The sequence below is a fragment of the Capra hircus genome, chromosome 10 (assembly GCF_001704415.2).
Source record: "Capra hircus breed San Clemente chromosome 10, ASM170441v1, whole genome shotgun sequence".
NCBI lineage: Eukaryota > Metazoa > Chordata > Mammalia > Artiodactyla > Bovidae > Capra > Capra hircus.
This window is the reverse complement of record NC_030817.1, coordinates 35,103,450-35,247,628: the sequence shown is the minus strand read 5'-3', so window position 1 is coordinate 35,247,628 and position 144,179 is coordinate 35,103,450. Positions and strand designations below refer to the sequence as shown.

At 38.1% G+C, this 144,179-nt stretch overlaps 1 protein-coding gene across 5 annotated transcripts; it reads left to right on the top strand.

The window, feature by feature from the left end:
- KTN1 (kinectin 1) lies at window positions 29,749–135,548 on the top strand. 5 transcript variants are annotated; one of them, XM_018054105.1, is made up of 44 exons: window positions 29,754–29,881; window positions 57,463–58,015; window positions 61,126–61,263; window positions 62,640–62,810; window positions 64,354–64,484; window positions 71,448–71,564; window positions 73,376–73,516; window positions 76,434–76,540; window positions 77,368–77,500; window positions 79,239–79,326; window positions 81,895–82,061; window positions 82,476–82,544; window positions 83,796–83,833; window positions 84,654–84,744; window positions 85,118–85,186; window positions 86,028–86,065; window positions 86,212–86,293; window positions 87,097–87,165; window positions 94,424–94,458; window positions 94,878–94,968; window positions 95,915–95,983; window positions 96,581–96,618; window positions 97,291–97,381; window positions 97,531–97,599; window positions 98,808–98,845; window positions 99,418–99,508; window positions 99,588–99,656; window positions 100,138–100,175; window positions 101,963–102,053; window positions 105,264–105,332; window positions 106,329–106,366; window positions 107,860–107,950; window positions 109,959–110,045; window positions 113,583–113,672; window positions 118,373–118,453; window positions 119,562–119,651; window positions 119,772–119,864; window positions 120,939–121,010; window positions 121,219–121,302; window positions 121,468–121,551; window positions 124,530–124,613; window positions 126,453–126,545; window positions 127,381–127,501; window positions 135,066–135,548. In XM_018054105.1, the coding sequence occupies exons 2-44, from the start codon at window positions 57,493–57,495 to the stop codon at window positions 135,068–135,070; spliced, it is 4,074 nt and encodes a 1,357-aa protein (XP_017909594.1). In that variant the 5' UTR covers window positions 29,754–29,881; window positions 57,463–57,492; the 3' UTR covers window positions 135,071–135,548. The 5 variants fall into 5 exon arrangements, with proteins under 5 accessions (XP_017909598.1, XP_017909594.1, XP_017909597.1 ...); XM_018054108.1 differs by lacking the exon at window positions 119,772–119,864 and having other exon boundaries at window positions 29,763–29,881; XM_018054107.1 differs by lacking the exon at window positions 109,959–110,045 and having other exon boundaries at window positions 29,764–29,881.

Here is a 144,179-nt window from a genome sequence, read left to right as displayed (position 1 = left end):
TAATTATCTCTAAATAATTACTAAAACACACTTAAGAGCTAAGTAAAATGCAGCCAGCTGAGAGAGGTCATGAAATAATGTAACATTAAAGTGTTAACACATTAAAAAATGCTCAGCATCGCTGCCAATAGGGAAAGACAAGTTAAAACTGCAAGGAAATACTACTGTACAGCTACTAGAATGGCTAAAATTAGAAACACTGACAGTACCAAGTGTAGCAAGGCTATGGAGGAGTCAGAACACACACATTGCTGGTGGGAATGCAAAATGGTACAGCCACTTTGGAAACAGCTGGACAGTTTCTCTTGAAACTTCATAAACAAATATTACTATTTGACCCAGCAATCACACTCTTAGGCATTTACATAAATAACCAAGAGAAATGAAAACTTATGTTCCCTTAACCTCTGGTTACTAGGGGGTGATGAGTAGGGGAAGGGATAGTTAAGGGGTTAGAAAAAAAGACTTATATTCCCATAAAAACCTTCATGCACATATTTATAGCACCTTTGTTCATAACTGCCCCAAACTGGAAGTGATTCAATTGTCCTTCAGTGGGTGAATGGATAACTTATCTGTAGCATACCCATATGTGGAAGGCCAAATAATGATACCCTGGAAGATGTTCATGTCCTAAAACCTGTGAATGTTGCCTTATGTGGAAGAAAAGGACTACAGGTGTGATTAAGAACCTTGAGCTGGGAGATTCACAAAAGTCTGTATGAGAGGAAAGCAAAGAGAGATTCTACTTCAGGAAAACGTGACAGGAGGCCCTGTGACCACAGAGGCAGAGAGCAGAGTGATGTGGCCCTGTGACCACAGAGGCGGAGAGCAGAGTGATGTGGCCCTGTGACCACAGAGGCGGAGAGCAGAGTGATGTGGCCCTGTGACCACAGAGGCGGAGAGCAGAGTGATGTGGCCCTGTGACCACAGAGGCGGAGAGCAGAGTGATGTGGCCCTGTGACCACAGAGGCGGAGAGCAGAGTGATGTGGCCCTGTGACCACAGAGGCGGAGAGCAGAGTGATGTGGCCCTGTGACCACAGAGGCGGAGAGCAGAGTGATGTGGCCCTGTGACCACAGAGGCGGAGAGCAGAGTGATGTGGCCCTGTGACCACAGAGGCGGAGAGCAGAGTGATGTGGCCACGTGACCACAGAGGCGGAGAGCAGAGTGATGTGGCCACGTGACCACAGAGGCGGAGAGCAGAGTGATGTGGCCACGTGACCACAGAGGCGGAGAGCAGAGTGATGTGGCCCTGTGACCACAGAGGCGGAGAGCAGAGTGATGTGGCCACGTGACCACAGAGGCGGAGAGCAGAGTGATGTGGCCACGTGACCACAGAGGCGGAGAGCAGAGTGATGTGGCCCTGTGACCACAGAGGCGGAGAGCAGAGTGATGTGGCCACGTGACCACAGAGGCGGAGAGCAGAGTGATGTGGCCACGTGACCACAGAGGCGGAGAGCAGAGTGATGTGGCCACGTGACCACAGAGGCGGAGAGCAGAGTGATGTGGCCCTGTGACCACAGAGGCGGAGAGCAGAGTGATGTGGCCCTGTGACCACAGAGGCGGAGAGCAGAGTGATGTGGCCACGTGACCACAGAGGCGGAGAGCAGAGTGATGTGGCCCTGTGACCACAGAGGCGGAGAGCAGAGTGATGTGGCCCTGTGACCACAGAGGCGGAGAGCAGAGTGATGTGGCCCTGTGACCACAGAGGCGGAGAGCAGAGTGATGTGGCCCTGTGACCACAGAGGCGGAGAGCAGAGTGATGTGGCCCTGTGACCACAGAGGCGGAGAGCAGAGTGATGTGGCCCTGCGACCACAGAGGCGGAGAGCAGAGTGATGTGGCCCTGTGACCACAGAGGCGGAGAGCAGAGTGATGTGGCCACGTGACCACAGAGGCAGAGAGCAGAGTGATGTGGCCCTGTGACCACAGAGGCGGAGAGCAGAGTGATGTGGCCCTGTGACCACAGAGGCAGAGAGCAGAGTGATGTGGCCACGTGACCACAGAGGCAGAGAGCAGAGTGATGTGGCCACAAGTTAAATATTGCTGGCAGCAATACTTCCAGCATTGCTGGAAAAGACAAGGAAAGAGTTCTCTGCTAAAGACCCCAGAAGCCTCGCCAACACTTGGTTTTGGCCCAGTGATACTGATTTCAACTTCTGGTCTCCAGAATTGTGAGAGAATACATATGTGTTGCTTTAAGCCACCAAGTCTGTAGTAATTTGTTACAGCAGCCGTAGGAAACTAATACCCCATACAATGATAAAAAGTAATGAACCACAGTCCATGGGGTCCCAAAGCATTGGACACAACTGAACGACTAAGCACACATGTAATAACATAGATAAATCTCCAAAAATCTCATATGCTTAGTGAAAGAAACCAAACTCAAAAGTCTATATGCCATCCAATTCTATTTACATGACATTCTTTAAAAGAGACAGAGAACACATCTGTGGTTCCCAGGGGTCATGAGAGGTTGATTACAAATGGGCAGACAAAAGGAGTTCTTTGGAATGATGGAACTGTTTTGAATCTTGATTGTGACAGTGGTTATACACTTTATTCATCAAAACTCATAGACCTGTATACCAAAGAAGATAAATTTTGTCATGTGTAAATTTTTGAAATTAAATTTAGAAAATAAATCAATCTTTAGTGGCCGGGAAAAATGTTGACGTGTTAAACTTTCAAAGGGAAATTGAAATTCCCTCCTATTTATTTTTAAAGTTTTATTTATTTATTTGTTTGGCTGCACTGGGTCTTCACCGAGGCACTCAGGATCTTCAGTCTTTGTTGTAGCCTGTGGGATCTTTAGCTGGGGTATAAGTACTCTTAACTGCGGTATGTGGGATCTAGTTCCCTGACCAGAGATTAAACCTGGGCCCCCTGCATTGGAACCTGAGAGTCTTAGCCACTGGACCACCAGGGACATCTCTGAAGTTCCCTTTTAGATATTGTTGCCATACAGGGTTGTTAATAAGAAGCAAGAAAATGTCGGAGAATGTTTACTCAAAGTGTTAATTTAACTTTAAAAACATTGTAAACATCCCTTCTCTGACTTTCAGGGTCCAAAATCTTGGGCTGTACATAGTTGCACAATCTTGTTACAATGTGGTTAATGAAATGATCCAGGGCAAGCAATACAGAACAAGGAAACTGAAAGCTCTCGGAGTACAACTGTGCAATCTCAGACTATCCTGGTCCCTGCTGAAGTCTGATATCAACTCAGTCAGTCAGTCAGTTCAGTCGCTCAATTGTGTCTGACTCTTTGCGACCCCATGAATCGCAGCACGCCAGGCCTCCCTGTCCATCACCAACTCCTGGAGTTTACCCAAACCCATGTCTGTTGAGTTGGTGATGCCATCCAACCATCTCATCCTCTGTTGTCCCCTTCTCCTCCTGCCCTCAATCTTTCCCAGTATCAGGGTCTTTTCAAATGAGTCAGCTCTTCGCATCAGGTGGCCAAAGTATTGCAGTTTTAGCTTCAGCATCAGTCCTTACAATGAACATTCAGGACTGATCTCCTTTAGGATGGACTGGTTGGATCTCCTTGCAGTCCAAGGGACTCTCAAGAGTCTTCTCCAACACCACAGTTCAAAAGCATCAATTCTTCAGCGCTCAGCTTTCTTTACAGTCCAACTCTCACATCAATATATGACTACTGGAAAAACCATAGCCTTGACTAGATGGACCTTTGTTGACAAAGTAATGTCTCTGCTTTTTAATATGCTGTCTAGGTTGATCATAATTTTCTTTCCAAGGAGTAAGCGTCATTTAATTTCATGGCTGCAATCACCATCTGCAGTGATTTTGGAGCCCAGAAAAATAAAGTCAGCCACTGTTTCCACTGTTTCCCCATCTATTTGCCGTGAAGTGATGGGACCAGATGCCATGATTTTAGTTTTCTGAATGTTGAGCTTTAAGCCAACTTTTTCACTCTCCTCTTTCACTTTCATCAAGAGACTCTTTAGTTCTTCCTCACTTTCTGCCACAAGGGTGGTGTCATCTGCATATCTGAGGTAATTAGAGGCAGCTTATTAACAGATATTCCCAGAGACAATGCTGGGTCCTGTGATGGGCTGAGCCTTCTGGGATAGCAGGAAAGATTCCAGGAAGCTCTGGGTTAGTTGGCACTTATCTTGATGGGAGATTGAATCAAGAACACACTACACACAAGGACTTCCTTTCAACCTCTGTACTTCTCAAGACTAATTGTCTTTGGTTTCACTGTCTAGCCTAGACCTCATCTCCATGTTTCTCTGCAGAAGATAGAAATTTTAACTGGCCTGCATTTGAGAAACAGGGTTGGAAGGATAATGGAAATCAACTGACAATTGCTTTATATTTGAATTAATCTCATTGCAGGGCATGTTATTACTGATGATTTTATTTTGTTTTTATGGTAAATGAGCCGAATTCATTATTTTTGACAGCAATTAGATAACTGTCCAATTATGTTAAGTCAGTCCTAGTCTGAGAAGAAAAAGTGCTACCTTAAAACATGATGATCTTAAGCCTGTTTGCTTTCAGATGTATTCCTCATTTTTCTGCTCTGTAGACCTATTTTCTAGGCCCTTATATCATATTCTAGCTGAGTTTAGCCAGTGAGAGGCAGAATAATGGCCCCCAAAGATGCCCATGCCCTAATTCCCAGAACATGTAGAAGTATTGAATTTTATGCAGACATAGAAAATAGGCCTGTTGTTGCTAAGAGGGAAGAGCAGTGGGAGAGAGATAGAATGGGAGTTTGGAATTCGCAGATGCAAACTATTATATATAGAATGGATAAACAACAACATCTTACTGTATAGCCCAGGGAACTATATTCAATATCCTGAGATAAACCATAATGGAAAAGAATGTGAAAAAGAATGTGCATATATGTATAACTGAATCATTTTGCTATACAGAAGAAATGAACACAACACTGTAAGCCAACTAGAGTTGAATGAAATCCATTTTTATTTTTTTCTTTCCTTTTTTATTTGTTATTTTATTTTATTTTATTTTTGAAAAAAATTTTTTTTTAATTTTAAAATCTTTAATTCTTACATGCGTTCCCAAACATGAACCCCCCTCCCACCTCCCTCCTCATAACATCTCTCTGGGTCATCCCCATGCACCAGCCCCAAGCATGCTGTATCCTGCGTCAGACATAGACTGGTGATTCGATTCTTACATGATAGTATACATGTTAGAACGCCACTCTCCCAAATCATCCCACCCTCTCCCTCTCCCTCTGAGTCCAAAAGTCTGTTATACACATCTGTGTCTTTTTTGCTGTCTTGCATACAGGGTCGTCATTGCCATCTTTCTAAATTCCATATATATGTGTTAGTATACTGTATTGGTGTTTTTCTTTCTGGCTTACTTCACTCTGTATATATAATTGGCTCCAGTTTCATCCATCTCATCAGAACTGATTCAAATGAATTATTTTTAACGGCTGAGTAATACTCCGTTGTGTATATGTACCATGGCAAAGACAATACAATGGAGCAAAGACAAAGTCTTTTCAACAAATGGTACTGGAACAACTAGAGTTCTGCATCCAAAAAATCATCAGAGGCAGCATCATGTAGATACAGACCTTACACTCTTCACAAAAATTAACAAAAAATGGACCAGACCTAAACGTGAAACACAAAACTCTGAAATTCCTAGAAGAAAACATAGGAGGAAACCTAGGTGATTGTGGGTGATGATAACTTTTTAGATACAACACCAGAAGGATAATCCATGAAAGAAACAACTCATAAGCTGAATTTCATTAAAAATAAAAACTTTTGCTCCATGAAAGACACAGTCAAGAGAATAAGAAGACAAGCCACAGACTAGAAGGAAATAGTTCAGTTCAGTTCAGCTCAGTTGCTCAGTCGTGTCAGATGCTTTGCGACCCCATGAATCGCAGCACGCCAGGCCTCCCTCCATCACCGTCTCCAGGAGTTCACTCAGACTCATGTCCATCGAGTCCGTGATGCCATCCAGCCATCTCATCCTCAGTTGTCCCCTTCTCCTCCTGCCCCCAATCCCTCCCAGCATCAAAGTCTTTTCCAATGAGTCAGCTCTTCGCATGAGGTGGCCAAAGTACTGGAGCTTCAGCTTTAGCATCATTCCTTCCAAAGAAATCCCAGGGTTGATTGCCTTCAAAAAGGACTGGTTGGATCTCCTTGCAGTCCAAGAGACTCTCAAGAGTCTTCTCCAACACCACAGTTCAAAAACATCAATTCTTCGGCGCTCCGCTCAGCCTTCTTCACAGTCCAACTCTCACATCCATACATGACCACTGGAAAAACCATACCCTTGATTAGACAGACCTTAGTCGGCAAAGTAATGTCTCTGCTTTTGAATATACTATCTAGGTTGGTCGTAACTTTTCTTCCAAGGAGTAAGCGTCTTTTAATTTCATGACTGCAATCACCATCTGCAGTGATTTTGGAGCCCCCCAAAATAAAGTCTGACACTGTTTCCACTGTTTCCCCATCTATTTCCATGAAGTGATGGGACCGGATGCCATGATCTTCATTTTCTGAATGTTGAGCTTTAAGCCAACTTTTTCGCTCTCCTCTTTCACTTTCATCAAGAGGCTTTTTAGCTCCTCTTCACTTTCTGCCATAAGGGTGCTGTCATCTGCATATCTGAGGTTATTTATATTTCTCCTGGCAGTCTTGATTCCAGCTTGTTTTTCTTCCAATCCAGCATTTCTCATGATGTACTCTGCATAGAAGTTAAATAAGCAGGGTGACAATATACAGCCTTGACGTACTCCTTTTCCTATTTGGAACCAGTCTGTTGTTCCATGTCCAGTTCTAACTGTTGCTTCCTAACCTGCAGACAGATTTCTCAAGAGGCAGGTTAGGTGTCTGGTATGCCCATCTCTTTCAGAATTTTCCACAGTTTATTGTGATCCACACAGTCAAAGGCTTTGGCATAGTCAATAAAGCAGAAATAGATGTTTTTCTGGAACTCTCTTGCTTTTTCCATGATCCAGCGGATGTTGGCAATTTGATCTCTGGTTCCTCTACCTTTTCTAAAACCAGCTTGAACATCTGGAAGTTCACGGTTCATGTTTTGTTGAAGCCTGGCTTGGAGAATTTTGAGCATTACTTTACTAGCATGTGAGATGAGTGCAATTGTGCGGTAGTTTGAGCATTCTTTGGCATTACCTTTCTTTGGGATTGGAATGAAAACTGACCTTTTCGAGTCCTGTGGCCACTGCTGAGTTTTCCAAATTTGCTGGCATATTGAGTGCAGCACTTTCACAGCATCGTCTTTCAGGATTTGAAACAGCTCAAGTGGAATTCCGTCACCTCCACTAGCTTTGTTCGTAGTGATGCTTTCTAAGGCCCACTTGACTTCACATTCCAAGATGTCTGGCTCTAGATTAGTGATCATGATTATCATCATCATGATTATCTGGGTTGTGAAGATCTTTTTTGTACAGTTCTTCTGTGTATTCTTGTCACCTCTTCTTAATACCTTTGCTTCTGTTAGGTCCATACCATTTCTGTCCTTTATCGAGCCCATCTTTGCATGAAATGTTCCCTTGGTATCTCTAATTTTCTTGAAGAGATCTCTAGTCTTTTCCATTCTGTTGTTTTCCTCTATTTCTTTGCATTGATCGCTGAAGAAGGCTTTCTTATCTCTTCTTGCTATTCTTTGGAACGCTTCATTCAGATACTTATATCTTTCCTTTTCTCCTTTGCTTTTCGCCTCTCTTCTTTTCACAGCTATTTGTAAGCCCTCCCAAGACAGCCATTTTGCTTTTTTGCATTTCTTTTCCATGGGGATGGTCTTGATCCCTGTCTCCTGTACAATGTCACAAACCTCATTCCATAGTTCATCAGGCACTCTATCTATCATATCTAGGCCCTTAAATCTATTTCTCACTTCCACTGTATAATCATAAGGGATTTGATTTAGGTCATACCTGAATGGTCTAGTGGCTTTCTCCACTTTCTTCAATTTCAGTCTGAATTTGGCAATAAGGAGTTCATGATCTGAGCCACAGTCAGCTCCTGGTTTTTTTTCTTGACTGTATAGAGCTTCTCCATCTTTGGCTGTATAGAATATAATCAATCTGATTTCGGTGTTGGCCATCTGGTGATGTCCATGTGTAGAGTCTTCTCTTGTGTTGTTGGAAGAGGAGGAGCTATCCTGCGTCCGAGTGCAGGGGCACCCGGGAGAAGCCACCTCGCACCCGAGGTCAAGGGCGGTGACCCTGAGGAGCCACCCCGAGCCCAAGGCCAGGGGTGGCAGCTGGGAGGAGCATCCTGAGGAGCAGTGGCTGCGCAGGGCCTAGAGGAGCTATCCCACGTTGAAGGTCGGGAACGGCAGTGATAAGGACATACCCCTTGACCAAGGTAAGGAGCAGCAGATGTGCTTTGCTGGAGCAGCCGTGCTTTGCTGGAGCAGCCGTGAAGAGATACCCATGCCCAAGGTAAGAGAAACCCAAGTAAGATGGTAGGTGTTGCAAGAGGGCATCAGAGGGCAGACACACTGAAACCATACTCACAGAAAACTAGTCAATCTAATCACACTAGGACCACAGCCTTGTCTAACTCAATGAAACCAAGCCATGCCTGTGGGGCAACCCAAGACGGGTGGGTCATGGTGGAGAGGTCTGACAGAGCGTGGTCCACTGGAGAAGGGAATGGCAAGCCACTTCAGTATTCTTGCCTTGAGAACCCCATGAACAGTATAAAAAGGCAAAATTATAGGATACCAAAAGAGGAACTCCCCAGGTCATTAGGTGCCCAATATGCTACTGGAGATCAGTGGAGAAATAACTCCAGAACGAATGAAGGGATGGAGCCAAAGCAAAAACAATACCCAGTTGTGGATATGACTGGTGATAGAAGCAAGATCCGATGCTTTAAAGAGCAATATTGCATAGGAACATGGAATGTCAGGTCCATGAATCAAGGCAAATTGGAAGTGGTCAAACAAGAGATGGCAAGGGTAAACGTTGACATTCTAGGAATCAGCGAACTAAAATGGACTGGAATGGGTGAATTTAACTCAAATAACCATTATATCTACTACTGTGGGCAGGAATCCCTCAGAAGAAATGGAGTAGCCATCATGGTCAACAAAAGAGTCCGATGCAGTACTTGGATGCAATCTCAAAAACGACAGAATGATCTCTGTTTGTCTCCAAGGCAAACCATTCAATATCACAGTTATCCAAGTCTATGCCCCAACCAGTAATGCTGAAGAAGCTGAAGTTGAATGGTTTTATGAAGACCTACAAGACCTTTTAGAACTAACACCAAAAAAAGATATCCTTTTTATTATAGGGGACTGGAATGCAAAAGTAGGAAGTCAAGAAACACCTGGAGTAACAGGCAAATTTGGCCTTGGAATGTGGAATGAAGCAGGGCAAAGACTAATAGAGTTTTGCCAAGAAAATGCACTGGTCATGGCAAACACCCTCTTCCAAAAACACAAGAAGGAAATAGTAGCCAAAGATATATTTATGAAGGACTATTATACAAAATATATAAGAACAACAATAATAAAACAAAAGACCTGATTTAAAAATCAGCAAAAGCTTTTAGCAGATGTTTTACCAAGAAGATATACAGACGGTAACTAGCACATGAAAAGAAGTGCAATATTATTAGAGAATTAAAACAACAATGAGATGCCATTACACACTTGTTCAATTCAGTTCAGTCGCTCAGTCGTGTCTGACTCTTTGTGACCCCAGGAATCACAGCACGCCAGGCCTCCCTGTCCATCACCAACTCCCGGAGTTCACTCAGACTCACGTCCATCGAGTCCGTGATGCCATCCAGCCATCTCATCCTCGGTTGTCCCCTTCTCCTCCTGCCCCCAATCCCTCCCAGCATCAAAGTCTTTTCCAATGAGTCAACTCTTCACATGAGGTGGCCAAAGTACTGGAGTTTCAGCTTTAGCATCATTCCTTCCAAAGAGATCCCAGGGCTAATCTCCTTGTTAGAGTGGCCAAAATCCAAAACATTGACAACACCAAATGCTGGTAAGAATGTAGAGCAACAAGAACTTTAATTCATAGCTGATGGAACGGCAAAATGATTCAGGTACTTTGGGAGACAGCTTGGTAGTTTCTGACAAAACAAAATACACTCTTAGCATACGATCCAACAATTGCTCTCCTTGGTATTTACCCAAATTAATCAAAAACTTATGTCCACAAAAAAACCCTGCATATGGGTGTTTCTTAGCAACTTTATTCGTAAGCGCCAAAACTTGGAAGCACAAAGACGGATAAATAAATTGGTGCAACCAGACAATGAAATATTAAAAAGAAAGGAGCTATCAAGCCATGCAAAGACAAGGAAGAAACTTAAATGTATACTAGCAAGTAAAATAAACCTTATGTCAAAACTCACAGGTGTACAACACCAAGAGTGAGCTTTGAGTGATAATGACTTATCCACTGGGGGCTTCCCAGGAAGCACGAGTGGTAAAGAACCCACTTGCCAATGCAGGAGACGTAAGAGATGCAGGTTCAGTCCCTGAGTCAGGAAGATCCCCTGGAGGAGGGCATGGTGACCCACTCCAGTACTCTTGCCTGGAGAATCCCATGGACAGAGGATCCTGGTGGGCTATGGTCCATAGGGTTGCAAAGAGTTGGACACGACTCAAGTGACTTAGCACGCACACACGATATGTCCATTTAGATTCACTGATTTTAACAAATAGTTGACAGTGGAGAAGGTTGTTACACGTGTGGGGATGGGGGTACATGGGAACTCTCTGTGCTTTGGTTCAGTTTTGCTGTGAAGCTAAATAAAATTGCTCTAAGAAATAAAGTTTATTAATTAAAAAATACTGTATGCTATTTTAGTAAAAAGCTAGAGTAAGTGCCATCTTTGACAATTCTCTTTCTTGGCCGGGATACACAGCTCTCAGAGAAATTCTTCCTGGAACCACATTGGTATCTGACCTTATTTAACTCGGATTCCAGATCAGATGTCTAAGTTATATCTTTTTCACGCATTCTTGAGAAATGTATGAAATGAAAAATGCACTTTTTACTAAATCAAATAATGCATCCAACAGATGAACTTAACACAGAACTGTTAATCTAACAATTTAACTTTTAGTAATTTATTATGAGAAAATAAATATTTAAAAAATAATTATTTTAAAAGGTATTTTTAAAAGTACACAATATTTTTCATAAAGTAAAAGTAGGATACAATTCAAATGTTTACCAATGGGAAATAAATTATATAAAACAAAAGTGTACACACATTGTTCAGCAATGAAAAATGTTGATGTAGATCTTTATTTATTGACATAGAAAGATGCCCACAGCATCTACAACAAGAAAACAACAGATTATAAACACACAGATCTGTGTGTGTTCATAAGATCTACCCTTAGTGGGTAGATTTTGGAGTGAGTGCCAGTTATCAATGCATTGCCTTTCAGCTCAAATTCATACCTCATTACCTGTTCTGCAAAAATGGAGAGACACATTTTTTTCTTTGCCAGCTGGCACATGAGTTAAACTTTATCAGTACAGAGAGCTGGAGGTTCCATGTAGATAGAAAGGGGTTTTCCTCCCTTGTTACAATATACTGCCTTGGCAGACTCATATGGCCAGAAGTTCCCCCCACCAGCCCCACCTGACCCCTCCAGTGGCTTTGCAGCAGAGTGCTTCTGGTTTCCCCAGAACCCTACAGAGCAGATTTTGAGTAAGTTTTCAGAGCACAGTAGCTCAGTAACTTCCCTGCCATCCTGTGGTCAAATGTGGAGGTGAGGAGTGGGGAGGGTCCTTGAATCTTCTGTTTCAGACTTTGGGGTTGTGGCTGCTCCTTATCTCTGCCCTTCTTATATTCTTTAGAATTCTCTTTGTTTCTTACTAGCTTAATTCTTGTTGCTCCAATCCCCTGCTATAATTAATAATTTTTCTTATATTAAATTGTTCTTGCTTATAAAGCCCACCTACATAAAGTTATCTGTAACTCTACTCTCCCTAACCATCATTAACATTTTGGTGCATATTCTTTAAGCCTTTTTGTCCATGAGTGTGTATGTATGTGTTGTATATAAAAATTATGTCCATATTTTTTTTTGAAACAAAGGTAAAGTATGTCATGGGGCTTCCCTGGTGGCTTAGTAGTACAGAATCTGCCTGCAAATGCAGGAGATGCAGGTTCAATCCCTGGGTCAGGAAGATCCCCTGGAGAAGGAGATGGCAATCCACTGTAGTATTCTTGCCTGGGAAATCCCATGGACAGAGGAGCCGGGCAGGCTATAGTCCGTGGGGTTGCAAAAAGTTGGACACTACTACTAAGGCACGTTATACAGACAGCTTTGTGAGCTTTTTGACATCAATATTTGTAACGATTGCAAAGTACTTCATTGGTATATTTGTACACCTTAAATTGTTAAAAATTTCCCTAGTTTGGGACATTCAGACTATTTCTAATCTTATGTCTTAAACAATGATGGAATGAATATATTTATGCTGGAAATCTCTTATTTATTCCTCCAGATTTACCTTCTACCCTCCTCCCTCCTCTCAGCTCCACTCTCTTTAGGAAGTACATTAACTGATTCCTTTGCCCTCTGGCTTCCTGTTAGGTTCAGACAACACGAAGGCCCAGCAGGAGACTGGAGGGAAGGACGAGAGTGAGATCAGAGTATTCATCCTGGCTCCTTCCTTGTCAGGTCTCCTAGAGCTGGCTTTTCTCCTTGACTGGAAGTCACTATCCTCAAGGTGGCCAACCCTACACAAGCCTCTCTCTCCAGTTCTCCTAACCATCCTCCCTTGTCCCTTTTTACTGGGCCTAATGCTGACACCTCTTCCGCCGCTGGAAGCCCTGGATACCTACACCATCGCTTGTGGTTTTCCCGCAACTATTCATGCATTTGTAAATTAACCCCATTTGAATCATCTTAGTTGTTGTTCTCTCACTAATATTATACAAGCTTTGTGTTTAAATCTTTATGTATATTTAATTATATTCTTCATATAAATTTCTAGATGAAGAATTTGCTAGGACATTGGGTGTATTTGTTTCTAAGATGTGTAGGACATGTCTCGGTATTCACTTTAGATAGAATGGTTGTAATACTGGTGATATAGAGTCACCCTTTTAAATATGTGTAATTGGGAGGGAGCTTCAAGAGGGAAGGGACATATGTATACGTATGGCTGATTCATGTTGAAGTATGGCTGAAATCAAAAGAGCTTTGTAAAGCAACTATCCTCCAATTAAAAATAAGTAAATTAAAAAATATATAATATTTAATTAAATTACATATAACTTCAAAAAATGAACAACAAAACTACAAAGTACCTCAGAACAAATCTATCAAAAGATGTGAAAGACTTCTATGGAGATAATTATAATACTTAATTGAAAGACATAAAGGACTGACTAAATATAAAGATATATTATGCTCATAAGTGGGAAGACTCAATAATGTACAGATATCAAGTCCCACCAAATTTATCTATAGTTCACTTCAGTTCAGTTCAGTCACTCAGTCGTGCCTGACTCCTTGCGATCCCACGAATCGCAGCACGCCGGGCCTCCCTGTCCATCACCAACTCCCGGAGTTCACTCAGACTCACGTCCATCAAGTCAGTGATGCCATCCAGCCATCTCATCCTCTGCCGTCCCCTTCTCCTCCTGCCCCCAATCCCTCCCAGCATCAGAGTCTTTCCCAATGAGTCAACTCTTCGCATGAGGTGGCCAAAGTACTGGAGCTTCAGCTTTAGCATCATTCCTTCCAAAGAAATCCCAGGGTTGATCTCCTTCAGAATGGACTGGTTGGATCTCCTTGCAGTCCAAGGGACTTTCAAGAGTCTTCTCCAACACCACAGTTCAAAGGCAGCAATTCTTTGGCACTCAGCCTTCTTCACAGTCCAACTCTCACATCCATACATGACCACTGGAAAAACCATAGCCTTGACTAGACGGACCTTTGTTGGCAAAGTAATGTCTCCGCTTTTGAATATGCTATCTAGGTTGGTCATAACTTTTCTTCCAAGGAGTAAGCATCTTTTAATTTCATGGCTGCAGTCACCATCTGCAGTGATTTTGGAGCCCCCCCAAAAACAAAGTCTGACACCATTTCCACTGTTTCCCTTTCTATTTCCCATGAAGTGATGGGACCAGATGCCATGATCTTACTACCATCCAATTAGAAAGGGAACTAAAGAAAGAAAATCCAGTTAGTTGATGCTGGTTTATAGAGTAGAATAAATAAGTCTTCCACGTTTCTGTTGTTAAATAGGCTTTTGAGACCGTATTCAATTTCTAGCACAGGTAGTCCAAATTTGTCTTCATGTTTCAATGTGAGGCCCAGTTCTCATGATGATGATTTCTTATGCCTGAGCTTTGCTGAGACAATGAACAATTTAAAACAGGTGTGGCAGATATGAGGTTTGCAAATTGAAGGGACACAAGAAATACTGTAACTTTTATAGGATGAACCATATGAAATTCATGTTTTGTAAGTCAAAACTGTGAAACATCAGCAATTTCGTATGCTTTACTCTATTAATTTTCTCTAAATCAAGTTAATTCTATTTAGAACCTTCATCTTGTCGCACTGACTGGAAAGATAATCTAGGCTGTATGCAGGATTCCTCTGCACTTCCCCCCTTCATCTACTCCTGTCCTCCTTCCAGCCTCTTCCCGTACCTGAGAATACGTCAAAGTTCCAGGGTGAATGGGAAGTTTGGGGAAGGGGAAGAGGATCTGTTTAAGACGATGTTGTGTCTTCCATGTCCTCTGCCTATGTTCTTCGTAGGCTGGGCTGAGCTCATCCAAAGAGTTGTGCCTGACTCTTTGCAACCCTATGGACTGTGGCCCGCCAGGTTCCTCTGTCCATGGGATTCTCCAGGCAAGAACGCTAGAGTGGGTTGCCATGCCCTCCTCCAGGGGATCTTCCCAATCCAGGGACTGAACCCACGTCTCTTACATCTCCTACATTGGCAGGCTGGTTCTTTACCACTGGCACCACCTGGGAAGCCCAGGCTGTGTTGTGTGCAAGGAAATCAAGAAAGGCTCTTAGGGATCTGCCAGTCTCTGGTCAGTGGTTTCTTCTCTGAGGTCTTATTGCCTCCATAGTAAGCAGCATATCTGTGATTGCCAAAGGGCTTCCAGAGACCATGACAAGGCTTACTGTAAAGGAGCTGGGTCATTGTGCACAGGGCCTGGACACATAAACACTCACTAAAATTGATCTGAGGAGTAAATAAATAATCCCAAGTGGTCAACCTAGGCATACTAAGCTGAGTGAGTGGGAAAATAGCAATAGCAAACCCTTGCTGCTGCTGCTGCTGCTAAGTCGCTTCAGTTGTGTCCGACTCTGTGCGACCCCATAGATGGCAGCCCACTAGGCTCCTCCGTCCCTGGGATTCTCCAGGCAAGAATACTGGAGTGGGTTGCCATTTCCTTCTTCAATGCATGAAAGTGAAAAGTGACAGTGAAGTCGCTCAGTCGTGCCCAACTCTTCGTGACCCCATGGACTGCAGCTTACCAGGCTCCTCCGTCCATGGGATTCTCCAGGCAAGAATACTGGAGTGGGTTGCCATTTCCTTCTCCAGGAGGTCTTCCCTACCCAGGGATCGCACCCAGGTCTCCCACATTGCAGCCAGACGCTTTAACCTCTGCACCACCAGGGAAGCCCTTAATGTGCCCCTTACAGGATTCTTAATGTGACAGGCATTGTTCTAATTGCTCTGTATAAATTAACTCGTTCAGCTCTTGCAATGACCCTAAGAGTTATGTAACTGAGCAGAGCTAAAGTCACCTCTCAAGTTTGTAGCAGACCCCTGCATTTGGACTCTAAAGCCTGTGCACTTAAGCACTAGTCCGTACAGCAGCCCAAGCATGGAATCGAGGACGCTTTCTCCCTTTGTAGAGAAAGAGCTAGGCCCTCAATATCCTCGTGTATTGCTTTCAGCTTCAGCACAGATTTCACTAGTGGCATTTATCTATGATATTTTGGATCACTAAAGAAGCCTGGGCAACATCCTGGCTTGCAGCCAGCCCTCTGGCCTTCCTGTCTGGTATACTTTGCAGGACTGGTCATGTGAGAAAGACAGCTAACAGCAACAATTGCTGGGTGATGAATGACTGGAAGTAGGGCAGCTCGAAGCATGACGGGGACGAGGAATGCAATCAGGAAAATGCTGACCTGGAACTTGAGTGGGGTAAGTTGGGCTGTGACGGATGGAAGGCAGCAGCTGCACGCATGGCATGTTGGCACACACAGTCGGAAACGCTGCTTAATTTGAATTGAAATGGGCAACTTGAGAGGCAGAGCTGCAAGCAGCGACCACAGCCACAGACCCAAATACAGACCTTCCATTAATCTGTCCAACCACACTCACAGTCTTGGGTAATATTGTTGTTGTTCAGCATCATCCTTCAATGTGATAAAGCACCATGATACAGAGCTGTGGGCCCAGAGCCATGCATTATGAGACTTCTGTGGGAGGAATAGGCAGAAAAGGCTTCAAAGTGAGATTTAATGGGCACATCAGAGCCAATCTCCAAACAAAGATTCCTATTTAATATTTGGAATGGTTGCTTTGGAGCACACTGAGGTGTCTGTGAATGAGGGCAGAGTATTATTGGTTCCTTTTTATTTCACATCTCAAAGTCAATGGCTCCCTCTGTTATTTTTCTTCTTTCCTATTGTGCTTATAGCACTTACATTCAGCCCAAGTCAGAGCTCTGGGCACCTGGGTGCCAGGAGATTTGACTCAGCAGGAACCTGATCCTGAGCGGTCAGTGGACTGTTGGGTCCATGCTCTGTGGGCTCCGTGTTATTCTGGATGCACTTGCATCATTTGCATGGGGGAAAGACTTCATGGTTCTGTAACTTAAAAAAAAAAATACTTATTTAATTATGGCTGTGCTGCTCTTTGCTGAGCATGGGCTTTCTCCAGTTGGGGTGAGTGGGGGCTACTCTCTAGTTGCAGCGTGGGCTTCTCATCGTGGTAGCCTCTCTTGTTGCTGAGGATGGGCTTTAGGGCATGTGGGCTTCCGTAGTTGTGGCACGTGGTCTTAGCTGCCCCCAACTTATGGAATTGTCCCAGACTAGGGATCAAACCCATGTCCCCTGCATTGGCGGGCGGATTCTTAACCACTGGATTACCAGGGAAATGCCATATAAGTCTTTAATCCATTTGGAACTGATTTTTGGTGTATGCTGTAAAGTAGGGTCCAATTTCATTTTTTGCATATGGATACCCTGTTTTTCTAGCACCATTTATTGAAGAGTATCTTTTCCTCATTGTATATTTCTTGGTACTCTTGTCAAAGATCAATTCAACATATGTGCATGGATTTTTTTCTGGGCTTTCTATTCTCTTCCATTGGTCTACATATCTGTCTTTATATCAGTACCACACTTCTAATTACTGTAGCTCTAAAATATATTTTCATCTTTGTTCTTTTCCAAGATTGCTTTGACTATTTGGAGCCTTTGTGGTTCCATACGAACTTTAAGATTTTTTTCTATTTCTGTAAAAAACGCCATTGAGATTTTGATGAGGACAGCATTGACTCTAGACTTCTTTGGGTAGTATAAACAATTTAATAATATTAATTCTTCTATTCACACAACTCAATAGCAAAAAACCCAAACAATGCGTATTAAAAATGCACAAAGGACTCAAACAGACATTTCTCCAAAGAAGATGTACAAATGGCCAACAGGTACGTGAAAAGATGCTCAACATCATTAATTATCAGGAAAGGCAAATCAGAAATACAATGAGATACCACTCCATATTCACTAAGATAGTTATAATAAAAAAAGACATACGATTTTAAATGTTGGTGAGGATATGGAGAAACTGGAACCCTCATCTAGAATTGGTAGGAATTAGTGCAGCTCTTGCAGAAAACAGTTTGACAGTTCCTCGAAAGATTAAACAGAATTACCATAAGAGCTAGCAACGCTGCTTCTAGCTATATACAAAAGAGAAATGAAAACACAATTTGCACACAAATGTTCATAGCAGTGTTATTTAGCCAGAAACAATTCAAATGTTCATCAGTTGATAAATGAATAAATTAAATGATATATTCACAAAATGGAACATAATTCAGTCAAAAAAGGGATGAAGTACTAATAATCGTATAACATGGATGAATCTTGAAAAAATTACACTGAGTGAAAGAAGCCAGTCACAATTCACATTTTGTATGATTCTATTTACATAAAATGTACAGAATAGGTAAATCAATGAAGACACAAAGTAGGTTAGTAGTTTTCAATAGCCAAAGGACTTCGGTGGAAATGGAGATTTATTACTAATGTCTACAGGATTTCTTTTTGAGATATTGAAAATATTCTAAAATTGACTGTGGTGATGGTTTTATAACCGAATGTACTTAAAATTATTGGCTTGAATGCTTTAAATGGATGAATCGTATGGTTTGTGAATTACATTACAATAATATATATATTAATATACATTGCTTTTCTTGCATAAATCACACTCAAAAGAGTTGCATGTGATTTCCCTTATACCTTTTTCTTAAAAGATAAATGAGAAATTAAAGATATTAGTAATGTAATTGCAAAGGTCTTTTAGATTTTTTTCAAGGGCCTTGTAATCTTTTGTATTCATCTCAGGCACTCCTAATTTTTTATAACAGCTTTATTAAAATAATTCACCCACTATAAAATCACCCCTATAAACTGTACAATTTAGTGGTTTTTTAATAAAATTCACAGTTACACACACACACTTACTTTGACATTAAAATTTCTGTTTGTCTTTACCAACTTTTTCCAAAGTAATAGACACAGTTTTAATAAACAGTTCTTTTTGCACTCAGTATTTGATTAAATCATGTAAATGCAGTGACAGAAATTTGACTTGAGAACATAACTGACCCTTGGTAAGCATACTCATTCACCAGCATAGATGTTCTTGGGTGTGCTAGTGTGTAGCCTATAGGCACAGGTGTTACAAAACAGTGACTAGTACAGAGAGAATGGAGCGAGCCACTGAGTTTGGAGAAGAAGCTAAGAGGAGGCTGGTAATGAGAGTTTCTACGAACTGAGCAAAATGCTTTAGAAGCTTGAAGGAAGAAAGAAAATCTTATGGCTTCCTATAAATGGCTTTGAAATGGGCCTGTAATGGATAAAAGCTTTCTCTTCAGAGGAAAAAAAAATGGAGAGATAAAATGAGCCTCAATATATGGATCTCTGAGCTTCAACAATTATCAACATGAGGTCAGTTTCATTATCTGTAGTCCCATGTACTTCCCCCCATAGAAATACGGATACAGTTTTGTTTGGTTTTTATTTTTTATTTCTCTTCCAAATTGAAGTGTACTTTAGGTACAGCAAAACACTAATCTAGCAACACAGCTCAATGAAAGTTTACATATGTTTATACCAGTGTAACTATCACTTGGATCAAGATGGAATGTTCTACCTCATAAAGCTGGGAAAAAACATACAGAATATTCTTAGCTTATTGGAAGGTTTCTTGATGTCCCCTTCTAGTCATCACTGCCCCACTCCACAAGATAATCACTACTCTAATCAGTCTCACTATAAATTAGTTTCACCTGTTCTTAAACTTTATGTAAATGGAATGGTATAGTGTGTCCAGCTTCTTTTCATCAATGTCATGTCTATGAGATTGATTTACATGGTTGCATGTAACAGTAGTTTGGTTTTTTTTGTTGCTTTATAGTATTTCATTATGTGGATACACCATAATGAAGATTATTTGATTGGTTTGTTTAATTTTTGGTAATTGTAAAAGTTTATTTTTTACTTTAATTTTTAAATTTTGACCCACATGGCTTCCAGAATCTCAGTTCTCTGACTAGGAATTGAACCCAGGCCATGGCAGTGAAAGCACCAAATCCTAACCACTAGACCACCAGGGGACACATTATTTTTTAGTTCATTTTACTGTTGATGGACATAGAAGTTGCTTCTAGCTCTTCCCATGAAGCTTCTTGTACATGTCTTTTGGTGTATATATGCACTCATTCCTGTTGGATATATTTATTAGAGCGGAATTTCTGGTTGCAGAGTATAAACGTATTTAGTTTTAAGTACTATACATTTCCCAGTGTTTGTACCAATTTATGCTCCTACCAAGTCCAGCTCTGGCAGTTGTGATGGACAGGGAAGCCTGGCGTGCTGCATGCAGTCCATGGGGCTGCAAAAAGTCGGACATGACTGAGCGGCTGAACTGAACGGACTGATAATCCCACCACCGAGTGAAGGCGGATCTCTCAGTTGCTCCACATCCTTGCCAACATTTAGGATTGCTGGTCTTTAGACGTTTCAGAAGTGTAGTGGTAATTATTATTCCTTTTCCATTTTAATTTTTTAAAATCAGATAATATGTTTATTATTAAAGTCCAAGAGGATGTAGTTAAGTTAAAATGGGGTCATTAGAATGGGCCCAAATTCAGTTGACTGGCGTCCTTTTAGAAGAGGTCAGGGCCCAAGTGCAGAGAAAAGACCATGTGAGATTATAGTAAGAAGGTGCCCATCTGCAAGCTGAGGAAAGAGTCCTTAGGAAAACCAAACCTGCTGACATTTTGATCTTGGACTTCTAGCTTCCAGATTGTGAGAAAATTAATGTCTGTTGTTTAAGCCGATCAGTCTGTGATATTTTATTATGGAAAACCTAGCAAACTAACGGAGAAGGCAATGGCACCCCACTTTAGTACTCTTGCCTGGAAAATTCTATGGACAGAGGAGCCTGGTAGGCTGCAGTCCATGGGGTCGCTAAGAGTTGGACACGACTGAAGTGACTTAGCAGTAGCAGCAGCAGCAGCAAACTAATGCATAAAGTAAGTGAATATCTAATTTTATAAGAAACTCTTCTCCAAAGTAGTGTGTCATTTTGCGTTTTCACCAGCAATGTATGAGAGTTTCAGTTGCTCAGCATCCTTGTCAGCACTTGGTGCAATCTTGCTAGGTGTGCTGTTGCTATTGTTGTTCAGTCGCTAAATCATGTCTGACCCTTTGTGACCCCATGAACCCCAGAGCACGCCAGGCTCCTCTGTCCTCCACCATCTCCCAGAGTTTGCCCAAACTCACCATTGAGGCGGTGACGCTATCTAACCGTCTCATCCTCTGCTGCTCCCTTTTCCTCTTGTCTTCAGTCTTTCCCAGCATTAGGATCTTTATCAAGTAAGTGTGTCGAGGGATCTAATTATGTTTTAAGTTTGCAATTCCTTAGTGACTTAATAACACCAAACATCTTTAATTCTTATTTGCCAATCAATGTAACTTTAATTTTCAATTTTCTGATAATTAGTTATATTGGACATATTTCTATATGATTATTGGTCATTTGGATAACCTCATTTGTAAAGTGCCTATTCAGGTTTTTTTTCTGTTAAAAAAATAAGATGTCTGCCTTTTCCTTTTAGAGTTGTAGGAGCTCTTTACATAATCTGGAAATAAGTATTTTGTTGGCTATATCTTCTCCCAGCTCTACCTTGCATGTCACTCTCTTAATGATGTTTTTGATGAAAAGAAGTTCTTCATGTTAAAGAAGTGAAATTTTTAATCTTTTGTTTTATGTTTATACTTTTTCTCTTATGTAACAAATGTCTACCTCAAAATTATGAAGATATGCTCCTATGTTTTCTTTTAAAAACATTATTTTAATTTTCATATTTAGGGGTACAATCTGATTGAAATAAAAGTTTTTTTGTGTGTATATGATGAGGGAGGCATCACACTTTCCTTGACCAATTGATCCACCACTAATTTACTGAAAAAAAATGTATAAAAATGTTTATTTAATATATTCTTTATTGAATGAAAGATTCTTTAAATTCTACAGTGCTTTACAAGCTTCAAAAGTGTCACACAAGTGATTTCTATAGTTCGTAATAACCCTTTTTTCCCCTCCTTCCCCTATACTGCCTCTTTCCCCTCCTCTCTCCCCACTGGTAACTAGTTTGTTCTATCTGTGAGTCTGATTCTTTTTTGCTTTATTCACTAGTTTGTTATATTTTTTAGATTTCAGATATGTGATATCATACAGTATGTGTCTTTTCCTGTCTGACTTATTTCACTTAGCATGATGCCCTCCAAGTCCATCCATATTGCTGAAATGGCAAAATTTCCAGAATGTGTAAAATTTCAACTATAGATAATATGTGAGGAATGGAAGGTGGTAGTATTCCAACATGAGGGACTGGAAGGTAGTGCCACAGGAGTAATATAATTAGGAATGAGTAAGTAGGCTTAGAGCAGACTTTAACATTCATAAGTATTACCTATGAAAAATATTAAGTCCTGAATAGACCTCCCTCCACCCATCCTCCCCCAAAATTCAGAACACGTGGTCTGATGTGGATCATACATAATATGTGGACTACACTTTGGGAAATGCTAGTAAAGGCATGGCAGGTACTGTAGGTCTCTGTCTTTTTTAGATCATGTTGATATAATTACTTTAAAAACTCTGTGGACTTCCCAAGTGTCCATTTATAATCTATTTCATTATATAAAAGTCAGGGGACTTCCCTGGTGGTCCAGCGGCTAAGATTCCATGCTGCCAATGCAGGGGGCCTGGGTTGGGACCCTGGTGGGGGAACTAGATCCCACATGCTGCAACTAAAGATCCCATGTGCCTGCTGCAACTAAGACTGGGTGCACCCAAATGAATAAATAAACAAATATCAAGGGGAAAAAAAAAAAGCAGGCCCATAAATCTCTTTCAAATAAGCTATTATCTACGTTGGACTCTCTGTGAAGCTGTGGTAGGACAATGGCTTTAGATTTTTAGAAGCCCCACTGTTTAAACAGAGAACATCTGCAAGGTAGGCTCTTAAAAATCCTTAGATTTAAGGATCTAATCTGCTCCACCTTAAACCTCTCTGACTTCTTGCTAAAGAATCTTGTAGTTCTAGCCTAGATTTACTTTCTGCTCTGAAGTCATTTGAAAATTGTTTGCCATCAACAATAGATTCCTACAACTGATGGGACAAGATTGACTACAAACTTTATGAAAAGAAACTGGAAGGAACTTTAGGAATCATTCAAACCTGATGCTTTGTGTAATACTTTAGTTGTTGATTTGTACTTCTTTCAATCAAAACATTTTTTTCTTTTTCAGAGATATGCTATTTCCCTTTTCTCAATACTAAATAACTTCTGACAAAAGTATTCATTGAACTTTTCAGTGACGTATCTGTGCTTGGATCTGAGCTGTTCACTAATCTTGACATTATATCCTCTATTGCTAGGCTAGAAGCTGAAAGTAGTTTGTTACTGTTGACCTTTATGCTCCTGTAATTTATTTTCTTTTCAATCTCCTGAACCAATGGGAATTCAGATCTCTCATAACAGTCCTGATACACTCAGTGGAAGAAAATACAGTTATAGAAAAATAAAATTTCAAGTCAAAGAAGGAAAAAATGTGGTAAACAAAAAATCTCTTTCATTGGCCTTTAGCTGACAGTAGACATCTCCTTTCTCTCCTAGTAATTTCACAGGAGGTAGACTCTGAGTTTCTAAGCATGATGAATATTTCTTGATTAGTATTTAAATTCACAGTTCATTGTTTTTTGAAAATTCTGCTCTTCTTTATTGTTGGCCTTGAAAAGTCAGAAGAACTGATTCATAAGAGCATAACACAAGACTAGCAATCTATTTACCCCATTATATGGTTGAGGGTAGTACCAATAGAGGTTTTGTGGGTGGGTATTGTTTTATCTCAGTTGTTTCTGACTTGAAATGAAATAAATCTTAATCTTGAGTTCTACTCTGTGATTGGTGCTGTAAGCTCAGTCCATCTGTGAACAGATCTTTTAACAATCACTGATGTCATTACCCAGACACAATAGAAAATGACAGTGATGTTCAATACTTAGAAGATTAGGGTACCTCACCAACAAACCCTCATTGAGAGTGACTTCTGATGAGATACTAAAGAATACTGAGCTTTTTCTAGAAAAGTCAGAGCTCACAATCATACAAGCAAAAAATAAATTACTGGATTAAAAGGGTAAGTATAATTTTTGGTCAGTTAAGGAAATGAATACTTGGTGAACATGACATATTGTAAACTAAAACAAAAGTAAAAAGGCTTAAATAACAGAGCATTGTAAATGAATATGAAATATTTGCATTGGATTAGATGATGTCTATCATCCCTTGCAGATCTAACATAAATTTTTCATACTGCTGGAAAAATTAGATTAATGAGAATTCACAAAAAAAGATAAAGATCAGAGTACCACATTCATGTCCTAGAAAATATGGGACAATATGAGTAAAGAGCACACATTAGCATGACAGTCAGTTTTCCCTTCAACTTGCCAAGAAAGCACTGTCCCCAAAGACATGTAAACAGGATGTTTGTGAAGAGAAGCTAGTGAATGAATGGGCAAGCCATTGTCAGACAGTTCCCTCTGGTATACAGAATAAGCCCGGGTGTCATCAAGGATATATGTGGGGAGAGTAGAGATGGGTTGGGCCTGACATAAACAAGATCCACGCTACAGCAAATGTGTTGAATTATTTCAATGTCTCAGGGAACTTAGTTGGCACTAAGCTGGAACTTAGCTGTCCCAGAATTCCTGGAACTGGTGGGTTTCCTGGGATATGAGACTTCGAATAACAAATGTGGGAAAATCTCAGGCAAACTGATAGAATTAAGAAAACACAAAAGAGCTAATTGGAAGCCTCTGCATTCAGCCCAAATAGAACTATGCTGTGTCTCCTGGTAGAAGCCTTCCTCCCTTGGGAATTAAGACCTTATAAAGCTGCAGAGATCAGAAGCAAAATTTTTAGAAGCAGATGATTAAGTAACCAACCCTAACCCTAATGCAGACAGAGAAGAAAAAACACAAAACCTGAGGAGCTTCAGGCTGAAGAGAAGGAAAACAGGGGCCAGAAGAGCCGTGTGGTGAGGTCACCGAGATTAAGGAAAGAGAAGTCTTACAGGAAGTAATCAGCTGTGATGTGTGACAGAGAGGAGTTAGCAGCAGATCCTTGGTGACTTCAGTGAGAGGTGTGTCAGGATCTAGTTGGTGCAGAAGCAGAAGTAGGTTCCCGGAGTATAAGCAGTGAGTGAATGGGCAGTGAGAATACAGCCAAGTGAGTTGCTTACCAATCTACCAATCAATCAAAAACCTGGTTTTGAAGGAAATGGGTAGATGGGGTGATCTGGAGTTTGAAAGAACTATTTTTCCCCTCATTTAAGTGGAGAGATTCCTGAATATATTCATGACTGATGGAGAGGGAAAGGTTGAAGATTCAGACAGAAAGGGCACTGCTGATGGACTAAGGTCCCCAAGGAGGCCCAGAGGGCTTACATCCAGAAGTCTGTGTCATGAGAGTTGGCATTCAGAAGAATTATTCTACAGCCTTCACAGACTAACGATTCATAATGGAGCTTGCAGTCTGTTTACTCACTCTCACAAATATAACATTTCTAAAACAATGTATGGAAGTAACAAAAGGTAGCTTTAAAAAATTTTTGACCTGGATCAAAGGAAATTGGTAAATTGGAGATGTGGTCAGAAATAAATGGAACAAAGCCTGGGAAAGGTTAATTACAGGGTTGTCATAGGGAGGAGAAACACTGGGCACGGACTGACTGGGATCTTAGAGTTATCAAGAGGAGCTGAATATGAACAAGCAAATAGAAGTGTGGTTTCAAAAGCAGGCACTATTCTGTGGGACACATATTTTTGAATGCATGCTGCTGCTGCTGCTGCTGCTGCTGCTAAGTCGCTTCAGTTGTGTCCGACTCTTAGCGACCCATGGACTGCAGCCCACCAGGGTCCTCCGTCCATGGGATTTTCCAGGGAAGAGTACTGGAGTGGGTTGCCATTTCCTTCTCCAATGCATGAAAGTGAAAAGCGAAAGTGAAGTCACTCAGTCGTGCCCGCCTCTTAGCGACCCATGGACTGCAGCCCACCAGGCTCCTCCGTCCATGGGATTTTCCAGGCAAGAGTACTGGAGTGGGTGCCATTGCCTTCTCTGTTTGAATGCACGATTTATATTCAAACACCTAACATGATGCTGTGCATGTTGCAAATATTGCTGACCTGGTTTGATTTGTTGCTACTGATCTGCCCTCACCAGGTCATGCTCTTAAGAATTATTTGGGCAGGAGTGGTGATGGTTATGCTGAAATATCCATGTTCTCTTGCCCGATTCCTCAGGCTGAGTTACCTCCCTGCAACTTAGCTGCTAGGGGTGAAGCTTGTGCAAACAGCAGTGGTGAAAGAGAGCAACTTTTTTTCTCCTTTGTGTGACTAAATTGCCTTCATGTTGACCACATTTTAAAATTTAGGGCTCACTGAACAACTAATACTAATCAACTGAGCTAGCGGCTCAGCAGTAAAGAATCTGCTTGCCAGTGCAGGAGATGAAGGAGACACGCGTTCGATCCCTGGGTCGGGAAGATCCACTGGAGAAGAAAATGGCAATCCACTCCAGTATTCTTGGTTAGAGAATCCCATGGGCAGAGGAGCATGGTGAGCTATAGTCCACAGGGTGGCAAAGAGTCTGGATACCACTGACTGGCTGAGCATACACGCATGTTACAAAAGTAGCTTTATCTCCCTAATCAATCCTGCCCAAGTTTCCCTGCAAAGGCCCCAGTTATGTCTCAGGATTGTACAGGCACAGTAGAAACTCCCTTCTGCTTAAATAAGGCTCTAAGATTTCTTGCAGCTGTTTAGGAATGGAAATGGCAACCCACTCCAGTTTGTTGCCTGGAGAATCCCAGGGACGGCGCAGTCTGGTGGGCTGCCGTCTATGGGGTCGCACAGAGTCGGACACGACTGCAGCGACTCCGCAGCAGCAGGAGTGGAAGTAAGATGTGTTGCGTATCTATTATTGTATAACAAACTATCCAAAAGTCATAAAAAATTAAACACTGTCAGAAATTCAAGTAGGGCTTGGCTGGGTAGTTTTTCTGCTCCATGAAGTACTGATTGGGATCACTTTGTGGTATTCAGCTTGTAGCATGGATGGTCTGGGGTTTCTAGAAGTCTACTTTCATATGTTTGGCACCTTGGTGGAGGTAGTTGGAAGGCTGTGCCCAGCTGGTCCTCTCTTCCTCCCCCTGTAGTCTCAAGGCCTTGCCACACGGTCTCTCCAAAGAGGTAGCTGCACATGGCAGCTTAGGGCTTTAAGATCAATGGTTCTAAGAGACAGCAAGTGAAATTGCCTGTCTCTTACAGTCTGGGCCCAGAAATTGACACAGTGTTATTTCTGGCATTCCCTGTTGGTCAGGTCGGTCACAGAGCCCCCTCAGAATCAAAAGGAGGGACACTGATCCCACCTCTCTATGCAAAGAGTGGCAAATGATTCACGGTCACCTTTAGTCTTTTATGAAAGAATTTGAATGCCATATGCTTGAAGAGATTTTATGTGAACATGAACAATGCAGATCTCTGATAAGCAGTTAAGTGCCAGATACTTTGTTAGAATACTAAGTTATTTCTAGATCTGCAGTTGTGGCTGTCTGCATGCATGGCCCCACTCCATTATTTGGACGGAAAAGGTGGAGCTGGAATCTTGTTTTTACTTTTAATTCTGTGAAATGCTTCTGTTATAGTTTCATCTCTGCCATCCCTTCACTGGTGAACAGATGTAATCTGTTACTCATGTACTACTCAAATCTCTATATAACTCACCACTTCTGGGAAGTCTTCCCTAGACAAAACAGGAATAGCCTGCTTTCTGTCTGTCTGCTAGAGAGATATGTACTGTGCGTCTTTAAAGCTTTTCCAAAATTAGAAAAAAGAATTATTACATGTTAAAAATTGGAAGGTACTCTCCGGTAAATTGTACTTCGTTAAACAGAGGTGGGGAGAACACTCTTTAGTTAACAGTGTTACATTTTATCATTTTCAATAAAATTTATTTTCTAAGTTGTCACAGCTAGAGATAGCTCAGATACTCGGAGTGTTAATCCTTTTTAGTGTTAGTTGCTGTTTCAGTAACACTGAGGGTAGTAAGCAGCAACCAAGGTTAATTATATCTGTTTAATTATGGTTAATTATATTATATTTCAAAACTTAGAGGGTAGGTCTTAATTCCTAATAGAGTTTATCATGCATAACATTTCTAATAAATCTTTTTGATTTGATGTGGATAAATATGAAGCTTATAATAAGGAATGAAGCACCCAGTCACTTCCTTTTAAAAAGCCCAAGTTCAAAAACTCAGAGAAGTTGGAATAGCTGATACATTTACACTTCTTTGTTTCAAACTACAGAACACAAAAATAAGTGATTCCTAAATATAAGAAGTGGCATATTTGCTGTAAACATGTCTCTAAGCTCGTTTCTTGTCTTATGTACAAGTGTACCTAAAAATTACTGTCTCTAAAATGACACTGGGCTTTAACAGAAATCATAAAAATGATAGAATTTAAAAATTCTAACCTAAAACCTGCTTTAGTACCAACCAGAGGAAATTAGATGGTTATTGGTAGGGTAATCAAGAGTCCTTAAACTCTTTTTACAGAAATGATAGATTTTCCCCACCTTTGTAGTAAGAGACTAATGGCTTTTCTCTTCAGTGAAGCCGGATCCTTTATCACAGGCTCAGGAGACAGCCCGCGGCTTAGAGACAGACTGCTTTGAGGACATTGGAACCGCCGAGGTGCTGAGTAACCCTACTGAGAAAGAAAAAAGAGGAGGCGCTTCCGGAGTTAAAATAAGACAGAATGCATCATTGGAGAACACAGTGGCTGAAGACTGGCAGGATTCTCAACAGCTCAGGCTACCACATACTGTTCAGTTTCCGTTTGTACTTTGGAGGGTCTTTAGAAACCCCTGAAAAAAAAATAGAGGTACAGTACCTTTTTAGCCAGTCAATACAAAGGAAACCCTGTTGGTGTAGGAACTGTTCTGATGTTCATTACTTAAAAATTGCTCGTTCCCCTTTTTCAGTATGGAGGGGGAGGTGTTAGTGATGAGTCTTAATTTCTTGTATCCCTATCCACCCTCTAAAAGCTTTTGAATTATTTTGAGCGCTCATAACATTTGAGGAGAGTTTGTAGTGTTTTGTGTATGTTCTGTACAATGCCTGGCATTCTGGGAGAAATTGATAAGCAGTAAATAATAAACACATCTCATTCGCCAGTGGACCAGAAAGATCGCTGTCATTCTTTTAGCAAAGAGCAAACTAATAGGCAGGAATTCTGGCCAGCCTCTCCTTTCCGTTACAGCTTCCAGTTATTTACCCGGGCTTAATGAATGGCCACCGGCTGGCAGACACAACAGCTTCACAGTATTTGCACACAATTTATTTAGGTCGGTTTAAAATTTTCTCTCTCTTTGACGCCAGGGTTGCCCGACGAATTCAGAGAGGAACTCTGGAGACAGAGGGATGGAAGATTTTGTTTTCCAGTGATTTCCAAGGAGGAATCTGGGACGGGCTGGGTGAAATCGCGTACCATTTGCTTAAGGTTAAAAAAAAAAATTCCAGTCTGGGGGGCCAGGTGGTGCTTCGGTAGGAGGGCCATGCAAGACGAAACCAGCTTTGGAGGAAGGACGCGGGGGGGTGGGGGTTCCTGCAAGAAGAGAATTCCGCTGTGCCTCGCGCGCCCACCCTCCACCTGGCTGCGGGACGTTATCTCGGGAGAAAAGCCCTGGAATCCCGAGCCGGCCGGACGCTGGGACTTACCCGAGTGCGCGGGAGAGCGCGCGGGGGCCGAGGCGGCGACGCCGGTCCCTTTAAGGGGCCGGTCTCCGGGCACCGCCGGGGCCCAGACGCCGGGACGTGCCGGGGCCGCCCCGCCCCGAAGCCGCCCGTTTCCTGCCGGGCGGCGCGACGGCACCTGAGCAACTGCGGCGGCGGCGACTTGGCGCGGGCGGCCCGGGCTGTAGTGCCGGCGCCGCCGCGTGTTCCCGGTCTCCTTTCCCGGCCGCACAGGGTAAGGGAGAGCAGGCCGCGCCGGGCCCGGGCTCCGACCGCTGGGACCGCGGAGGGGGGAGGGCTGCGCCGGCCGCGGGGTGCCGGGCCGACGGGAGGGCCGCGCCGGGCGGGGGGCGCGGCCGCGGGGTCCCGACACCACCCGCCGCCGCCCCGCCGTAGGCCTCGCGCGCCGGGTCGTCGCCGCCGCCGGACTCCAGCTTGGGCCCGGCTGCCGCGGCGGGCGGGCTCCGAGGGGCCTCTCGGCCTCACCGGGCCGCCCCGGCCCGACCTCGGTTCCGCCGCGGCGCCTCCTCCGAGGACGTCTCCCGAGGGCGAGGTCGGCGGGAGAGGGCCCTGGGGTGACCGAGGAGCCTATTTTTAGCCAGGCGTGAGGGCCCCCGGGAGGGAAGGCGGATTACCGCCTCCTCGGCCGGTGGACGGAGGGAGCGTGTCCCCGGCGGCGGCCCTGGGCCACGCTTACGCCATGCTGGAATTTCAGCCCTCGCCGCTCTCGGGGTGCTTGGGGAAGCAGCCCTCGTCCGTGCTCAGGCCCCCGCCCGCCGACCAGGGCTTGTCCCCGGGCCCCGGAGTGGGGCGGTTGAGGATGGGAAAGCAGCGTGAGGGGAGAGTTTGGAAAAATCCGGGGACCGCCCGGGAGAAGGGGGAAGTTATTCTTCCTCTCCCCGAGGGGTGTGTCTTCCTTACGGATTCTCCCTGCCCTCTTTGGTTATCCAGCAAGGAGATTTTTGGCTTCGGGGACCTCGGCAGAAAACCTAACCTGCAGCCTAGAGAAGTCGTACGGTAATCAGACGTGGGCAGTGCTGCCCCGCGCGTCGGTGGTGAAGGAGCGTGTGTGTACCGGGGAGCGGCATCCTAACCTCAGCTAAGCTGCACCCTGATTAGATTAAGGAATGGGTTATTTACTACTAGCTGTTCCTTTTGGGAGGAAGGAGAAATCTTAAGTTCATGGTTGGGCCTATTCCAGGAGAGGATTCCTTAGCAGGTATCTCAGTAAGCACTGCTTAAAAAGCTGCAGTTGGAAGTTAACTGTTCAGAGTTGTGGGGTTTTTTGAGATGCTTTGTGGAAACCTTTGAGAAATTTAGACAACCATTTTCTGCTAAAGATAAACATCTTGAGGTGAAAGAACTAAACACCCTAAATTGTGTAGGACGTCTCTTAAAGTTTGAATTCTTGGTTAATTAGGTTCTTTTCACTACCTCACCTAGCTGGCGAATGGTATCACTGTCTCCAGCTTGGCTGAACTAGTTGCTGCTGAGACTGGTATGATTGTCCCAAGAATAACACCAGAGTACTCTTGAGTTGATCTGTTTTGAGTAGACATGCCTTGCTATAAATACTTTAATATTTAATGTGTTATTAAGGCGCCCCCTGTCTCCGACCCCCCCACCTCCTCTTCTTTAAGGATATAACAAGAAATAACTGGGTTTATTGTTGGTAGATTCTAAGGAAAATTCATTAATTCATCCCTTTCCCCTTGCCTCCAACATTGAATTAGAAATACCTCTTTTAAATTTGCAGCCTTTAGCAGTGTAACTGTTTCTATCAGATGCACTTAAAGAGTGAGGCATTCTGTTTACCTTTCTGAGATTCATACTGAAACTTAAAATATAACAAAGCCTGATGAAATTTTTTCTTAAATATATTAAGCACTTTAAAATTATAAAGAATATTGAGTATTGTATAACTCTTATGGGATCAGGGTCAACATTATGAAGAGCCGTTAATTTACCATTTTGTTTCCACTTTAGTTTTTTCTGTATCCTTTAATATCATAGTCTCTTTTGCTTGATGCAGATGTTTTCTTGATTCTGTCACTCCAAGCCTCCTTAGAGTTTATAGACTTTAATCTGCTTTTAGTAGGGAGAACATTCTAATAATTAGATATTAAATGGCAATCAGTATGACATTTATGAAGGACCTGAGGTTAGTGAAGGACAGGGAAGCCTGGCATGCTGCAGTCCATGTGGTCGCAAAGAATGGGACGTGACTTAGCGACTGAACAACATGCATAAATAAAGTTGAGTTTCATTGTTTCCGCTTTCAGTATTTGTGAACATGACTTTGTGTGTTCTGATCTGAAAAATGTAGTTTATTTACAAAGCACAGGTAAAACATTGGTTTAGATAAGAATAGAAGCTTTTTTTCCCCTATAAACAGAAAATTAAGCAGAAAGGGGGAAAATTGTTAGTATCATGACTAAGGAGTTTGATTTAACTTAACCTTCTGTATCTGAGCTCTTGAAAGAGAAAAGTAATGGCAGTTTATAACTGTTTGCATGCCAGGCTGTTGAATTGGTGTTTTAAATGTTCCCCCCCACCCCACCCCTCAGTCTTTGAGATACATTGTAGCATCAGCCATTTAGGCTCTTAAAATTAATTATTAAAGTGGTATAGGGTTTTAATTGGTTTTATCTTAAGATAAAATAGGTAAAATAGTATACTTTTAGTTTTTGTTATTTAGTCAATAAGTTGTATCAAATCTTGTCCCAACTCTTTTGTAACCTCATGGACTGTAGCCTGCCAGGTTCCTCTGTCCATGGGATTCTCCAGGCAAGAATAGTGGAGTGGGTTGCCTTTTCCTTCTCCAGGAGATCTTCCTGACCCAGAGATCGAACCCGCGTCTCCTGCTTGGCAGGCAGATTCTTTACCACTGAGCCACCTGGAAAGCCCATACTTTCAGCACTAAGAATAATTTCAGTAATGATTCTATTAGGAAATCTATTATTTCTAAGAAATGTGTAAGAAGACTTCACTTCCTTTTCAAAAAGTTATGATTTTAGTATATTACCTATCACTTTACTACAGTTAAGAACTTTAACCTCACGTCAAGTTTCAGCAAAGTGATTTGTACACTACATGGGACTTACCACAAAATGAATTGTTTATACTCCCCTTCTTCCAGGGTATTGCTTTTAGGGTTTCTCTTCTTACTAATTACTCTCCTTATTTAGTCTTTATGATTCGTCCTCACTCTTGAAGTGCTCAACTCTTGGTTCACTTGACTTTCTATATTCCTCTGGTGATCTCATCCAACGTCATGGCTTTAAATACCTATATGCTGATGGCTTCCATTTTTATATCCAGCCCAGACTTACCCACTGTGTTCTGTAAAACCTGTTTTGAATTTCCTTTTGGATGTGAAGTAGTAAACTCAAACTAAAATTCCATGTTCCTCTTTAAACCTGCCTAAGGTGTAGTGTAATCTGTCTTACTAGATGGCAGCTCTGTCCAACATTCAAGTGAAAAGAAAATGGAATCATCCCTGACTTATTCATACTTGGTATTCTTGGCTCAGTCTTATCTTGAAAATATATCCAGAATCAAGTCACTTCTTACCACCTCCATTGCTCACTAGGCTAGTCTAAACCAGTCTTCTCTCTTATCTCGATTTCTGCAGTTAAGCTCCTAATGGGTTTCTCTGCTTCTGGCCTGGCTCTCTGCAGTCTTTTTCAGCAGAGCAACAAGATCATCCCTCTTTCTTCAAAAATTCTGCAGTGACTTCCCATATTCATCGTAAAATCTGAAGTCCTTATGATCTACAAGGTCTTACAGAATCATCCTACTCTCCCCATCTCCCCTTACCTCTTCCAAGATAGCGACTACTCTGCCTCCTGCATATTTGGCTCCTGTCCCAGGGTTTTAGGGACTTTATGCCGGTTGTTCCCCCTCCTTGAATCACTTTTTCTGTGAGATATCTCTGTGACCCATTCACTTGTCTCCTTCATATCTGCTTCTGCTCTTGAATTGTTTTTCAGAAGTCTGCTTTCCTACTTAAAGCTGTACTTCCCTGCTTGTGATCCCTGTTCTGTTTTCCATAGCAATTGTCACTTTCCAACAAGCTATAAAATTTGCTTGTTGATTTTGCTTATTGTCTCTTTTCTCTGCTCCCAGACACACTATAATGTAACCTCTATGACAGGGCTTTTTGTCTGTTTTGTTTATTGATGGATTCCAAGAATTGCTCAGTGGTAAAGAATCCGCCTGCCAGTGCAGGAGAAATGGGTTCAATCCCTGGTTCGGGAACATCCCCTGGCAAAGGAAATCGTAGCCCACTCCACTGTTCTTGCCCGGGAAATCCCAAGAACAGAGGAGCCTGGCGAGCTACAGTCTATGGGGTTGCAAAAGAGTCAGACACAACTTACCAATGAACAGCACCAGCAGTTTAGGGCAGTGCTTGGCGCATAACATAATCTCAATAAAGATTTTTTTAAAGTTTTGTTTATTACAAGTGAATTAAAATTTTTATCTCCTGCAGGTTTTTTTTTTTTTTTTTTTTTTTACTGTGATGCATATCTCATTTTTGGACACATGTGGTTTTCAGTTTGCTCCTTTCCTGTGAGCAGACAGAGAGCACAAGAAAAATGTCTGGGAACCTTTGGGAACACCTTGATGGAGGAAGGGATGTTGGAGTTGTTGTGGAGACCTTTCCTGTCCCATGTGATTAGGATCATTGGTTAGGTCATTTAAAAAGTTGGTTAAAGCAAGAACTCAAGGTATCTGCGCACTTGGTTTTAACTTTAAGCAGGTACTTTTACTTGCCTCTCGTTTTATTAGGATCAATCTCTTGTCTTTGAGTAGAGGTCTCCTGATCTTTTTTCTATGCATCATACCCTGAGAGCATTGTCTATGATTTCTAGTATTGTTTCTTTAAAAAGTAAAATGAAACTTTCAAACTTCAAAACCATTCTGGGTTTTTCCAATCCTTATTAAGGCCTTCCAGAGGATTTAACTTAGTTTTGTAGAAATGAAAGCTTGATCTTTGTTAGTCATTTAATTGACTTATAGGAATAAAATATATAAGTGAGTAGGTTGTTAGCCAGAGCATTTAGCTTTCTGTAGACACCAGCCCCTGTATTTTTAACCAAGGGGACAAATGTCATTTAATCCAGTGAGAGGTCCTTTAAGATAGCTTCTATATTGAGTAGTTCTTACAGGACCCTAGCTGTCTACCATTTGCTAGTAGAAAATGTCATTTATCCACATTTCTTTATTTTGATTCTCAGTGACATCTGCAATTAGTTATGAGAACTTGTATGATTTTTAGTAATTACATTGTCTATCAAGAGCCTTGATGATGTGCTACATTCTCACTGGAAAATGTGTGATGATTATTATTTATTCTTATACATGAGTCACTTAAGTTGCCAAGGAAACAGTTTGGTCTGAAAGTCAGTAGTAACTAGGAGACCTGTAGGTCTTAGACCTTATTAATTCTAATCTTCTATGCAAGTTTCTTATTGCACAGTTCTTTAATTGTGTAATATGTGGTGTAAGTGGATAAAGTGTGGGTGCTAGGGAGTCTGAAGAACTTGGGTTTGAATTTGGCTTTGCTTCTTAAAACCACTTACTTTATATGTAGATTTACCTGCCTGAGACTCATTTGCCTTGCTTATTTTATCTTAGTAGTTGCTACATAAGTGATAGCTAACACTAGAGTGCTTATTTGCTGTTTAAGACTTTGTAAATACTTTATGTATAATATCATATTGAATCCTCTCCACAGCCTTATGAGAGAGATGGTATTTGATGGAAACAATGGAGGCAGGTTAAATAATTTGTCCAAAGATACAGAGCAAAGAAAAGGAGGAACCTGAATTTGAACTAGATATTCTGACTCTAGAGCCCATTCTCATCCATTGAGCTGTTTTATAAGAATGTTTTCTGGAAAAAAAAGAAGCGCTGTTCATGTGCTGTTGTCTGTTGTTAGGTATTATAAAGTTGGATTAAGGTTATAAAGATTTCTTTCCCCTGGAGCTAGAGGATTAACTCTGAAAGCTAGTGACTTAAATTTGAGGTCCTAAAGTTTTCCAAGGGGAGAAAATAGTAAAAGCTACTTAAAACCAAATGCTATAAAATATTTTATATAGAAAGCAGTAGGTAGACTATGATCTTTTTAATTTATAAGAAAATTTTCCGTCTTAATTCCTATGTATGTGCATTATACGCTACTTCCATGTGATCTTGTAGGCATTGCTCAGTGGTTATTTCGGAAAGGCCAACGCTGATCACCAAAATGCATGTCCTCTTCATCTGAGCTTTATATTTTTCTTCATTGCATTATCAGTTATTACCTAACATCATAAAGCTGTAACCAACCTAGACAGCATATTAAAAGCAGAGACATTACTTTGCCAACAAAAGTCCATCTAGTCAAAGCGCGGTTTTTCCAGTAGTCATGTGTGGATGTGAGAGTTGGACTATAATGAAAGCTGAGCGCCCAAGAATTGATGCTTTTGAACTGTGGTGGTGGAGAAGACTCTTGAGAGTCCCTTGGACTGCAAGGAGATCAAACCAGTCAACCCTAAAGGGAATCAGTGTGAATATTCATTGGAAAGACTGATGCTGAAGCTGAAACTCCAATACTTTGGCCACCTGATGTGAAGAACTGACTCATTTGACCCTGATGCTGGGAAAGATTGAAGACAGGAGAAGGGGACGATATAGGATGAGATGGTTGGATGCCATCACCGACTTGATGGACGTGAGTTTGAGTAAGCTCTGGGAGTTGGTGATGGACAGGAAGGCCTGGCGTGCTGCGGTTCATGGGGTCGCAAAGAGTTGGACACGACTGAGCAACTGAACTGAACTGATAATTTATGCTTATTTATTTGTTTGATATCTGTTTCACCTGTAAGAATATAAGCATTATGAGGCAGACACTTTGTCTTGCTCACCACTGCGAACTGTATTCTTGGTACTTAGGTACTGCTTGCTAGATTTAATTTAAAAAATTAATTTATTTTAATTGGAGGATAAATACAATACTGTGACGGGTTTTTTTTTGCCGTACATCCATGAATCGGCCATAGGTAAACATGTGTTCCCCCCTATCCTGAACTCCCTATTCAGCCTCCCTCCCCACCCTATCCCTCTAGGCTGTCCCAGAGCACTTGCTCTTGGTGGCCTGCTTCATGCATTGAAAATGAGTGAATCAGTTGTCTGGTGTTTGCAAATGATTGGGACTCATTGAGCCTTCTGCTTTCCTTGTCATTGGTACCATCGTCCTCCTCCATTAGCACGACTAGTTGATTTACATGGAATGCCATGTAAAGTGAGACTTCAAGAATAAGGGTTTCAAGTTGACTCTTGGGAGTGGGATGGAAAATAAAATTTAATACATGAATTTCAGCAAAAATACTTCTCTGCTTAGTACCAGTTAATCTTATTGATCAGTAATGTAAGTTTTCTAAGTGAAATATGTATATAAATTATTTAGTGATTGCATATGTCTAGATCTATTTATCTTTGAAATAAATTTGAACAAGCTACATTGAAGGCTCCCCAATGTTCTGAATGCTGTGTTGTTGAACACTTGTTTCCTTAAATTTTAAAAGTCCACCCACAGGTTGAATTTATGTGCTTCTGGACTGTACTTGTTTACTTTATTGGGAAATCATGTTTATTTGAAATGTGTTCTATAATTATTTTACATAATTTTTGTAACCTGGATGTCTCAGGTGGCTGAACATGATTTCTGTGAAGTGAATTTCTCAAGCTTCTCATATAATTTGGTGTTTTCATTTCTGGGTATAGTTTCAGTTACTGTAGTGTATAATCCCTTTTTGTATTTTTTTTTTCTTTCTAAACACTATAAATGGGATCCTTCTGTATGAGTTTATTTGCAACTTCCTTTTTCCCTTCAACTTTATTGTCCTAATATTTTTCTTCCATGTTGTATATAACTTTGATTCATTCACTTTCACTTCTACATGGAATTTCATTGTGTGTATATTTTCTGATTGATTATCTGTTGATGGGCATTTGGGTAGTTTCCAGTCTTCTTTTGCTATTATAAACAGTGCTGTTACGAATACCTTGTGTGGCTCTGTTGGTGCACTTGCATCTATACTGTCTCTAGGTGGTGTTTTAAAAAAATTTTTTTGTTCTTACTTAAAATAAGAAATAACTTGCACATTATGAGACTCAATACATTATCAGATATATACATATATAACTAAGTTTCTTAGGGGAAAAAGCCTATGTGTTGCTAGTTTGTTTCATTAAAAGTATGATTGCTAATCAAGACCTACTAAGTTGATTTTTGTTACCTACTAATGTGTTGAGATTAGCAGTTTGAATGAATTGTTTTGGACCTTATATCTTGCTTGAAGTGGAACTGCTAAATTGTAGGAGAGGTTCATTTTCAGCTTTAGGTAGTGCTGAGTTGTTTGCCAGTATAATTGTAGTACCAGTTTATTCTCCACATTCTTTCCTATATAGTTGACCCTTGACATCTTGGGGGGTTAGGGATGCTGACCCTCTGTGCAGTCAGAATTCATCCTATAATTTATAATTGGCCCTCCATAGCCCCTGTTCCTCTCAAACTGTGGTTGGGCATCTGCTGTGTAGTACTGAGGGAGTTACTATTGAAGAAAATCTGTGAATCAGACCCTTACATTTCACTCCCATGTTGTTTAAGGGTCTACCATACATAATAATGGTAAATAATAAAGTTAGACAGCCAGTTGGGCATGAATTGATATCTTGTGGGTTTTGCATTTTTGCTTATAGAGTGGAGATGTATTTTGCAAAATTTGCTGGCCATTTTTGTTTCCTTTTCTCAGAAATGACTGTTGGGTTTTTTTTTCTTTATTTTTTAAAAAGTAACTTGTTTTTGGTTGTGCTGGGTCTCCGTTGCTGTGCATGTGTGGGGAGCGGGGCTGACTCTTGGTTGAGGAGTGTTGGCTGCTCTTTGCAGTGGTCTCTCTAATTGCGGCTCACAGCTCCAGAGTAAGGGCGCGGCAGCTGAGGTGCGCAGGCTTAGCTTCTCTGTGGCATGTGGATCTGCTCAGTCCAGGGACTGAACCTTTGTCCCCTGCATTGGCAGGCAGAGTCCTGCCCACTAGGTCTATACAGTCATCAAAAACAAGACCAGGAGCTGACTGTGGTTCAGCTCATGAACTCCTTAATGCCAAATTCAGACTGAAATTGAAGAAAGTAGGGAAAACCACTAGACCATTCAGGATGACCTAAATCAAATCCCTTACGATTATACAGTGGAAGTGAGAAATAGATTTAAGGGACTAGATCTGACAGAGTGCCTGATAAACTATGGACAGAGGTTCGAGACATTGGACAGGAGACAGAGATCAAGACCATCCCCAAGAAAAATAAATGTCAAAAAGCAAAATGGCTGTCTGAGGAGGCCTTACAAATAGCTGTAAAAAGAAGAGAAGCGAAAAGCAAAGGAGAAACGGAAAGATACACCCATTTGAATGCAGAGTTCCAAAGGATAGCAAGGAGAGGTAAGAAAGCCTTCCTCAGTGATCAGTGCAGAGAAATAGAGGAAAACAATAGAATGGGACCGACTAGAGATCTCTTCAAGAAAATCAGAGATACCAAGGGAACATTTCATGCAAAGATGGACACAATAAAGGACAGAAATGGTATGGACCTAACAGAAGCAGACGATATTAAGAAAAGGTGACAAGAATACACAGAAGAACTGTACAAAAAAGATCTTCCTGACCCAATAATCACGATGGTGTGATCCTTCACCTAGAGCCAGACATCCTGGAATGTGAAGTCAAGTGGGCCTTAGGAAGCATCACTGCGAACCAAGCTAGTGAAGGTGATGGAATTTCAGTTGAGCTATTTCAAATCCTAAAAGATGATGCTGTGAAAGTGCTGCACTCAGTATGCCAGCAAATTTGGAAAACTCAGCAGTGGTCACAGGACTGGAAAAGGTCAGTTTTCATTCCAATCCCAAAGAAAGGCAATGCCAAAGAATGCTCAAAGTACCACACAATTGCACTCATCTCACCTGCTACCGGAGAAGGCAATGGCAACCCACTCCAGTACTCTGGCCTGGAAAATCCCATGGACGGAGGAGCCTGAAAGCCTGCAGTCCATGGGGTCACTAGGAGTCGGACACGACTGAACGACTTCACTTTGATGAATCGGAGAAGGAAATGGCAACCCACTCCAGTATTCTTGCTTGGAGAATCCCAGGGACAGGGGAGCCTGGTGGACTGCCGTCTCTGGGGTCTCACAGAGTCGGACACGACTGAAGCTACTTAGCAGCAGCAGCAACAGCAGCACCTGCTACCATAGTAATGCTCAAAATTCTCCAAGTGAGGATTCAGCAATATGCGAACCGTGAACTTCCACATGTTCGGCTTTAGAAAAGGCAGAGGAACCAGAGATCAGATTGCCAACATCCTCTGGATCATCAAAAAAGCAAGAGAGTTCCAGAAAAACATCTACTTCTGCTTTATTGACTATGCCAAAGCCTTTGACTGTGTGGATCATAATAAACTGTGGAAAATTCTGAAAGAGATGGGCATACCAGACCACCTAACCTGCCTCTTGAGAAATCTGTATGCAGGTCAGGAAGCAACAGTTAGAACTGGACATGGAACAACAGACTGGTTCCAAATAGGAAAAGGAGTACGTCAAGGCTGTATATTGTCACCCTGCTTATTTAACTTCTGTGCAGAGTACATTATGAGAAACGCTGGGCTGGAAGAAGCACAAGCTGGAATCAAGATTGGCGGGAGAAATATCAATAACCTCAGATATGCAGATGACACCACCCTTAATGGCAGAAAGTGAAGAATTAAAGAGCCTCTTGATGAAAGTGAGAGAATAGTGAAAAAGTTGGCTTAAAGCTCAACATTCAGAAATCTAAGATCATGGCATCCGGTCCCATCACTTCATGGGAAATAGATGGGGAAACAGTGGAGACAGTGTCAGACTTTATTTTTTTGGGCTCCAGAATCACTGCAGATGGTGATTGGAGCCATGAACTTAAAAGACGCTTACTCCTTGGAAGAAAAGTTATGACCAACCTAAACAGCATATTCAAAAGCAGAGACATTACTTTGCCAACAAAGGTCCGTCTGTCAAGGCTATGATTTTTCCAGTAGTCATGTATGGATGTGAGAGTTGGACTGTAAAGAAAGCTGAGCACCAAAGAATTGATGCTTTTGAACTGTGGTGTTGGAGAAGACTCTTGAGAGTCCCGTGGACTGCAAGGAGATCCAACCAGTCCATCCTAAATGAAGTCAGTCCTGGGTGTTCATTGGAAGGACTGATGTTGAAGCTGAAACTCCAACACTTTGGCCACCTGATGCGAAGAGCTGACTCATTTGAAAATACCCTGATGCTGTGAAAGATTGAGGGCAGGAGGAGAAGGGGACAACAGAGGATGAGATGGTTGGATGGTATCACCGACTCCATGGACATGAGTTTGGGTAAACTCCAGGAGTTGGTGATGGACAGGGAGGCTTGGTGTGCTGTGGTCCATGAGGTCGCAAAGAGTCGGACACAACTGAGTGACTGAACTGAACTGAACTTAGGGAAGTCCTTGTTTTTCTCTTTGATAGGAGTTCTTTTATGTTCAGAATACTAATTTTTTGCTTATCACATATCGCAAATGTCTTTTCCCACTTTGTGGTTTGTGTTTTTCATTCTCTTATGGTTTCTTTGTTAATGAAAGTTAAACCTGTTAATTTAGTAGAATTTCTCAGGATTTGTGTTTTATAGTTTATGTCTTGTTTAAGAAATCCTTTTCTACCTCAAGGATATAAAGATATTCTTACATGTTGTCTTAGGAAATTTAATGTTACATTTCATAATTCGTTCTTGAGTTGATTCTTTTTTCCCTTTTGTGCTGCTGCTGTATTTTCTCCAAAATTCTACTGCTTTTCATTTCAGTTTTTTTTTAAGTAGTAAAATATGTCAATTAAGTAGATACTTTTGAAATACATATTTGAGTTATTAGTATTATGTGCTGTTCACACCTTGCTTTTAGAGTCATAGGTAAATATTATGTAAGAACATTAAGTTATTGATGGTTGTCTAGTAAACTTTGAAGTCTTCACTCTCCCCCAACCCCCGTATGAAGTTAAAGATTTGTAAACATTTCAGTGGTGCCATTGTTTGCCTGTGGTTTTCTGCAGTTATTAAGGACATTTGTTGTGAAGTAGTCTGGTTAGTTATTTTCCTAAAATTGGAGCTGTCTGTGCTTGATGTTTTATGGTTTTATTGTAGTGCCCTGTGAGTGTAGACCTATTTCGGAGTATACATACAGTCTGAGGAACCAGATCTTTCTTCAGTTTTGGAACATTCTCAGCTCTTTAAATGTATTAATAGCTCCTATTATTTTCAAGTTTCTTCTCTTTTGGTTGACCTGTGTTGGAGTCTGTTAGTTTATCCGCTGTGTATTTCAATTGTTCTTTCAGTTTTTTTCCTCTTTATTTTTCTATGCCTAATCCTAGGGCAGCAATTTATGTTTTTCTTCTGCTTCTGTCTGGTCTAGAGTTTATTCTGTCTATTGAGCCTACATGGCAGTATTTACAATTTTCATTTCTTAGATTTGGAGTTGCTTTTTCATATACACCTGCCTGTTTCATTTGTCTCAGTTTTTGTTTTATAACCTTTTTGCTATTTTGTAAAAAGATTCCTTTATCACTCTGACAGCTTCAACATGATCACATTTAAAAATCTTTGTCAGACTAATACCATCTGGTGTGAATTCATGTTTTTCCTCCCCACATTATTAAATTTCTTCCTGTGTTTTGGTTTATTTATTTATTGAGTACATTTTGAGTGGAGTTTTTTTTTTTTTAAACCTTTTTTCCATTAGTGACGATTTCCATCCCCCACCTCAAAATTATTATTTTTTTAACTGTTTTTACCTGTCTCACTCTTCATCTAGTTGCAAGCTAGGTTTGTTCTGAAACAGTTAAAAAGAGAAAGCAAGGTGGATAGAAGTGTTTCCAAGATGAAAACATATACTGAGAAAGAGGGAGGTAAGTGTGTGTGTGTGTGTGTGTGTAGAGATCTCATGTTTAGGGGAGTATTGAATGAAATCTAAAAAATGACAGTTTCCTATGATGGAGAGGAATATAGTGTAGAAGAGCAATCTATGGGTCAGAGCAAGCAGCTTAGTTGTGTCCTACTCTTTGTGACCCCGTGGACTGCAGGCCGTTAGGCTTCTCTGTCCGTGGGATTCTCCAGGCAAGAATACTAGAGTGGGTTGCAATTTCCTTCTCCAGGGGATATTCCTGACTCAGGGATCGAACCCAAGTCTCCTGCATTGCAGGCAGATTCTTTACCATCTGAGCCATGAGGGAGGCCTAAGAAGAACACAGGGGTACAGTTTATGCTCTGGATTTCCCTTTTGCTTTATACTTGACTTTGGAACCATGTATATATTTTATATAATTATTTAAAAATTTCTGGAGGAAAGGAAATCCTCTTACACTGTTGGTGGGAATGTAAGTTACTGCAGGCACTGTGGAAAACAATATGGAGTTTCCTCAGAAAACTGAAAATAGGATTACCGTGTGACCCAGCAGTCCCACTTCTGGGCATATATCCAGGCAAACTTATAATTCAAAAAGGTAGATGTACCTGTATGCTCACAGCATCAGTATTCACAATAGCTTGGACACGGAAACTATCTAAATGTCCACCAACAGAAGAATGGGTAAAGAAGATGTCGTACATACGTGCAGTAGAGAACGGCTCAGCCATAAAAAAGGGTGCATTAATGCCATTTGCAGCAACATGGATGCAACTAGAGGTTGTCACTAAGTGAAGTAGCTTGCATGTGGAATCTGAAATATGACACAAACGAACCTATCTATGAAACAGAAACAGAATCAGGGACGTAGAGAATAGATTGGTGGTTGCCAAGGAGGATGGACTTCCCTGGTGGCTCAGAGGGTAAAGAATCTGCCTGTAGTGTGGGAGACCCAGGTTTAATCCCTGGATTGGAAAGATCCTCTGGAGAAGGGAATGGCAGCCCAGTCCAGTATTCTTGCCTGGAGAATCCCATGGACAGAGGAGCCTGGAGGGCTACAGTCCATGGGGTCATAAAGAGTCACACACACACGGGAGGGGCTGGGAGAGGGTTTGATTGGGAGTTTGGGATTAGAAGATATGAACTGATATACATGGAATGGATAAACAACAAGGTCCTACTGGATAGTGCTGGAAACTATATTCAGTATCTTGTGATAACCCATATGGAATCAAGAATATGAAAAAGAGTGTGTATATATATTGAGTCGCTTTGCTGTACAGCAGTAATTAACACAACACTGTAATTCAGTTATACTTCAGTGTAAAAACTAAAATTAAAAAAGGGGACAATTTGAACATCAGTAAAGACAATAACTAATGAATTGAAGCTAGTCAAATATTGTATGTTTAATTTTTAAGTTCGTAATGCTGAAAATTAAAAAAAGTTGCTCTTGGGCTAACACATTATTTTAACAATTTTGGTAAGTAAAGAAAAATAAGCATTTATCGTACTTTTCTTATATGAATTGTATCTCAGGGTAGCCAAATAGGTCATAAGAGAAGTTTTTTTCTGTAGATGTATTCTATGTAAGAAAGAAAGAGGGATAGACTTAGAATATCACCATTTTGCATCTCTTAATAAATAATGTCTAGGCAAAGATCTCCAGTAGTTGGTAATATCATGGAGACATTGAGGGACTTCCCTGGTGCTCCAGTGGCTGAGATTCTGAGCTCCCAGTGCAAGGGACCCAGGTTCTATCCCTGGTCAGGGAGCTAGATCCCACGTGTTGCAACTAAGAGTTCTCCTGCTGTAACGAAAGATCCCACATGCCTAACAAAAAGAATGAAGTCCCCGCATGCCACAACTAAGACCTGGTGCAGCCAAATAAAAAGCAAACTTTTGGAAATGCACCATGTTGTCTGTGCCTTAGTCTTCCACTGAGGTCATAATCCTAAATCTGATCTAGCCTTTACATTTAACCACCAATTTATAGGAAATAGAAAAGACAAAAACGAAGCAAAAACTTGTTAACACTGTGGGGATTCCATTGACAAAATTCATACTGAGAATCTCTACAAGAAAACTGTCTGATTTTTCCAACCCCAAATTCTATGGATTACAAGAAACTGAATAATAAAAGAGATATAGGGATGACAAATGAAAGGAGACAAGAAATAAACATATCATTCAATACAGAATAACTGAAAAAATATTTACACAGCAGTTGGGGAGATGTGAATACTGGCTTGATATTTGATATTAAGGGATTAGTTTTAATTTTAAATTTGCTGTGAGGCTGGATTTTTGCCCTTTTCCCTCTCCAGGCTCAGGGCTTCTATAGAGCTATAGCACTGTTACCATAGATTTTAGGTCTGATTCATTTTCTTAGATACTCTCCCCTTACCTCCCCCTGAAGCTGCCCCCTGCCTCTCTCATAGACTCTCTAAGAGTGACAGATGGGTCTAGCCTAGCTCCTATCAACTCTGCTTTTGCCCTGGATCCTGGTGCACATGAGATTTTGTGTGCAGCCTTTAAGAATGAAGTCTTTATTTTCCTCCAGTCCCAGGGGGCTCCTGCAGTTAAGCTCTATTGGCCTTCAAAGCCAAGGGCTCTGGATGGCTCATCTGCCTATTGCCAGAACCTTGACATGGGGGCTCAGAACTCTTAACTCCTCTGGGAGACCCTTTGCAATACGGTTATTTTCCAGTTTGTGGGTTGCCCATGCAGAATATTATGGGATTTGATTGTATCACAACTCTGCTCCTCCTACCGGTCTCGTTGTGGTCCCTTCCCTATGCCTTTGGACTGGAGCCCGCCAGGCTCCTCTGTCCATGGAATTTTCCAGGAAAGAATACTGGAGCAGGTAGCCATTCCTTTTTACAGGGGATCTTCGCGACCCAGGGATCAAACCCGGGTCTCCTGCATTGGCAGCAGATTCTTTACTGTCTGAGCCACCAGGGAAGAAGCTCTTACGTCTTTAGTTATAGAGAATCTTTGTGGGTAGTTTCCAGTTTTTTTCATTGATGGTTGTTCTACAGGTAGTTGTAAATTTGGCGTGCTCATGAGGGTAGGTGAGTTTAGGGTCTTTCTACTCCACCATTTTGGCTGTTCTCCTATAAAATCTTTTTTTTTTTTTTTAAATTTGATTAAGAAAACACCACGTTTGTTTTTGGCTGTGTTGAGTCTTTGTTGTGACACGTGGGTCTCTGCTTCCTTATGTGGGCTCTTGGTTGCAGCTTTCGGGCCTCGCTCTACTTGGGGCATGTGGGCTGTAGAGTGCAGGGGTCTAGTTGTGGCATGAGGGCTCCAGAGTTCGTGGGCTCTCCAGCTGTGGCCTGAGGGCTCACTAGTTACGATGTGAGGATTTAGTTGCCCCGTGACATGTGGGATCTTAGTTCCCCATCAGAGATTGAGCCTGTGTACCCTGCCTTAGAAGGCGGCTTCCTGACCACTGAACCACCAGGGAAGCCCCTCTCTTACAAAGTCTTAATGGAAGCTTTCTGTGGAGCTGTTGCGTGGGAGGCGAAGGAGGCAAGCTCTCTCTTCTCCTTTCGTCAATGTGGCCTTTTCTTTTCCTTTAGTTGACCCTTTGCTGACTTGAGTGTATAATGTATACAGTCACTCACTTGTGTCTGACTCTTTGGGACTCTGGACTATCTAGCCCACCAGGCTCCTCTCTCCCTGGGATTTTCCAGGCAAAAATACTGGAGAGGGTTGCCATTTGCTGACTTGGACCCCTTAAAAAGTCCCAGTTTTATGTACCTGTCTCATTTCTACTTCCCCAACTTATAGCCTCATGTTTCCTGTGATAGTCTTAAGTGGCCATTAATACTTTCAGTTCCTATATCATATTCCCTGTCTCCCAGGATTTCCCTTAATTTCTGAAAAACATGTCTATTTCAAAACAAAGCAACTTCTGTAACATTTAATTGAAAGAGTTTTCACTTCCAATTTAAGAAATGGAGTCCTTAAATTAGTCCTTAAAATCATGGTTTAATTTATAATTTTAAAATACAGTGAATTCAGTTTAAGCTTAAATTATATTATGAAAATAATATACGCACGGTGGAAAATATGTAAACCTTCTGAAAGATTTAAGATGAAAAGTTACCAGACAGGTACCCAGAAGTCACCATAGAGTTAATGGTTTCTGTTGTGTCCTTTCAGGAGCTCTCTAAGTGTGTATAAGCATGACTGTGTTACTTAAAGGGAATTTTCTCCATATGTAGTAGTGATAGTGTTAGTCACTCAGTTGTGTCCTACTTCTTGTGACCCCATGGACTGTGCCTACCAGGCTCCTCTGTCTGTGGAATTCTCCAGGCAAGAATACTGGAGTGGGTTGCCATTTCCTTCTCCAGGGGATCTTCCCCACCCAGGGATCAAAACCTGGGTCTCCTGCATTGCAGGCAGATTCTTTACCATCTGAGCCTTGTGCAACTCGCTTTTTATGTATATTTGGTTTATTGACGATATTTTTGAATGTCTTGCCACTTTACATGTGAAGCTCTGCTGTATGGTTATTTAATCGTTTCCCTAATGTTGGACATACGGTTCTTTCTTATTTTAAAGTTGCTTTACTGACAGTGAACACTCTTTTTAGTGTGTCTTTGTGTGATTACAGTAAACTACCAGAGAAGGAGTTTTCTCTCTTGAAGAGTATGCATTATTCTTATATCTGTCTAGGAGATTGCATTAGTTATAATCAAGTTAACAGTACCTGAGAATACTGGTTTTCATACTTCCTAGTTCATACCAAAATTTTTAAATACAGTTTTATTGAGGTATAATTGACGAACAATGAACTGCATGTATTTAAGTGTACAATATGATAAATTTTGACACGTGTACGCTGATGAAACCGTCACCACAGTCAGGATGGTGTACATGTGTGTCATCTCCGAAATTTCCTCATTCCTGTTTGGTAATCCCTCATTCCCGCATGTTCCTTCCCTGCCAGTTTAAGTGGGAAAAGGTAACATTGTTTTAATTTGCATTTCGTTAATATGAGTGAGGTTGCATTAAAGTGTGTGTGTGTGTGTGTGTGTGTATATATATATATATATATATATATATGTTGGATATTTTTTTCCCCTCTAGGAATCTTGTAAAGGTGTCCTTTAACCTTTCTGTCTTGTGTTCATCTTTTTCTCACATTTTTGGTGATGTTTGTAAGTTAAGGCTACCAGACCTTTGTCTTTTTTGAGTTTAGTCCCTTATTTTTTCATAAAATCTTTACAGTGTTTTCTGGGTCGGTTTTTCCTGTTTTTTCCTTGATGGCTTTGAGTATTACATGAGACATAGGGGGAGGAAAAAACCCTTTTACAAACAAAATTATTTTACATGAAAAGAAATACATTTGTCTTCTAGTTTTTCATTGTTTAACTTTTTAACCTATAAAACTTTGATCCATGTATAATTTAGTTAGGGGCTTTAATTTTTCCCCACAGTGGCTTCCATTTGTGCTGATACTATTTATTAAATCATAGATTTACTTACTGACTTGAAATGGCTCTCTGATTTTATACTAAAATTTTCTTACGTATTTGGGGCTTTTTATATTTATTTGGCAGTTTTTGGTCAAGAGGTAAACATTCTTATTTCCTAGTGAAGTTTTCCAATAGTTCCTTGGAGTTTTTTGAATAGCATTTGACATTCTTGTCTTGTCATTTACATTTCATGTTTAGTTTGTGAAATGATATTAAGTATTATGTCTTTTTTGGGAATAGGCAAGAATAAATATATTATTTTATCATTTTAGTACCCTCATTGATGAGTGACCTAAGGTGATGCACTTTAGCTTAACACTTTTTAACTTTCCTGGTGCTCAGACGGTAAAGAATCTGTCTGCAGTGCAGAAGACCGGGTTTCAGTCCCTAGGTCGGTAAGATCCCCCGGAAAGGGGAATGGCTACCCACTACAGGATTTTTGCCTGGAGGATTCCAGGACAAGAGGAGCCTGGCACGTTACAATCCATGGCATCACAGAGTCAGACGTTAGTGAGTGATGAATGCTGTCACTTTAACACCCTAGCAAAACTTACCCAAAAGATGACAGGGTTTGAAGTATGTTTTCTGTTTGTTGATAAATTTGATCAATACCATGCATCAGTTATTAGGACTGCCTTGTGGTAGTGGAATTGGACACAATTGATGAGGTTTAGGGTGGTTAGAGGGCCACAAGGAGAAGTTATGGGAGGAAGACTGTGGATCAAAACTAGGAAGAATATTCTGAAGTCTTTATAGAAGGAACTTATGGGAGGTGTTTATTCCTAATAAGCATAAAATTGCTGACCATTCAGATGGATGTAGTTGAATTAGATGGCCTCTTCCAACCTAGAGATCTTGTGAAGAAGTAGATTTTAAGACTGTAGATTTTAGGGGAAGTCTCCTGTATATGGTGTAACCGTGTTACAGATACATCAGTGGTACGAATTTCATGTTCTAATGTTAATTTTTTGAACAATTTTGATGATTTATATTCATCTTTAGAAACTGATTTTATGTATTGATTTGAAATACTAATTATTTAAATGTCTTATTACGTTTCTGGTAGTAAAGCTTTTAATTTGTCTAACTTAAGTTAGCTTTCTTTACAGAATAAACTTAACCAGGTTATTTCCTGTGGATATGTTTTAAAATGAACAGTGTCTTTTCCTGAGAAAATGGACTAGCTGGGGCTTGATGGATAAGCAAAAATCTGAAGGATTGGCATAACTCTCAGAAGCTACCAGCTATGAGGATCCGGTTTTTTGGAGAAGCTGTTCAAACTGATTTATCTAGTCTTGTATTAAAGGGAAGACAATGAGTCTGGTTAAAAGAGAACAAATGAAATAGAAGTTTCATGTGTTGTGACATGATACCTAATGGAGAAGTTAATTTCATTACTCATCTCTGGCTTTGGTTGGGTTTGTTTCAGATGAGGGTAGCAGTACTCTAGATGGGGTATTGCTGAAATAATTTAAGGGATGTGTTAATAAGCTGTGAGTCATAGAAATAAGTATGTATTGCAGTATACAAGGAGAAATTGCACCTCAGCTTTAAGATTCCAGTATAGTCTGTAAAGTTAATTTTAGGAAGTTGTAAATGGAGTTCCCATGTTAGGCAATTCAGTGTTTGGTTTGTTAGAGTATCTTATCTTTTGATTGCTTTGAATCTTTTCCTCTTGTTGTAAAAAATAATTTTATATTTGTATTATGGACTCTGGGGCGATTATACTTTTGTTGTAGTGACTAACTAAAGAATAGAAATTTAGATAAGTTTTTGTATTTTGATGGCCTTTTTAGGAATTGATTAATATGTTTTTTTATTGGTTTGTAGAATCAAGTTTAAAAAAATTTTTATTGTAGATTTAATACACTTGTAAACTTTTAAACTTTTTCAGCTATGCAGTATATAAGATGAATTCACTTATTTTCATGTGTTTTCTTGAAGTACTTTATACAGTTTTTCAAGTTTTCTGGATGTCCTTATTTGATCTGAATGATCAAGCCTTTCCTCTACTGATTTGAAATAATTCACAATAAACTAAATTAAAAAAATCAGTTTGGATCTGTTTCAGATTTTGAGTATTCTCTCTTCATTTATCTTCGTTGCACTGCGATATATCATGTTTCTATAATTGCTAGGCTATTATGCCCTGTCGCATAGAATTCTGTGAAAGTGTACATAAAGGATAAATGCTCTAGGACTTTAGGAGGAGGAGAGCTGTCTGTAGGCATGGTGCTTGAGCTGGAAGAGTAGATCTCATTGACACTCAGGTTCGGTTTTTATGCCCTGTTTTAGTTTTAAAGTTGTGGTGTCTGTTTGGCTCTGTTGGGTCTCTGTTGCTGCGTGTTGGCTTGCTCTAGCTGTGCAGGGCTGGACTCTCCTCTGGGGGCTTCTCTTGTTGTGGAGCATGGGTTCCAGGGCGTGTGGGTTTCAGTAGTGGTGGTGCCTTAGCTTCCCCATAGCATGTGGAATCTTCCTGGGCCAGGGATTGAACTTGTGTTCGTTCCCTGCATTGGCAGGCGGATTCTTAACTGCTGGACCACCAGGGAAGTCCTATGCTCTGTTTTGTAGATGCTCTATAGGTACTTAATCAGCTAGATCATAGGTTCATTTAAAGTCAGTGAATCTATTTGTCCAATACTGATAAACATCTTGTGTTCTCCATTCCAGGTTTTAAATTTAAGTGGAGAATAAAGTGAGCAAAATTTATAAATAATATATTAGCCATATAATAATTAAAATGTGTTTTATAGGACCAACAATGCCCCCTTTTTAACCCTTACTCTGAACTAATAACTTTTCCATTTCATTAAGAAAACAGTAGCATCAGGAGGATAATTTACACAAACTTATACACTGTGTCTACCTCCTTGCCTGTGCCTATATATTCCCTAGATGTCTGTGCTCCATCTAAGGCCAGTCTCTTTACTTGCACACCAAATTCTTTCCCTCTTGCCATTGAGAACGTTGTCCACACCCCCCCCCCCCCCCCCCCCGCCTCATCAGGCTTCCCCTTCTACTGGGTTGTCTTTATCACTGCATTAACATGCTGTAATTTCTTCTGCCTGTACAGACCAAACTCCCAACCTCATATTCCCCTCCAGCTTCCATTGCATTTTTCTTTATTACTTCACAGGAAATCCCCAGAGTCGTCTCATCTGCTGGAGTTCTCACTTTTCAATTCCTTTCAGTCAGGCTTTGATGATCACCACTGTATTGTTTTGGTCAAAGTTACCACTGAATGTCTCTGTTGCTAAAATCCAGCAGTCAGTTTCTAGTTTTCGTTGTACTTTATTTACTAACACCATTTAACAAAGTTGATTAATATCTCCTTCTTGATATATTTTATTCATTTAGCAACCAGGGTGACATTTTCCTAATTTTCTTTTTATTTTATTCTCAATTGTCCAGGGGCTCCGTCTTGAGACCTGGGCTCTGTTTATACTCATTCCCTTGGTGATTTTTTCTCTCGAAGCTCGGTCCTTCCAAGAAACTACATGATTGTGTTCATTGTCCTCTGCCCCCTTCAAATGATCTCCTCAACCTCGTCTTCTACTACATTTCCTCTCGTACATTATACTTGTCTTTATTGTTCTTCCTCAAATGCGTCAGGTATGTTCCTGTCTCATGTACTGTATACAAACTGTATATAAACTATGTAACAATGTTACACATAACTGATGATAAAATAACTATACAAAGTAAATTAATAGACTATTGTGGAAGATGGTAGTTGAGAAGATACTTTCATTGTAATGATTTGAGCTGTGTTTTGAGGGATAAGCAAAGATTTGATAAAAGGAACAAGGCAAAACCTTTTGGGTTTGATACTAGGAAGGAGGGGCAATTGGACTTCGTAGAAAGTCACTCCTTTTGGTTTCCCGATTTAGAGTCTGCCGTGGCTTTTTACTGCTAGTTTTGTCTACTTGGTTGACTGCTAACCTTCTGTATCTGGTTATAGTTTATATTTCTCAAAATCATATCTAGAACTCCCAGACAAAAACTTACTCCTATATTCTTGAACTTGACATGTGATTTCATAGTTTACAGATTTCTTCCAAGCTGGAAGCATTGGTGTTGTCTTAGATTCCTTCCTAACTTTCACCATCCTCTAATCTCCATTGACTTAATTCACTCTATCAGATCTATTTAGCCTATTGAAATAGTCATTTTAATTGGTTTCCTTGCACCTGTGTTAACCTATCCATTGGATTTTATGAATTTGTGGGGGAGAAAGTGGTCTCCCCGTCCTCTTCCTCCGCCATCTTAGGACCGCCCCTGGATTTTAAATTTTGGTTGTAAATTGTTTGTAGAAGTCCTAATTGATTCATATCTACCTAGTTACTTTTGATAGTTTCTATTTTTCACTCATTCCCCAGTTTCCTCTTAGTTACTTTATGTGTGTAGGTTGTAATCTATATCTAGTAATTCAGGTATCTTAAATCTTTAGGGATGTGATCCCTTAGTTTATTTCTGTTGCCTCTTGCTCATGGTGGCTTATCTTGTGTTCTGTCATTTTGTGTTATGGGCTCTTATCTGAATGACAGTATTTGGGAATCTTGAGCTTCCTGGGTTGAGGGAGCAATCCAGCAAAGAAGATGTGCATTCATTTTTGTCACATGCACTATGGGTACCACCAACTTGGGACCGCTTAAATATTTTGTCTTGGCATTTCCAGGATCATGTAAGTAGTTTGGACTTTAGCTTTGTGTAAGAAGAGACCCCTGAAACCAAGTCAGAATTGGGACCAAAAGTCAAAGGGAATGTGATAATATGGAAGAAATTAGCATTGGTGACTTTTGCTGTCATCTCATAATCTGAGCCTCTGCTTGTCTCCATGTTTTTCTATTAATAGCTCAACAAATGTACGTTGAATTGCTACTATGGACTTAGATAGTATGGACTTGGATACCTGATTCCTATCATCTTGAGTTAAATTAATTCTGTCTTAACTTCTTCTTCTTCCCGTTTCTTTCACTTTTAAGTTGGCCACCCCCACCCCACTACTTCCTTTAAAAATCTTTCTGTCTTTCATCTTTTCCCTGTATTTCTCTGAATTTCATTCCCAGTTCCTTCTTGCCGCCTTTCTCCCTGCTTTGTATTACTCCTCTATCTATGGGTATAATGTAAAACTGGAGTACAGAATGAAGCAGGGAAAAGGCTAATAGAATTTTGCCAAGAGAATGCACTGGTCATAGCAAACACCCTCTTCTAACAACACAAGAGAAGATTCTACACATGGACATAACCAGATGGTCAATACCAAAATCAGATTGATTATATTCTTTGCAGCCAAAGATGGAGAAGCTCTATACAGTCAGCAAAAACAAGAATGGGAGCTGACTGTAACTCAGATCCTGAACTCCTTATTGCCAACTTCAGATTGAAATGAAGAAAGTAGGGAAAACCACTAGACCATGCAGGTATGACCTAAATCAAATCCCTTATGATTATACAGTGGAAGTGAGAAATAGATTTAAGGGACTAGATCTGATAGAGTTCCTGAAGAACTATGGACAGAGGTTTGTGACATTGGACAAGAGACAGGGATCAAGACCATTCCCAAGAAAAGGAAATGCCAAAAAGCAAAATGGCTGTCTGAGGAGGCCTTACAAACAGCTGTGAAAAGAAAAGAAGCGAAAAGCAAAGGAGAAAAGGAAAGATACACCCATTTGAGTGCAGAGTTCCAAAGAATAGCAAGGAGAGGTAAGAAAGCCTTCCTCAGTGATCAGTGCAGAGAAATAGGGGGAAACAATAGGATGGGAACAACTAGAGATCTCTTCAAGAAAATTAGAGATACCAAGGGAACATTTCATGCAAAGATGGGCTCGATAAAGGACAGAAATGGTATGGACCTAACAGAAGCAGAAGATATTAAGAAGAGGTGACAAGAATACACAGAAGAACTGTACAAAAAAGATCTTCATGACCCAGATAATCATGATGGTGTGATCCCTCACCTAGAGCCAGACATCCTGGAATGTGAAGTCAAGTGGGCCTTAGAAAGCATCACTACAAACAAAGCTGGTGGAGGTGATGGAATTTCAGTTGAGCTATTTCAAATCCTAAAAGATGATGCTGTGAAAGTGCTGCACTCAGTATGCCAGCAAATTTGGAAAACTTAGCAGTGGTCACAGGACTGGAAAAGGTCAGTTTTCATTCCAATCCCAAAGAAAGGCAATGCCAAAGAATGCTGAAACTGCGCACAATTGCACTCATCTCACATGCTATCAAAGTAATGCTCAAAATTCTCCAAGCCAGGCTTCAGCAATACATGAACTGTGAACTTCCAGAGGTTCAAGCTGGTTTTAGAAAAAGCAGAGGAACCAGAGATCAAATTGCCAACATCCACTGGATCATGGAAAAAGCAAGAGAGTTCCAGAAAAATATCTATTTCTGCTTTATTGACTATGCCAAAGCCTTTGACTGTGTGGATCACAATAAACTGTGGAAAATTCTGAAAGAGATGGGAATACCAGACCACCTAACCTGCTGCTTGAGAAACCTATATGCAGGTCAGGAAGCAACAGTTAGAACTGGACATGGAACAACAGACTGGTTCCAAATAGGAAAAGGAGTACGTCAAGGCTGTGTATTGTCACCCTGCTTATTTAACTTCTATGCAGAGTACATCATGAGAAATGCCACGTTGGATGAAGCACAAAGTGGAATCAGGATTGCTGGGAGAAATATCAATAACCTCAGATATGCAGATGACACCACCCTTATGGCAGAAAGTGAAGAGGAACTAAAGAGTCTCTTGATGAAAGCAAAAGAGGAGAGTGAAAAAGTTGGCTTAAAGCGCAACATTCAGAAATCTAAGATCATGGCATCTGGTCCCATCACTTCATGGGAAATAGATGGGGAAACAGTGGAAACAGTGAGAGACTTTGTTTTTTGGGGCTCCAAAATTTCTGCAGATGGTGACTGCATCCATGAAGTTAAAAGACGCTTACTCCTTGGAAGGAAAGTTATCACCAACCTAGACAGCATATTCAAAAGCAGAGACATTACTTTGCCAACAAAGGTCCATCTAGTCAAGGCTATGGTTTTTCTAGTGGTCATATAGGGATGTCAGAGTTGGACCATAAAGAAAGGTGAGCACCAAAGAATTGATGCTTTTGAGCTATGGTGTTGGAGAAGGCTCTTAAGAGTCCCTTAGACTGCAAGGAGATCCAACCAGTCCATTCTAAAGGAGATCAGACCTGAGTGTTCATTGGAAGGACTGATGTTGAAGCTGAAACTGTAATATTTGGCCACCTGATGTGAAGAACTGACTAATTTGAAAAGACCCTGATATTGGAAAAGATTGAAGGCATGAGGAGAAGGGGGACAACAGAGGATGAGATGGTTGGATGGCATCACTGACTCAATGAACATGAGTTTGAGTAAACTCTGGGAATTGGTGATGGACAGGGAGGCCTGGCGTGCTGCAGTCCCTCGGGTGGCAAAGAGTCAGACACGACTAGGCGACTGAACTGAACTGTGGTATATTAATCGCTACTATCGTTCTTATTCATTTTGCCATTTTTAAACAAGGGGTTGAAAACTTTGAGTTCCTCTTAAACTAACAAATTGTAAAGTATTAAGGCAAGTGAGACTGCACCCATGATTATTGCACAGTTCTTTACGTATTCATCTTAATGACCCATTATTATACATGAGATATTTTGATCATGCAAGTAAAATTATGATTTTTATTATTCAGTATTTAATTGAATTTAGTAGTCTCAGTATTTACAGTTTTAACAGCAATATTTTATTGAGTTGATACTTGTTAATTCAACCCATTCTGATGTTATGTATTTAGTCTCAGCTTTTCTTATTATATGTAATGCCCTGAACATCTTTACATATGTTTTTCTTTGTATATGTCTTGGGATAAAGCATCAGGAATATTGGATTAAAGCAATGCAAACATTTTCTTGACTTTAAATTTGCGTTGGTGTTTTGGTTGAACTCCTCTTAGATGTTCCAGAAAGAGAGCTCAAATGAAGGGGCATTGAATTGTATGAAGGGAATCTCCTGAAAATCTAAAGACTGAAATCATGATTCTTCCAGCCTCATATGAGACCTAGAAAAGGGAGCTAGAAAAATCATCAGGAATCTGTGTTTCAGAGTTTCTGTGGTCTCATGGCCTCTCTTCTCTGAAGGTTTGCTTCTTTATCTGCTTCGTCATAGATTTTGTCTCCTAAGAAAGACCTATGCTGCGTGGACTGGAGCTTGCTATTCATCAAAGACCTTCTGACTTTGATTTGACATTTCCCCAGCATTTTGGCTACTGCTCAGTGTCTTAGTCTCTCTTCTTTCCTCAGAGCAAAAATCCATAGAGTTCTAACTCATTATTTAGTCCTTTTTCTCCCCTAACCTAACCCTCAGCCAAAATTGAATGGGCTTTGTAGCCTGTGGATGGTAATATTAAACAAAATCCAAATGTAAAACATGTTTTAAAAATAATTTTTGGTTGACCAGTGACACTTAGGCACAATAAAATCTGTCTAATAAATAAAAAATTTTGGATAGTTCATTAATTATTAGAGAAGAACAATTCTATATAAGTTTCTTTTCAGTATTTTGTTAGCCTGTGATTCACTTTCCCCTTCATCTTGATAAATCTTTCTCTTAGTAGTCCAGGGTTATATTAATATCATTTAAATTTTGCTTAAATTATTGCAATAGAATGGGATTACCAATTTTGTTTTTGAAGTATAACTTTTTTGCAGTAAGAGGTACCTTGGAAAAAAATCAAGAGAAGCAACTTATTTGTAATTTATTTTAGTGCCAAATGACATTTCCTAACTTTTTGATTTTTACTTTATTTTCATATTCTTGATGGATCCCACCATATCATGAGGCAACGGTTAGCTGGAATAAAGGTGCTCACAGCTCAGTGAAGGAGTGAACTCCCTTTATTTTCTTTGCTATAAAGAGTGTGTACTTTCAGTGACTATCTAGAGTGTTAATAGTTAATGCCTCTTTATTCCATATATAGTATATTCATGAACATTGTACAGTAAGAGAAAAACTAAATACTGATAGTATCAAAAGTGAATATTTTGGAGAAAAATGAATGGCTCCTTTTTTTTCTGTTAGAATCTTTTCACATGCTTGAAAGATAGAAGGATGTCTTACATTCCTAGTTAGCAAAAAAAAATTTTTTACAGTATATAGTATATTTGAACTGTAAAGTAATCAAGTATATGATTTAAAAAACTAACCTGTTTAGATTTGTAGATCAGGTTAAATCTGAATATCTGTTGAAAGAACAGAGGTTTTGTGTGTTTAATTTTTATAAAACTGACCCAGGTTTTTGTTTTTTCTTTTTTCCCCCACATTTAGGCTTTATAGGATCACATTAACAAAAGCACCATGGAGTTTTATGAGTCAACATATTTTATTGTTCTTATTCCTTCAGTGGTTATTACAGTAATTTTCCTCTTCTTCTGGCTTTTCATGAAAGAAACATTATATGATGAAGTTCTTGCAAAACAGAAAAGAGAACAAAAGCTTATTCCTACCAAAACTGATAAAAAGAAGGCAGAAAAGAAAAAGAATAAAAAGAAAGAAATCCAAAATGGAAACCTCCATGAATCTGATTCTGAGAGTGTACCCCGGGACTTTAAATTATCTGATGCCTTGGCTGTAGAAGATGAGCAAGTTGTACCTGTTCCATTGAATGTGGTTGAAAGTCCAAGTAGTGTTAGAGAAAGAAAGAAGAAGGAAAAGAAACACAAGCCTGTACTAGAAGAGCAGGTCACCAAAGAAAGTGATGTATCAAAGATTCCATGCAAAAAAGTAGAACCTGTCCCAGTTACTAAACAGCCGACTCCCCCCTCAGAAGCAGCTGCCTCAAAGAAGAAACCAGGGCAAAAGAAGCCTAAAAATGGAAGCGGTATTGTAATCTATTAAACTTTATTGCATGATTATATTTGTTTTAATAACTTTAATAGGGTTTGAAGTTAGATACTTTAAGTGTGCACACATGCTAAATATTGAGTTTGAAATCGAGATCATTATCCTTTTCACTATTTGTTTTCATTAAATGTTGCTAGAAAGAGTTAGTATTGATCATAAAACAGCATTAAAACTAAATTTCACATTACACATATGGAAAAGGCCTTAAGTGGAAATATATAAAATGTGTTTTACTAAAACCACTGAAGACCTATAAATATCAGTAGTTAGAAGCTTTTACATTTATTTCCACCAATACTTTCTAATCAGTGTGATAAGAATTAAAGATGAGAAGAGAAATCAGGTATCATTTTCATCCTTGATTGATTTACTTTGCAAACATTTATCATACATCTGTTTTGTGTTAGTCACTATATAGGTGCTAGGACTACAGCGGTAGAGTACATTTCCCAGGTAGTCACATGCAAGCTGTATACACAAGCCAAAACACGTTATTATGATATAAAAAGTGTAGTATAATGGGCTGGATATGGCTCAGTCAGTATAGGAGTACTAAAGTGGGTCACTTAGAGCATGTAATACCTAAAATTAATCTGAAGTGTTGAATAAATATTAGCTAGTTTTTCTTGGTGAATAGGGTGTTCTAATGAGAAGGGTTAACAGATGCAAAGGGAAGGACATGAGAAATGGTGTGCTGATAGGTGAAGCTGTGAATTGTTTGCTCTGTGTGAAAGGACTTGTGTTTACCATTAAGTTGCTTTTGTATCTTAACTTGTGGAGTGTTAAGTTATCGTTATATTGGATTTTAAATATTTACCTGCCAGCTATGTCAAGCATGGTACTAGAGAAATAAGAGTAAAGGGGAGAGGAGGACATGTGAGCCAATAATGAAATATGACTTACATAAGAAAAATACAAAGTATAGAGGTAGTACAGAAGCCAAAACAACTGGTACATACAGGAGCCGTGGGCCAAAAGCTTTGGAGAGGAGGCAGTGCCTGAACTGGGTTTGCAAGATGAGTCCGTTCATCAGGGAAATAGTGGGATTTTATTCCTCACTGGCAGAAGATCATGCATAAAGGAATAAAAGTGCGAGAATGCAGGGTGCTGTTGTGGCCTGCAGTGGGAGGTAGGGGATGGTAGGAAACACAATTGAAAAGGTGATGGAGTGGATAGATTATGATGATTTTTGTGTACAGAGCTAAGTAGGTGGGATGTTGTAGTTTGGCCATTGTTGAGGATTTTCAAACCGGTTAGTTTCCATGGACAGATTTACATTTTAGAAAGGTATTTTTGGCAGACCTTGGGAAAAGAAGTTTCGTAGGGCAGTGTTTGATGTAGGCAGACTTGTTAAGAGAGTATTGTTTTCCAAAGTTAAGCTGAAGGACTGAACTCTGGTAGTGACAGAGGAAGTAGAAAGGGGGTTAGAGAGATCTGCAAAGCAGAAGTGACATGGCTAACCTTATTGGATAGGATATGGCAGATAAAAAGGAGGAAGCAGGATTAAAGATGATTTCCAAGTTCTAAGTTAGGTCAGGGTTGGCAAACTGCAACCTGGGAGCCAGATCTGGCCTGTTTCTCGTTTTTTATAGCTCATGAGCCGAGAATGGTTTTTATGTTTCTAATAGGTTAAAAATAAAAGAAGAGTAATATTGTGTTCAATGTGGAAATGATATGAAATTGAAACCTCTGTCTTAAATCAAGTTTTTTTAAATGCAACAACACTCCTGTGTTAACGTCTGTTTGTGGCTGGCTCTCACAATGCAACAGCAGGTGAATAGTTGTGATAAAGTCTAAATGGCCCACAAAACCTTTACTGTCTGTTCAGACCTTTATAGGAAAGATTAAGCAACCTTTTATTGGTAGATGTTGATAGCACTAAGAGGCAGTACTGAGGAGACAGTGGATGTGGATGGAGAGGAGAAGGCTTTCAGTTTGCGTTTCTGGTGCCTGTTTGGGGGCTGTTCACATAGGGAGCAAGTCAGGATGCAGTAGGAAATTTAGGTACAGAGGCATAAGGCTAGAATACAGATTCAGAAGCCTTAAGCATGAAGTTAGTAGTTGATGTCATGGTTGTAGAGAAGATTATTCAAGGGAGGTATTTAAAACGAGAACAAGCCCTGAAAAATACTAGATATAAGGTATTCAGTAGGAACAGCTTACAAAGAAGACTGCAAAGGAATATTCCAAGTGTAAGAAAAGAATTGTTATAGAAGCTGAATTTTAAATTTTATTTATTTCATTGTGGTAAAATAAGTATATAAAAAATTTTACCATTTTAACCATTTTTAAGTGTATAGTTCTGTGGCATTAAGTACACTCACAGTCTTGAACAGTCATCACCACCAGCCATCTCAAGAACTTTTCATCTTTCCCAACTAAAATTCTGTACCCATTAAGCACTAATTTCCCACTCTTCCCTCCCCCTAGTTCTTGGCAAGCAACATTCTACATTCTGTGTCTATGAATTTGACTGCTCTAGGTACTACATATAAGGAAAATCGTACAATGATGGTCCTTTTGTGACTGGCTTGTTTCACTTAGCCTAATGGAGAGGAGAGAAATTTAAGGAGGTAGAGACCAATAGTTTGAAATGCTGAATAGAAGTTAAATAAGGATTAAGGGATATTATTGATAGAATCAGGCATTTGGGACACTAGGGACCTGAGTAAAGTTTTTTATGAATATAATGGAAGAGATAAGAATTGCAATTAGTTGAGAAATGATTGGTAGAAAAGAAAGAACAGACTGTTCTTTTGTCAGTATGAGAAGGAAATGGGTGTGGGAGGCTAGGGATTACAGTGGTGGGAAGGGTTTTATTTTTTAAGATAAGAGATTTGACAATGCCTATAAGCTGAGTAGGGTTAGGAGTGGCTGAGAAATGGGATATAAAAGGAGTACTAGGAATCCTGATGAAGTTAAAGAGCAGGTGTAGCAGAGCAAGAAAGCTAGAATGATAAATGAGAGAATTGTGTATCAGAGTTTAAAATTTTGGTGGTAAGGCATTCTGGGAAGTGTTCATTAATAAATTTTTTTCTGATGTGTTCATTGTTTACTACTATGATTTTTCATTTATTTTTAATAAAGATGATCAGGATAAAAAGGTGGAATCTCTTACGGCACCTTCAAAAAAGCAAGAATCATTACCTCTGCATCAAGAGACTAAACAAGAAACTGGATCGGGAAAGAAGAAAGTTTCATCAAAGAAGCAAAAGACTGAAAATGGTGAAACATGTAGATATGTATTTTATAGCTACTAATTCTAGAGAAGTCTACTAGGACAGGGACCCTAGAGACCTGACATGCTCCTTAATTCTCAGCTTAATGTGTATATTAACACCTTTAGTACTAAAACAAGTCCAGGGTGCTTTGACAGATGGGCAGGGTATAAGTTTGTGGTGAAAACCTTAATCTGAAATTTAAAAAAGACAAAGTATTTATAAATATTCTCATTCTTAAGTGAGCTTTGAAAATAATGTAAATAACATACAAGCTCTATAGAAGAAAAGTTTTCCTGAAATATATGTACTTTCAATATCATGTAAAGATCATACTTGAGAACACTATCTAGATTTATCATTACCCTGCATTCCTAATCATTAAATGTAATGTGCATGTATATATGAGAAGCATCCAGTTAAAAGTGATGTAGCAGTTTTTATTCTCAGTTGTCCACAAAATGTCTTAGCTATGAAATTTATATAGATTAAATAGTAATTTTTATAATATTGGGCTGTGATAGCAACCTGTGCTAGAAAATTGGAAAGGGAAAAGGTGAAATTCTGTTATTTGCATTAAAATTATGGTATATCAAGCAATCAGGTATAGAAAAAATCACCCCAGTATTTGATAATATCAAATATTTATTACAGATTTTAAATAAAAGAACTGTAAGTGCCTCCAAGTTTTTTTTTTTTTTTTTTTAAAGTAGGTATATAGAGATTTCCATATGGGTGTGGAAGTTTGTGTCTCTAACCAACAAATATCAGAATACTACTTAAACTCTTATAGTTCTTCACATTAAAGCTAGAAACTAAGAAAGCTTCCTACCTTCACTTTTAATGTTGTTTTGGAAGTTTTAACTAATGTAGTAAGATGTGCCGTGTAAATTAGAGACGTAACTATTAGAAATGAGAAGATATCTGCAAGGAACAACGGCTGTTGTTTTTGTATCTAGCAAGTAAAAAAATCAGTTAAGAATTGTCGGTTGGAATGAGGTCAATAAAGTACCAACATACATAGAAATTAATAATTTTCCTTGAGCACTAGTTAAATGTGAATGGATTCTTAATTAAATCAGAAGAAACATGAGATCGAACCAAAACATATAAGAATGTATAAGAAGAAATTTTCAGATATTGTTAGAAGAGATGTGTGATACACTGTAGATAACCTAAGTGATATGCTGTAAAATAATATTGAATGGATATTTCTTAATTTGAAGAGTGTTTTGACTTGTTAAAAAGGATAAATAGGAATTTGAAGCCAAATTGAGCTGGTAATAACTGCATTCATCATGAAACTTAATTGTGCTTACATGTTATTTTCTTACTCCATTATAAAAAACCTTGTGTAATTATGATTTGTAACTTAAATTGCAGTTTTGGTAGATGAACCTCTTATTCATGCAACAACTTATATTCCTCTGATGGATAATGCTGATTCAAATCCTATGGTGGATAAGAGAGAGGTTATTGATCTGATTAAACCCGACCAAGTAGAAGTAATCCAGAAAGCAGGGGCTAAAAAACTGAAGATTGAAACTGACAAAGGTAATGTATACAAAATGCAACAGCCTGTTGTATTGAAAAAACATGTTTTTGAGTTCTTATGGAATGAGTGCATTTTCTCATAGAATCAATGAATTCCAGAAGGCTAATAGAGTCTTTGTGGTAAAGGATTTATTGGTAGTTTTCTAATCCAGTCCTCTCAGTTTTATAGAGCTGGACATTGAACCTTGACTTGCCTGAAGTCTCGTAGCTGTTTGCTGTCTGATAATCTTTTCCCTACTTTTATTGTCTCAGAGTTTTCTGTGTTAATTCACAGAAAACTATTATTATTTTGGCCCATGTGGCTTGTGGGATCTTAGTTTCCTGACCAGGGACTGAACCTAGACCCACGGCAGAGAAAGTCCTGAGTCTTAACAGCTGGACTGCCAGGGAACTCCCTATTATTTTTTTTTTTTAATAGTTTTTTTTTTTTTTTTTTTAAGAGCAGTTTAGTTCATAGAAAATTGAGTGCAAAGTACAGAGTTCCCATATACCCCTTGTTCCCATACATGCCCACAACTGTCTTTTTAAACTTATGATATAACTGAAATATTAGAAACTCTGGGCTCCTTTGGGTCTAACAGGTGGCTGTTGCTTTTATGGAAACACAGGTGTTGTCTAATACAAGAGCCCTAGGGGAACTGAAGTGAGGTATTTGGTGCATGGATTTTTAAAATGTCAGGATTGCTTTTATATAGTTGATTTTTGTAAAATAAGCATTTTGTTAATTGTCTCTTATTTTTTTGTCTGTAAAATTTGGCTCATATGTTGTATTACAGTTAAATAAGAGTATTTGTGAACATATTTAGTATAGATACTAGCAAACTAGACACTTGAATGCTTTTTTTTTTTCCTGTGGCACTTCAATACTCTGCAGTTTGGATGCAAACCTCTATGTATTATGTATGTCTCTGAGTGTGTGTGTGGGTGCATGTGCGCTCAATCACATCTGACTCTGCAAGCCCATAGACTGTAGCCTGCCAGGCTCCTCTGTGAAATTTTCCAGGCAAGAATCCTGGAACAGGTTGCCATTTCCTCCTCCAGGGGATCTTCTTGCCTCAGGGATCAAACCTGAGTCCCTTTTGTCTCCTGCACTGGCAGGGGGATTCTTTACCACTGCACCTGGGAAGCTCATACACATAATATATGTGGTAAACAAGGTCCTACTGTTTAGCTCAGGAAACTATATTCAGTGTCCCGTGATAAATCATAATGGAAGAGAATCTGGAAAAGAATCTGTATATATAACTGAATCACTTTGCTGTATGGCAGAAATTAGCATAACATTGTAAATTAACTATATACTTCAGTTAAAAAACATAGATATTCTGCAGTTTGAGCAACTTTTTAGTTAATTATTCAATATTAAAGATGATAAGCACTTTTTCCCCTCTCTTAACTGGAGCATTTATTGCTGTTTGACCTGAAATGTAAGTCTATTTTCTCTTGGTTATTGATTTTCTGGGTCAAGAATTCTTGGTGCTTTTCATTTGCTGTCTTATCACATATCTTTTAAATGTTAATTTCTTTTTTCCCCTCTTTTAAGAAAATGCTGAAGTAAAATTTAAAGATTTTCTTCTGTCCTTGAAGACTATGATGTTTTCTGAAGAAGAGGCCCTTTGTGTTGTGGACTTGCTAAAGGAAAAGTCTGGTGTGATACAGGATGCTTTAAAGAAGGTAAGCATAGTTTTGATTATGAGCCTATTTGAGAGCAGTGATTAGAAGTTCACCCAGAAAGACTTCTGCTAGAGCAATAAATTATAATCTACTCCCATCTTATACCCCAGTAACAGTCACATTTAAAAGCTCTGGAATGCCTTCAGAAGTTATTTCATGTATCCGTACTAATCAGATTACCGATTTAGTTCAGACAGGTATCCGAGTCATCTGAGGTTTGACAAAAATGAATTGCTTATAATAAATAAGATGATTTAGATAACTTTAAAGTCATTTGACACATGGCTAAATTGTACCTTGCTTTGTTGTGAATGTAAACACTGAAAGCAAGGTCGGGTGATTTCTGGATAACATATGAAATGTTTTTATGATTGAAGATAGCACCATTCAAAGCATCTGGGAATCTTTTTCTTGTGTGTGTGTGAGATATTTCTTTTTTAAAGTAAATGCTTTGAATGGTAAAATCATTGCTATGACTGACTAAAACTTGAAAAAAATCCATGAAGCTGCTATTTAATTTCTCATTTTATTATATTCACTATTATATCATGTGTACTATGGCATATTGCAGAAGGTGACAAGTTTAAGTGTTACTTGTGTGAGGTAAGATGACCTGGTATCTCGTGTTCAATGTTAGACAGTGGACTTAACCATTCTTAGGGCTTCCTTGGTGGCTCAGACGGTGAAGTCTGCCTGCAGTGTGAGAGACCTGGGTTTGATCCCCAGGTTGAGAAGATCCCTGGAGAAGGAAATGGCAACCCACTCCAGTATTCTTGCCTGAAAAATCCCATGAATGAGGAACCTGGTGGGCTACAGTCCATGGGATCGGAAAGAGTCAACTGAGCAACTAAAACTTGTTTTTTAAGCGCACATTCTCCTAACACTTTTCTGCTTTAAAACCTTTAGTGGCTTCCATTTTTTCTTAGACCACCCTAGTCGAAACCATCTTTTGATAACCGTCAGTATTCTCCTAGTTGATGTTTCCGTATTCCCTTGTGGCCTTCTAATCTATTTTTTCTACACAGTTCCAAGGTAACCTCTAAGGGGTAAATCAGGTTATATTGTTTACTGTTTTAAAAACATTTTGGATGCCTTTCTCTTTGCACTTAAAACACAGTCTAGATTCCTTCAAAGGCCTATGTCTGTCTATCTCTGTAGCCTTATCTCGTGATATTTTCCTCATCCTCTCATTAAAGCATACCAAATGTTCTCTTCTGTCTGGATTGTCATAAAACCCCTAAGCCCTTACCCCCAAGCTTCTCCCTTTGTTTAATTCTTCCTTCAGTTTTCCATTTAAATATCATTTCCTCATTTAAGGCTAATTTGAATTCCTAGTCTAAATTATTCTCCCTCATAGACTTTCTCCTAACCATCTAAATTTTTTTGTCATAGCATTTGTGATGACATTATGTCTATCCATATTTCCAAGTATCTGTTGACAGTGTTTTACAAATCTGTGGCATTTTACGATGTAGTATGCTTATTAGTCTCCATGTGGTGCCAGCAATGGTTCAGAGTAAAGGATGTGTGCAAGGATCCTCAGAATAAGTGTGATAACTGTATGACTTTGTATCCAAAGTCAGATAATTCTCTTGCAAGGAACTTTGTTGCAAGTGTATATCTTAATATATCTTTAAAGAGTTCTTAGAGGTTTAAGAAAATCTCCTAGCAGGGAAGAACCTCCAGCTGAAGTTAGTTACTAACTGTTTGAAATTACTCCTTTTTAAAATTAATTGGTTCAGGTTTTTCTCTTTTGGCTAAGGCTGTGGTTGGTGGTTTATGGGTGCCAGAATAGTCATTTTATTGCTTGGGAGAGCTTTGAACTCTAGAAATTAGTCAGACTCCCCTTGATAGCTGAGAAGGAGTTGGGAATTGTTAAAGATAATGTTTTGAAATAGAGTGAACATTTTGAAACTTTACATTTTTTCCTTTTTCTTGGAAGCTTTGGCTTTCAATTAAATCTTCTGGCTTTCTCAGGGAGTGGTTCTATTCTTATCTTCAGGGACTCAGTGCCCTTGTAGATCCCCTGTATCAGGAAAAGACTAGGTGAGTTTAATTACTCTCTTTTCATGTCATAAAAATTGAGTCTTGGTCAGACCTCTTAGTAGGTTTCAAGATCCTGGATATAGGTGAATATTCACATCTAATAAAGACCACCTCAGAGAAAGGGAGAAGATAAATGCAGGAATACAAGCATAGGTGTGGGATAGAGATAGGGGAGTTAGAGGACTTGCTGACTGATTAGATATGGTGGTTAAAGAAGAGTCTAGAATGAATGTTTGTTTTTGTTCTGGAGTAACTGGGTAAATCATGGTGAGAATGGTTATTCACGAATACATTGCAGAAGAAGAGAGAGCAGAGAGTTTTGAAAATTTTTAGGGAGTTGTTTTAGGCATACTTTGGAACTTTTAAGTGGTTATAATCATTTCACAGTTGAATATGTATTTCTATGGAGTTGAAAATAGTTTGCATTGGGAGTAGTTTTGGAAAGTAATCAGCTGTCATTAGTACATATAGGGGATATGTGTTAGTCCAGAGAGGATGTGTGGAGAGGTAAGAAAACTCAGGAATGAACCTTGAGAAGCATCAATATTTAAAGGTCAAGGAAAGCCACCACAAAGGACACTGAGAGAGAAAACACCAGGAAACAGTGGAATCACAGATGCTTAGGAAGGGTAGAGGGTTCAGCAGTGGTGGTAAAAATCACCAGTGACATGCGTTAGAGCGATCAGGGAGAATAAGGATTGAAAAAATGGATTTGATATCTTAGTGAAAGCACTTTCATTGCACTACTAGACTGTAAATAAGTGGTGGATGACTAAGGATGGTGACACTATCCCCTTTGAATAAGCATAGATGGGAAGAGCAAAACAGAGTAGAAGCGAGAGGGGTTTTACAGAGCCGTAGACGGGGATGTTCTGGGTATGTATGTACACATACATACCTGTACTCTAAATATAACACAGAAGTGTCTTATAACTTAAACACAAAGGTGTATTGTGTTTAAAAACTTTGTGTTTAAGTTATAAGACACTTCTGTGTTATGTTTAGAGTATAGGTTAAGATCCTGGGCTATAGGGTCACATTTCCTAAGATTCACATCTATGTGTTACTACTTTGAGCTTTGTGGCTTTAGACAGGTTACTTAACCTCAGTGCCTCACTTTCCTTGTTTTTAAAATGAGAATGATGATACGATTTTGAGAATTAAATGAAATAGTAACAATAGATACTTAAAGTTCTAGCATAAAGTAATTGCTCAAAAATGTTAATTCCATGTGATAAATAGTAAGAAAATATTTAAAATGTATTTGATAAGTTTTAGTTGATTATTAATTTCCTCATGGTGGCCTTTAAATATACTTGCCTTCATTATGTGATTTCTTCCAATGCAAACTTATTAACTGTTTGGCCCCATGTTGTATAATAAGAGGAAGTCTATTTAAAATTTTTCCTACTTTATCTTTTCCTTTCCTATTCACTTTTTAAAATTATAGCATTTGTTTATAAGATACTTATATATTTAATGTTTGTTTTGTGACTGTACCTTTTATGATTGTTTCAGTCTTAATTCTTCAGCTTAATGGTGGGTTCACAGCTTGATATCAGTTCTTTTGTCATAAACTTCTTTATTTAATGTGGCTTTGCATTGACTCTTGTATAAATATTCCCTTGGACAAAGCATGTCTTTTCAATCCAGAGATTCAGTGTCCCTTAAATGAATTGAAATAATGGGTATAAAGAAGCATAAGTTGGGTCTTCTTTGCCTGTTGTCTTTATTTTTAAATGGTTGTCTGAGGAGGCCTTACAAATAGCTGAGAAAAGAAGAGAAGCTAAAGGCAAAGGAGAAAAGGAAAGATACACTCATTTGAATGCAGAGTTCCAAAAAAATAGCAAGGAGAGATAAGAAAGCCTTCCTCAGTGATCAGTGCAAAGAAATAGAGGAAAACAATAGAATGGGAACAACTAGAGATCTCTTCAAGAAAATTAGAGATACCAAGGGAACATTTCATGCAAAGATGGGCATGATAAAGGACAGAAATTGTATGGACCTAAGAGAAGCAAAGATACTAAGAAAACGTGGCAAGAATACATAGAAGAACAATACAAAAAAGATCTTGATGACCCAGATAATCACGATGGTGTGATCACTCACCTATAGCCAGACATCCTGGAGTCCGAAGTCAGATGGACCTTAGTGGAGGTGATGGAATTCCAGCTGAGCTATTTCAAATCCTAAAAGATGATGCTGTGAAAATTCTGCAGTCAACATGCCAGCAAATTTGGAAAACTCAGCAGTGGCCACAGGACTGGAAAAGGTCAGTTTTCATTCCAATCCCAAAGAAAGGCAATGCTAAAGAATGTTCAAACTGCTGCACAATTGCACTCACCTCACACGCTAGCGAAGTAATGCTCAAAATTCTCCAAGCGAGGCTTCAATAATATGTGAACCAAGAACTTCCAGATGTTTAAGCTGGATATAGAAAAGGCAAAGGAACCAGAGATCAAATTTCCCAACATCCATTGGATCATAGAAAAAACAAGAGAGTTCCAGAAAAACATCTTCTTTATTGACTACACTGAAGCCTTTGAGTCTGTGGATCACAACAAACTGTGTAAAATTTTGAAAGAGATGGGAATACCAGACCACCTGACCTGCCTCTTGAGAAATCTGTATGCAGGTCAAGAAGCAACAGTTAGAACTGGACATAGAACAACAGACTGGTTCAAAATTGGGAAAGGAGTACGTCAAGGATGTATATTGTCACCCTGCTTGTTTAACTTATGTGCAGAGTACCTCATGCAAAATGCCAGACTGGATGAAGCACAAGCTGGAATCAAGATTGCTGGGAGAAATACCAATAAATTCAGGTACGCAGATGACACCACCCTTATGGCAGAAAGCAAAGAGGAACTGAAGAGCCTCTTGATGAAGGCGAAAGAGGAGAATGAAAAAGCTGACTTAAAATCCAACATTCAAAAAAAGAAGATCATGGCATCCAGTCACATCACTTCATGGCAAATAGATGGGGAAACAATGGAAACAGTGACAGACTTTATTTTCTTGGGCTCCAAAATTACTGAGATGATGACTGCAGTCATGAAATTAAAAAAACGCTTGCTCCTTGGAAGAAAAACTATGACCAATCTAGACAGCATATTAAAAAGCAGAGACATTACTTTGCCAAAAAAGGTCTGTCTAGTCAAAGCTATGGTTTTTCCAGTAGTCATGTATGGATGTGAGAGTTGGACCATAAAGAAAGCTGAGCACTGAAGAATTGATGCTTTTGAACGGTGGTGTTGGAGAAGACTCTTTGAGAGTCCCTTGGACTGCCTGGAGATCAAACCAGTCAGTCCTAAATTAAATGAGTCCTGAATATTGATTGGAAGGACTGATGTTGAAGCTGAAGCTCCGATACTTTGGCCACCTGTTGGGAAGAACTGACTCATTGGAAAAGACCCTGATGCTGAGAAAGATCGAAGGCAGGAGAAGAAGGGGGTGACAGAGGATGAGATGGTTGGATGGCATCACCGACTCTACGGACCTGAATTTGAGCTACTCCAGGAGTTGGTGATGGACAGGGAAGCCTGTCATGCTGCAGTCCATGGGGTCGCAAAGAATCGGACACGACTGAGGGACTGATCTTCTTTACGACTGATGTTCTTTACGTGACTGGATCTTCTTTACCTGTTGTCTTTTTCATATTTTGGTCATAAAAAAAGATAAAGCTGTTGGTTTATTTCGTATTTTTATTTACTTCTCTACACTGTGAACTCTGTGTCTTCTACTATGTTTTCAGCAACACGTCTTTTTCTGTTTGCTGCTTCTAATTGGATTATATATCTCATATGGTGTTACTTTTATTTCTACTTTGGGTTTTGCCAACTCATATTTCATCTCATTCTGTGGTCTTATTTTTCTTCTGACTTATTTCTTGTGAGGTCTGTTTCTTCCTCTTATTTTCAAAAATTGTTGGTATGTTAGACTTTAAAAAGTCATGGTGATATTTTTTAATCACAGTTTTTGTCTGTTCTTGACCATCTTTTTAGAGTTATTTTTCTGTGCTTGGCATTTGGCTTTTCTTACTGCTTTTCTTGCTTTTTTCTCATATCTTACATAGACCCTGTTTTATTTCTTTTTCATTAATACCCCTTTTCCAATGAGAGGTGTTTCTCTTGCATCATCTCTGTGGCTAGAGGTTGATAATGAGGGACCAAGCCCCACAGTTCTCCTTGAGCTATGAGCCTTTCCTTCTCAGATTAAAAAACTTCATTCACTACAGAGTATCTCACTGTAGAGAATCTCTTGTAACGGCCTCACTGTTTAGCTGCCCTCTTTGAATTAGGTTTATCTGTCTAAAATCTTCCATATTTCTAATTCTGCTTCTTGAGACCTCCTAGCAAGAAAATTCCTACCTTCTATCTTTGTTCTTGCGCCTGATACCAAATGGGGGTTTGTTGGTTTTACCTTTCAGTGTATGCTTGTTAACTTCAGAGAGCTGTGTAACCCATGGCACCTCTGTATTCTTGGGTATATTCCGGCAGGGTTGCTGAGCATCTGCTTTGATTTCCGCTACTTTGGGCAGTCTTTCTGATATTATGCTTTGACATTACAGTTGATTGTTTTATTTTAGTTCAGTTTGCATTAGGTTTCATGTTCCTTTTTTTGATCCTTTAGGACGGAGAGAGTACTGTCTTAACTTTGTGTTTAAAAATGGAAGTCTATAATTCTTTGTAAAATCTGTTTCTTGATTGATATGTGTCCTGTTGTATACATCAGAACATGTAATGATATAGCGATTTTTCTGAATGATATTTCACTGACAGTGTTTGGCAGTCATTCTATTTTATGTAGCAAACTCTGCCTTGGCCTAAGAACACTTCATATCAGATAATTCATTTTCATAAAATTCATTAGCCGTTGTTAATTATTAACAATTATGTATTGATTTCTCAATTGTAGTACAATAAAGGAGAGTTGACTGCACTTGTTCATCAGCTTCAAGAAAAAGACAAGTTAGTTACTGCTCTGAAGGAAGATGCTGCCACTATGAAGGATCGGTGTAAGCAGTTAACCCAGGTGAAGACATGCTTGTATTTAAGGGTTATACTTTCTGAATCAGAGGCAGTGAAGGATTTTAGAAATTATTTATAATTCCTCATTTATTTGTGTAATAAATTTACACCCAGTGAAAGTAATTTTCTTTTAGAATTTAAGTGGTGGAAATACCACTATTTCATGGTATTATATCCTATAGTCAAATTGTGAATTTAAAATAGCAGTACTTTTAGGTATACTAATTTCAGAATAATGGAAGTATTTGGACACTGGGAACATGTTTCAATTGGTTCTGACCTAGCATTATTCTATAGAAGCACAAAACTCAGTGTGATCTTGTTTAAATCCAATTTATTAGATAAATGTGAAACTCTTACATAGGTAGTTTTTAACCAGTGAAGTTCTTTAAACCCTTTTTACTCTTGAGAGGTTTAAAAAAAATCTTTTTAAAAAATGTAAAAGTACAGACTTCCATTTATAAAATATGTAAGTCTAAGGGAGGTAATATACAACATGGTGACTATAGTTATTAATACTGAATTTGTATATTTGAAAGTTGCTAGAAGAGTTATCACAAGAAAAAATTTGTAACTACCTGTGGTGATCATGTTAACTAGACTTATTGTGGTGATGATTTAGAAATAAATACAAGTAACGAATCATTATATACTCAAAACTAATGATATTCTGTGTCAGTTACATTTTAAAAGATCATGTAGACTGAGAAAGTAATTGAAATTCTGTAGTAAATGTAGTCTCATTTTTCCTGAAGTGCTTTTTCTCCTTTTAGGTGTTAAATACAGTAGAGTAAATTAAGTTCACTGTCATTTATGTAGCTACTTGATTACATTATGAGAATGGCCTCATTCGCATATAGAATCTTTTCTGTGAATTTGAGGTGAATAAAAGTCAATGGAAAACAGTCAGATTAAGATTAATCAGTTATGACTGCTAAAATAAGTATTTCTATAAGGTTAGAAACTATAATTTTCTGATTATTTTTAAAATTAGAAAAAGAATCTGTTTACTTTTGTGTAACTCATTGAGCTATATACTCAGATGCGCTGTGTGTACTTTTCTTAGATGTATTATGTACATCAGTGAAACAGTTTGCACATGTGAATAAACTCATGCTAATGGGCAGCTCTTAGTTAAATGAAAATCTTAAAGTTTATCAAGCAGTTTCTTAGAACAGAGGAAATGGACTGAGCATACCTGCAGGTAATATTACAGTTGCTTGGCTTCCTTGCATTCTAGTAATATTTCTTGTAGGGGTTCATAATACTTGCAACACAGAAGGAAATCGCTCTTTTAATGTTTGACTTGGGGAGATAATAAAACTTTCTGAGTTGTACTTTCCCTATTCTGCTATAAACATATCCTTATCTCTTCCTATAGGAAAGAGACTTTTCTCTTCTTGACGATTTTTTTCCCCTGGGGCCCTTTTCTGTACTCCAGAAGAGAGCTGGTACCTGGAAATAATGAAGAATTAACTGGTTTGCTTTGAAAATGTTCTTTTTTATAATCAAGTTAGATGTAGGATTTAATCCCACATTCAGCTCTTTAACTGTTAGACCAAAAGTACATTTGAAATACGAGCAAACAGAGCAGCCAAGTGTTTATGAGGGGAATTGGTATAAGAGCAGGTAAGATGTAGAAGACAATTTTTTTTTAAACCTTTGACCTTGGTTTTTAAGCAGGTACTTATTTCAGAATTCATGATTGTTTTGCTGACATCTTTTTTGCTGATGTTAAATATGTTTTCTTAGTAAAACCTTGTTCTTATTTTTTTAAGTAACTTATTTTTTTTTTTTTTCTGATTACTCATCTAGGAAATGATGACAGAAAAAGAAAGAAGCAGTGTGGTTATAGCAAGGATGAAAGATCGAATTGGAACATTAGAAAAGGAACATAATGTGTTTCAAAACAAAATGCATGTCAGTTATCAAGAAACTCAACAGATGCAGATGAAGGTATATTTTTGTTCTTTGAAAAGTAAAGTGAAAGTAAAGTTAGAATGTAATGTTTTATCCCACATTCTTTGAATTCAAAATTAAATAGTTGTATTCATTTTATTAGCAAACTTAAGTGCCCTGGGCTGGCTTTGACATAAATGGTTAATTAAACTGACTCCCTCTCCTTAAGTAAGCCACTTTTTTAGGTGGGGAGGCTGGAAGCTGTCAAGTAAATACTCTGTTACAATAGAGGTAAGCATCTGGTGCTTTGAAACAATGGAGATGAGAGGTGGGGAACAGGAGTGTTAGGGAAGACTTGTTAGCAATGATAAACAGACTTTGTTGATTCTTTGGAAACAATTAGGCATTGTCAGGAAAGAGTGAAGGAATGGGCACTGGGTATAAGGCTTGTCAACCCAGTGAAATTCCTTCCCATCCTGAGAGATTGGTGGTTCAGTAGGTCTCTTTGGGGGCCCAGTATTGAGCTTTTTAATGAGTGCACTCTAGGTATTTTTGATATAGGTTGTCTAGAGATAACAGCTTATGAGAAATACAGTAATAGTTGTGGTATTTAGCATTCGGGGCTGGAATGAAGAGATCTAGAGAAATAAATAAAGGTCTTGTATACCTGAAGACATGTCAACAGATATGAATTTGAGCAAACTCCAGGAGATAGTGAAGAACAGGGGAGCCTGGTGTGCTGCAGTCCATGGGTTCGCTAAGAGCTGTACAGACTTAGCAACTGAGCAACGTACCTGAAGACTGGTGGGCCAGTGAAGGAGTTTAAGCAACCCAGCAGTGTGTTTATAGTATTTTAAATTACTACTCTGACATAGTATGGAGAGTGATAGCAATGTGAAGAGTGGAACAAGAGATAGTTGGAGGACTTTTGCCAGAATCCAAGTAAGAGAACAAAAACCTTAAGTCAAGACATTGATAATGAGGGCATTTATTTGATAAAAAAGAGGTAGTAGATAGGGCTTGGTGATGCAGTGGAGAAGAGGGGGAAAATGATAATGGTTTTAGCTTAAGTGACCTTCAGTTTCGTGTTCTTATTTTTGCCTGTTTTCTTTCAACACTTAAGAGGGTTCAGTGCTTACTGTCTATTTTTACAGTTTTAATCCATTTTCATGATTTCTGTTAGGTCTGGACCAGTGAGTTTTCGTTGTTTTCTTTCTTCTTCTCTTGTTTCCTCACCCTCCCTTCCATTGAAATATCATCTTTATTATTGATAAAAAGACTATTGAAGAATATGGTTTGGCTTGCTTGTCAAGTGGGCTTATAATACTCCCCTTAAATGAACCTTGTGGATCAATGATTTTTTTTTGAAATTGTTTCCATTGCCAGGTGATGCTTCAGTTTCTAAGTGCTTATTGTCACCTCAAAATTAACATGGGTGTAAAATCAAACTGTTGATTTTGGTCAGGTTGTTTTTATTTTCTTATGTTTTGAAGCATTATTATTATCCTTGAATCCTTTGAATTCTCTCTGCTTTGCTCAATCTACAACTTGTTTTAAAATCTTAAAGATACTTTATTTCTAGTTTTTCTTGTATTCAGTTTTTAGATATGACCTTAGTTTATTATTTCTTACTAGCATTATTACAACATTCTTTTTTATTTTTAGAGAAGGTAATTTATTTTTTTTTCTTTTTTAAGTTGATTGATTGCTTTACAATATTGGTTTGATTTCTGTCATACATCAACATGAATTGACCATAGATGTACATATGTCCCCTCCCTCTTGAATTTCCCTCCCACCTCCCATCCATTCTCTCCCCTCTAGGCTGTTACAGAGCCCCAGTTATAACATTCTTAAGAGGTCTCTTTTCCAATCTAATATATAATTAGCACAAGATTTTTATTTGTAAAATACTGCTTTGATAACATTAGTAGTCTGCTGAAAAATGAACAGTTCTTTACTGTTATCAGAATTCCAGTAGTATTTTCTGTGGAAATGCCACTAATAATGAAAAAAAAGTGAATGAATCTCTTCTCAGGTTCTTAACCCATCCACTACTTTGATGCTTTAATTTGGCTCAGTCCTCCATCTTCCCAGCCCCAGCCTTTTGAAATATTCTTTTCCATTAACCAGATTATTGAAGAACTGATTTTTCCTGACCTCGTGTGATCTTTTTACCTCTTAATTCTGACTTACATTCATTTGAAAAGTAGTCGGATAGCTGTAGCAATATCTTTTACTTAAGGTTAAGGGTTTTGAAGTGATTATTTCTTTTTTTGAACTTGATTGCTTACAGAGGTCAAGATATAGTTTATATGTGATAAGTTTTCTGAGAATTAGCAACATATACTTTTTCTTCCTCTTAATTGAATAGGTTTACTAAAAATTATTAAGAGTTTTTCACATACTAAAGTGAGGATGTGGGAATGTAAGTTTCAGTGTTTTTTGTCTTTTGATTCTATAATTCTGAAATAAAAAACTAGAAGCCAGACATTTTAGCAGGTAGATTTTTGTATAGTGAATTTGCCGTCTATTTGGATATGGCTCAATTTGTAACTTAATGTAAATGTTTCAAACATATTTTCGGTCTTTAAACTTTTGATTACTAAAACCTTTTATTAAAATATTGCTAACTTAATTGACATATTCTAGGATCAATACAGTTTCAGTTCTATATGATTCTTGTGTAGGAACAATTTCTAAACATATCTTTCAGTTCTAAAACAGCATCTTAGGTATTTATTTTGCATATGATAGCAGCCAGCCTTTACTTGCTTTCTTGAATGCTATGACAACTTATATTTACTTTGTATTTGTCACTATCAAAAGGTATCCTTTAAATTTGCTTTTATTTATTTGAGAAGGATATCCAGACTTTATTGATGCTTTTTTACTTTTCATCATGATAAATTTCTTTGAGGTTAGCTCTGGCAGTTATTGTTTTCTAAATCTTATGTGTGTAAAATAATTTTAGTTCCAGCAAGTTCGTGAGCAGATGGAGGCAGAGATAGCTCACTTGAAGCAGGAAAATGGCATACTGAGAGATGCTGTCAGCAACACTACAAACCAACTAGAAAGCAAGTATGTTCCCAAATGCTTTACTTTTAATAAAATGACAGTATTTTCATTGAATGGTAGAGTGTTTTCTTCAGTCACCAAAATGTGTTTGATAGTAATTGGTTAGACTTTTGCTTTTTACACTTGTTTTTAAAATGAATAAATTTTCAAAACCTATCCTCTTGCTTTTGAAGAACCTCTTCAGTTAAACTGTATGATAAATACTAGTGCCACCAGTGGAATAGCTTACAAATTTAAGAGACTGAATTAGCAAGTTTTAAACCTTCTATTTCCTTTAACAGTAGTTCTCAAACTTCATTATTCTGAAGGATATCTGGCATGTTAGCTACAAATCATATTCTTGAGTCTTATCCTTATAAGTTTATGATTTAGTGGCTCTGAGGTAGAGTCCTGGAATCTGCATGTTAAGACACATTCCTTGTGATAGTGATTTAGTTGGTCTGAGCCATACTTGAGCATGCAAGCATGCACAGTGCCATACTTTGAGAAACAGTCCTAGAGAAGACTAGTAGCATGCTTACACAGAATAACTATTCTGATTGGTTGATTCAGAACACTGATTTGAGAGTGATACTGTTGATTCATGCTCATGGTGTGTGGTTACCCATTTTTCTTGATTACTTTATGGTAATTTTAGTGTTTGTATTATTGTCATCAGAATGATTCAGAGATTATATTCAACCAAATTCTTTATTAGTAGACACTTAGAGCATTCGTTGTCATTTACCTATAAGTGGAATCACTAACTCAGCAAAACTGACATATTTTCTTTACTCATTTACATGTGTTTGTAATAATGGAAGGTTCATAATCCAGTTAACTGTTTTCAGGCAGTCTGCTGAACTAAACAAACTGCGCCAGGATTATGCTAGGTTGGTAAATGAGCTGACTGAGAAAACAGGAAAGCTACAGCAAGAGGAAGTCCAAAAGAAGAATGCTGAGCAAGCAGTTGCTCAGTTGAAGGTGAAACCTTACCTTTATTTATCATTTCATAAATAATGTGGCTTTTCGATCCAGTGACCTGAAAATGTATATAGCTTTTGAGAAATGTAGTTTGAGGCTTAATGGGCCTGTATAGAAACATGTACACTAATGAAAGAATTGAATACAGGCTTGAGTTTGAAGTTAAAGACTATTTGAAGATATGAAAATTGATATTAGCTGATTGACAGGCATAAACAGTAGAATTTCACCTTATGTGTGGAGGTGAGGGTCTGCATGTGTAAGACAAAAATCAAATTTTTAATAGGTAGTTAAAATCACCTTCAGCATCACTTATCAATAACTTGGATCTCTTAAGTAAGGTTAGTAGAGCCTATTTTTATTTCAGCATTGGAATAGATGATTTTCTGTTGCTTGAGCACGAGGCCAAGTAATACTCCAGTTGCTTTCACTTGAGCCATAGTAGAAAAAAAAATCACCCAGTTTCTTTAGACACCAGAATGGCACTTGATGCCATTAGATGCTTATGCTGAGAAGACATGCATGGGGTTGCTTAGGCTGACTGAGAGAGAGGAGTGGACTTATTTTTCTTGCACATTTTAGCCTGTGCATATTGAGAGAGTGATGAGTAGAATTGTCTGTTCCTCCTTGTACAGGGGAGAGGATTTGTTGAACAGTTCAGTTTCTATAAGTTAAATGTATTGGATAGATTCCTACCTAAGTCATCAATATAGATGATATACCTTAATACCAGTTCCAGAGTTCAGTTCAGTTCAGTTCATTCGCTCAGTCGTGTCCGACTCTTTGCTACCACATGAATCACAGCACGCCAGGCCTCCCTGTCCATCACCAACTCCCGGAGTTCACTCAAACTCATGTCCATTGAGTTGGTGATGCCATTCAGCCATCTCATCCTCTGTCGTCCCCTTCTCCTCCTGTCCCCAATCCCTCCCAGCATCAAAGTCTTTTCCAGTGAGTTAACTCTTCACATGAGGTGTCCAAAGTATTTCAGCTTTAGATCATTCCTTCCAAAGAACACCCAGGACTGATCTCCTTTAGAATGGACTGGTTGGATCTCCTTGCAGTCCAAGGGACTCTCAAGATTCTTCTCCAGAGCAGTAGAGGTTAAAAGAGCTCTGAGGATAACTGAATGTAGAAAGTAGCATAATTTTTGTTTTCTTGAAGTTTTCATGGGTCCCTGTGGGAGAGTGATATTGTTGTCCTATCTTTTATTAAATATTTGTCTTGCTAATATGTTTGCTGATGGCATTCTTAAATATGATGTTTGTGCTCTATGGATATGGATAAGTAGATTAATGACATTAAATATTATATTCATAATTGAAGTGTTGTGCCATACCTCAAAATAAGAATTTTAGGAACCTACTAAAATTTAGCAATGAAGATATCATCCTGTCTTTTGAAAAGCCTATCACCTGAAGGAAGACTATTGGAAAGTCATCATAGCTAAGTGGGTCAGATATATACATACCAGCAGCTGTATTGATCCACCAGCACAAATAAGGAGTTTCTGAAATCTCTAATCTGTAAATCCTGTATATTGGCGGGTAGAATGGCTGTGACTGATAATATTTGTGCATATTATCAGGCTGAGCACATCTGCCTATGTTATTAAAATGTGGGAGACTAGTGACTAGTTGTTGGAAGAAGCAGTTTAATGGCACAACAGTAAAGATAGAGGATGCTTTTTTTCTGTAAACTGAAATCCTGTGTTTGTGCTGACTTATCCTTTCCCCAGGTTCAACTTCAAGAAGCTGAGAGGAGGTGGGAAGAAGTCCAGAGCTATATCAGGAAGAGGACAGCAGAGCATGAAGCAGCTCAGCAAGGTAAGGGGAAGAAATATTCATATAAAGTTACTGTGTAATTCTGGGTAAAATTTCCTCCCCTCTCCATATGTGAAGAAAGTATAAATTGGCATTTTGGTTATAGCTCAATAAAAATAGCTTTTACACTTTGAATACTTTTATTTCTCTAACATTTCTTAGGGTTTTAAAAATAAGTCTCTACTGGTTTTGTCTGAGGTATTAAGTTGCAGGTAAAATTATAGTCCATAAACAGGGTAGCAGGAATCTATGTGTGTTCCATTTCTGTGGTTATTCTCTCTCATTCCATGATCAGTTCTTTATTTAATTTTTTTTTTCTAAGAAGGACTCATTCCTGTATTGTGAAGAGAAAAATGGTGAGAGCATTACCATTCCAAGTAGTTGACTGAAAGCTATCTACGTAATGCTAGCTTTCACTATTTATTCTTAATTTGATGAATTCATTTAGGAGATAATGGAGCTTGTAATAGTGTGTTTTATCTCTGTCCCCCTTCCTCCCATGAAAGTGGTGGTGAGCCTGTAGTAAAGTACAGTTCCAAAGACAAGAGTAGATCATACAGAGTTTTGGCTCTGTATTAGACCTTTGGTTTCCTCTGATATTTTTTACCCCTAGGCATTTCCCTTTGGTTCAATATTTAGATATATCTAAGATATTTGAAGGCTTTAAAAAATACATATGAAGTTTGTTGTTATGTTGAGTATGTTAGCTTATTTTTAATTAGTATGTTATATTTCATCAACAAAGCATTAGATTTTAACAGTAGTACGACTGTAACTAAGTGTTGAGTCAAGATAAATAAAAGTCCAATTCTTGAGCAATATTTTTAATTTCCTGAAGTTAACTATTGCTATATATATAATATACACACACACACACACATAGATACATATGGTGTATATATGATGATTTGTTTACTTTGCTGCCTAGGGTCTTAGTTGCACATGCGGGACCTTCCTTGCATCATGTGGGGTCTTTCTGTTGCAATACACACACTAGTTGTGGTGTGCAGGCTTCAGCAGTTGTGCTGCTCTGTGGTATGCTATGTGGGGTCTTAGTTCCCCCACCAGGGATTGAACTTGCATCCCTTGCATTGCAAGGTGGACTCTTAACCCCTGGACCACTAGGGAAGTGGTCCTTTATATTTTTAGTTTGCTTGATCTTTGTTTTATTGTTTCAAATTTTACCTAAGGTTAAACTCCTTAACATCTCTGCTTCCCCCAGCCTCTCAACATGTTAGATACTGGTGAAACTATCAGTTTTTCCCGAGGCTATGCCTTTGGAGTCCTCTTTCTTTCTGCTCTAGTACTTGTTGCTTTCTAGGTTGACCCTGAGCTGTCTTCTGAGACTTCCTTTAGTCTGTTTACTCTGTTTTCTGGATCCTATGTCATTGCCGTCTTTTTTGCTTTCCTCCCTCATTTAATAGTATATCTTTTAGGTGCTCTATAAGAGTATACCTCAAGGTACATACCTCGAGGCTTTGAGTATCTGAAAATGTTTTTAGTCTTTCTACTTTAATGCTTAATGGGTAGTTTGGATGTGGAGTTCTAGGTTGGAAATAGTTTTCCCCAGAGAATTTTGAAGGTATTAATTTGGTGTTTTAACTTCGCCTAATTTGGTAAAAAATATGCTCTCCTGATTCTAATCCTGGATGTTACCATTACATGTTTAATTTTCAGAAGTTCTTTCTTGAGTTGTGTTCCATTCTATTATTAGTGTCTTGTTAAAGAAATGACATTATCTTTTCTTAAAACTATGTAACACACTCATATATACATTTTTTCCTCTCTGTTTGCCTCTCTTTCCTTGGTGGTAGTGTGGTATGTTTTTATTTGTTTGTTTTTTCCTCCCCTGTTTTAGAATTATTTGTCTTATAGAATGAGGAGGCAACTCTCATGAGTTTCTGTTTTCTTGAGCTTTTACTTGACCCTTCCTCATCTTTGCCAAGTCAGTGATCATCTCTCCATTTATTTTATCTTAATTTCTTGTGATTTGGAGTTATATTTATTTTCTAATTGCATCAAAGACTGTTTTTGTTTCTCATTTTCTTATTTTGGGATTATTGCTAAGAATGGAAGTAGGCAGAAAAGTCTTAATTACTTCATCTTACACCAGGATGTTTGTCAGCTTTCAGCATCTTTCTCTGTTCTCCAGGTATGAGAGTACGAGGAATTGACAAGAAACTCACTGAATAACTTACTTAAACATCTTTGGGGAAATTAAGACTATTTTCAAGAAATGATATAGCAGTTCTAAACATTCATGTACTGTTCAGTTAACACATTTATTAGTTATGTATTTTGTGTCAAGCCTTGGGCACAGCTCTGGATATAGAGAAAAGGCAATCTCTGATCTCAAAAAGCTCACTCTTTGGGAGAAGAGGTGAATTAGTACACTGTGGCAGGTGCTGTGAAAAAGGTAAGCATAGGCTGTTCAGGGGAGCCATATACAGGTGGGAAAGCACAGGAGAGATTCAAAAGGGAAATAGTCCAGGGGAGGTAAGCCTCCTCTAAAGATGAGTAGCAGTAACCAGGCAAAGGAAGAGACCTTTGTAAAATGCAATGTTTTGTTAGATCTACAGAGTAAATTTGTGGCCAAAGAAAATGAAGTACAGAGTCTGCATAGTAAGCTTACAGATACCTTGGTATCAAAACAACAGTTGGAGCAAAGACTAATGCAGTTAATGGAATCGGAGCAAAAAAGGGTGAACAAAGAAGAGTCTCTACAAATGCAAGTTCAGGTATCTAATTTTCCCTCTTTAAAAAATAAGAAGGATTGGCAGTGGTTGGATGTGTCTTGTGTAGGAGAGAGAGGATAGCCTTCTTTATCTTAACTTTGGAGTGGGGATGAAAAATTTGAATTTAATCTTTGAGCAGTTGTCACGATATGGTCTGAATATGTGCTCAAAGATGCCTTTACCCACAGTCTTATGCTTTTTGTATTAGATTAGGAACAGTATAATGTATTCTTAATTTCTGCTTTATAAATTAGCTCTGAGAATAGAATGCCTCATCATTGTTATTTAAAATGGTGCCTTTTGGAATCTTAAGAGTACCTTTAAAAGATAAACAGATGTACCTGTAACTCATTTTGTTCATATACATTGGCATTTTTAATAGCACACTTCTTCCCTCTCCTTTTTGGTTTTTGAAAGGATATTTTGGAGCAGAATGAGGCATTGAAAGCTCAAATTCAACAATTCCATTCCCAGATAGCAGCCCAGGTAACTGTGCTTTCTTATTGCTTGTCATTACTAATAGCTTCCTAGCTGTGTAAATAATTTGAGTGCCTGTTCAATGCCATGCACTGGATTAGTAGTTGGGTGACTAGTCAGTGAATCAGCTGGCGGTAAGTGCTCTGATAATTACATTTAGTGCTGTGAGAGAACAGCATGAAAGAGATCCAAATCTGACTAATGGGAAGATGGGTTAGAGAGTTTTTAACCTTAGGAGGGAAAAAAATGTCCACCATCCTGTCACAAAAAAGGAGGAATTGGCCAAACGGTGTCAAGAATAACAGTTTATATATTAAAAGTATTCATTAAATATTCACTAAACCTGTTGTTCTTTGGCATCATTGTCGTGTAACATGATAGGTAGGTAGGTAGATACAGATACATAGCCTTTAGAATATAAATAGTATAACATTAAGAAGAGAAGAAATTTTTAAATACTTAACTTGTTAGCTTGTTTCCATAATATACATACTGTGAATTTCAATTTCAGTTTTTCAACTTAAAATTCTAAAAATTGTTTGTAGGAAAAGTAATAGAACAGAAGTACTTTTCTGTGCGAAAAGAAGTTCAAACATTAAAAGCTTATTTTTAAGGTTCAGGCAAGTTGAAAATCCCAAAACTGCAAACAGGTTTTTTTTTTTTTTTTCCTAATTGTTTTCTTTGTAGGAACTATTGTGTAAAATTAATTGAGAAAGAATTACATAGGTGTTTGTGTGTATATGAATGTTTGTGTGTATGTAAATTATTAACTCAAATTGGATTGAGATCTTAAGTTATAGCTGAGAGGTAGTTCTAGAAGATTTATCAGAAATTAAATACTTTGAAAAGTAGAGATGAACATGGGCTTTATCAAATGACTTGTTAAACTTAATCATGAATGGTATCATTTCATCACTAGAAATTTTTATTAAGGAGAAGCTCATAAATGAAAAATAGCCTTTGCTGCTTTTTTTTTTCCTGTGCATGTGTTGCTTGTCAGTTAAATAGTTTTCAGGCCTGCCAACTTATTTCATTAGAAATGTCTTATGATGCTAATTCCCTAATACTGGAAGCTGTTGATCAAATTTACTTTCAGAATAATAGCTGTTATTTAGTGAACATTCATCATGAGCCAACTACTTCCTTAACTTTATATACATTTATTTCTTTTAATTTTTAAAGCCCTATTGTGACGATTATTGTACAGCTTTTGAACTTTCTCTTAAAGGCTTTTATGTTGACACTGTTTTTCTTTCTTAGACCTCTGCTTCAGCTCTAGCAGAAGAATTACATAAAGTGTAAGCCTGCCTTTCTATATTTCTCTTAAAATTGCTTAGCCATCACTAACTTATATCTGTTAGATTCTATACTTATGATTGATTTTATGTTCTAGCTTGTTCAAAAATTACTCTCAACTAGATTTGGAACAACTTTAGCTCTTCTACCCCTATGCATTGTGTATTCTGTGTTTTTATGTCTTTGTCATAAAGAGTTGGAAAAACTCTTTCCTTTGGGCTTAGCAGTTATGTGGAAGATATCACTGTGATTTGAGATTAGTGGAAGTTAGTTTTTGTATCTAATAAGTAGTTACAGCTACTCTGTATCTAACTATGAAGTGGTTAGATGGCATCATTGACTCAATGGACCTAAGTTTGAGCAAACTCCGGGAGATAGTGAAGGACAGGGAAGCCTGGCGTGCTGCAGTCCATGGGGTCGCAAAGAGTTGGACATGACTGAGCTATTGAACAACAACAATCTAACAATATGGTGATATGCTGAAAATAAAATTCTTTTTTTGTTATGTATTGCATAATTTGTATAGACATGGATCAGATAAGTTCAGAAGACCTGAAAAATGTTTTTGACATTACCAGGCTTGTGAGCTTAAATTATTAACTTCTTTGACTTCAAGTTTTAAAATAGGGGTATGTATTTTATGAAGTTGTAGTAATGCATGTGACCGTTAACTACTAACTGAAAGGGTCTATAGAGATTGAAGGTACAGTTATATGAAAATTTACTTAAGTAAGGTTGATTGTACTTGAGGCTTCTAATCCTTTAATTTGTGACTTGACTTCTAAATGTTCATTGAATGTACAAATCTATTTCCTTTTAAAGGATTGCAGAAAAGGATAAGCAGATAAAACAAACTGAAGATTCTTTAGCAAATGAGCATGATCATTTAGCAAGTAAAGAGGAGGAACTTAAGGTATAGTACTTCTTAAAAATTGCTACAGTACTTCATAGGCATTGAATTATCCTGATCCTGTCATCAGTACAAATGTCTATGAAGCCTGGAAAATACTCGAGAATTCATTTGGAAATTGTCTCTTTTTTAAACTACAAGATCCTCTTCAGCCCTCTAAGAGGAGAAGTTCAAAGGCCTTTTCTTACATGATATTATTCACAATAATTTGGGAAATATGTTAAATAACAGGAATTGATGATTTTCTTTTTGATAAGAAGTGGTAATTTGAGATTTATGCTTTGAGACCTTTGCTTAGATAGAAAAGAGACATTACACAACTTCAAATCTAATTTTATATTAAATAATTATAATATTATTTTTCCTTTTGTTCTAGGACATACAGAATATGAATTTCTTATTAAAAGCTGAAGTGCAAAAATTACAGGCCCTGGCAAATGAACAGGTAGATCTTTATTGCTTTTAAGCATTTACCTTAGAATTATAGTTTGTTTATACTTATTTTCATTGGTATCACAAGCCCTAGTTTTGTCCATGTAGATGATAAGCATAATGGTTACCTGTGTTTGGCTGCGTGATGTGTTGTTAAAAGCCTCTTCTGTTTGACCATGACCCTCACAACTCACCTGAATGTTTCTATATTCATGTTGAAATTAATATTTGGTCCAAAGAAATTGATAACTTTTGAGTTACTGGTGAGTGAAGTGAAAGTCACTCAGTCATGTCCAACTCTTTGAGAGCCCATGGCCTATACAGTCCATGGAATTCTCCAGGCCAGAATACTGGAGTGGGTATCCTTTCCCTTCTCCAGGGGATCTTCCCAACTCAGGGATCGAACTCAGGTCTCCCGCATTGCAGGTGGATTCTTTACCAGCTGAGCCACACAAGGGAAGCCCAAGAATACTGGAGTGGGCATCCTTTCCCTTCTCCAGGGGATCTTCCCAACCCAGGAATTGGACTGGGGTCTCCTGCACTGCAGGCAGATTCTTTACCCACTGATCTGTCAGGGAATTATTGGAGGACTTGATTATAACACTCATGTGCTGATTTGTTTTAGCCTTCTACCATTTAATCAGAAAAGGATGTAGCTTTTTCTAGGATAAAGGTGGATCAGTGAGAATAAAAAATACTAGACAGCAAAAATTATTACAGTAATGTATGTTATTCATTTTACTATTAATATTTACTCTATATGAAATATAACTTTAATAAGTGAAATTAAGTAAAAGAATAGGTTTGAGTGCTTCCTGAGAAATAATAGAATTCTCATCTCATTCCCAACGTAGGCTGCTGCTGCACATGAACTGGAGAAGATGCAGAAAAGGTGATTAAAGTATTGCTGTACTTTAGGCCATTTATGCACTTATGTTGAAGTGTGATTGAAGAGAATGTTACTGCTAATAACTGATAGTTGTGCACATAATTTATATAAGCTTTCTGAATGTATGAAGTATCTTTTTTTTCTCACAGTATTCATGTTAAGGATGATAAAATACGATTGCTTGAAGAGCAGCTACAGTGTGAAATTTCAAACAAAATGGAAGAATTTAAGGTGTGTAATTAAACTTGTCAACTCAGCTTTCTTTGAACAACCTTATATAATTTTTAGTTAAAGTGAGTGTAGAAATAACTACTTTTTATATGTGATCACTCTGAACTATAGTATTTCTATAGTTTACTTGGGGACTTAATCTGTTATTTTGACTTATCTGTTCTTATAATAGACTTTTGATATTTGTTTTGCCCCAGCCTTTTTTTCTGCACTTTTTAGCTGATAGGTTGAGATGTTCTTATTTGCCTCTGTTGCTGACGTAGTGCTAGTTTCTGTTCATGGCCAAATATCCTGAGTATTATCCTAAAGTATTCTGATTGCATGGGTACATCTCTGCATGCAGTAAGATTTGCTTTTTTTTTTAAATTTGTGGGTTTTTTTTTTTTTTTTTTTGCTTACTTAAGTAATCCTGTAAGTACTCTCTTATGAAAGCAGGGTTTCCCAGAATTCATTGGGACAAATTGTTAAACTTAATACATATGAAAGGGTTCTAAGCCTAGTGTTAAAACATTTGAGATAAACCACATGACTGAATTAGGGGGGCTTAGTAGAAACTACTTTTTAGGTATCATCATACATGTACTTTATACCATTACTGTATTCTTATACCCTGGAAATATATTCATTGAAACCAAAAAATGAAGCCGCCATGAGATTTGCATTCTTAGGTCAGTATATGATTCACCTCTTACTTTATAAGTGCTTATAGTAATTATACGGCTTTGATTTTTTAAAAACTTACTGAAATGGTTGCTTTGTTAATTTTTCCTAATAAAGCAGTAAATTGAGATTCTTTCTTTTAGATTCTAAGTGACCAAAACAAAGCATTACAATTAGAAGTTCAGAAGCTACAGACTCTTGTTTCTGAACAGGTATGGCTTTTCATGAATTATAAGTTAGAAATATCCAATGTATAACAAGATATGTTTCTTTTTAAATAGTAATCAACTCATTCATTTTTAGGAATTTTGTTTAAATGTAGATATGTCTTTTAATTGCATTTCTAGTCATTTTGTGCTAGTCAGGTATCTAAATTGAGGAAAATTTACATTTTCTTCCTTAGAAGAAGCTAATGTGAACCTGTTCTTCATAAGCATCACCCCCACACCAAAAAAAAAAAAAGTTTAATAGGATGCATAAAAATAATTTCTTTAAATCAGTTTGATACATTTAGCTCTCAGGATAATAATCCTTGGACTTTGGGAGCTTCAGTTATTTCCTCTCAAACAGTGTGGATTCTTAAAGAGAGAATGTGTTTGAAGCCTGCTTTGTTGTTGTTTAGTTGCGAAGTCGAGACCGATTCTCTTTGTGACCCCCTGGACTGTATGTAGCCTGTCAGGCTCCTTTGTTCATGGGATTTCCCAGGCAAGAATACTGGAGTGGGCTGCCATTTCCTTCTGCAGGGCATCTTCCTGGCTCAGGATCAGATTCGACTCCTGCATTGGCAGGAGGATTCTTGACTGCTGAGCCACCTGGGAAGACCTTGAAAGCAGTACCAGCACTTCAAAGCAGTGATGATCAAATTGTTTAATTTTTCTAAGGCCTCTCATTCCAAGTCTTTTACATTGAGATTTTATTTACATTCTAAGCTTGTTAGAATTAAATGGGGGAGTTTATATATAGTTGAGTAGCCTAGTGCTTTGTGTATAGCAGACATCTTAAGCCTTAATTCCTTTCCTTTAGAATATTTATTTTTCCCATCTAATCTCTACCTGCTTCTGCCATGGTACTTCTTTTTGTATTTATAGCAAGCCATCAAAACTATAGCAGCCTGAATAAGCATGGCTCCATAAACTCGCGCCCCAGGTGATGTCTGTTCTATGGCTGTTCCTAAGAGTTGCATTTATACTCTTCTAAATATAATTCTTCAAATTCTGGTTTTTAAAAGTATTCTAGAAACACGTCATATTATATGACACATTAAAATAGAAGCCTTGCATGTTTCTCTATTACTGTTAAATTTGGACACATTTTATTAGAAGCTGAAATGTAATAATAGCACTTCCTTTAGCAGATGCCTGCTTTCTTTTTATTTTAAAATTCGCATCTATGCAAGTATTGAATTGGTGTAAGTGGCTGTGCCAAATGCTGTGGAAGTATCTTAGAAGTATTTTGTTAACATCCACTTGCTTGTTGAGAATTAATCCATTATTTCTTATTTTCCTTCTCCATTAAATATGATGTTAAGTGCTTTGCATATGCTTTATTACTTTATGCTTTATCCTTTCCAACTAAAGGTAATAGAAGAGAAAATGCTGAATGGATAATGTTTAGTGCAGGGAGGTAACTTCATGCCAATGTAATGCTCAACTGGTATTTCATTTTTACTCTTAAATCTTACTCCTATTTCTTTTTGTTGTGGTATGGCTTTTAACAAATGTAATATTTCATCAGTTTAAGATTTTTTCTTCCTTCTCAGTTTATCCCCTGAAGGGTGGATGTATCTTAGTCTCTGGTTACAGTTTAATTGAAGGCATCTTTAATTTTTAGTGTTATGTAAAGATTCTCCCAGTTGTGAGATATAGCATTGGTGACTTGGATTAGATAAAATATGATAGATATTTTTTGGTTGTCTTAATTCTTATCCAGAAAAGCAGAATTTAATTCTTTTTTTCAGTTGGTTGTCAGAGATTCTGAAACATCTATTTTAATACGTAAAGTTTTAAACTTTCTAAAATTAATTTCATGGGAGGTAAAATAAATACTTAGAAACTCTTCCATCTGCTCTGCTGCTGCTGCTAAGTTGCTTCAGTCGTGTCCAACTCTGTGCGACCCCATAGACGGCAGCCCACCAGCCTCCCCCGTCCCTGGGATTCTCCAGGCAAGAACACTGGAGTGGGTTGCCATTTCCTTCTCTAATGCATGAAAGTGAAAAGTGAAACTGAAGTCGCTCAGTCGTGTCTGACTCTTAGCGACCCCAAGGACTGCATGCAGTCTACCAGACTCCTCCGACCATGGGATTTTCCAGGCAGGAGTACTGGAGTGGGGTGCCATTGCCTTCTCCGCTTCAATCTGCCCTGGAATTCCAGTATTAAAGGTGCTGGTGATTCTTACTTAGGTTTCAACAGAGTACCTGGATCTTTTCTTTTCAGTTTTATTCTGTGTTTAAAATGATACTCTTCATCAGTAGATAAGAGTAAAACCATTAGCCTTAATTTTTTTTCCCTTAAGATAACATGATACCCTAAGAACTGCCATTCTAACATCTTACATAAAATTCCCTATCGTATTTGTGGAGTTAATATTTTTTAAGATCCCAATTTCTTTCTTTTTTGGGGGGTTTGAATTGTATTTTATTAAAATACTTTTTATTGAAGTATAGCTGATTTACACTTGTTTTAGTTTCTGGTGTAAATAAAAGTGATTCAGTTATACATATATATATTCTTCACATTTTTTCATTGTAGTTTATTATACAATATTGAATATAGTTCCCTGTGCTATACAATAGGCTCTTGTTTATCTAATCTTCTTATTGGGTCAGGCTTCCTTCTATAAAGCTTCTGTGTATTTTTAGATATTCTGTTAACATAACACTGAGCGTAAGATGGTTTTTTTTTTTTTTTTTAAGTAAAGATGAGTTTTATGAAGAACAGTCCAAAGAAGAGAATTCCATAGCCACATTTTAAAATTTATCTAAAAGAACTGTTTGATAAGAGGGAAAACTCATTTTTTAAGATTTGCTCTTTGACTAATTTTTAGAATTTTTTCTCTTGTTCTGAAAACTCTTTAATTAAAAAAGTCTAGAAAGCATAGGTAATGCTCAAAATCCTCCAAGCTAGGCTTTAACAGTACATGAACCGAGAACTTCCAGATGTTCACGCTGGATTTAGAAAAGGCAGAGGAACCAGAAATCAAATTGCTGGAATCTGTTGGATCATAGGAAAAAAAGAAGAGAGTTCCATAAGAATATCTAATTTTGCTTCATTGACTATGCCAGAGCCTTTGACTGTGTGGATCACAACAAATTGGAAAATTCTTCAAGAGACAGGAATACCAGACCACCTTACCTGCTCCCTGTGAAACCTGTATTCAGGTCAAGAAGCAACAGTTAGAACCAGATATGGAACAATGGACCGGTTGAAAATTGGGAAAGGAGTACATCAAGGATGTACATTGTCACCCTGCTTATTTAACGTATTTGCAGAGTGTAAACCATGCAAAATGCTGAGTTGGATGAAGCACAAGCTGGAATCAAGATTACTAGAAGAAATACCAATAACCTCAGATTTGCAGATGACACCACCCTTATGGCAGAAAGCGAAGAAGAGCTAAAGAGCTGCTTGAAGAAGGCGAAAGGGAAGATTGAAAAAGCTGGCTTAAAACTCAGCATTCAGAAAAGTAAGATCATGGCATCTGGTTCCATCACTTCATGGCAAATAGATGGGGAAACAATGGAAACAGTGAGAGATTTGATTTTCTTGGGCTCCAAAATCATTGCAGATGGTGACTGCAGCCATGAAATTAAAAGATGCTTTCTCCTTGGAAGAAAAGCAATGACAAACCTAGACAGAGTATTAAAAAGCAGAGACATTACTTTGCTGACAAAGGTTCGTATAGTCAAAGCTACAGTTTTTCCAGTAGTCATGTATGAATGTGAGACCATAAAGCTGGGCGCCGAAGAATCAATGCTTTTGAACTGTGGTGTTGGAGAAGACTCTTGAGAGTCTGTTGGACTGCAAGGAGATCCAACCAGTCAGTCCTAAAGGAAATCAGTCCTGAAGATTCATTGGAAGGACTCATGCTGAAGCTGAAATGCAATATTTTGGCCATCTGATGGGAAGAACTGATTCATTGGAAAAGACCCTGATGCTGGGAAAGATTGAAGGCAGGAGGAGAGTGGGATGGCGGAGGATGAGATGGTTGGATGGCAACAGCGATTGGTGGACATGAGTTTGAGCAAGCTCTGGGAGATGGTGAAGCCTAGTGTGCTACAGTCCATGGGGTCGCCAAGAGTTGGACACGACTGAGCGGCTGAACAATAATAAAGCATATGACTGTGATGTGTTTTTGGTTGTTATTATGACTTCTGTCTTATCTTGGCAGACCAAAGAGCCAGCTGTTTGGTTTTTTCCTCTGGCCATTTTTATTGTCAGTGCTAGTGAAAGAAGAGATAAAAGATTAGCGTAATTTTAATTTCTTTCATTTCCACCCTTCTTTAACCCCTTCCTACCCAGCAGTCAGAATTCCAAGTGACAGTTGAGAGATGAGCAGTTTAGTTATAAAAAAAAAATTCAGTCCCTTTGCCCCACAGAACTGGAGGAAAAGGTTGAGCTTATTGAAGCAGAAACCTACAATGGTACCAAGTTGTTGTTTCTCTAGGTGTAGGAAGCAGAAAGATAACAAATACCAGGTAAGGTAGCCTGCTTATATACTAAAGAAGAAAAGACTTATGGACTGTAGCCTACCAGGCTACTCTGTCCATGGGATTTTCCAGGCAATAGTACTGGAGTGGATTGCCATTTCCTTCTCCAGGGGATCTTCCCGACCCAGGGATCGAACCCGGGTCTCCCACATTGTAGACAGACGCTTTACCATCTGAGCCACCAGGGAAGTCCCCCAATCTTGTGAATAGATCACACAAATAAATCAGTCACTAAGATCTCATTTATTCAGAATAAAACAAAACTTTTTTTGGGTGGGGAATGTCCTGAGCTGTCTTTTTTTTTTTTTTTTTTTTGAGCATCATGGAAAAGACCCTGATGCTGGGAAAGATTGAAGGCAGGGGGAGAATGGGACGACAGAGGATGAGGTGGTTGGAACAAAGGAACAGCATTACTTTTTATTTTTATTCTAATACTTTTGTCAGATTCAGTGGAGCTTGGTGGGCTACAGTCCGTGGTGTCACAAAGACTCAGACATGGACGAGCAACTAACACACACACACACACACACACACACACACACACACAACAAGATTATTAAGATGGTAGAATAGTTTTTTCCCTTTTGCCCTGCAGCCTTGTATTTTACTGAAGAAAATTTCATTACTGTATAAGATGTAGTTTTGAAGATCATCCAAGGAGGAGAAAATTGGGTAGGATTAGATTAATAATATATAAAGTTAAAATACTGGATTGATACTAAATTGGGTCAGTTTAATACAATTGAATATTCATTGAGCAATTGATAAAGAGTACTTAGACTGTAACCTTGTTAAAGTATATCCAGCCCACTAAATTTTTACTGAGCGTATGCTAGGTACTGTGCTATAATGCTAAGGCTATAGAGATGAATAAGACTTGATTCCTGCGTTTGAGAATATGGGTGGAGATAGCTGTATACACAGAAAATTGTGATGAATAAAATTCTTCTTTTTTTTCCAAAAATTCTTAAAATGTGGATAGGTTTAGATGAAGAGAGAATTCTATCTGAAGGAGAATAAGGGTGAAGAGGCACCACAGAGAGGGGACAGTTAAACCTGATTTTGAAAAAAGCCAAGAATTTGCTGAGCAGCTAAGTGGAAATCAGGGCTAAGGGAATACAGTATTAAAAGTCATGGCAGTGTGTGGAAAATTGGCATATTCAGGGCGTATTGTGGAGGTGTAAGAAGAGACGAGCTTGCTAGGGCCTAATCATGAAAGCTGTGTAAGGACCATGAGCTTGATCTATTATGTGGCTGTGCTACTGAAGGATGTTGAAAGAATGAATAAGCATTTTGTCTGGTATGTTAGGTGAATCATAATGATGTCCATGGGGTGTTTAAATTTATGTGGTAGTGAAGTATGCAGAGCTAAAGGTGGAGTACAACTAACTGATTAAGCTACATATAACCAAGACTTAATAGTACCTTTTTAAAATTGAGTTACAGTTGACATTAATTTCAGTTGTACAACATAATAATTTGACATTTATATTACTGTTAAATGATCACAATAAGTCTAGTTAACATCTGTCATCATGCATGGTCGCAAATTTTATATTGTTTTTTGTGTGACATAGGATTCATGAAAAATAAAGATGGACAAAAGTCATCTTGATGAAAGGTTTATAAACTTATTGCATGATTTAGTTTTCAGTTTACAATCATGATTTAATATATTTTTGACATCTCTTTCCTTTCTAGTGGTAAGAAAGTTTTTTTCCCATTGAGAAGTTCTCCTGTACCCCTCACAATATAATCCTTGTGAACTAGAGGCAGGGTATTATGATATTTGAGATGTGTAAAGCTGGAAACTTAACCTAAGGTATTGAAGAAAACATAGTTAATTTTAGAAATATTTAATAAATGGAATCTTAGGACTAGGATTTGGTAATGGAAAAATTAATAGTAGTTGTGAAAAATGGTTGTAATGGTTTTAGTAAAATGGGAAAAAATTACAAAACTAGTAGAATTAGAAGAAAGCAGGTAGGGAACAGAATGGGTAGAAGAGAATGTTGAAGGGAAAAAGACCCTGAACCTGTTTTGTCAAGTTGCTTAGCTGCCTGAAGGCCTAGGACTTCCAAGGGAGTGCTCCACTTCTGGACATATAGTAGATTATAACATTGAGGAATTTGTGTGTATTGGGGGAATACTAGAAGATGGGTCAAAGATGGGGACCAGCTCACATGTCATGTTTTAACGTAACAAGGAGACTATGTGCTTGTGTTTCTTCTGCGCTTGACAGTCAATTTTAAAACATTCTGTATAATGACTTAGGTGGTGGTTATGTGAAATCTGCATGTTAAAAATTCATTGAATTGAACACAGGTTTTGTACACTTGCCTTATACCTTAGGTGAAAAACAAAAATGAAAAAGAGCAAAGCCTCTTTCTTGGCCTACAAGGCCTTAGAGCCTTGGAATTTTAGATTTGAAGAATTAATGTAAAGGAGAGGCAAATTCTCTTCTTATCCTTAAGATTTTCTTTTATGGTAAATGAAAACTTACTCACAGGGGTAAGTTTGGGCATTTCCAGCCCATTTTATACTTCATCTTTGTCTTTTGTGTAGCCTCGTCTCTTGTGTTTTCTGAGTGAAAAAATTCTTTAACTATTAGCAGTCTTTAAATATGGATCATCTTCCTAAATTTTGGATCTATTTAATACTAAACAATTTTCATAGAATTCTATTTCTAAAGTAGTTTTATTTCATGCAAACTTGGTAAAAGTATCTTTTTTTTTTTTTTTTTTTTTTTGGTGATTTTGTTTCAGCCTAGTAAAGATGTTTTGGAACAAATGGAAAGATGGTAAGAGATTAAAATTATTTTTAATATTTCAATGATTCATTTCTACCAAGTCTGAGATAACAGAATGATTAACTATATTAATGTAAATTCTTAAAATTTTCTTTGTACTTCATAAAGGGAAGAGAGTGATGTACTCTTGATTGCTTTGGCATTAAATTAGGTTTATGAGAGTCATGTATGGCCATGATTTACTTGTTTAGGCTAGCATGTAAGCATGCATTATTTGAATACATTTTATTTATTGGCAAAGAGGAAGAACCCTTGGACCAGGATTGAAGATCATCAGAAACCTTTCTAGAATTGAAAGTTTATAAAGAACGATGGGCCTAAGAGTTAATCCATGTCAAATATTTATTTAGAAATCATGTCATTTTCCTTGAAATATAGTTCATACATGTGTTTTAAATTTATTATTTCAGCATTAAGGAGAAAGATGAGAAGTTGAAGACTGTAGAAGAATTACTCGAAACTGGACTTATTCAGGTGGCCACGAAAGAGGAAGAGCTGAAAGTAAACCATATTGTATATTTGTTTTACCTGTGATTATTCAGTGACATGAAGAGTTTTCGCTGCAACGTGTAATATTTTTCCCATAGCTTTTCAGTTACCCACATTTAATGAATTTATATGATGTTCTTTTTTCATTAAACTTAAGATTTTATTATAAATAGAAAAATGTGTGGTTGACTGTAGCATTTACTGCCTTAATGAAGTAGATACTGTTATTATGGTTTCTAGTGCTTTCCCACCTCCACCCATGTCTGAATTATAACCAAACAGTAACTGGTCATAATAGTAACTAGTGGAGTTGATATGTTCATGAAATAGTGTTAGAGACCAGAGAAAGGAGAGAATGAAGTTCCATTTTACGGTTATCATTAGCCTTGCCTGAGTGTGTGCTAGGTTGCTTCAGTCATGTCTGACTCTGTGCGACCCCATGGACTGTAGCCCACCAGGCTCTTCTGTCCTTGGGATTCTCCAGGCAAGAATACTGGAGTGGGTTGCCATGTCCTCCTCCAGGGGATCTTCCTGACCCAGGGATCAAACCCACATCTCTTATGTCTCCTGCATTGGCAGGTGGGTTCTTTACCTCTAGCACCACTTGGGATGCCCCATCGTTAGCCTTAAGTAACTTAATTTGAATAGGATTGCTGGAAGAAATAGGGTAAACAGTGTATTTGATTTTAAGGCGAGAAGTGACTTGACAAGTGGTATACTTTGTGGTTTTCAGGTTGTGGAAACATAAGTAGAAATACTTGAGAGGATAATAAAATTAAAACTCTATTTGGCTGGCTCTGGAAGTTATAGAATTGTAGACATGTAGAGCAACTGAGATTTCTGGGCCTTCAGAAAGGAAAAGAAGCAGCTAGAGAAAAATGAGAAGCTACTGTATTTTGAAGGTAGTTGTTTTTTTCAGAAAATTAAAGTATGTTGTACTTATGTGTCTTTGAAAAAGGCAATAAGAACAGAAAATTCATCTTTGACAAAAGAAGTTCAAGATTTAAAGGCCAAGCAAAATGATCAGGTAATATGTTAAACAGATCTTATAACTATTCTCTTGTAAGCAGTGGGCATGCCTGTTACCAAACACATTAGCGAGTCTTGTTTGTCCCTCCCTTCCCCATGATATTTGTCATCTGCAGTTTTAATCTGTGATTGATTGGCGACTTGATTGTGAGTAATAGGAGCTGCAGTTTAGTAAACGCTGACTTTATGGCAAACACTGGATAGAGTACTCCAGATAGCATGTCCTTGCTCATTACTGTAATGATAGATGGTTTTGAATATACATATGTAAAGTAAAAATTCTAAATAATAGTAAAAGAGGTTATCTATCTTCTCCTTATATGGTTAGGATCATTGAGTTAATAATTTTAATATTTATACACTGATTTTTCTTTTGACCTATACTTACCATAAGTAGCTTTAAAGCGCCTTACTTTCAAAGTGCTTTTCATAATTCTGACATTCAGAAAAATCTGGAAAGAATTAATTCCTAGGTTTATTTTTCCCAGATTTTGGTATAGTAGAAATTTTAATTTAAAAAAATAACATACTTTTCTGTTTATGGCCCATTTATATTTTGAGCATATTACTAAGTAGGATACCCTCCTATTTCTAGGTGTCCTTTGCATCTCTAGTTGAAGAACTTAAGAAAGTGTAAGTAATGACATTATTAAGCTGGTCTTTTTCTTTTGCTCCATTTTCTTCGTGGTCATAAGTCTTACTTTATTGTGCAGTTGAGGTGGCTAGGATTTTTTCATTGTTGGAATAAGGCAACTTAGCTGTGCTTTCCCAGTGCAGTTTGTGATTGTTAAAAATCGGTTTCCATGATGGACTCCCATTTATTAACTTAGAGTATCAAATTGTTAATTTTTTTATGCAGTAAGAACTATTAACAAACAAGTTATATTGAATAGAGGTCAGTTCTTTATATGTGTTGTTTTCTTGAAGTATCTGTAAGGTTTAATGCTATAATTGTATATAAATTCTGCTATAGCTTTCAGAGCTCTCTAGAAGCCTATATTGTTGAGAGGAACTCAGTTCTCCCCAGTATTCTTTGGAATACAAATCTTACATTCCCTGTGCTCTTTTGAAGCATGTCACCAGCTTCTCCTTGTGTGTATAGGCTTCAGCCGTCTAGTAGTTACTGCTTAATTCTTGTTTAGGAAGAATTCTGAAGCGTTTTTTCCTGGCTGCAAGTTCTTCTTTTACTTAAAATGGGGAGAATTGATTTGGTGAACTTGTTCATGGTTTGGTGCTGTTTTTATATCTTAGTGGTGGGTCTTGATGATTTCTGTCCACGTTTAATCCTGTATTTCCTTATTTAAGGATCCATGAAAAAGACGGAAAGATCAAGTCTGTGGAAGAGCTTTTGGAAGCTGAACTGCTCAAAGTTGCTAATAAGGAGAAAACTATTCAGGTATTGAGAGAGATAAAACCTATGTTTTGTTTTTTTGTTTATCAACTTTAGTGAATACCATTTAATTTCATGTGTTTGTCTGTACATTGCATTTTATGTCAATTTCTGTGTTTCCATTGTCCAATCTTGTCTGTTTTGTCATTGTCAAGGATTTGAAACAGGAAATAGAGGCTCTAAAAGAAGAAATAGGAAATATCCAGCTTGAAAAGGCTCAACAGGTAAAAATCCCAGAGCCATAGCATGACAGATTTATTAGTGTATACGTATTTATGAACTATTTGGTTTTTTTCTTGTTACTCAGAAAAAAACTTTTTAGTAGTGTGTTGTAAGTATGTTGAGTTTTGTGCTTATTATTTTTGCCTGATTTGAGGAAATGTTCTTAATATTTGAATCAATATACCTTTTAATTGTCAAAGTTCTTTTTCTGGGAAGTTTTCTGTAGTAATGTTTATTTTAGTTTGCCAACTTAACAAAACAAAACACTTCGGTAAACTTTTTTTTTTAAATGCATGTTCCAAAATATTTTTACTATATGTATTACTCAACCTTTGCCTATAGAATAAAGTACAGATTTCATGGCGGTATTTCAGAGGTAGATGTGGTTACTGGAAATAAATGTGTGGTTTTGGTGAATTTAATCTGATAAGGTTTCATTGAAAGAAATACTGAGATTGCACGGAAGAGATAATTCATGCATTTATCCAACAGATTAATTTAGAAATGTTTATTCAGTTCCTCCTACTTATCAAAGTATTATTTGTTGGAGATAATGTGTTGAATGAAATAAGGTATGAGGAAATGATTAAACTCCTAACAGAGATTGAGAATTCAGAAAGTCCCCTCCTGAGGAGCTGATACCTAAGCCAATATCTGAAGGGACTGTGAGAAGACAGTGGGGAATAAAAGATCCTGTTGTATTGTGTATGATAAGAAGAGGAGATTAAAGGAGAGTATAAGGAATACTCCAGTATTATTATCTGGAGAATCCCCATGGACAGGGGCCTGGCGGGCTACAGTGCATGGGGTCGCAAAGAGATGGACATGACTGAGACTAAGCACACACTTACATAAAGTACTGTTGAGGAGTTGGCCTTGACGACTGGGAGAGAAGTGCTCTGACATTGTGGGAGGTATGTGGACAGTTACTATTCTAATTTTCACAGTTTTAGAAGTGTCACTTGCCTTAGACTTATCATTCATAACTGTATTCCTTGTCTCTTCTCCCCCTACACACCCTTGTAAAATTTCTCACTCTTATTGTCATTGGGGTCAGGAGAGGGTGAAATCAAGTCATCTCATTTTGACATGAATAATTCAACTAGGATCTTTGTGATTTGAAATGTACACATTTTAAGGTTTATCATAAGTGTAGTAAAGTAAACTGAAAGAAAATGAGTTACTTTTTTTCTGCTGCTTTGCATTTCAGTTATCTATCACTTCTCAAGTTCAGGAACTTCAGAACTTGTAAGTATCGTCTTCCTCACTTCCCTTTAATATTTCTTTCCCACAAGTTAAATATAAAATTATAATGAAAATCCTAACTCCTTTTTATTTGATTTCAAGTAATATTTTAAAGAACATCAAATTATATCTTGAAGGCCTCAAGGTCTTAAATTTTTCATTAGACTTTAACCTACAGGTTTACTGATGGGAATGGGGATACAGTGGAAGTCTTATTTTTCTGGTTTATAATCTAAACTTGACCTTAAACTGATATGTTGCTCTTTGCTCATTTTAATAGCCACTGTGAAACTGGTTATATATTTCATACCCAGACTCTAGTCATAATAAGCTAAATTTGCTGGTATTGACTTAAACAGTGTGTTAATGGGTGGGAATAGAGCTGCTTCTCAGCTTGATGTCTCCAAAATCTTATATGCCTTTATACATATGATATTTACTTTTTTAGCTTATTTAATCAATTTGGGTTATGAGTACAATCTGAAATATACTTTTCCAATCTCCAATACTTTTACTGTGTTTTGTCTTTGGTCATGTAACATTTTCATTGATAGTTCTTATTAACTTACTGCTAGATTAAAAGGAAAGGAGGAACAGATGAGTCACATGAAGACTGTTTTAGAAGAGAAGGAGAGAGACCTACACAATAGAGGGAGACGGCTACAGGTGAGAAGTTAAAAAGATAAAAGGTAACATCCTTTTTCATATTTCAATATCAATTTTATTCAGGCTTATTCTTTTTCAGGACCTTCAAGAAGAAAACGAATCTTTAAAAACTCATGTTCAGGAATTTGCACAGCATAAGTTTCAAGAGGTATAATATAAACAGATTGCCAGCATATTTTATAAAAAATGAGGAATCTCTATTTTACTGTACTAGAAAATAAAGAACTTAATATATTCTCCTGAGATTTTTTTTTTGCCGTAAAAATTACTGTGGTATCATAGTTTTATTGTTGTTGATAAAATAAAATTAACTTTTATTCCTGTCAAATCTATCACTGCCTCATTTGTGAACCTGAGTCTAAAGGCATTTCCTCTCCTTACTTTTTCAGACAAACTCTCATTCTCCTTTTTAAGTGTTTGTTGTTTACGTGGTGTATTAATCTGTAATCCTTTAACAAATGGATATTAAAAATTAAAGAAAATTCATTCTTTGTTTTATGAATGGCTCAATCTTAAATCTACCACAGATAGTTGTTGTGTTTTTATTTTATTGGTGACTGATTCTATAATATGTTGTAGAACCTGATCTTTTTGACGTTAGAATTAAAAATGTGAAATCTGTTTCTTAGGCGTGTTCTGCATCACAATTTGAAGAACTTCAGATTGTGTAAGTATACTTTTAGCTAGCATTTTAAAGAGGAAATTTTCAATATTTTCTTGAATGTCCTTGAATATTATGATGAGTTTCTTCTAAGTCTTTAACTTTCTTGTTAAGTAGGAATTATAATCCAAGGGTAAATAAATCTCTATTTGGTATAATAAAGCAGAGACCTTTCAAGTGCTTTCAGATTCCTGGAGACTATCCTTTCCAAACTCTTCAAATGCATTTTCTATTAATATAGACTGGTTTTAAGTTCTCTGTCTCACCCTCTTTTTGAATGAAGTATGTAATTATTATAAAGAGAGGTTAAATTTATTTCAAATTAAAATCATTTTTATTACGTGAGAGATCAACATCTCTGAATTAACCAGAAGATAATCTTAGCCATAATTTTGATAGTGAACCTGGAATCTTTCTATAAAAGTAACTTGCACTTTGGGGAAAGTGGTATCTTTTGTCACATCAGTCATATTGTGCCAAATAGTAAAAATATTCAGTCTAATGAGCCGAGTAGTAAAAATATTTAATCTAATAAGCATGGGCTTCCCAGGTGGCGCTAGTGGTAAAGAAACCCACCTGCCAAGGCAGGAGACAAGAAGAGATGTGGGTTCGATCTCTGGGTCAGGGAGATCCCCTGGAGGAGGAAACAGGAACCCGCCCCAGTATTCTTGCCTGGAGAATCCTATGGACAGAGGAGCCTGGCAGGCTACAGTCCATAGGGGCACAAAGAGTTGGAGACGACTGAAGTGATTTAGCAGCAGCAGCATACATGCAGTGAGCGAAGGAAGTGTTAATCTGTTCATCCTAGAAAATTTTTATCTTATGAAGTCTGTTCTCTTAAATTGGTCTAAGTGGTAAAAAGTATATCTGGACTTAATCTTTTTGGCCTTCTATTAATTACTTTCAAGAGATTTTTGCTTAGATATGATCTTTTCAGTCTTTATTGTTGTTTAAGAAGTGGCTCTTTGAAGCTGTTATCTTTAAAGAAGTAAAATATTGAAGATATTTATTAAGTCATTATCTTCTTGAAGAAAAAGGGGATGTCTCTTTGTGGCACTAATATTGCTCATTTGTACAACTGTTTATCTTGTGGGCTTGTGTAACTGTCAAGGTGCTTTTGTGTCATTTGCAAATAGAAAGCTGAGAGACATGTTTCAGGCGTGTTGTTAGTGGTATGGTCTTGGTGGTTTAGTCACTAAGTCGTGTCCAACTCTTGAGACCCCAAGGACTGTAGCCTGCCAGGCTCCTCTGTCCACGGGGATTCTCCAGGCAAGAATACTGGAGTGGGTTGCCATTTCCTTCTCCAGGGGATCTTCCCAACCCAGGAATCAAACCCAGATCTTCTGCATTGCAGGGAGATTCTTTACTGACTGAGCTACAAGGGAAGCCCTCTTAGTGGTATATAGATCATTAAACTATGATTTTAGATTTATTTCTACCTCACATTAAAAAATTAATGCAGTATTTGGGGGAGCACTTTTAGGTTTACAGAGAAAATTGAGAGAGCAATACAGAGAATTTCTGTATACCCTCCCCTCTCATGTCTCTTCTTATTTACATCTTATATTAGTGTGGTAATTTGTTACAATTCATGGGTGAAGTCAGTATATTGTTATTAACTGTCCATAGTATCCATTAGGGTTCAGTTTGTGTGGTACATTCTGTAGGTTTTTGACTAATGTATGATGTGTCTATCATTATAGAATCATAAAAGGAAAAGTTCATTGTCCTAAAATTCTTCCATGCTCCTCCAATTCACCTAACTAAATAAAACATCTTTGTAAAAATTCTAGGTTGAAAGAAAAGGAAAATGAAATGAAGAGATTAGAAACTATGCTAAAAGAGAGGGAGAGTGATCTTTCTAGCCAAACAAAGCTGTTACAGGTACATGTATTTACTTAGAATTATCATATGAGTTACTGTCTTTGCATGTTTGAAAACAATTTTAACTACTAAAGAAGAAGATAGAATACAAAATGATATTCCTTCCCACCCAGACCCTGGGTCTCATTCCTCAGATAACTACTGTCACTTGTTTATGTATCTTTTGAGTAAGTGCCCATGCATACAGTGTGTGTGTGTGTTTAAATACAGTGTATTTTTAATCATACACACTTTTGTATTTTGCTCCTCTGCTCACTCAGTTAGTAATCTTTCTGAGATATTCCCACATAAGCACATTTTCATCTTAATGTTTAATGATGTTGTTACATTTTTTGTATGATTGTATTATTATTTATTCCACCAGTCTTAGTTTATGAACACCTAGATTATTTAGAGTTGTGTTTCCTGTTAAAACAATTCTGTGGTGAGTATCCTTAACACACACACCTTCTGTACTTACAGTGCCATGCTAAGTTGTTTCAGTTGTGTCTGACTCTTTGCTACTCTAGGGACTGTAGCCCACCAGGCTCCTGGGTCTTTGGGATTTCTTAGGCAAGAATACTAGAGTGAATTGCCATTCCCTTCTCCAGGTGGCCTTCCTGACCCAGGGATTGAACCCACATCTCTTATGTCTCCTGCATTGGCAGGCTGGGTCTTATACAGTACTTGATCTGTATTTAAAATATCCGCAAGTGAACTTTTGGATGAAAGTTTTATGCAGAGGGTTTTTTCCCTTCTTGAAAGTGATAGTTAAAATAGAAAGTAGTATCACGTCATCTTCACGTAGTTAGTATTGAAAGTCCTTATAGAACTTTGTTTTGAAGTGATAGAAGATTTTAGATGTCTGCAGTGTCTCATGCATGTATGTGAGAGTTGGACCAGAAAGAAGGCTGAGCGCCGAAGAAGTGATGCTTTTGAACTGTGGTGCTGGAGAAGACTCTTGAGAGTCCCTTCAAACCAGTTAATCCTAAAGGAAATCAGTCCTGAATATTCATTTGAAGGACTGATGCTGAACCTCCAATACTTTGGCCACCTAATGTGAAGAGCCAACACATTGGAAAAGACCCTGATGCTGGGAAAGATTGAAGGCAGGAGGAGAAGGGGATGACAGAGGATGAGATGGTTGAATGGCATCACTAATTCAATGGACATGAGTTTGAACAAACTCCGGGAGATTGTGAAGGACAGGGAAGCCTGGTGTGCTGCAGTCCATGGGTCGCAAAGAGTCTGACACGACTGAGCGACTGAACAGCAACAACATTGTCTCACATACTTGTTTTCACATTTTCTGCTCCAAGGGTTGGTTCTGACACATTCCCTTTTGTTCCCAAGTAGATTCATTTAAAATTTTGTCAGATGATGCTAAATTGCCCTTTTAAGTGTTTTTACTAATTTACACTCTGTGATAGACTGAATTATAACTAAATAACTAAATTACACTCAATTAAACAACTGAACTACAGCAACTAAATTACATTCTGCAACAGAGAGCCATTCCTTTTCATCCTCGTCAATACTGAAGAAGATAAAAGATTTGATATTCTGCTTGAAAGATGGTTAGATTATTTTAATTTACATTTGCTAGTGAGAAAAGTAGAGCTCCCCAGGTGGGCTCATTGGTAAAGAATCCTCCTGCCAGTGCAGGAGATGTAGGTTCAATCCCTGGAGAAGGAAATGCCTACCCACTCAAATATTCTTGCCTTGGAAATTGGGAAATCCCATGGACAGAGGAGCCTGGTAGGCTACAGTCCATAGGGTTGCAAAAGAGTTGGACATGGATGCTACCAGTGACTTAGTGACTAAACAAGAGTGAGAGAAGTTAAGCACTCTTCATTTGTATATGAGTATTTGTAAATGAGTTTCCTAATTTCCTCCTCTTGGTTGACTTTTTAAAAAACTAATTTAGTAAGATCCTTTTTACATAATAAGAGAAATTAGCCTTCTGTCATATGTGGGGCAATTTAAGTTTTTCTTTTGACTTCCTTCGTCCCCTCCCCCCACCACCTTAGAAGTTTAAAACTTTCATGTACTCAGATATAAGTAATTTTCTGAGTTTGAAGTCTTGAATTTATCTTCCCTTCTGTGATCATAAGAATGTTTTCACATGTTTTTTTCTAATACTGTTTATAATTTATTCATTTTTGCTTAGATGTTTTATTCACATGTAATTTAAGTTATGAGATTAGCATTTCAACCTTAAAAAACAAAAGACAAGCTACATTTTTAAGTAATCTGTTATTGCTTTACTGCATTGGTTCCCTCTGCCCTTGCCCTAGTATTTGGAGGCATTTCTGGCTGTCACAGCTGGTCGAGCGGTGCTGCTGCACCTAGCGGCTGGCGGCTGTGGATGCTGCTAAGCACCCTACAGTCTGTAGGACAGTCCAGTTCCGTTCTGTCGCTCAGTCGTGTCCAACTTTGCGACCCCATGAACCGCAGCACGCCAGGCCTCCCTGTCCATCACCAACTCCTGGAGTTCACTCAGACGTCCGTCGAGTCAGTGATGCCATCCAGCCATCTCATCCTCTGTCGTCCCCTTCTCCTCCTGCCCCCAATCCCTCCCAGCATCAGTCTTTTCCAGTGAGTCAACTCTTCTCATGAGGTGGCCAAAGTACTGTAGTTTCAGCTTTAGCATCATTCCTTCCAAAGAAATCCCAGGGCTGATCTTCAGAATGGAGATCCCCCACACAAAGATATATCCAGTATAAAATTTCAGTAGAATTTGCCCTACTGATTTGAGGTATCACCCTGTAGTAAATTCCTACAGGTGTTTGGGTTTGTTTCTGGATTTCTTGCATTGAGACATACTCAATCCCTAGATAGTACAGAATAATTTAATTATTCCAATTTTATGCATGTGTGTGTGCTAAATTGCCTCAGTAGCATCTGACTCTGTGACTTTATGGACTGTAGCCTGCCAGGCCCCTCTGTCCATGGGATTCTCCAGGCAAGAATTCTGGAGTGGCTTGCCATGTCCTTGGGCCTAAGGGATCTTCCCCACCCAGGGATCAAGCCTGCTTCTCATCTGTCTCCTGCATTGGCAAGCAGGTTCTTTACCACTCTTGCCACCTGGGGAAAGTGTTTTAATATAGGGCTTATTATACTGTTGGAAAATCTTTATTGTTTTAGATTTTGCCTGGCTTGTGTGATATGTTTTAAAGTTTATATTGAAAATAAAATTTCTGTATTCCTGTTTAATTTTTGTTTAAATAGGAAGTACAAGATGAAAACAAATTGTTTAAGTCCCAAATTGAAGAGCTTAAGCAACAAAACTACCAACAGGTAGGTTCTGTTAGATGCCTTGCCTTTTATTTATGTGGTAAAAATTTTATGACTCATGACTTTTGCTTTTTCATTGTTTTATTTATTTATAACTGTTTATCAAATTTCCTAAAATATAAAGCAATTTGCTATGTCATAGCCAAGATATGGTAATCTATAGTTTATAAAGTATCCACAATATATATATATATAGTCCAGCTCTGTTTCGTATCTGTGTCTATGTTTTCAGATTCTTTAGAATCCTTTCCTTAGGAAGTCAGATAAAATCCTTTAGAGGTCAGTTTAAAACTGTGTATGCCTTACTTCTTCCCCTTTTCTCAGAACATCTACAATGGGAGAGAAACTAAGAAATATGTAATATTATAAGTAATAATTTACCACTATTCAAAATACTTTTTCAAAGTATAATTCTGCTTGGTAAAAATATGATGTGTATTTTCTTAAATTAATGTTACCAAAATAGTCTTTAAATTAATTTATCTTATGTATGTTTTGAAGGACAAAAGAATTAGCATCCTTGTCAACAAGAAGTTTATAGTAGTTTAGTTTGGGAGATTGTCATCAAGAATAAATACTGTATATGAAGGACTATGTACATAATATATAAATATTATGTAAAATTTTTTATATGCAAGTTACCTAACCTTTCCTTCATTAATGGTTTTATTGTTTTTACTTTTGGAAACTTAACATGGTCAAATATGAATTGTGCATTAGGAAAATTTAAGATATTAACTAGTGCTTTGCACCTGATAGGAAACTAATATATGTTTAAGTGAAAAGTTTTAAGAATATAGTGACAATGAAGATTTGATTTAACATTCAGTACGTTTTATAAATGTGTACATGTTTTTATTAAAATTACTTTTTGTTGGCATATAATTATTCTATAGTTTTACCTTTGGTGTTGTCTTAATTTATGTTTGAGAAGAGTTTTAATTATTTGCAGTCTTCTGGAAAGCTTTGTTTTAAAGTAACATTGAACTCTTTTAATAGGCATCTTCTTTTCCCCCTCATGAAGAACTGTTAAAAGTGTAAGTAATAATTTTTATTCACAATTTGAAAAGTGGTAAATTTTTGTTACTACAGAGTTCTCAGATAAGCAATTTAATGTAATTGCAAATACTCCCCTATAGTTTTATTTGGATTTCTTGGATAGTAGATCAACGACCTTAGCTGTGTCTTTGGCTAAGCTGATGTACCTTTTATGGTATTAAATATTTGGATATCTTTGAACGTTTTGTTGAGTGTGATACTGGTTTTTCAGGCAATTTTCAGAAAATATCTTATCACATATAGGTATACTTTGAAGCCTTTGCTAATTCACCTTAAATTATCTCACTTATTCTATGGTATCATTATAGAATTGAACCATGCAAATTTTGGTTTAGCTTCTGCATTAAAAAAACAAATCTTGTAATCTTTATGGTTGCTCTCTTTTAAGGAGTTTTTTTGTTTTTTTTTAAGCTGAAACATTTTTATTGTGGGTCTGTATTTTTCTCTAAAAGATTTTATTTAAGGTCATTTCAGATAAGTTGGTATGCTTCAACATGTTAAATGTCAGCCACATTAAGTATATTCAGTGATATATCTACACGTTCTTCCATCTTGACTTGTGTACAAAGTTGGTGGTTTACAAAGTTACTAGTTTAGAATTATTTACTGTTAAATTGGGTCTTGAGTTTGTCTATGTAGAGCAAGTGTCGGCAAGCAAACTTCTTTTTAATAAATGGCCTAATAGTGAATATTTTAGGCTTTGTGGGCCACATAGTTTCATACTCTTTTTTTCCTTTATTCCCCACAATTCTTTAAAAACATAAAATCAGGTCTTGGCTTGAGGTCCATACAAAACTAGACTGTGGGTCTTGCCCAGAACTCTAGTTTGCGAACCCCTTATATAGAGCCTTATTCTTAGGGAAGAGGTATTTGTAATTAAATTTTCTACCCTAGCTACTTCTCAGCTATAACAGAATCAAAGTGTAAATCTTTGCCATTTCTTTCTGCATTTCTGGGAAGTAACTAAGTCATTTGACAGAACCAAAATAACATGAATCTTAAGACTGTTATGAAAGTGAAAAGAGAACACCTACCTTAACGTTAATGTCATACTTTTATTGTGAGCCACTGAAAGTCGTAATTGACTTCATTACCTTCTGAAAAAAAAAATTTAAGGGAGTGCACCTACATCACTTTTTACTCTTGTGAAAATAGCTACTTCACTGCCCTAGTTAAAAATAGAAGTCTACAACTATAGCAGTTCATGTATTCATGAACTGTTTCTTAGGGGATGATTTCTTTTTAGCATAAATGTCAACATATCATACTGTAAAGTTTTATTTATTTCTGAAAATAAGAATTCATTCTGAAAATGGATTTTCTGTGGTAGCTGTAGTTAAGCTTAAAGAGTTTGCCTGGGTTACTGCATTTTTCAAAGCATCACCTACTTGCTGTTTTTAGTTTGTAGTAACTAATACTATGTTCACTGTTTACCTAAAATACTGTTATATAAATCCATTTTCTGGTTTAGAATTTCAGAAAAAGAGAAGGAAATAACTGATCTCGAGAATGAGTTAGATTCTTTGAAGGATGCTGTTGAACACCAGAGGAAGAAAAATAATGTAAGCAAGTCTTTATCAGAATAAAGCTTATTATTATTATTTCACTGAAATCCATGGATTAGAATTCTTTTAATCTACTTTTACTTTAAATTTCTTCATCTTTGTAGGAAAGTATTGTTTTGTGTGTAGGTTTTTTGAGAACATTATTGGGGAAATCACTTTATTAGAGAGTAGATTTTTTTTTTAAATGAATAAGTGAAAAGTCCATTTTGTACACATCTGAATATTTAAATATTCAAGTTAGAATTATTATAGCTTCAGCTTCAAAAAAACCCTATAGTTTACTTTCTGTTGAACTTTTACTGGAAAATTATTCTTTCAGCTCATTATCTTAAAGGCTTTTCTTTTTTTGACTGGGCTAGCCTTTTTGTAAACTATAAAAATAATGCCAGAATTCAAACTTACTATTTTCAATATTTATGTGTCTTTTGAAGTCTCTGGCACTTCCTTTTTTAAACTGAGAGGTGTTTTCAAATTTTGGTGATTTAAGCATGTTTGAGGCCTCACAACCTGAATACATTTAGGTTAGAATGGATGGGATAGTGCCCTGAGAAATATTGACGAATAGTAAATTTAGATAAGTTTCTTTAAGTCTCTCTGATCAGAAGACAACACCTTTAAGCAGAATACAAGCATTTTTGCTAGATGAAGAATTTTTGCACACACGTTTCATTGTTAAGACTTAAGCAAAGTTAGAAATGTTATTGAAATCTAAGCCAGTATTTTCTAATGAAATTTGATTTTTCAAAGTTTGCATTAATTTGTTAATTTAACAAGTTGACATGTTTCTGCTCCCCTGAGTTTGTCAAAATTAGGTACGTGAATTGCCCTTTGTGTGTTTGTAACGTTACTAATAGCATTGCTTGGCCAAAAAACCTGAGATGAATTTGCCAGTATTACTGTTGACACCTTAGCTTTGTTTTATGGTTGGAATTGTAAGATAAGGAAGGCATAGTAATGCCAGTTTAATGCAGCAGCAGCAGCAGTGCTGGAGGCTTTGCAGCATGTGAAGAGAGCCAGGACCCTGGAGGCCAGCAGATTGTGACGTCAGTCCGTTCTATTTCTGCCTCATTTGCCTTGTACACGTGGTCATGTTTATTAACTTACCTGAGCTGTGGTTTTGCCATCTATAAAACGGGAATACGTACCTCTTCGGGTTGTTATGAGGATTAATGAAAATTTATGTGAAGTGCCAGGTACAGTGTTGGACACACAAGTAAGCATTCAATACATAGTGGTTATTGGCTTTTTAGTTTGTGTTTTTAATCTTTTTAGATTTCTAAATCTGAAGAAATATGGAAATATAGCAGATTGTCCTTATTACTATTTGCTAATGAAATGCTTTTAAAATAGATCTTTCAGAGCTCAGCTTCTTTCTCTTACAAAAGAATGGGTTTTATAGCTTTCTAGCCTTCCTGTTTGCCTTGATCAAGAAGCTTGTGCAGTTCCTGTCAGGTTGTTTTTTGGTACGCACATTTGACGATGCCAAGAAAGATAGAGAAATACAGTGAATTCCTATGTCATTCCTAGGTAGACTTGAAATGTGTTAAATCAATAAAACACATTTAGAGGAAAAATTGTTACGCTGCAGTGGAAAGTCCCATGAATGATATTGGGTCCTGTTTAAAAATCATATTTAAAGCCTTTTGTAATACTTGTGTATTTGTTCTGTCCTTAATCCTTTGATATTCGATGTACCTGAAATTATATTTGTAATTTTGGTTTCTGTGCTTACTTTTGAATGCTTTCTTCTTCGTCTTGTGCATAGTAATTACTTTAAAGCTGGCATATTTGGTGTGTATACTAAAACATGGGAAGTGGGCATCTTTATTTTCTCATTCAAACTTCTAAACATTGCTTTTTGTTTTTTTGCTAATATACATATTTTCCCATTGAAATAATTTTGCAATAACCAGCATTTAAATGCAGTGCAAAATACTGATGAAGCAAAAAGCAAAAATATTTCAATAATGGATAAACTGAAATCATTCTTTCTAAAAATGATTAGGACCTTCGGGAGAAAAACTGGGAAGCAATGGAAGCATTGGCATCAACTGAAAAATTGCTGCAGGACAAAGTGAACAAGACTTCCAAGGTTGTAATGCTAACTCCTAGACACGATCCACTGAACAGAGAAAATCTGCAGCTTGTCTTAAAATCTGACTAAAGCATTTAATTTTACTGCAATTTAAATATAAAATCTCCTTACCATCCATACTTACCACCTCTCTCGTCTTTGCTTTTTTCGCCTACTCCTTGAAGCTTTAATTTTGGGCATGCGGTTTTGTTGTGATTACCTGATATTTTGAGCTTTGGTGATTACTGCTTTAAGCTTAAGAGTCTCAGGAGGCCTATGCTACCAATGTAAGCACTTGTCAGACAGAGTGTACCTCTTGGGTTGGTTAAGAGAACTTGGTGAAAACTCTGAGCCAAAAAGATCTAATCTAATTAACAAACACACACCTAGTGGACTCTCCTAGATTCTCTGAGGCATACCAAGATGACTCAAACAAGGTGGAAAACGATGAAAGTCAGGGAAGTACAGGAAGTACAGGGAAGGCATCAATTTTGGGTGTGTTGTTGGGCATGGTCCCTTAGAAGAGATGAAATTAAACTAGGTTTTTAAGTGGCTGGACAGTAATGATGCATATATGTTTAGTATACAGTATTAGTATAAGGGATAATTCTCTTAACCGGAGTATATAAAGTACTCCTGAAACATATATCCCCCTCTGTCTTACAAATGATTAAGAATTCTCCCTGAGTTCAAGTTGTTCCATGGATTTAAAGATTTCTAATCAATTATAATTGAGAAGTTGAATTTAAAGATTGAAAGAAATAAATGGGGCACTTTCAAGAATTTTGAAAATTCCTACCAAGAATAAACTTGGAACAGAATTATTGAATTTTTGTTATGGGTTAAAGTTCATTATGTTATTCAATTCAGCATTCTAGAAGTATCTAGAAGTACTCTAGAAGTATCTTAGCACATATTTTGTGTGCTAAGGTACTACGTTGAATTTTAAATGTAGTTCTTTATGACATTTGAAGGACTTTTTTTTAAAAGCAGAGTAGAATTTTAATAAAAATTTTAATCAAATATATGTTTATAGTTATATTTCCTTTATTAGTGTAATGGATTTGTGTTTAGTTATATACTTACTCATCAGGCCGTAATTTTCACTAAAACCTTGATTTGAGACAGCTAGCAAATATTGGGACCAGAGAAATCCAGGCCAGAGAATAGAGAAATCCAGGCCAGAGAATAGAGAAATCCAGGCCAGCTTGGACATTATTGTTTCACAGTCAGCTCTCTCAGCAGTAGGGGCTCTGTATAGTTTCTGATTGTTTCTATAACTTTGGTTTTCACTATTAAGAGCTCCCTTTTAGCTTTTATTTTGTTAATGAGGCTGGTTATCTACAAAGTGCTAAACTCTTAATATCATGCTATTCCTACAAGAAGTTATATACCACTTGTCATAGGCATTCTTGCATGTTATGATTCCAAAAGAAAACTAGAATTTGTTTTACCATGTATTTGGTGATGAATATAAGAATTTATCCATGTTTCAAACCTCATCACCAAATGCATGATGGCCTCTTGCATGGCTAGTGATCTATAGAGCATAGACTTTATACTCTTTCTCTGTTTTAATGTGTGTATTTAGACAGTCCTGAGATAGCATAGGTGTAAAGTGATACTGATGAACCTATAGACTACAAGTTGTACTATAAGGAGTAAATGTTCTTGAGGAGCCACTGTAAATGACAGGTTCACATGAAAGACATTTCACACACTATTACACTTAGATAAAAATAGTAAGGAAATTGTAATAGTAAGGAAGTAATGATAATGATGCAATTTTCAGTTCTATCTTTTCCAGATTTTAAGGTGGAATGGAAATTGCTATTCACAACCAAACTACTATGTCAAATGAAAACTTTTTACCTAACTTGTTAGTACACCTTTGTTCTTGTTAGTTACAAATTAGACACCTATTTCCTTTCGTTAGATTATTTTTCCCTTGGGGAATTTTCAAAAAGTTTTCTGTCCCACAGTCTCTCTTCCTAACTGATTTCCTTCAGAGGTTGCTCTGCTGCTTCTGTGCTTTGTTGCTCAGTCATGTCCAACTCTTTGTGACCCCACGGACTGTAGCCCACCACTCCTCTGGCTATGGGATTTTTCAGGCAAAAATATTTCCTTCTCCAGAGCATCTTCCAGACCCAGGGATCAAACCCCTGTCTCCTGTGTTTCTTGCATTACAGACGGATTCTTTATCCGCCGAGCAATCAGGGAAGCCCGCCACTTCTAGGGTCAGATGATAGAAATGAGCTCTTGATTGTTTCTGAGTTAGCTATTAATCATTTTCCTTAAATGAATGTACCTTATTTTATGCAGTTAGATGGGTATATTTCTGAAAAAATAGTGGACTTTATTGAGTTATTGAAAATATTCCACTAAAACTCATTGAATTATTGAAAATACTCTATTAAATATTCTATTATTTAAAATCCTGCCACTATTCTGAGTGAAGTAACAGCATTTTGCATGTACAGAATATGATTGATCTCTAGCTTCTTATTGTATAACTTTAGATTTTTTATACTATTAGATTTTCTTAAATTGAAGTGTGTGTATCTTAAATCTGTAATAGATCTTAAATCTGTAATAGATTTGAAAGATCAGTTTAAATAATGGGGAAAGATAGGCCTGAGATCTTGCTAGCTTGCTTGCCTTCTTGTCACCTGTTGAACTTCACCAGTGTTTTGAGATGATTTTCTTGGCTTTGTTTAGATGTGTATTTTTATAGATGTCTTTCTTAAATCTTGTAGAGATAATTTGAATATTATATATATATTTTTTGTGTGATCAAATCATTATCCTAATTTTGACAAACTGCAGCTTTGAATTAATCATTGATACCCATTAGACTTGGATTTGAAATCACCAAATCTAGACATGCATTTGTAATACTTATCTTTAAATTTATAGCTGACAGAGTCCATGAATATGTGTCAGAATTAGTTTTCTTGATGTATGGCATTGGTGAAGTAGTATACCATCAATTTTTCCTCTTTCTCTTTACTCCTTTTCTCATATGTACACTTGTCAAATTTTGGTGGTTCTTTTTTCCCCTTTTGTTTAGCATAAATAGCTTCACATGACCTTGAAACTGGAAGTATCAAAGTTGCCATTTTAATCCCATGGTATCCATCAGTGATGTATTTTTTGGAAAGAGACTTGCCAGCTTCAGTTATGTCACCCAGATGCATATATTTTGCATGTAGCTTGTTTTAGCTATAGGAAGTGTTTTTTGTTTTGGTTTGGTTTTTGAATTGTTCCTGGAGGGGTATCACTTGATGGCAAGGAAAATGTTCATATTGTCAGATATTGCCTTAGCTTGATTAATATAAGACATTACTTGTTACTTAGGATGCTTTTGAGATTTTGCAGATTTTTTTCTTATGTAAGCATTTTGATATTTCAGAATGGGAAATTAGAACATTTGTCAGTAATAAGAATTTAAAAAATACATTTGCCTTTTCTTCCTTTAAGCTTAAAAGACTGTAGCTTTTTTATTTTTCAATTCTGTAATCTTCTGAGTTTGATTTGGTGCTTCCTCTGCTTTAGGAAAGACAACAACACGTGGAAGCTGTTGAGTTAGAAGCTAAAGAAGTTCTCAAAAAATTATTTCCAAAGGTGTCTGTCCCTTCTAATTTGGTAAGGCTATTATTTTTTAAAACATGGCATCTTTATCATTATTTAAGGAAGTTGTGAATAAGTAGCATTTGCAGTCTTCACTTGGTTTTAATGGTGTGCTTATCAGTCTTTCTCATTTTTAACCTAGGGTGTCTTGAGTAGTTAAAATCAGTTAACTTGGTTCCAAATAATTTATGTTGTTTCAATTGCTACTTTATTATAATCTATAAAGTTTATATATGACATTATTTGGGTTATAAACATCATAAATGGGAAAGAAATATTTCTTCATAAGTCAATAGTGGTTGAAAGTGAAAGTGTTAGCCACCAAGTTGTGTCCTACTCTCTGCAACCCTATGGAGTGCAGCCCACCAGGCTCTTCTGTCCATGGAATTCTCCAGACAAGGATATTGGAGTGGGTAGACATTTCTGTCTCCAGGGGATCTTCCCGACTTAGGGGTCAAACACTGGTCTCCTGCATTGTAGGCAGATTCTTCACTGTCTGAGCCACCAGGGAAGACTTAGTATGGTTAATAAATCAGTAATATTCTTAATGGCTTTATTAAAAATAGAACTTAATTTTAGGTGATTCCTTCTTGATTTTAGGAGCACTTTATTTTTAAAAGTATTTAATACTAAGAACTAGGCTCTTTTTATTTCAAAACTTAAGATTTTGGTCATCTGTTAACTTTTTAAGCAAGAGTCTTGAAGATGATTCGGAATAACTTGTTTTATTTGAGATTGTATGCGTTTTAAATGGGAGAGAAAAGTTTGCTTGATTCAGAGAATATAATGAATATTTTAGGGCAGAGAAAGAAAGCCAGTGAGTGTTCATGTAGTTTTCTAAAATGATAATATAGGTCTTTTTTTCTTTTAATGAAAAATTATACATACAGTCAAAAGTAGAGAGAATAGCATAATGAGCCTGATGTACCTCGTATCTCACCTTAACAATTACCTATATGACATGCATTGATACTGACAGTTTTATTTTGGAGGAAGTCAAACATCAGAGCATTTCATCAGTGAATATTTCTAAATAATAAGGATTCCTTCAAAAAATACTATTATTATATTTTTAAAAAATTTCTTATATCCTACATCTACAATACTTGGATTGCTTCAGTTGTGATACAGTCTATTTTAATGAAATAATAACAATGTATTGTAGTTTGTTTTAGTCAGGATTCAAATAAAGTCAACATGTGACTTTAAGACATCTAAGATGTCTCTTAGATCCTTTTTATTCCGCAGGTCCCCTTTTGTCAGCATACCTTCTCTCCCACTTTTTTTTTTTTTTTTATGATGTAGTGGTTTCAAGTTCATTCTCCCAGTCTGGATTTAGCTGACTGCATCCCTATAATGTCAGTATGTTCCTCTGTCCTTGTGTATCTCGTAAATTGGTAACCATCGGAGGCCTGATTAGATTCAGACTCAGCACTTCAGGGGTGCGACAGGGTGGAGGTAAGACTATTTCATGCGCAGTGCTGTGCACTTGCATTAGGAGGGCCATAAGGCTCAGTGACCAGGTATCTGCCTGCCAGTGCAGACGTGGGTTCCATCCTTGGGTTGGGAAGATCCTCTGGAGAAGGAAGTGGCAACTCACTCTAGTATTCTTGCCTGGAAAATTCTGTTGACAGAGGAGTCTATTGACCATGGGGTCGCAAAAAGTTGAACATGGACATGACTTAGCAGCTAATCAACAACAGTGTTTGCCTGTGCTTCTTTGGCCCTTTGGAGCCTATTTAGTCTACCAAATCTTTTTGACACAGCACTGCTAATCTTTGGTAGCTTCTTTGCTTAGTGGTGTGATAAGATGTTCCTGAATTTATCATATGCATTTCCTGCCCCAAATTTTGAATCGGGATATTTCTCCAAGGAGAGGGTTTTGGGTGCCAGGTGTGATGTAAGTAAACTTAATGACCTGTTCTCTGTGCAGTCTGAGTTTAGCTGCTTGCTCTCTTAGGTTTTATCTATGTATATTCTATGTCTAACTTGCAGAAGAAGCAAAAATGCTTCTGTTTTCATTGTAACTGTTGAGGATATATTCACTTAATAGATAATTGCTCACTTAATAGATAAGTGAGGTTTGCTCACTTAATAGATAATTGCTCACTTAATTGATAATTGGTTGAATTGATGAAATACCTTGTTCTGGCAATATGGATAAATTGTCAGTTCCAGTGCTGTCTTTTTTTCTTTTTTTTTAAATTTTCAAAGTTATCATTTAATAGATAATTGGTTGAATTGATGAAATACCTTGTTCTGGCAATATGGATAAATTGTCAGTTCCAGTGCTGTTTTTTTTTTTTCTCACTTAATAGATAATTGGTTGAATTGATGAAATACCTTGTTCTGGCAATATGGATAAATTGTCAGTTCCAGTGCTGTTTTTTTTTTTTTTTTTTTTAAATTTTCAAAGTTATCAGAAGAAATTTATCCAGTATAAAAAGAGCTAGCCAGAAGAAAAAGAATCTAGTAGATACATTATAAACATTGAGACTGTTTAGGAGGAGTTGTTCTTCCTATATTTCATATTTTTTTTTACTTTGTAGCTATAAGTCATTTTTATTTCTGTATTCCTATTCTATATTTCATTAATGAAATAATGAAATTGGGAGATTTGTTTGATAGTATTTTATGAGCCAGAAGAGTTCATGCTTTATATTTCTCTTCTTTAAAGAATGTATAAGATCATCAGAATGAAAAAATTCTTTTTAATGTAACAAATTATTTCTTAACAGCTATATTACCCACTTAACAACCACCAAACCTTTTTTACACTATAAATATTTATGAATCACTATAAGACATGGATGATTATATTTGGTGTCTGTTCATCCACTTGTTAAAAGTTGAATACTTTTCCATGTAGTCTATATTTAAGAAATATATTAAGTTTCTGTGTGCTACTTAGAGTCTAGTATATAAGTTTTTAGAGATATGATGGATAATAGACTATTTACCTTAAGATAAAGCAATAATTAAATTTAATATTGAATTAATATAGTCAGTAGATATAAAAGGGCTTTTATACATGAAGTAATTTTTATAAACTGTTTTCTATTGCTTTTTTGCTAAGAAAATCAACATAGAAGAGATCTAAACTATATGACCGAGATTGAAGGGAAGTTTATATACTTTTTGTGTCTAAACAATTTTTCAACTGAATTTAATTTATATGGAATCTTAGTATTTGAAGCTAAGTAGGATTTTACATCATTAATCAAATTTATGATTGTGCTCAGTCACGTCTGACTCTTTGCGACCCCATAGACTGTAGCCCATCAGGCTCCTCTGTTTATGGAATTTTTCAGGCAAGAATCCTGGAGTGGTTTGCCAGTTCCTCCTCCAGCCTGGGACTTGAACCCACGTCTCCTGCATCTCTTGTATTACAGGAGGATTTGTTACCACTGAGCCACAGGGAAATGTAATTTTTTTTTTAATGAAGAGGCTTTTATGCCTAATATGTACTATGGGATATTGCACTACAGGGTGGTCTCAGCATCCAATTTTCTTTGTTTTTTATTTTTATTTGATGAAATATAGAGAATCCTGATTCAGCCACATAAGTAAAGCTTTTAATTAGAGCAATTAATAGAAATTTCATGTGTGTGTGTTTTTTTTAATCTTGAATTAAACTAAACCAAAGAGCTATCAGTGGGCTTCCCTGATAGCTCAGTTGGTGAAGAATCTGCCTGCAATGCAGGAGACCCCAGTTTGGTTCCTGGGTGGGGAAGATCCGCTGGAGAAGGGATAGGCTACCCACTCCAGTATTAAGGCTTCCCTTGTGGCTCAGCTGGTAAAGAATCTGCTTGCAATACGGGAGACCTGGGTTCGATCCCTGGGTTGGGAAGATCCCCTGGAGAAGGGAAAGGCTACCCACTCCAGTATTCTGGCCTGGAGAATTCCATTGACTGTATAGCGCATGGGGTGGCAAAGAGTCAGACATGACTGAGTGACTTTCACTTTTACTTTCAAAGACCTGAAAGACCTAAGAGGAAATTTGCTTTAAAGTATCTACCAAACACTCTTTATCAGAGTTTAAAATTTAGACAAGAAGCATAAAAAATATAGAATAATTTATTTTAAAATTTGGAATAATGACTAAAACTATAAGAATGCCTGTGTTTGCCTCAGCTAACCTTACAGTACAAATATAATTTTTGTTGATTTTAAACACATAAATGTTTGTATATTCTTATTTCTCATTATGATGTCTAAAATGTTTCATAATATTTATTTTCAAATATTTTCATAATGCCTGGAACACCTTCATAGAATCTGAAATCTTCTAACTAGTGTATTTCTGTGAAACTATCTCCTAAAAAAAGTTTGAAAAATTGCTTAATCTAGGCTTTCTCTGTCTTAAAGATTAAATCTATTAGTCCCAGCACTGGTTAGTGGTAGAGGCTAGTTTGAGCCCAAATCTTACCTGTATGGCCTGAATTTATTTGCAAATATCCTTGGACAGGGTAAATAAGTTTAGATTTGATTTTGATGGTAATATAGTACACAGGCATATTTTTAGTGTTTATTTTCAAGACCAGGTCATGTACAACTTACTTAACAACTATAATCTTTTTTGAGATTTCCACAGGGATGGTGTTTGTCTATGTAGGTTTCTTTTTTATAATCTTCCAATTTGGTTATTTACCTTTCTTTTACTTACTTCATTTAGGTATTTTTTAAAATTAGTTATTTGATTTTTTTCTCCACAGAGTTATAGTGAATGGTTGCATGGATTTGAAAAGAAGGCAAAAGAATGTGTGGCTGGAGCTTCAGGTTCAGAGGAGGTTAAGGTTAGTTCAAGAAGTAAAGTGTGTATATTTTAAACAAATGTAGAAAAAAAGAATAAATCAGAATTTGTCTTTAAGTTTGGGAAAGATAATAACTACATTATGAGTAGAATAGTGATCTTTTCAGAAACTATAAGGTGATTTCATTTTGTGTACATTTTGGTGCAAATGCTATTGTCTTCCTCATATTTGATATGTGTACAAAGCTGGTGTTTGTCATTTCTTTAGCTCTATTATCTTAGTCATTTATAAAACTGAATATTTATCTCTGATTTTCTTTTTAGTTTGTGTTCAGGAAGTAAAGATCAGTTAATAGGTAGAACCTGACTGGTTTACTAACATATCCTCAAATACACTATTCAGGAGTGTTCAGAGCCTAGATGCATTTTTATGCTTGACTGCTAAAATTTGGGAGATTCATTTTTTTTGTATCACAAGTGCCATGAATATAACCCTGTGGCATTGTGACTTTATTTCATATGAGGATCTGCTTTGATTTTACTGTCTCACTAAACAGTGACAAACCTATTTATATAAAATTGTACGATTATATTTTGTATTAAACGTATTCTAGGAGTTTTATCTTTTGTCCACTCCTCCTGGCTTCTCTGGTGGCTCAGAAAAGTGAAGAATCTGCCTGCAATGTAGGAGATCTGGGTTCAGTCACTAGGTTGGGAAGATCCACTGGAGAAGGGAATGGGAACCCACTCCAGTATTCTTGCCTGGAGAATCCCATGGACAGAGGAGCCTGGCAGGCTGCAGTCCTTAGGGTCACAAAGAGTCGGACACAACTGAGTGACTAAACTTTCTTTCCTGGCATGTGAGATCTTAGTTCCCTGGCCAGGGTTCGAACCTGTGTCCCCTGCATTGGAAGCATGGAGTCTTAACCACTGGACTGCCAGAGAAGTCCCAGACTGGGAGTTTTATTAGGAAAATCAAATGACTTAACAGTGTCATTGAATTTCGCTGCTACTTGAGAAGGTTGAAATGTAGTGATTAATGATAAAACAGAAGCCATTTATCTTAATAAATCAATAAGTACAGAAACAAATTTGAGGCACAAAACTTTCTGGTAAAACTAGAGAATTTTTATTTATATCATTCTTTGCAGGATTTGGAGCACAAGTTGAAAGAAGCTGATGAAATGCACACATTATTACAACTAGAGTGTGAAAAATACAAATCCGTCCTTGCAGAAACAGTAGGAAATGATTTTTAATCTACATCTTAAAATAATTATTAATTTATTACTTAGTGGCTTAAATAGTTTATTTTTGTAGTAGAACTTGAGTTTTTCAGAACAACTATACTGTGTTCATAGGAAGGAATTTTACAGAAGCTACAGAGAAGTGTGGAGCAAGAAGAGAATAAATGGAAAGTTAAGGTTGATGAATCACAGAAGACTATTAAACAGGTATTTAAAGAAAGCTTAGGGAAAAAAATAAGTAAGAGTTGTGTGAACTGTTGAAAAAAAACAAAATCCAAACAGACTGGCAGTTCTCAATGTGGAGGTTCTGGATCAGCAGCATCAGTATCACATGGGAACTTGTTAGAAATGTTTTTAGGCCTCACCTATAGCTTACTGAGGGTGAAACTCTCTGGGGCCAACACAGAATTTCAAAGAGCATCCCCCGGCAATGATACAGTGTTTTAAAGAGTTTTAAAAACACTGTTTTAAAGAGCTCCTCCCCCACCCCCACCTTCACCGCAATGATACAGAATGTAAAGTGGTGTTGAAGAACCACAGTGCAATAATATAAGGCAAATAATTTGGTGTTCACAATGTTTTAAAACACTAATTTGTGACTCATGATATAGTATTTAAGAAAAAGTAAGTCCTTTTTCTGTTCATGGGACCTGAATGTTGTTAATGTAGTCTTAGTTTTTCTTCTATTTATAGTTTTCCATCTATATCCATCAGGGAAGTGGTTTCAGAATCTTCAAAGATGCCCAAATCTAGTATCTTGAATGCTCATATAAAATGGATAGTAGTACTTGGGTGTGGTAAAGAGTGCCATCTCTTGCTCACTTGTTTTCCTGGGCCAGCCTGTGCAGAATCTAGGATTGTTGATGGTATTCTGTAATAATACATTTGGGGATTGATGAAGCTGATTATCAGTTAATTGTTAAAAAATTAAGCACTTTAGCTGGACCTCATATAATGTCATACAAATGAGGTAGGTTTTGATCACAGTTTAAATCAAGTTATATGTGACACTCTCATTTTTAAGGGCTTTTAAAATTAAGTTACGGCTTTAAATGAGATACATTAAAAAAAAAAAAAACAACCTATGGGGACATGGTTTTTGAGGGAGTAGCCTACTGTTTTCTCCCTTTGCCCGGCAAAGAAATAAAGTCACTCTTTCTCCTCCAAAAAAACAAAAAACACCTCTGAAGTATCTAATTGGTTAAAATTCTACAAGATAGAAAAGCCTTTGTATCATTCATTGGTGGTTTGACTTGGTCCTATAATTATTTCACATTTCAGATGCAGTTGTCATTCACATCTTTGGAGCAAGAGCTAGATCAGTTAAGAAGAGAAAATAAAGATACTGAAAATGTATGTTATCTCATTGATTGATTTGTAACCTATGGCCTCATTTTTAGCATTAAGGGTTCTGTTACAGGCTGTGTTTTATCTAATGATGTGGTTGTTGTACCTTTATTGAGATGGTATAGTTTTGGATTCAGTAAGTGTGGTAACTTTTCATTGTAAGGAAGTATCTTAAATACGTTTCTTAACTTTTCCTTCTTTGTTGCATTGCTAGCTGAGAAGAGAACGAGAGCATTTGGAAATGGAACTAGAGAAAGCAGAAATGGAACGATCTACCTATGTTACAGAAGTCAGAGAGGTACTTACAATAGAATTTTTTCAACCTTGCTTCTCAGGTGAAGTTAAATTTATAACAGAATGATAAAATATCTCAGTGTAAGTTGTTTGTGGCAGAGCTTCCAAGTAGCAAACAAACATGGGATATCATAAGGAGATCAATCTTAAACTCTAAACTTCATTGCAGCTGAAAGATCTGTTGACTGAATTGCAGAAAAAACTTGATGATTCATATTCTGAAGCAGTAAGACAGAATGAAGAGCTAAATTTGGTAAGAAGCTTGTTCTCCACTGTGTATCAAGTAGGCTCTGAAAACACTTGTGTTGACATGTGGAGAAGCCATCCAAACCTTTCTCCTTGCTAACACCCTTAGCTTGGCATTTTTAAAGTTTAAGATAATCTTCATATTCTGATGATTCAAGATGGTCTGTCTTTTCTTGATTCCTAAGATGATCCTTCTTTTCTTAGCTCCTAACAATGGCATGTATGGCTTGCAACTCTTTTTCAAAAAAGTTTTCTGTGTTTTATAAAACCAAATTTCTTCAACAGCAGTATTTTCAGTGAATAAAGACATTAAACAAACAGTGTAAAGACTGGCTGTGTTGTAAAGTTTCTCAGAGTTACCATAGTTAACTGGGCCTCTTATATTCTAACGTGGAAGGAGATTATTGAAGGTGGAAGATACATACTCTTCTTTCAAGGGCAGTGATCCAAATCTAGCTTCTTATTTTAACTGGCATTTCTATACATTATATAGCTTCTTATTTTAACTGGCATTACTATACATTATATATAAGGCAAAGCTTATGGAATTCTTTACCATCATCATATCATTCAGAGCATAATAATTTTAAAACTACAGTCTCAGAGTTAGCTAAATGTTGTATAAAGACATAGAGTATACTGTACTCCCATTCTTAAATTTTCTGGAAATTTACACTGATTGACAGGCTTATTTGTTACATAAACATGACTATCTTATTGTATGTTTCAAACAATAGTCATTATGTCTGTGACTTTTAAAAATTAAAAATGTTACTAGATTTTTAAAAAGTACCTGAATGAACTCTAGTACAATCGCAATAAGCTGATTATCTCCTTACTATAAGTTGGTGCTGCCAAATTTGGAATTTTCTTTTTAGTATTGCTGTATACCAAAGAAAATTTCTTAACTCATTCATGTTAAGCAGTGTTACAGCAGTGATCCATGGGAATCAATTTTCAGAGTAGGGCTGTCTGTGAAATGTACACATCAAGTCCCCACCGTGACCCCCTGTCCATACACACACCCCTTTCTAGTTTTAAAATAAAATTTACCTTCATTTTACCTGAATTGAATCATTTCCACTGCAATGTAAGATTAATTTTAGGTACACTTGCTATATATTGCGCAGATTGGTACTGTGGTATGCTACAGCTTTATCCTATAATGTGGTTTTAAAAAATCCATTTCTAACTACAGTTGTTGGAGATTTTATGTTTAACTTTGGTGCTTGGTGGCTGACTCCAATAGTAGCTTCAAACCCAAGGATTATGTTGAGTCTCCATTTAGCCTGGTGCTTTCTTTGTATATTTTGACCCTTCTGTCAAAAGGTCATTTTGAACGGTATTAGAATTTTTTTTTTGCCTTGAGTTTGCAGTCTTCATTTTAATCTTTCTGTTTGTTTTTTGCTCAGGGTAACTTCCACATTTTAAGATATATTAAAGTAATTTTGTTTTTGCTTATATATTGTATGATCCTGGGCCAAAGGCATAACCTCTCTGATGTATGAAATCAGAGTTAAATAAAGGAGTGAAACTGAAGCATTTTGAATAGAGTTTGCAAAATCAATTTGCAAATGGCATGTCGTGCATGCACTGATTCTTTCTACATGTTTGAAATGCCAGTGTCTTATATTTTCCCCTATGGGGTTTCCAGAACTGTTTGGAATGCTTTGCTTATGGGTAAGAGGCATAATCAATTAATTTGATGAGTTTAATTTAAAAAGTTATTTTTTGTCAGTCCATTTCCTTCATTCATAATTATTCAGAATAGTTACCGAGAGAAGAGGCAGTATGTATTGATGCTGGAGTTTAATACAGCTTTATAACTCTTTCAACAAGTTGGGTGAGATGTATATGTTAAGATGTTTCTTGTTGGTATAGTTAAGTCATTGTGGTCTTGCACTCATCTCTCTAGTGACATCTTAAAGGATGAACAACATTTAAATTTTTGAAGGTTTCATTTTACTGTATTTTTGAAGGTTTCATTTTCTGTTCAGTGTTTTTAAAACTATTACATAATTCTTAACTATATAGGTTAAGAAAACCTTTAAACAATTAGTAAACTTTATTACTTGCCTTTTAATTTGAAATAAATGTGAATGAAAATGCTTTATGAATAGTGAATAATACTTAAAATAGCTGTGACAAACATAGACAGTGTATTAAAAACCAAAGACAGCACTTTTCTAACAAAGGTCCAGATAGTCAGAGCTATGGTTTTTCCAGTAGTCATATATAGATGTGAGAATTGGACCATAAAGAAGGCTGAGCGCTGCTAAGAATTGATGCTTTTGAATTGTGGTGTTGGAGAAGACTCTTGAAAGTCCCTTGGACTGCAGGGAGAGCAAACCAGTCAATTCTAAAGGAAATCAGTCCTGAATATTCATTGGAAGGAGTGATGTTGAAGCCGAAGCTCCAGTACTTTGGCCATTTGATGTGAAGAGCTGACTTATTGGAAAAGACCCTGATGCTGGGAAAGATGGAGGGCAGAAGGATAAGGGGCCGACAGAGAATGAAATGGTTGGATGGCATCATTCACTCAATGGACATGAGTTTGAGCAAGCTGTTGCTCAAACAGCTTGATTCACTTTCTCCCAGAGCTAGTGAAGGGGATAGTGAAGGACAGGAGAGCCTGGTGTGCTGCAGTCCATGGGGTCCCAAAGACTTGGACACGACTTAAGTGACTGAACAACAGTACTTAAAATAGTAATACTCTACTGTAATTTTATGGTTTTGCTTTTATATTTGCAGTTTTCTAAACTCTAGTTTGTTTCTGTAGCTTTTCTTAAGTTTAGCTTTACAGATTGGAATCTCCACTGCTTACAGCTTTTCTATACATCTGGTGCAGCATATTGGCTAATCCACTGTGCATAATAACTGTTAGTGATCCCATTCTTTCTCATTCGTTCTTCAGTCCTAGGGATCTCTGCATAATCAAAGAAGGATGTGAATTAAATTAATTGTGGTGTTCCTTTATTTTTACAGTTAAAGAAACAGTTAAATGAAACACATGCAAAACTTAGAACTGAACAAAGTGAAAGGCAGAAAGTAGCTGGTGACTTGCATAAGGTGAGACCCTGCTTGTCCTGGAGATGCCATATCATTATAATGTGTTGTACTTTGAATCTTAAGCTGACATACTGCTAACTTTGATTTATTCTTTTGCATCATCCCATTAATTTGTTCTTAAATTTAAGCTGTTTGCTACATAGTTACATATTTGGAACTAGACTTTTTGGCTTGTTTTTCCATTTTTCTTAATTCACTTCTTTTCATCATATTTATATAATTAATTGCTTTGTATACAGATTACATTTTGAATTCAATTGATATTACTCTTAAAAAATTTGGTTACATTTATATATTTTTTATTGGGATTTGCTTATATAGTCATTTACAAAGTATATTTCTTTGGATCTTCTTGCTTCCCTGGTGGTTCAAATGGTAAAGAATCCGCTTGCAATGCGGGAGACCTGTGTTTGAATCCTGGGTTGGGAAGATCCCCTGGAGAAGGGAATGGCTACCTACTCCAGTATTCTTGCCTGGAGAATTCCATGGGCAGAGGAGCCTAGCAGACTACAGTCCATGGGGTCGCAAGGAGTCGGACATGACTGAGCAACTTTCACCTCACCTCATCTCACCTCATGTATCTAAAAGAAGTGTAGACCTCTGCTGTTTCAGAAATTTATTCCTTTATTTCTTTGTAAAAGTATGTTTCTCTTAATCTCATGTAGATGGGTGATCTTTAGGATTACGTTTTTTATTCTTTGCATTAGTTTGACAAGTTATTTGTAATTCTGTTGAGATATTTAATAGTGTAATTTGTATATGCTTTTATCAGAGCTGCTTTCGAGCTATGATTGTGTTTATAGGAGATAGAGTCAGCAAAACAAATATGTCACTTTCTGAAAGATTAAAGGGAAAATTTCTGTTGGTTCTATATGATTATAGCTTATAATTATTATGCAAAAGTCTAGGACTCTAGAGTTGGTTCATGTTTCTTTGGTGTTGTGGCCAGTAGAGAAAATGTGAACTTAAAAATTTTGGAGCTCTGACTTAGATATATATAATACATTGTCAAGACTGAGCAATCTAATTTACTTTGATACTTGATTTTAGTGTTCGACATCGGACAAACTAATAAAACATGCAGCTTTAGCCTAACAATTTATTTTCTCAGAAGGTGCTTTAAAGATATTAAACAGGTGCTCAAAGATATGGCTATGCCATGTTGTTTGGCATAAAAGGGCAACAATAGTTGATAGTGAACTGCCCCATATCTATATAATAGAAATATTGTGTAACTCGTGATTGGAAATGCATGTAAATATTTATTGACATGTAAAAAGATAACAAAATTTTTCATGAAGTAATGTGTATGTTAAAAGCCCACTTACAGAACATTTTGTACCAATCTTCCATTAAGATGTATACGCACTGATGAGGGATTCACACCAGGAATCAACAAACTCAAAAGTTTTAGGATTTACTGCCCACCTATAGTTTCTTTCACATGCTCTTTGTCTAACATGACTCTAAAAATGTAAAAACCATTCTTAGCTTGTAAACTGTACAAAGACAGAGTTTGGCTAGATTTGGCCAGCCTCTGATGTAGACTAATATCACCAATATGATCTTGATCTAACCTAGATACCACTGAGGTTATTTCTGCTTTTAATTTCTTTATACATTTTCTTCATTGTTTGTGAGCATGTGTTTTTATAATCTGGTAGGGGAGACAGCTATTTGATTTTGGAGAAAAAACTTGATCAGGTTGACTTTTATGTTGTATTGTGAGAAGAGCTTTAGTTTTATACAAAATATATAAGGAAATCACTCATTTTTTCATATATATATAGTTATCTATCAATTGTAGTATTGATAGGCTCTATATTGCTTTCCTTACAGGCTCAACAGTCACTAGATCTTATCCAGTCAAAAATAGTAAAAGCTGCTGGAGACACTACTGTTATTGAGAATAGTGATGTTTCCCAAGAAACGGTATGCATTTTCTTTAGCTCCAGATCTCTGGGCTAGTTACTTTATAAATTATGTGAAGAATGAAAAATGTACAAGATCCATCTCTGACTGAAAAAATGCCTTTGTAATGTGCTTCCATCAATTTTGCTGCATTCTTAACTCAAGGTCATCTTTTCTTTGGGGTATCTGATCTGAAAGTCTGTGTGTTTATTAATGTTTGTTTTCACTTCAAAGCTTGGTGAGATATTACGTTAATGTTTAGGTTTGAGTTGGGAGGTATTACGGTATACTACTGAAGATGGTAGACTCTGCGTCTTGCACTTGAATCCTGATTCTGTTGACTTAGGGGGAACTCTTTAGCCTCTCTGGGCTTTAGTTGCTCCATAAAAGGTAATGATAATAGTACGTATTTTGTAGGATTATTGAAGGGAATAAATGAGTTACTATATAAAACACTCAGAATAGTGGGTAACCTAACAGTGCCTCAGATTTTGTAAGAGCTCAATATATGTTTGTTATTTTTCTATTGTTGTGAGTGTATTCTCCTTTGGCTCTTTGTACATTTTTTTATGAAAGCAGAAAAAGGTTTTTGTCTGATATTCATAGATTCTTTATTTTTCCAGTTGTAGCCTAGTGACAACATTTATATAACATTAAGCTTTCTTAGGTGCAGACTAACCTGCACTACTAGGTAGCAAATACTATTGCTCTGTGTGGCTTTTATTGTCAATTTTCATGTCATCTTTCAGATTTTTTATATCTGTGTGTGAAACAACAAAAAAATATTTTCTGTTTTTGGTTGCAAATGCCTTTTCCTTATGCTTAGGGTTTTTCATCTCATTAATCTTTTTCTTAGGAGTCTTCTGAGAAGGAGACAATGTCTGTAAGTCTAAATCAGACTGTAACACAGTTACAACAGTTGCTTCAGGCAGTAAACCAACAGCTCACAAAGGAGAAAGAACACTATCAGGTATTAGGTAAGAATAACTGAAGAATTGCTGTCTGTCCGTGGATAATTGACATAGTGTGTGTGAATGTATAATACAGTGTGTATTTACCATAAATATAGAAACTCTTGTTACCATAGTGGAGATTTTCCCTTTGTATCTCTCTCAAAACCTCCAAATGACAACTTTAGCTTTCTTGGAGTTTTATTTTCATCTTGTGCATACTTGGATCTTGTAGTTTAGAGAAGAAAATACATACCTTTTTAAAAAAAAAAATGCATACCTTTTTTTTAAAGTATATATAAGTTTCATGATTATAGCATTATACTTGTATACACTGCAAGGTCATAACCACCACAAGACTAGTTACCATCTGTCACTGTACAGTTGACCTCATTTTTCACTTTTGCCCACCCTCCAACTCGCTTCCCTTCTGGTAGCCACTAAGCTGTTCTGTTTTGTGAGTTTTTGTTTTGTCTTATTTTGTCTGTTTTTTTTGTTTTCTTTAGATTCTATATACTAGTGAAATCATGTTATTTGTCTTTCTCTAACTTAGTTTATTTAGCATAATACTTCCAAGTTCTAACCATGTTGTTGCAAATGGCAGTATTTCCTTCTTTTTTTATGGCTGAGTAGTAATTCATTGTGTGTGTGTGTGTGTGTGTGTGTGTGTGTGTGTGTGTTTACCTTCTCTATCCATTCATTCATTAGTGGACACTTAGGTTGTTCCTATAAATCTTGGCTATTGTGAATAATGCTGCAATGAACAGAGCCATGTATATACCCTTTTGAATTAATATTTTCATATAGAAATACTTTCCTTTGACCTTTCACATAAGATGCTGAACTGAAAAATTGTCATCACAATTTACATTGGAAGCTGGGTTTTATTTAAGGTTGCTTATGGGTAATCAAAGAAATACATTTTTTAATTCTTGAAGTGAGAGTCTTAGCTGAAGACAAATAAACCATCATTAGCCAAACTATGTTATGAAATTTTTTGCCCATATGACCTGAGAATGCATGTTGATGAATTCATTGTTGGTTCCTGGGTTTTACCTGTTTTAAGAATGACAATGCCTTTGGTAATTAAGATGTTCTGGTATGCACTGAATACTTTAGGTATTCTTCTTTTGAAGCTGTTTGTTCTATAATAAGCATACTGTCCTGGAGATCAGTGGAGTGGCCTGTGCAATGCCACAGGGCAACTTACACTGAATTCTCCCTTTCAGCAAATTTCTCCCTTAGCTTATGCAAAGTCCTCAGGATAGGTTAGTGAAAGTCGCTCAGTCATGTCCGAATCTTTGTGATCCCATGAACTATATAATCCATGGAATTCTGCAAGCCAGAATACCATTTTGTAGCTGTTCCTTTCTCCAGGGAATCTTCCCAACCCAGGGATCAAACCCAGGTCTCCTGCATTGCAGGCGGATTCTTTACCAACTGAGTCCCCAGGGAAGCCCCAGGATAGGTTGGGTGCCCTGAAAAAGTTGGGAGGGACCTCCGTCTTGATTCCAGGGGCATTCTGTCTCACTTGTAGATTGATTGTCCTCTTGCCTGCCTTAGTACATACTCTTCTTTAAACTGCTATTTCAGGTCAGTTACCGCTAAGGAGACTTTGCACGTAAACTCAATTCATTCTTCTAACTTGTCAACAACAAGAATTATATCTCAGTCTTTTATCCTTGGTAAGCTGACTTCTCAGTTGCGTAGAGTTAAACTTCTACCGCTTTACCACCCTCCCCTAACTGAGAAAATAACCTTGCTTCCTATGTCCCAGGGCAGCTTTCCTTCCCACATCTTCAGTCCTGTTTTCTTCTCCACGTACTGCTTCTGTTTAGTCTTGAAAACATGCTCAAATATCTTATTTTAACTTTATGCCTCAGGATACCATCCTAGGTTTTTTTTTTTTTTAATTTCACTGCTTAAAAATTTTTAAAAGAAGTAACTATCCTCACAGTATCTACTTCTTTACTTGCTACTCTCTGCTCTGGAGAAAGGCTTCTTTTTCTGCTGTTCCAGGAACTGGATGAAATGACCTATCATTCTATGTCATTGCCTAATTGCTGGAGCTGATACAGGATTTTCTTTTGCATACAAGATACTGCAGATAGTTATGAATTCTAAATATGGTGAGGTCAGTCCATAGAAGGGTTTCATTTCTGAGAACCTGCAAAATTATAAACTGTCCTGTTACCCTTTTCCTTTAAGCCTTGTCAATAATATCTCACTAGCATCTCAAAAGTATTCTCTAGTTATTATCTTCTTTGTTTTTTTCTCAGACATGTGGTCTGAACCATTTTGGCTTGCCTGCCTGTTTCCATTTTGGTCTTAATCATACAAAATTTGAGCCTTACACTGATCATCAATAATAACACTTTTATTTTTCAGATTTTTTTCTTCCTGGTTTATAAAATTACAGTGTGTAATTTGTTAAAAGAAATACATATACCCTGGCAACACAACTGAAACTGAACTGTTGTTTAGCAGGAAGCTTATCTAAGTGATAACTCAGCATTCTTTTGTCAGCTGGTGAACATAAGTCCACTTTTGGCAAGTGAAAGGGTGGTTGAGTGATCAGTAGTGTATCATGCAGGTTAGATGGATTGTATGAATTTAGAGGTCCACTAGCACTTGAGAACTCTTCTTGCATAGGTTCTATCCAGCATTGACAATGATTACCCCTCTGTAGGGATCCCTTGGTTCCCACAGCTTTTCTTTATGCCTTTTAAATGTTTGTGTTAGCCCTAGTTTTTTAACTTCAGCCATCATTTTTGCTCAATGTATACTCCCTCTTGTTAACTCTTTTAAAACTATCAATACTACCGGATGATTAAATTAGAAATACAAATTTCTTAATCATCAGAATTTATAGGTTAATGTCTGATGTCAAGAATCTTCTCTTTTTTCCCCCTATTTTATTTAGGTATAGTTTATTACTTTTTTAAACATTGAAGTACAGTTAATTTACAATCTTGTTTTAATTTATGGTATACAGCACGCGCGCGCGCGCACACACACACACACACACATTTTAATATCTTTTCCATTAAATTCAGTTCAGTCACTCAGTCGTGTCCAACTCTTTAAGACCCCATGAACCATAGCATGCCAGGCCTCCCTGTCCATCACCAACTCCCAGAGTCTACCCAAAGCCATGTCCACTGAGTTGGTGATGCCATCCAACCATCTCATCCTCTGTCGTCCCCTTCTCCTCCTGCCCCCAATCTTTCCCAGCATCAGGGTCTTTTCCAGTGAGTCAACTCTTCTCATCAGGTGGCCAAAGTATTGGAGTTTCAGCTTCAACATCAGTCCTTCCAGTGAAACCCAGGACTGATCTCCTTTAGGATGGACTGGTTGGATCTTCTTGCAGTCCAAGGTGCTATTAAGAGTCTTCTCCAACACCACAGTTCAAAAGCATCAATTCTTCAGTGCTCAGCTTTCTTTATGGTCCAACTCTCACATCCATAATGACTACTGGAAAAACCATAGCCTTGACTAGATGGACCTTTGTTGGCAAAGTAATGTGTCTGCATTTTCATATGCTATCTAGGTTGGTCATAACTTTCCTTCCAAGGAGTAAACGTCTTTTAATTTCATGGCTGCAGTCATCATCTGCAGTGTTTTTGGAGCCCAAAGAAATAAAGTCAGCCACTGTTCCCACTGTTTCCCCATCTATTTGCCATGAAGTTCTTGCCTGGGAAATGGACAGAGGAGCCTGGTGGGCTATAGTCTGTTGTGTTGCAGAGTCGGACATAACTTAGCAACTAAACAATAGCAATAACATGTTGACTCTTTAGTTTTTTGAAGAACCTCCGTACTGTTTTCCGTATCAGCTGAACCAATTTACATTCCCACCAGGAATCTTACTTCTTCTTAGTATGTATTTCAAGTACATATGAATTGTTTAAGGTAGTGCTGTACATTTTCAGTATGGGAAAAGCTGTTTTTAAAAGGCAAAAATGAGAGAAATAATATATAGTAATTTAGTTTTCTAAATCCTAATACACAGAACTTAGCATTTCTGTGAATTGTAGAGGTAGGTATATTTATCTTGTATCCTTAATTTGGAAAACATTAACCTTTCTTTTCTCTTGGAGATCTGCCTACTCATCTCCTACTCTAGTCTCCTTGCCCCACCACCTCTCCAAAAAGAAGGCTACCATTCCCCCATGCCTTTTAAAAAGATATGTATATTTATTTAATGACTGTGTTGGGTCTCAGTTGCAGACCTCTGACTTCTGTCTAATTGCGGACATGCGCTTAGCTGCTCTGCAGCATGTGGGATCTTAGTTCCCAGACCAGGGATTGAACCTGTGTCCCCTGAAGTAGAAGGTGAATTCTATAAGGGTATCAATCCCATTCATGAGTGGAGTCTCCTAAAGGCCCCATTTCCAAATACCATTACCATGGGGGTTAGATTCTTAGCATAGGAATTTTGAGGGAGAGGGAGACAAATATTGAGACCCAAACACCCAGGATCCCTTACCTGGAACCTGTTTGTGGAATCGTGGAAGAAGGATGATGGTTTTAAGAGCTAACACTTTGTAAGTGTTCCTCTGAGAATGAACATGCTTCTAACGTGTGGTCATTCATTTAAATATTCACAGCAACCCAGTGCAGTAGATAGGTTCAGTTCAGTTCAATTCAGTCGCTCAGTCGTGTCCAACTCTTTGCAACCCCCTGAACCGCAGCACACCAGGCCTCCCTGTCCATCACCAACTCCCGGAGTTCACTCAGACTCACATCCATCGAGTCGGTGATGCCATCCAACCATCTCATCCTCTGTCGTCCCCTTCTCCTCCTGCCCCAATCCTTCCCAGCATCAGAGTCTTTTCCAATGAGTCAACTCTTTGCATGAGGTGGCCAAAGTACTGGAGTTTCAGCTTTAGTATCATTCCTTCCAAAGAACACCCAGGTAGGGATTGTTAATAATAATCCCTTATTATATTATAATTCCCATTTTACAAGAGAGCCAAAGGGGTTCTGTAAATTGCCCAAAGTGACATAGCTAGAACTAGTTGAGCTAGGATTTAAATCAAGGTGGTCTGAGCCGAGACCCTGTGCTCTTAATCTGTACTTTTCTCTTCCCTACTTCAAGCACTGTGTATTCTGATCCTTGTTGTCATTGCTTTCTTTTCTCCTCATTCAATCTAACCCTCTCTTGCCAGCCTCTTTTAGTTTCTTCCTTCAGTCTTGGCTTTTTCCTGAGGTTGATATTTAGTTTGTCAGTAGTGAATTGGAGAGACTTTTAAGGTATCCAGGAAAAAGGTGAAATTTTGTTTATGTGTTTGTTATATATGTGCCCTCCTTACTCCCTTTAACAAATAGATTTTTAAATGATAAAATTGTCTTTTGTTTCTGAAAGAAAAAAGTTCTTTTTTGGTGTATTGAAGTATGAGAGTTAATGTTTCAGATAAAGACAGCTTCCATTTCTATACTTTACACGTGATTGTCATGTGGATCTTCATTTTCTGTAATGTGTTTACACAGCATTTCTTAGTTTAATGTATACCAGTGGCCTACATAGACTTTCTGATCGGCTGTTAATCTTGCTTCAATTATAGTATGTGATAGCCAGTGATTACTTTTAACTTTCTGATTGCTTCTTTTCACCTCAACTTTTTGAAAAATTTCATGCATAGTGAAAAGTTGAAAGAATATATAACACTCAGTCACCCTTCAACTGCTTCATCTTTTTATTTTTGTATACATATTTTGTTGCTGTTAAACCATTAGAAAGTAACTTTCAGATAACATGATCTTTTATCCCTAAGCACTTAAGTATGCATGTCAAGAACAAAGATATTCTCTTATAAATCTGCAGTATCACTGTCCATCCAAAATCACAAAATCAGCAATTCTATATCACCCCTTTTTTAAGCGCATATTCAGGTGTCTCTACTTATACCTGAAATATCTTTTTAGTTCAGTTCAGTTCAGTCGCTCAGTCGTGTCTGACTCTTTGCAACCCCATGAATCGCAGCACGCTAGGCCTCCCTGTCCATTACCAACTCCCAGAGTTCACTCAGACTCATGTCCATCGAGTCTGTGATGCCATCCAACCATTTCATCCTCTCTCGTCCGCTTCTCCTCCTGCCCCCAATCCCTCCCAGCACCAGAGTCTTTTCCAATGAGTCAACTCTTCGCATGAGGTGGCCAAAGTGCTGGAGTTTCAGCTTTAGCATCATTCCTTCCAAAGAAATCCCAGGGCTGATCTCCTTCAGAATGGACTCGTTGGATCTCCTTGCAGTCCAAGGGACTCTCAAGAGTCTTCTCCAACACCACAGATCAAAAGCATCAATTCTTCAGCACTCAGCCTTCTTCACAGTCCAACTTTCACATCCATACATGACCACAGGAAAAACCATAGCCTTGATTAGATGGACCTTAATCGGCAAAGTAACGTCTCTGCTTTTGAATATGCCATCTAGGTTGGTCATAACTTTTCTTCCAAGGAGTAAGTGTCTTTTAATTTCATGGCTGCAGTCACCATCTGCAGTGATTTTGGAGCCCCCCAAAATAAAGTCTGACACTGTTTCTACTGTTTCCCCATCTATTTGCCATGAAGTGATGGGACCAGATGCCATGATGTTCGTTTTCCGAATGTTGAGCTTTAAGCCAACTTTTTCACTCTCCACTTACACTTTCATCAAGAAGCTTTTCAGTTCTTCTTCACTTTCTGCCATAAGGGTGGTGTCATCTGCATATCTGAGGTTATTGATATTTCTCCCGGCATCTTGATTCCAGCCTGTGCTTCTTCCAGCCCAGTGTTTTTCATGATCTTTTTAGTTACTTTTTTCCAAACCAGGATCCAGTCAAACTTCGCATGTTGCACCTTTTAGTTTTTTTAATGCCTTTGAAGTTTAATTTCTTTGGTCATTTTATCTGACTTGGAAAGCTTCAAAAGGCCTCAGAAAAATCTCTAAAACTTAAATTATTTATTCGTGGGTGGAGAGTTCTAAATTTCAGTCTCTTTTCAGTGCTGTTAATTCATCTTATTAGCTTTATAGTCTCTTGAGTGGAGCAGTAATACAAATGGATTCCCAATGTTGTTTACTTCAATGTTTTCTAAATAGAGTTGAAAATCCCTACATTATTCTCAGTTTGGTCTGAGGTTTTGGCTCACATAGGGATTTCTTTGGAAGGAATGATGCTAAAGCTGAAACTCCCGTACTTTGGCCACCTCATGCGACGAGTTGACTCATTGGAAAAGACTCTGATGCTGGGAGGGATTGGGGGCAGAAGGGGACAACCGAGGATGAGATGGCTGGATGGCATCACTCTGAGTGAACTCCGGGATTTGGTGATGGACAGGGAGGCCTGGCGTGCTGCGATTCATGGGGTCACAAAGAGTCGGACACGACTGAGCGACTGAACTGAACTGATTTTAAGATCCATCTGAAAACGTCTTCTGAATCCTGAGATTTTTCTCTTATTTTTGATTACCATTAGTATTGATTGTTCTGATTTTAGTTGAAAGGGCCATGCTAGATCAAATGGAATATGTACCTTTGGTGTTTGACAGATGTCTTCTGATTATCTTTTGTTTCTTTGTTTTAAAATAAATTTGTTTCTTTCTGATCTTTTGCAGAGTGAAGTAATTGGGAAGCTGTTCATTCAAGGATAACAGAAGGCATTGTATTATATTTCGCCAAATTAAAGCCTTATTTATGTTTTCACCCTTTCTACTTTGTCAGAAACACTGAACAGAGTTTTGTCTTTTCTAATCCTTGTTAGACTACTGATTTAAAGAGAGAAAAAAGCCAACTCTGTAGACACCTTCAGAGTTTAGTTTTATAATAAAAACTGTTTGAATAATTAGACCTTTACATTCCTGAAGATAAAATAAACATGTAATCTTTTACCTTATTTTGCTCAATAAAATTGTTCAGAAGATCAAAAGTGGTAAAGACAATGTAAAATTTAACATTTTAATACTGATGTTGTACACTGTTTTACTTAACATTTTGGGGAGTAACTGCCTCTGACTTCAACTCAAGAAAACACTTTTTGTTGCTAATGTAATCGGTTTTTGTAATGGCGTCAGCAAATAAAGGGATGCTTATTATTCAAATGTGTTCTGATTTTCATTGAGCTTTAACACGTTTCATTAGCACTTCAGAGCAACATAATTTAGAGCCCCGTCATTAATCGCAACTTCAGGCAAGGTAGGTTTGTTGCGTGTGTGCCTTCTCAGCTGGAGCTCTGGGTCTTCTCTGTGGTTGCATGCCATGTAAACTGTGTCCTGAAGTTCTGTGGCTTATAGGAAGGATGGTGGCAAGTGTTTAAGCTTTCAAGTTATCCACCCTCACTTTAGGTAGAAGAGCTCTACTTTATTTTTATTACTATTGTTATTTTAAGTAATAATTAACTTTTTAGTTTCCCTCTTATCAGGTACTGTTACGCAGACTACACATGTTATCTTTTTTGTTTTGGACTAGTTGATACTATGTTTTATCTTTTGTTTTCCTTTTTAATAATTAGGTGAACTCATGTACACCCGTGGCTGATTCATGTCAATGTATGGCAAAACCAATACAGTATTGTAAAGCAAAAAAAAATAATAATAATAATTAGGTGAAAACACTGAGCGTTTAGATGCTAACTAAGCATTGGCAAATGTCTTATGCCATTGAGTATTAAAGAAGCTCCTAAAAAAAAAAAAAAAAGAAGCTGCTGACCATATGGTGACCTCCTTGCTGGTTCAGCTGTGCTTCTACCATGGAGCCTTTCCATTTTGTTTTCTTTCTGGTGAAGCTCTCTTCTCTTGGATATCAGTCTTTGCTTGTTCCTTCACCATCATGAAATCTGCTTAAATGTCACATTTTTCATCAGGTCTTCACCATCTAGTATGCCCCCCTACCATATCCCACTGCCTGTTTTGGTCTATAACATTAGTGGTCTTCCAGTATATACTGGGTCATTCCCTATACCCCTCTCTATCAAAAAGTAAGCTCCAGGAGTGCCAGAATAATCTCTCTTGTTCTTTGCTTTATCCCAAGCCCTGGGGAAGTGCCTGTTTTAACTGTGCTCAAATATTTCAATGAATGAATGGGTGAAATTAATTTTTATTGTTTATTTGGCCATGCTGCACAGCTTATGTGATTTTAGTTCCCTGATCAGGGATCAGACCCTGCAGTAAAAGCACCAAGTCCTGGGGATCACTAGGGAAGTGCCCAAATTCATGTTTATACCTTGAGGATGATCTAAAGTGGTGCCTTCACCACATAGCACATGTGCCAGATAGTATTTTTAACGTATGTGGAGGTAAACTGAAAAGACTGCTCATGGCTTTTGGGCTACCCCAGGCCTTTCTGGGCTGCTTTCAGGAAACTAATGGGAAATTGGTCTGAAGGCCAGCCAGATACTGTCTCATCATTATGTTTTTTCCTTTTGCCATTGCCTTTACTTCCCCGGTGACTCAGTGGTAAAGAATCTGCCCACAATGCGGGAGCTGCAGGAGATGTGGGTTCCATCCGTGGGTTGGGAAGATCCCCTGGAGGAGGGCATGGCAACCCACTCCAGTATTATCTCCTGGGAAATCCCATGGACAGAGAAGCCTGGCGGGCTACAGTTTATAGGGTCGCAAAAGAGTTGGAAGCAATTTAGCTTGGCATAGCATGGTGTAAAGTATTCATATCTCTGCCATCTGAAAAAACAAATCCAGCATTCCATGTTATAACTTCTTCTTGCTATTTTTGTCCTTTCAGAGCTTATTTTCTCAGAACTGTGCAATGTGTTACGTATGTTGATTTGGGAAAAAAAAATTGCAAGAGATTTTGAGGACTTGGTGTAATCTCTTATTAATTTCTGTCCCCTCCCTCAACATCCCATATTCATCTTTTTGCCTCTGAGGTGGCAAGCAGTTTGCAGTTAGGTGCAGTTGTAATTGCTGGTGGTTATTAAAGTATTGTGTTGAAAGTTTGGTTCCTGTTACTGACATCAGTTTGTCCTACTTCTGTACTCCAGAATCACATAGGAAAATCTTATCACACACCCTTTGAATTCTTCAGATATGCCAAGACAGCTCCATGTTCTCTGAAGTCCATTTCCCTCTAGGTTACATATCCTCAGTTCCTTAGTTGTCCTGAATGATGGAAGGCTAAACAAAACTTCTTGTCTTACCCATTCCCAGCTGTTCATCCTTCCCCGGTGTGCTGTATGCCAATCGCTGGGAAAGGGCAAGAGCATTGAAGCAGGGCATCCATGTCCTCAGACTCTAGTGGCTCCTTCTGTCACTGTTGCAGCCAACTGAGGCAGAGAGCCCTGAGAAAATTTGTCAGAAGGGCAATGACTGTTGGGAGGGGGGAATGACAGTGTAGTTGACAGCAGGCATCTTGATCCTTAAAAAGAATGGAGAGTTGTGGAAGGGAGTGACGGGATACCTGAGAAGCAGGCTATACCCTTCAGTTTGGTGTAGCAAAGCTAGTATATCCCCGGGAGGTCAATCACATTGTGTAAATCGTCCAGGCTTGTGTTCACCCCAGCTGCAAGGAGGCAGCAGCTGTATTTGCCCATGGAGGGTTTGAGCCAGGACCAGGTTTTTCTCACATCTTGCGTCCCCGGGCGAACTACGCATGGGCACCTGCCGCTTGGGGCATCCGCTGTAGACGGCAGGTACAGCAGGAGCAGTGACCGTCGGAGGAGGGCTGCATTTGCACCCTCAGGTGAGGAAAGAGGTGTGTGTCCCTTGACGGCATTCATCATCTGGGTCCCCAGAGAAGGGAGAGCAAACAAGGAGTTAAAGAACGGATTCCTTGTTGCTGCCAGTAAGGCCAGTGACACTCACCTGTACTTGAATTGACTGCAGTTACAAGAGAGTTGTGGGGATCTGCTCGGGATGTGCTTGAGAGAAGAGGGAAGTGCTGCTCGAAGATGCTGCTTGGGAAAATGAGGCTGAGGCCAAATCCAAGCCCTTTTACCAACTGGTTGATAGATTTTTCTGTTTCTTCTTGACTCAGTTTCTGTCATTTACATTTTTCTTGGAAATTGGGAAATTTCATATTCATTCAATTATGACAACTGATACATAATCACTTATACAACTTAGCACGTGCCAGACATTTTTAAAGCACTTTACTTGCATTAATTCATTTAATCCTCACCAGATTTTATTGAAGGGGTGCTTTTATCATCATCCCCATTTTATAAATAAGGAAGTTGAGACACGGTGTTAGGGACCAAATGACGGTCTCTAGGACCTGAGTCATGTTTCCCAAAAAGAGACAGGATATGCGCTCATCCTGCCTGGCCAATCATGTAACGCCAGCTATTCCTGTAACTGAGACAAAGAACTGCCTGTATATAAGCCGCCATACTCCTTTGTTCGGGGCTCTTGTCGGATTCCCTTGTGTGGGATGAGACTTGAGCCCTAGCGCACTAGAGATAAACTCCCTTCTTGTTTTTGCATTACTGTGGTGGACTTGCTCTCTCGGTCGGTTCGGAGATACGGGCTCGGAGCATAACATCTGGGGGCTTGTCCGGGATCTCCGTCCCGCCAGGGAGGACGACTGTCCTGGTAGAAGGGAGTAACCTCGTTAGGAGATAAGAGCTCTGAGCACCGGTGCTAACGTTGCAGAAGCCCAGATTAAGTCCGAGGCCCGGTATCGTACTGGGGAGGCATCTGGCTATAAAGTGCAGAGGCAAGTCAGCGTAAGGCTGGGGCCTGGTTTCGTGCTGGGGAGGCAGCTGGCTCTGGTTACTGGATTAAGTCAGCGTAAGGCTGGGGCCTGGTTTTGTGCTGGGGAGGCAGCTGGCTCTGGTTACTGGATTAAGTCAGCGTAAGGCCGGGGCCCAGTTTCGTGCTGGGGAGGCAGCTGGCTCTGTGAACATCCTGCAGGTAAGATTGAGTGCATTGTCGGTGGCCACCTTGCATTTGTTATCTGTTTGTCTATTCGTGGTGTCTGCGTTGCTCTTTGTGTGCTCTGTTGGCTCCCAGTGTACTTTTCTGTGATCATGGGACAAACAACTTCTACTCCTTTATCTCTTATGATTAACCACTTCTCTGATTTCAAGTCTAGAGCACAGAATCTATCATTGCTGGTGAAAAAAAAGCAAGTTAGTAACTTTTTGTTCTGCCGAGTGGCCTGCTTTTGATGTCAGCTGGCCACAAGAAGGCACCTTCAGCCTGCCTACTATTCAAGCAGTCAGAGAGAAGGTGCTCACCTCCTACCCTTCAGGACACCCAGCCAGACCAAACTCCATACATTTTGGTCTGACAGGACCTGGTGGAAAACCTCCTGGCCTGGCTAAAAACTTTTGTTTTTCAGCCCCTCACTTCCCTTCCCTCTTCCCCGCCCTTGGTTCCACAGGTTCCACAGGTTTCATCGGGAGAAGCCAAAAAGAGAACCAAGCCTTCAGCTCCTCCCAGAAAAAGGGGCCCCACCTAGGAAACTCGGAGAAAGGCGGAAAAAAAAAAAAAAGGCCGGCGTAGCAGAAGAAGACCCGGAGGTTCCCTCCTCCACCATTCATGCGTTTCCGGTCCAGGTGGGGCCAGCCAGAGAGGGTAGAAAACGGACCTATCAGTATTGGCCCTTCTCCACTAGTGATTTGTACAATTGGAAAACCTAGACTCCCTCCTTCTCTGAAAAACCGCAGGGTCTTATTGATCTTTTAGAGTCTATCCTGTTTACTCACAATCCCACTTGAGACGATTGTCAGCAACTGTTACAGGTACTTTTTACTACAGAGGAGCGCAAATGGATCCTGTCAGAAGCCCGGAAAAATTGTGCCAGGGGTGGATGGGAGGCCCACAATACAGCCTAACCTCATTGAGGAGGGGTTCCCCTTGGTGCGACCCAACTGGGACTTTGAACACGCTAAAGGTAAGGAGCGTCTCCAAGTGTACCGTCAGACTCTCATGGCTGGCCTTAGAGCGGCCGCCAAAAAGCCAACTAAATTGGCCAAAATAAATTCAGTGAGACAAGAGCCAAATGAGAGCCCAGCAACCTTCCTTAAAAGGATAATGGAAGCTTTTAGACAGTATACCCCTATGGACCCACAGGCAGATGAGTCACGAGTGGCAGTTATGTTAGCATTTATAAATCAAGCAGCCCCCAATATTAGAAAAAAGGTTACATAAGATAGAGATGTTAAGTAAACAATCCTTGCAAGATCTAGTGAGGGCAGCCGAGAGAGTTTTTAATCATAGAGAGACCCCAGAAGAGAGAGAGGACCACATTAGAAGAGAAGAAAGAGAATTTAGAGCTGAAGAAAACCGTAAAAATCAAAAAGAGCTGGCCCAGATATTTTTTGCTGGGGTTGAAAACAAAAACAGGTTCCAGAAAGGAAAAAAATTGGACTCAAAAACTGAAGAAAAAATGACAAGGCGTAAGCTTGAAAAAAACCAATGTGCGTTTTGTAAAGAGTTTGGACATTGGAAAGATAAATGCCCCAAGAAAAATCTAAAAAAGGGGCCCAAGAACCCCAAGAACGAGACTCCCTCTCCAGACAGTCATGTCCTCTACGCGGGTGAGGATAGCGACTAGGGGGGTCAGGGCTCAAAGCCCCTCCCCGAGTCCTGGGTAACTATAAATGTGGAGGGGAAACTGGTTAGCTTCATGGTGGACACGGGGGCCCAATACTCAGTCTTAAACCAAAAAGATGGACCCAAGTCTAAAAAAAGTAGCTGGGTGCAGGGAGCAACCGGGACTAAGCGATATAGATGGACTACAAAACGGCACGTGAACTTGGGGGCCCACCAAGTGACCCATTCCTTTCTGGTGATACCTGAGTGTCCAGCGCCCTTGCTGGGAAGAGATTTACTGTCTAAAGTAAATGCCCAAGTTCATTTCGACCACAGGCAAGTGTCAGTTTTAGATGGAACCGGGCATCCTCTTCAGGTCTTGTCTCTGGCATTAATAGATAAATACAGACTGTACTTGCCAAAGGCCCCAGTGACAATAAGTCCAGAAGTACAGCCATGGGTTCGGAGATACCCTCAGGCCTGGGCTGAAACAGCAGAAATGGGACTGGCCAAACAGAGGCCCCCTATTATTGTGGAACTAAAAGCCAGTGCCTCACCAGTGAGAGTGCGACAATATCCCATGAGTCAAGAGGCTTGGCAAAAAAAATTACTCCTCACATACAACGCCTTATAGACGCTAGGGTCTTGAGAAGGTGACGGTCCCCATGGAACACTCCCCTGTTGCCTGTGAAAAAGCCTGGGGGAACTGATTTTAGACCGGTACAAATCTACGAAAAGTCAACAAACGGGTAAATGATATTCATCCTATGGTTCCTAACCCTTATACATTGCTAAGCAACTTGCCTCCAAACTACATTTGGTACACTGTTTCAGATTTAAAAGATGCCTTTTTCAGTTTGCCTCTTGCCCCCGCAAGCCAAGAGATCTTTGCCTTCGAATGGCAAGAAGACGGTGGTCAGACTCCTGTGCAGCTGACATGGACTCGCTTACCACAGGGTTTCAAAAACTCGCCCACGTTTTTTAACGAGGCCCTGGACGAAGACCTCTGTGAGTATCGGGTTGAACACCCTACCGTTGTTTTATTACAATATGTTGATGACCTTATGCTGGCAGCGGCTACAGAAAAAGAGTGCCAGAGGCAACAGGTGACCTTCTCCAAACCTTGGGGACTTTAGGTTACAGGGCGAGTGCCAAAAAGGCCCAGATTGCCAAGCAAGAGGTTATATACCTCGGTTATAAGATAAAACAGGGCTAGAGGTGGCTAACACAGGCTATTAAAAAAAAAAACAAAAAACCATCCTCCAGATCCCTGAGCCGGCTAACCCTAGACAAGTGAAAAAATTTCTGGAAACTGTGGGATATTGCCAGTTATGGATCTTGGTGTTTGCAGAAAAGGCCAGGCCCCTATATAAAGGGACCAAAGAAAACAAGGACTGAAAATGGACTGAGTCAATGAAAGAGGCCTTCCAAGAGCTCAGGCGAGCCTTGCTAGAAGCTCCCGCCCTTGCCCTCCCTGATCCATCTAAGCCTTTCCAATTATTTGTAGATGAAAAGCGGAGGATAGAAAAAGGGGTACTAACACAGAGATGGGGACCATGGAAGCGACCTGTAGCTTACCTTTCCAAGAGACTGGACCCAGTGGCAGCCGGATGGCCACCTTGCCTCCGTATCATCGCGGCCACCACGCTCTTAGTCCATGATGCTAATAAACTGACTTATGGACAGAGACGGGTGGGAGCCGCAGTAGTAGACGACTCTGGACAGACAATATGGGCAGAGGCCCTTCCCCCGGATACCTCAGCACAAAAGGCAGAGTTAATTGCCCTGATTCAAGCATTAGAGAGAGCCAAAGAAAAAAAAATAACTATTTTCACTGACAGTCGCTATGCTTTTGGCACGGTACACATCCAGGGCCCAATATATCGGGAACGGGGGTTTTTAACAGCTGAAGGAAAAGAAATTAAAAACTTGCCTGAAATCTGTAGACTTTTAGAGGCTGTGTCAATAGTACACGTACCTGGACATCAGAAGGGTGACAGCCCCATGGCACGCAGGAATCGTGCCGCAGACCTGGCAGCTCAAAAAGTAGCTGATGAAGATTTCATCACCCCTGTGTTGGCAATCGGACTTCCACCGCCAGGTATGGGAACTCTGCCCCCAACCCCTGAGTATTCATCCACAGACTTTGCTTGGATCCAAAAACACACCAACCTTCAAAAAGATAAAGATGGATGGTACCGAGACTCAGACGGCTACTTGATACTCCCTGCTCAGTTGGGACGGCAACTACGTGAGCATTTACACTTGTCTACTCATCTGAAAAAAAAAAAAAAGACTCTGATGCTCTTTCAAACTGCGCGCCTGCGATTTCCCCGGCACCAGACAACTGTAAAGAACATAGTGCATGCTTATAAGGCGTGTCAACAGATGAGGCCAGAAAAAGGACAACATGCAGGACTGAGGTATCAGGGAAAAGGACCAGGGCAACACTGGGAAATAGATTTCACCGAGGTAAGGCCAGGCAAATATGGTTACCAGTACTTGTTAGTGTTGGTGGATACCTTCTCAGGGTGGGTGGAAGCTTTTCCTACAAAGAGAAAAACCACAGTGATAGAGGAAAAAAAAAAAAAAATTTCCCAGGTTTGGCCTGCCAGTGACCATCGGCTCTTATAATGGACCTGCTTCTGTGAGTCAAATAGTTCAGAGCCTTGCCCTAGCCCTGGGGACTAAATGAAAGTTACATTGTAAATACAGTCCACAGAGCTCAGGGCAAGTAAAAAAAATAAATCAGACTCTACAAAAACTTTAACTAAATTGGCTATAGAGACTGGCGGAGACTGGGTGACCCTCCTTCCCTTCGCCCTCTTCTGTGCGTGTAATACTCCTTATCAACATAATCTGACCCCATTTAAAATTCTGTATGGGAGACCTCCCCCTGTATGTCCAATATTTAAAGAAAAGAAACTACCGCCTCCCACGTTGGGACAATTCTAAGAGGCCTTGATGGCCTTAAGCAAGGTGCACTCTCGTGTCTAAAAACTGCTCCAGGAAATACATGTGGGTCAAAATAAGGGAACTATTCCCTCACATGACATTGGCCCAGGAGATTGGGTATGGGTCAAAAGGCACCAAACCAAGGCACTAGAACCCAAATAAAAGGGTCCTTATGTTGTTCTTCTTACCACCCCAACTGCCCTAAAGGTCGACAGTATTGGGCCTTGGGTGTATTGCAACCACGTACGCCCAGCTGCTTCAGCAGAGCAGAAAGACGCTAAAAAA

What these genes read in the sequence shown, in the direction of transcription:
- KTN1 (XM_018054105.1), top strand. Translation starts at nt 57,493, where the DNA reads ATGGAGTTTTATGAGTCAACATATTTTATTGTTCTTATTCCTTCAGTG. An exon ending in AGACTCTTGTTTCTGAACAG is followed by an intron (nt 87,166 to 94,423) that starts GTATGGCTTTTC and finishes ATTTTGTTTCAG; the next exon opens with CCTAGTAAAGATGTTTTGGA. An exon ending in TAGCTGGTGACTTGCATAAG is followed by an intron (nt 124,614 to 126,452) that starts GTGAGACCCTGC and finishes CTTTCCTTACAG; the next exon opens with GCTCAACAGTCACTAGATCT.